This window comes from Conger conger, chromosome 5 (genome assembly GCF_963514075.1).
Source record: "Conger conger chromosome 5, fConCon1.1, whole genome shotgun sequence".
NCBI lineage: Eukaryota > Metazoa > Chordata > Actinopteri > Anguilliformes > Congridae > Conger > Conger conger.
In genome coordinates, this window is record NC_083764.1 from 13,006,870 (window position 1) to 13,151,048 (window position 144,179).

Sequence of the window (144,179 nt, forward strand, 5' to 3'; positions counted from 1 at the left end):
CTCGAATTCTACCACAATAGTAATATGTGCATTCTGCATCATACAGGAATATACTTTTTTAAATTCCATACATATTCTGCAGTATTAATGCATACCATACATTATATATTGTACATTTTATTGCAGAAAATGAAACTAGAGGCATTGTATAAAATGTTCTTCCCACAGAAATGGTGTGCTTAGATCTTTCCAAGAAGCAGTGTTCATGTTCTTTTTTTTAATTCATTGTGGATATGTCTATCCTTAAACTGAATATTGTGTAAGGAAATATGCAGAATAATTTAAGCTGTTTAAGCTGAATTTAATGATGCTAACAGAATGGACTCATTCTCCTTGTAAAACAGTGATGGATTATTACTCTCATGGACTCTTCTGTTTGTAAAACAATTACGATGTACTGGTGTGTCTTTCTGCTGCGTGCCTCATATATATCACAGGTTCTTGCTTGGATTCCAGCCTATAAACGGTATAACAGGGTGCTAGGTCAAATTCAAAGTCAGATTGTAACCTCCTTATCTCTCTTCTCCAGCAGAGTAATATATGGCAGGCAGGAGTCCTGTTTTTTTTCTTTAGAAGTACTGTATATAGCTGGGTGAATAACTTAGTCTTTTCAGAGATCTACAAAACGATTGTTTCCATGGTCATGCAATAAAGCTTGTGCAAGATTGAAGTCTGCGGAGGCCTGAATGATTCAGAACTGAATTATTCCACAACAAAATACAAAACATAGACAGTAAAATTGATTGGAAATGCACATGAGGCCAGGGACGGATGGAAAATTAGACATATATACTGTCTGTAGTGTATTGCACCACACAGATTTAAACAGACCTCCTGTTCAATGATTCAACTCCTCTGGTCTTACAATGAATTTGTAATTTCTGTTTTTTCCCCTCACAGAAAATAAGCATTTTCCTAATGCATTATTTACACCTGAGTGATTTGTATTTGGCTATTCGGTTTCATAGGTGCCGGTAATAAACACACACTCCATGCTGCCAGTTTGTGATCAGAAATGCCAAAGCAGTTTAGTCTCAATTCGGCGTTGCAGAGCCCACTCTTGCAAATAATAATTTCTTTGTTGAATAATTTCCGGTGATTTTCAGTGTTCACTAACTGACATAGAAGTACGCTTTTCAATGGTGTATTAGCTTCACATCAAAGTTATGAAAGGGACTTGATTGGTTCTCACTGTGTAACTAAATAACTAAATGATACAAAGCCGGTGGAGCTAGTTCAGGCAGACAACTCAAGAAGTGCTGCCCCCTCACATGATCCTTACGTCTAATGGAAGTGGCTATATAATACCACCAACCTCACCTGTTCAGGCCCTTGCTCATTTTGCGCTGCTCTGGAAATCATGCAAAAGCTGCCCTGCTGCCTGGCTCTTTCTGTATGCTAAAGCCATAGCGCTGCCTGGCTCTTTCTGTATGCTAAAGCCATAGCGCTGCCTGGCTCTTTCTGTATGCTAAAGCCATAGCGCTGCCTGGCTCTTTCTGTATGCTAAAGCCATAGCGCTGCCTGGCTCTTTCTGTATGCTAAAGCCATACCGCTGCCTGGCTCTTTCTGTATGTTAAAGCCATAGTGCTGCCTGGCTCTTTCTGCATGCTAAAGCAATAGCGCTGTCTGGCTCTTTCTGTATGCTAAATCCATAGCGCTGCCTGGCTCATTCTGCATGCTAAAGCATAGCGCTGCCTGGCTCATTCTACATGCTAACGCCATAGCACTGCCTGGCTCATTCTGCATGCTAATGCCATAGCACTGCCTGGCTCATTCTGCATGCTAAAGCCATAGCGCTGCCTGGCTCATTCTGCATGGTAAAGCCATAGCGCTGCCTGGCTCATTCTGCATGGTAAAGCCATAGCGCTGCCTGGCTCTTTCTGCTGCATTGCTTGTCTTATGCTGCCGTTGCTCATAATTATAGCATGCTATTGCTGCATTTGCTGTGATTATCCTGCTTTTTCCTAAATTAAGGCCTTTTTTGCACTCCCAGCAACACCCCAGCATCCACCTGTGAGCTCTGCCTTTCAAGACCTCCATGAGGGGGGGGGGGGGGGGGGGGGTTTGTAGTCGCTCCCTGTTTCAGCTGGCTTCCAAAAGGGAGTGATGAGAGGCAGGGCCTTGACGCCAAAGTTCGCATTTATATTAAACCTCAATAAATATTGCTTAATTCATCGTGAGTTGTTTGACTGAACTGACATTGGGTTTCAGATTTCAGGTATGGATTTCATACCCGCTGGCTGAAGTTATTCAGTTGTGAAAAGCCTAATAAGAAAAAGGTGAGCACTTTCTGCAGTCCGATGTTTTCCTGCCTGAGACTGCAATCCAATTCTGATTTGGTCTTAGCATTCTCAAATGTATTTTGCTGAAATTCAGTTTTAAATAAACTTTGCTGTCTAGGCTGACAAACTTAGAAAGGGCACATCAGGACACGTAACCAACCAGACAGATCTACCTGCACACAATTACAGGCAGTAGAAGGTTGAAAGACGAATAGAAACAGGTATGCTATGTCAGGTCCAAAATGACATTGTGAATACATGAACATAGGTGTAATACATCACTTTTAAAATGCTAAAAAGAAAAAGAATTCAGAGTTTAATGTGGAATAATGTATACCGCTCACTGTGTAGCTTATGAAGCTCTCTTTAATATTGTCCTTGTTCATATAAGACTGGTTCAGATTTAGCCTATAAAATACAAACTATTATTATTATTATCATTATTATTATTATTATTATTATTATTATTATTATTATTAAAAATAACAATTGCTAATCTACATATTGGTTGTTATTGCCTCAAAGTACATTTGACTAGATTAAAGACCTTAGACACCATATGTAGTTAAGGCATACACTGCACACAGATCTGAAAATGCTTATTGTGTGGCTTTGCCAACTTCGCCGAAGTCCCGGGAGAATGCAGCAAAAGCAAGAAAACGCTCAAACAGCAAAAAGGAAAACCGCTTTCCTGTCACATCACACACTGTATTATGCTTTAATGTATTTTATTGTACAACAAATATTAATGTTAAAGGTAATGGTGTAACAATATGCGGAATTAATAACTTGCTTTACCGTGAATAAATCACACTGTTGAGTGTTGATCGACTGATTCTCCGGCGGGAGAACTTTCCTGCAGAGTCAGTGATGTGTGCTCGGTTTTAGGTAAGCTCTGCGCTCAGTCACTCGTGTGCTCGTGGATTTGTGGACTTGTGCTCGGCGTCCTGTGAAGCCTTCAGGGACTTCTGCTTACTCTCCGCAAACAGAGGGCCGACTGCTCCCAATCTATCAGCTCTCTATACGTCTGCTGTAACGTGAGTCACCACCATAGTATCGGTCTGATTATCCCGTAAATTACTCATTGCGTTTCTTTTTAAAGAAAAAAAAGCTGAACTAGCAAGACTCACCGTTGAACCGAGTATATATAGAATATGTTTAATGAACCAATTCGATGGAATATGACTCTAGAGCCAAGCCTCGTTCTTTGTTTTCTGTTCTGAGGTTGAGATTCCTCCCTGCTGGGAAAGTCAAGACATTGATTCTTCATTGAAGTGTTATTTATTTTTTTATTTTAACTAAACAGAAAAACAACTCTTTCTGAAAACTTTGCTGAAGGATTTAAAATAGCCCCTAAGAGGATTTCTAAAATGGAACATCTTTTTAGGGCCTCAATGTGAATGTGTTTATTCTGAGAGAGGGCACGTGAATTGAGGAAGTTGTTGCAGAAACTACGGCTGCCTATAACAGACTTTCTTGGCGTGCAAACACACACACGCACACGCACATACGCATATGAACACACATGCATGCACACACACATGCACACATACAGACATGCACGCATACACACAAACACAAACACCAACTCACACTCACATACACACATGCACACACACAAGCGCATGCAATACACACAAACACATATGCATGCACACACATACGCATGCACAAACACACGCACACACACATGCATGCACACAGACACACACACACGCACACATAGAGGCTATCTACTATTTGAGAATGCCTGTCTCAGGAAGCCTTAGATAACAACCTCATGCCACTGATACCTCTTTCCATCTTCATTGGAAACATGTGTCACCTGAGCTGAAATATGAAAAATATTGCTTTAATTTACAAGGTTCTTTGTGCTTGGGGCCAGAACCGTACAGCTGATCCCAGTTGTGCCATTAGAAAACAGAGCCAACCTTTCTCGTTATTGCCAGAAAGGTATGGTGTGGGTGTCTGTGAATATAAATGAGACAATTAGACCACTTTCAATGTATATTTAAAGTTTGATGATCTTCCACTGTTTTTGAAAATGTGGTTTAAGAATACATGCAGTACTCCCACCAGTGTAAAATAACACTGGAAAGCTGTATAATAAGTGTGTGTGTGATCTACCAAGTAATCTGGGAACTATGTCAATCATGACACAGCCCTAACCCTAACCCTAACCCATCCCTTGTGAAGTTAAAATATGTGCGCTCTCTGAAATAAAGGTATGCAAAGTGTCTTTCATGCTTGTCCCTGGGCAGTATCCTATAGGTGCATAAAACTGTACCCATAGTCAAAAATATACAATATACATGAGCCAAAGCATTATGACCACTCACAGATGAAGTGAATAACATTGATTATCGCATAACAACGGTGCCAAATCGTTATGGCCAGATGACTGGGTCAGAGCATCTCTGAAACAACAAGGCTCGTAGAGTGGTTACTATACATACTCACAGTCTGATACCCGATACCACAGTAAGTGTGTCTGAAAGCCTAGTTCTCAATGGTGTAAGTGCACCAAGCCTGCTCTGATGTCTGAGTCGCTGCCACGACTCTTTGTGATTACACTTCCGTAGTTTGATGGCAACGGACAGCAGCACTTTGTGTGTGTATAAGGGAAGTTGAATGCAGCATCTGCAAGCTACTTTTTCCTAAATGTACATTAAGACATGTACATATATTTACATTTTAAATCGCAATGTTTAAATTTGTTTCAAGCTATAAACCGCTGGCAGAATCCTGAAGACATCCACACTGTGAACTAGGAGGAGCATCTGTTTTATGAAAAAAGCTTCAATGAAAATATATTTACTTGAAGCTGATGAATGATGAATTTCAGGCAAGTGTGTGTGTGCGTGTGAGTAAGAGAGTGTGTCTGTGTGTCTGTAAAAATATCCCCCAATATTGTACATTTAGTGCATTTAGCCTCTGACTTCCCTTGCCTGAGATACGCTTCAAGCAACCGGCTGACTCAAAAGTACATGTTCTCGGGCGAGAATGGTTCAATTTCCTCCATCTTGAAATATAGCAGCCAGTTAACTATGCCATTTAAATTCAAAAGTGTGATCAGATTGCATTTAATTGGAAAATATCTCGTAGTTAACTGCCAATCCGGCAGCAATAACAGATTACAGGACAGATAACAGAGCTTATGTTTGCCCAATAATAAAGCCTTTTGTGCCCCTTTGAGCTCCTCTGTAGTTAAACTGCACTCTCACTGAGAAATAGAAAATGTCACACAAAGAGGCCTCTTGATCACATACTGTGAGGGCAAGTGTGCTGTTTGGAAAAGTGTGTGTGTATGTGCGTGTGTGTGTGTCCGTGCGTGCGTTTATGACCGCGAGTGCCTGCCAGTGGATACTGTGTGTGAGTGCCTGGATAGATCTGCCACATAATTCGACATGTCCTCATTGCTAATTTACTCTTTCTCCTGGAGAAGGTAACTCACAGGCTTAAAATAACAACAGCATGCGGTCGGTGAATATTTCCGATGCCTTTGCTTGTTCTTTTTGGTTTTTGCATTCCGGGGAGCCGGGATTTCATCTCATAACCGAGGAACTGACACCTTTGTGAGCCTCTGCGTCAAGCGTGGGATTCTGACGGTTTGAGGGAGGCCGAGACAGAGACCGAGCGGTTCCCCCAAGAGAGCATCATTTTAGGGCTGCTCTACCATGAATCCCCCCCTCTGTGACACGTGAACCTGAATGAAACAGCAACAAAGCAGAACTGTGCAGTTCTCCACTCTGGCCTTCTGCTTGGATTCCCTGATTGGAGTCAATCACTCCTGGGCTTCTATGAAGTATGTGAACCTGCAGTACAGCTTTTTTACCTTCTCTGGGCCTGGAGAGATTGGGCTGGAGGAAATGTTTGATTTTGGGATTTTGGTCAGGTGAAGAGGGAAATAATACACTTTCCAGTTAAGCTTCCACTTATATTCATGGTGATACTGAGGGCCTGAAATATAGTGTTCTCCTGTGCAATTTCCTTATTATGTTCAGCAAGTCCCTTATTACATGCAACATGTGACCATCTTCAGTCAAAAAAATCTGCCACTATGCAGTTTCTAATGATTCATTGATTAATTGTATTTTTGTTTTTTAGCTTCTGTGCATTTGGCATTAGAATAAAGGTAAGCATACATTTTAAAACAGCAATTCTTCAGTCATTAAGGGTGGATTCGGGTTTGTTAATGGTAAATGTCTGCGATTGAAGGTCTAAGATGGTTTTTGAATCGTCTTGGCATTCAGAAACCATTATGATCACCATAAAAGAAGCTAGCAATTTTGCTGATTGCGGGTTAGCCTTCATACATAGTCATTTTTAAGTCATACATATGCAATTTAGCCATTGTCATATATTCCTGGAAATGTCTATTAAGTTTTATGCAAATGAATGGAGAGGATGTAGCAAATCAGATTTCAAAACTAGGGAAAGACGGCAGGGGGTTGTCATCGTGAGACTGTTTCAAGAGGTCCAAACAGCCAGTAAGATGGCTGCCATTTTTAGCAAAGGGAAGATATTATAAGTGACAGGGACAAAGAAAGAATTATATCTACCAGGAAAGTGTTTCCTCCTCCCCTTGCCCCATGCTGATTTAGACATCTTGCTAGTCTGTGGCACTGCTGTGTCGCACCTGACAGGGTTGCAAAAGTGGACAGTCTCATTGTCCTGGGCAAACCCTGCTGAAAAAATAGCTCAAGTTAGGTTTTCAAACTGCTCATAGCTGGTTGACCAGTTCAGACCAGCTCTCAGCTTGACATGGTTTAGCTGGTTGAACAGTCCAGTCCAGCTCTCAGCTTGACATGGTTTAGCTGGTTGAACAGTCCAGTCCAGCTCCCAGCTTGACTTGGTTTGAGCAGCTATGTTTTGAAACCGCTGGTAGGTGGTTCATCTGCTGGCCTAGCTGGGCATGAGATGGTCAACCAGCTTGTGCTGGTAGCTTGTCTGAGCTGGTGAGTGTTCAAGCTGCTCATAAGCAGGATTTTACAGCAGGGAAGACAATCCAGTATCATCATCACAGCCTGACTGAACTCACGCCCACCAATCTTTAATCCTCGCTGGTCACAGACCCATAACTGACAGTCAGACAGGAGCAGGGGCACCACGCCGTACTTCTCCCAGAGGAGGTCAAAGTGTGACCTCAGTGATGAGTGCTGGTAGCACCTCCTGTAGTGTTCTGTCACCTCTGTTCAAGCAGGGCCAACCTGTCAACGTCAGCCGACAGAGTGACAAGCTTCTCACAGTGGGAGAAACCACTGACTTCCCTAACTATAACCGTGAACTGCGACTTGACTTGGATTCGACCATCTGTGATTTAAGTAAAATATTTTGTGCAGCAGTTACCATATTATGAGCTATACCTGTACATGCTGCCTAAATAAAAAAGGCAAATCCAATGTCTCCAACTGTCTGTTGTCATCATTTTTTTAATAGCTGTACAAAGTGATAATTTCTGCTGTTATTTGCTTCAGGACATTAATATGAGTACTACAGAAAGAATTTGGAATGAGACTATGGGCTTGAGTTACTGTAAGGTGACATGGACTTGGACTTGACTACGGCACTGCTTATTAGAGAAGTTGGTGTATCATCAGTTGTGTGGTGAGTCAAGGAGAAGTCTGTATAATTTATTAAACTCAGTTACAGAGTTCCCATGCAAATGCCATTTGAGTGAATGTGAATGTGAATTTATAAACTCCGTTGGTACTGCCATTGGAACACAAGCTTGAACTTTGTCAGAGGATGAATTATTGATTGAAAACACAAAACGCATTTCTTTGAGTGTGAAATAGATTTCTTTGAGGATAAGCATGAATATAAAGCACTCTGCCAAGCTAGAGTAACTTTAATTACAAATGTGCGGGTGGGTACTTTTTTTCTGAGATCAATGCTTAGAAGGACATTTTTTTACAAAGCACTGGGGACAAACTCGGCCTTTTCAAAAGGTTCCGGGATACGTCCCAGGTGGAAATTATGCTGGTGATCTGCACCATTTTGTTCAAGCCTGGTCACAAACTGCTCACCTCATAGCATTGCTCACATACCCCTTCCGACCATAGCACTGTTGGCAAAGTTGACTCACCATTTGCCTTGGGCGTCCAACCAAATGAACTCGTGGCTGAGTTGTTCCATTTGACAGCTGGCACCCTTCTTCTTCCAGAAGATGAAAATACACTCAGTGAGCACTTTATTAGGTGGACATGCACACCAGCTTGCTAATGCAAATATCAGCCAATCATGTGGCAGCAACTAAATGCATAAAGGCATGCAGATGTGGTCAAGAGGCTTTGGTTTTTCAGACCAAATGTCAGAATGGGATGAAATGTGATCTAAGTGACTTTGACCATGGAATGATTGTTGGTGCCAGACAGGGTGGGTTGAGTGGTATGCACAAGAGCATCTTTGAACACATAATGTGTCAAACCTCTAATTTGACAGGCTACAGCATCGGAAGATAGAAAAGAAATCCTCACTGAGTGTATATCTATTTAGATATACATTCTGTGGCAATGTGCAAAACATGCACATTGCAATTTGCTTGTGCAAAATCTTGAAAGCTCAAGAGGAGAAAAAAAAGCGTTCTCTATGCAGTTACTGGATGCCAATCCACTGCAATTATAAATTCAAAAACATACTGAAATCTATTAGGCACGTGTTACTCCATTTAAACACTGATTGAAACGGAGAGAAATGCAGCTAATATCCCACTTTCCTTAGGCACCGAGGAGCAGGTGCTATTTCTTACTGCTCCATTTCCGGCTTATGAATCACCTTGATGATATGCAAATGCAAAAGGGAGGGAACTTCTGATGAATGTGGTCACAGCAGTGCTAAAAAGCAGCAATAACCATGGTCCATAAATCAAAAAAATGCCATGAAAGGATGTCCTCCCCATTGCAGCAGAAACAGCGATGGCCACGTTTATGGATCACCTCTAATGACGCTTGTATTCTCTTCAATTCTGACAACTTTGCATACTATTATTAAAAACAAAACTTGAAAAGAGAATCTAGCTTTTGTATCACTGTGTGAGGATTTTTTTTCTTGGAAACCTTTTTGTCTTCAACAGAAAATGTTTTTGCAGCATAATTGACTAGATACTATATTATGATTGATGGCCTCATTTGACATATGCCAATATTAAATGTTTGATAAGGTTGCAATCCGTATACATACAGGCCTTGACAAAGTAATGATGCACACATGCACTTTAAAGTTTTGTTCATGCTGCATAACTACATAAGGGATGAATCATGTAGTATGTAGGATGCACATCCATCTGAACAGAGAGCTATAGGCTGTCTGCAAGCATGAATTCTGGAATACAGCCACAGACAGATGGCAACCGTGAGTATAAGGCTTAAAAACACCTGCTTGTAATTGACTTTGGAATTTGCCATAATTTGTGCAAATGCAGTTGTTAATTTAAATCTGGTGCCTGTTTATTTATTACGAGATTGGATAACTTACGCCTCTTGGAATGACAAAGAGCTAAATGTCTTTTTCAATTTAGTATAAAACCACGGGAGTCCATCTTGCCACTCATTTGGAAGTGGCATGAGAAATACGGCCGTGGAAAAGAAAGTGCCCAGCAGTATTTTTTGCAGCTAATAGGCAGCATTAAATGAAGTGCACCGGTACCATAACCCCAGACGACATATGCCTCCTTGTTAAGAATTCTTGGGTAAAAGCCCAAATGCTAACATGTCATTATGTCATAATAAAAGTGTCTGCTGCCAGCTAGCTACAGTAACTAGCTACATAAATCAACTTTATTGATACCGTCATTGGTAGCCTGTTAGCAATGCTGAAGGTGATAAATTGCTGGTGGTATAAACCTGGAAGGTTTATTTACCCAAATTGCATGTCAAAGATCTCACTAAAAGAGCTGACTTGTAGCCTATCAGTGAAGGTCTAAATCAAGTGGTTGCTGCAATTCACAAAAAGGTTTGACGTTCATGGTTTGGCATCTTTACAGTTTATGTTCTTCCATTCAGCCCTTCAATGTGAAGACCTAGGATAGGTTGTTCTTCCTCTGGTGTTCATTTTTGTGATCTTTCGATGTCTGTATTTCTCCATTTGGACTTTTTTGCCTGTTACTCAAGCCTAGCCAAGCGCTAAACTGCTAATACTTGAGGATCCATTGATCTGCACTGTTTACGTTTTATCTAACTATACGTACATATTCCCCTGCTGTGACTGCATGATACATGATGACGTTGACTGTACACGTTAATCCTATACCCGCACTTGCATGTTGTTTACATTTGAAGACGCACTTGTACATCCTGCGCGTAATGTTTGATTATGCACCAGCAGGGCATCGCTAGGTGAAATCAGTTAGCACGGGATTTCATTATGTTGGCTGCGGACAATAAAATAAAATGGATGCCGGTGATTGCTATGCATTGCATTGGTCGAATGCTGCAATCCAAGTGCAAGATCGGCCATCTGAATAGTGCGTTGGGACAAACACCCATGATTACAAAAGCCCGCTCAAACAAATCACAGTTGTCCCTGAAATAAGGGCGGGTGAGAGGGGAAAATTTGGCCCTAGGGCCCTTCGGAGGAAGCTTGTTTCAGTCCAGCCTCGTTGGGGCCTGCTTGTCACTTGGTTCTGCTCTGGGGCAGCTTTATTGGTGCATTACTGTCAAGCAGATAAATGGCAGTAATGGAGATCTCCTGCACTGCCACAATAACCAGGGTACAAGGGCCACCCTGTCCCCATAACTGTCACAAGGAATATATTACAGCCGCAAAGCTCTGATAATCAAAAAGTTTTCTCCCAGGTATGCACCACATAAATATACAGACACACACACAGGCACACAGGCATGCACATACATGTACACAGGCATGCACACATATGTACACAGGCATGCACACATGCACACATATGTACACACACACACATACATATGCATGCACACATGCACACACATGCACAGGCAACAGCATATAGTATGCTGTACTATACTATTGTCTTCTCAGAAGCAAGGACTGCATTTTCATTGAGATACTCTAAATGGCCAGTCTTTGTGCTGTCTCCACCGCAATAAAATGATAAAAAGAAACGTACACGTGTATGTGCAGCTAGCGTGTTCCACTGCTGTAGAGGACCGTGGCTAAATCCAGCTCTCGGTGCGGCGTAAACATAGGGAACGTGCCCTTCACGGACCTCTCGCTTAATTACACGGACAGGCATGGGCACACTCTCCCTCCACTCGCAGAGCTTGACCCCCCTGTCACACAATGTGATGAAGTCATTTCCACCGATGTGAAAACAAAGCACTGCAAGATTAGTTTCGAGGCGATGACATCCACCTCGGCCTTGACACCGCCTCTGTTTGGCTTCCTGAGTTTAATTTGCGTGCGGAAAAGGTTTCCTTAGAATTTTCTTTTCTTCCTCCGTGAACTGACACAAAATTGTTACCGCTGGTACAACAACAGTTTTATTTCATTATCGATAATCTGTGAAGACTGTTTGTTATCTGTATATAACCTTCAAGTTTATTTGTTTCCTGCTGCCTCTTGACCAGGTCTCTCTTTTACAAGAGATTATTCACCTCAAGGAGGTTAAATAACCTGGTTAAATAAAGTTTAATGATAATAAAATTATAGCATCTGGATGCATTATAGTGCCTTCCGTTACACAGTAAACAATCAGTATCCTTATTAACGACCCCCAGATGAACCCATACTGGAGGTTGACATGGTGACCTACCATAGTGTCCATTACATTACGGTTATACTGCTTTTATCCAAAGTGAACCTCAGTTGATTAGACGAAGCAGGGGACAATCCCCCCTGGAGCAATGTGGAGTTAAGGGCCTTGCTCAAGGGCCCAACGGCTGTGTGGATCTTATCATGGCTACACCGAGGTTTGAACCACCAACCTTCCTGATCTCTGTCACGTAGCTTAGCCACTAGGCTACAGGCCGCCTCCAGCCTCTGTCCACTCTTCAGACTGTGTACATTTTCTCAATATTTCGTCAACATTGTCCAAAGAACTATTGAACATATCTGCCTTTCAGGAACAAAGCTGACGTATATACTGTATATTCAGACATCGATCAAAATTTGGCCATGCTTTGTGTATGGACACACTGAAGGAATGGACTGCTATGTTTATGAGTTTCTGCAAACACTGTCCTTTTTCATAAGATTTTTCACAATAATTTGCCTCCTAAGTATTATTTGCCCCCTTTCTATTTAAAAGAATTGCACAATATGAAATAATGTGCTTAAATGGGGCTATGGTAGAAAGGATTCCTCCCTTCAATGAGTGCCTGTGTGTCAGTCAAGTAGGGAAAGGCTGAAATTATAATCTGCTTGCCTTGGTTTCTCTGTAATTACTGACATTGTGCGGATGCAAATTTGTGCATTGGATGTGTAATTTAAATCAGATGAATGCTTCTTGGTAAGCAAGGGAGTTCTTGGTAGGTTGCCCACTATAATGTGGAATATTTTGAAGTATTTTTTTAATTATTTTTTAATACCCTTTCTCCGCCAGGTATTTCATAAAATGTTAACAGCTGTAAACTATGAGCAACTGATCAGACAGGAGCCCCTGGTTAACCATTTCCCTCGATCATGACCTGCTCATTTTACACTATTTGTTCATTCATTTCAAAGGGCAAATTGTTATTTAGCCGAACAGAGCTATGTAGCATTAGCTCATTTGGATTTACCCTCTCCGCTAACGCTGGATAATTCAGCATCGCTCCCCTTCCTTTGTCATGCAGTTCAGCTTGGGGAATTAAAAATGGCGGAGTGTGTTGATTACATATGCAGAGAGGATGCTGTCCATCCAGGGGCCACTTTAACTCTCTTTCAGGATCAGTGGCAGAGGACAAAATGGCTGCAAAAGTAACCCTGTGATCCCATAGAATAACCAAGTTAAAAATACACGTAGTTCAAGGGTTCTTTGGCAGGCAACATAATTCTTTGTCTGCGAGCTTTCAGACTTCACACCTATGATAGAACTGAAGACCTATAAAGAAGTGAAAAGGGCTCCTCTATGGAGACCAGCCGAAGAATGCTTTTTTCTGAGAATGTAGAAGGGCGGCGATTATTATGGCAATGCATGGTATGAACCAGGCGGACCTTGCCAAAGCACTGTCTGGAAATGAGCACAGGGAACTTCCTCTGGCTGTGAGCCACGGACACATTCCCGCTACTATTAAAGTGAACGCACTCCGCCCTGCTCCCTCTCCCCTGGGACACAGGCCTCCAATGGTAAATCATCTGCATTTATATAGCGCCTTTATCAAAGCGCTGTACAATTGACGCAATTCAAACACACACTCACACAACAACACCGATTGGCTGTCATGCAAGGCACCAACCAGCTCATCAGGAGCAATTGGGGGTTAGGTGTCTTGCTCAGGCACACTTCAATCCCGGGCGGGATCGAACCGGCAACCCTCCAACTGCTCTTATCTCCTGAGCCAATGCCACCCAATGGAATCCACAGTTCTGGTATGAATATGTGCTGAGAATCATGACTATCAGGTCACAATTGACCATTGGAATTCCTTTGTATTCATTGAATTCAGACTGCATGTTTGAAATAGAAAGACACGTTTGCATGCAGCTACAAAAGCCCATTTCATGAATACAGCTGACCAAAATTCCTTGAATTAAACTGCCTATTGACATTTATTATGAAATCGAGACTTTATCTATCTATCACACCTTAGGCCTTGGCACTAAATGAACCTTAACAGAAATTCTGTTGGATGTCAGTCAACCAATCAACATAGGAAAGAGTGCATTTCATCTGAAAAATTCAGAGAGGATAGAACGCATTAAGCTAAGAAATAGACAAATAATGGCTGCAACTGCAACCCGGTGGACCAGTCTGCAGTGTGCGGCAGTCCCTGCACTATGGAGATATGTGAGCTCATTGTAAAGCAGATCACTCTTGGGGAGAAGCTGGGGGCACATCATTAATTACGAGCGGAATAATCACAGCCCCATGCTGAACTTTGCTGGGACTCCAAGGCTTCTGCAGCTGCGGCCAAATTAATGTCACTATCTTAAGACTAATGTCGCCTTTCTATTTTTACATGAATTGGTTGCGGTCATTAGTTCTGCTGTGTGTTTTGCGGGCGAAGTGGATGGACTTCGACATGTCTGTCGAATTTACACAGAAATAGGATTTTTGGTCGCAAAGCAGGAATTATGGAATGTTAAAAGATTGCAGTTGGATACTGTAAGAATAGTTGTCTTTTTGCTGTTTACCGAGTGCTATTTTATGGTCAACGCATTTTATTACCTTCATATTATATGCCCTTATGTGGTAATTAATATGATTTACATTATTGATAACTATAACATGTCTATATACTATGTTAATGGCTCTAAAATCTAAAGTGATTTGTATCAAAGCTTGACATTGGCCAGGTCCATAATGAGTGGACTCCTTCCTTTGCCTTGTTAATGCTGGACGTATTCATTAGATCAATACCAGAAGGGGAAGTGAACTTTCCAGGGTCTAGTTAATTAAACTGGAGAAATTGTTTGGAATGGAAATCAGATGAAATGGTTATTATGCAACTCAGCAGCTGCACCTCAAGCGACAAACGCCCCCTCCCCCCCCCCCCCCCTTCCCCTATCCTCCCCCCTCCCCTATCCTCCCCCCGTCTGCTCTGTTCCTGTCTGCCCCAGGGCAATTGTACACACAGCAGATTCTAATTGAATAATTGAGATTGCTATGATGTTAACAAGTGTGGGAAAAAATATATACATTTGAATATAGTAGTCATATCAATCATTGTCTTGCCGTCTTACTGCTTGGGTAGATGTGTACAATGTTTTTAGCTTGAGGAAACTCCTCAGTAATTTCAGTGTCCTGAATATGAAGAATCATTCATAGTACTGCCATTTAAAGAGGAAAGATCTTCAGTTACACCCCTATGTCATTCCTGAGAACTCACCAGAAAATGTCTGCAGCTAGAGAATGACAAGTAAACTACAAGTTGCTATGAGAAACCAGTTGAATCCTTGTCCACAGTTTGTAGCAAGTTGGCAAACCAATTAAACATGAATTCATTTGCATCTTAATTCAGTTTTTTCCAGATCTGAAATGAAGCAAACTTAAATGTCAACATGCACACACCCACACTCACGCACGAACAGGGCATATATAGGCCTGTATCCATGCAACCACTCAGTCATTTCTCATTAATTAAAACATTTGGAACAAAAAGCCTTTATAAAGACTTTACTCTGAGGACCTGTGTTGGAAAACCTGCCCTTGAGAGCTACTTAGATGTACAACATAAGTCATTTTTTTCCTCTTTGAACCAACACATCTTTAATCAAGGCAAGTCCCCGTGTGCCCCTAGAGATATAAAGAGTTTTTGCTTTCGGCAAAAGCACAGTTTTACTCCATTTCACAACTTCCATACACAGACACAGTAGGGCAAAATTGCAACAGAATGTTTTTAATAAAAGCTATGATTGCTTGTCTCAAAAGGTCTGTAATGGATATTCTACTTATTTGTAACTCCACCAACATTTCGATTTCATATGATCTTGTTTCTCAGCACATTCCCTTAATTAATAACTTATCCCTACTGAAAAAAACAGCTCAAGGTTCGAAACATGGTAAAATGGAGTCTGTACACTGGTTTACCACTCAGTGACCTTTAACCTCTCATTGCCTTGAAAGTCATATTTAAACATCACCAGAGCAACAATGTCCTCTGGACAAATATGCTGCATCCACTGGCCTTAACCCATAATGCATTCCATCTGTTATCTGCAGTTGAGTCTTTGCTATCAGCAGATGAGATATCCATCACCTGCAGTTGGAGAAAAGGTCTTGTTAGCAGACCTCATGTTTATTGCAAGTGGGTCCGTGTCAGAGGCTTTCCGTTCCGGCTGATGCGAAGATTCATCACATAAAACTGACCTTTCGGTTTTCCTGGGGGGAAAAATGCCATACTGCCGAATTCATATTCATTTACCTCCGTCCACAGCACTTTCACTCCGAACTCCGCTGATAAATAGAAATGGAAAAGTACAAATGGAAACAAACAAACGGACGAGAAACAAACCGCACCAGAGAGAAAAAAAACGATCCGGTCCGGTTATTATAATTGCGTTAATCTTCGATGGTAGATTCCCTCGTTCATCCCGTCTCCCTTACGGGGATGGGGAGGCCGCTTGGCCTGGGGCTTCTAATTTTAGAGCCCTCTTTGAGCATGTGGCTAAGCCCTGTCATTATTAATCTAATCTCCCCGCTCGATTCGTACGGGGCGCTTCCGCGACGCGGCTCCGAGATTGCCTCGCGACGCATGAGCGGCGCAACGTTATGATTAATTTTTCACCGATGGCCTCCCTGTGAAACTGTGTCCCGTCGCCGAAGGGTCCGGCGTGATGAATGGCTAAGGGAGCGCTAAGTTCTGTAGCCCCAGGGGGCAGGGGGGGGTCTCACTGATATACGGGGCATTCCGGGATTAACCTGTTTGATTGGTTGCCTCAAGGCTGTGGAAGGGTCAGGTAACATGCCGAACGCGCTCCGCCATTAATCTTTTACCGCGATTTGTTAGTCACGCCGCTGATAAACACGTCTGAGTCCGGATTCCCAAATGGATTAGTGGAACTCATGGGAAAGATCACAGGGTTTGCTGTAATAGTGTCACATCATGAGTTTTCTGGAACAATTTAGTGCAGCTTCAGCAGTCGTTCAAATTGCTGAAAAGACGTCGAAAAATTGTTGTTTTTATTCTGAATCCCTAAATCAAGGATATTCAGTCTTTCCCAGAAAGCCAGACACACCTGACTCTACTCGTCAAGGTCCTGCTTGGTTGGAACAAAGGCCTGCACCCACACCGGCCCTTTCTGGGAAAGATTGAGTATCTCTGCCCTAAATCAGTGTGTACATTCTGATTGCCTATGACACACTGTTGCAGTGAAACATGGCCTGCACGTATAGGCTCCCCACTTACACCATATGTGTGAGTTAGATAGCGAGTATGGTGTGAAGAACGAGGGTCCACAGGGAAGAAAATAGCGTCTGAAGGACAGGACCTTCGGCTAGAGCTGTGAAAGAACTTGTTTTTCACAGCCTTGAGTCAACCGATCAAGGTCATTCCATAAGCGCACAAATATAAATTCATACCGAGGCAGGCAAAACTAAGCAATAATTCAAACCCTCAAGCAAATAATTAGATTATACACTTGAATAAATATTGCTTAAATTATCATTCTCTACGGTACTTATGAACCCCATTAACTGATGTGGTTGACTGGTTATTGATATGTTGTACAGTTCATACATGAAGGCCTCCCCCAAAAATATCATACTTGGCCTTGAGGTCTGATGAATTAACAGCTTAGTCTCAGACACACTGTGTGCAGCTGAACTCTGTGCTGTTCAGTTCAAAAGCTCAAAAACCAGCTTTGTGTTTACCACAAGGGAAAACAGCCTCTAAATAAATTGAATCATGAGAGATTCAGTCCATAACTTTTGTTCTTTTTAGTGACCACTGGACTGGACAATGTCAAAAAAAAGAAAAGAAAAAGAAAACTTGGCAAAACTTGTCAACACTCCCATGTCTAGATGGACCCTACAGTTAGACTCTACCACTGTCTTGTAACCCGAAGAGGGAGGCATTCGGTTAATGGGGAGACTGCGTTTCACCGCACAACTGCAGCTCTCTTGTCGGGAGTCTGAAATGTGTTTGCGGCAGCTGCAGATTTAGTGCACCACTCCTGCACAACGACTGTGCCAGATGGATGCTGGAACGCAAAGCAGCGGCTGACAACGGCCTGTGTTTAAGAGGAGAGCTTGCGCTCCTGCCATTTTATGAGAAACAATAAAAAAAGTTGTTCAAACCTCTTTTTAATGTATTTGCTAAAGTGTACTGGGTGCACTGAATATTTAACAAACTAATGTTCATTTGACAAGCTTTACCATACCATGACCCACAACACTTTCATATATTCTATTCTGCAGAGTAATATTTAAAACTCTTGATTTATCTTTAAAAGACAGGAAATATAACAGTGGATTAATAAAACAAGGAGAAAGCTATGCAGTTAAATATTGCTGAAACATAGATTGTAATGCTATATTCTGCAAAAACAAAGCAGATGAGTATAAATACAGTCACCATTGCTTAAACAAAACTGTTTGTCATATTGGCTGTGGCAAGGCAACCTGGGGGAAAACAGGAGCCTTTCTAAATTTCAAAAACATTGATCAAACAATAAATAATTCAGCGTGTGCTTTTTGGACGATTCGAGAATTTTCAGCGTATCCGTCACCCTCTCAAAATTCAAGTCGAGGTCTGTTTTAATAAAGAATGAAAGCGTAATGACATTCCTCCGCGACCTTTAAAGGACGAACATGCGAAACGCGTCGTTACCCGTCTCCTTCAATGTATCCCATCCGTCAGCAGGCGGGCTCGTGTTGCGCCAAACAGCCTCCCCAGTGTGGTGGCATTCAGACACCCAGAGCTACGCTAACCTTCCGGCACCTTCCTGACATTTCCTCCCATGAATACAAGCTGTTAGGTCTGCGATTTGAGACACAGAGCCCACTGAAAACGGCATTTTCTCCGGGCAATCCAAACAACACTCGGTCAAGTTCGACGCGAGTCAAAGTTGAATTAGCGCTGTTATTGACCCTATGTTTATATGACCATTACTGTACAATGATTTTCTTTTGTACAAAAATTGTCTTGTTAAGCACAATCTATAAATCCATATAACACGCTGGTTAGAAATCTATGCACTTGCTCTAGATGATGGATCACCATTCATTCTGAAATCAGTTCACTGCCAAGTCAGATTACAGGGTAAGAAACCTGAATGAGTAGCCTGACTGTATTTGATTATGCAATTGAAAAAAAACATACTGTACAGCCAAATATAAATAAACCCTTCAAAGACCCTGCAATTCCATATTGAAGAACCATATAATCAATATAAACCATATATTCATAAGATGCTGAAACCTACTCTACAAGGGGCATTCACAAACCATAAAAATAAATTATATTTCTGAAAATATGTTGTTTTGTTACCCAAGACACTTGTATTATGTAAAAAAGAAAAAAAGAAAAGAAAAAAGAATTCTGCTTACCCTCAGAATGATGCATTATTACACAGTGGAATTCTGAAATACTGTTGAATGAAAATGTCTTCAGCTACTTTGGTGTGTAGCAATAAACACTGAATATCATCTGGCATCATATGTTGACTTATAAAGATATTCTCCCAGGTGGGTAATACAAATTATTCTGTTCATTTTGTGACTCAGTCAGACAAAACTGTGCCTGAGAAAGAACCTTTTTACCTTTTTTCTCTCTGAGAAACTCAGTCCATGAGACTGCACAAATTTTCTCTAATTTTCTGATGCAATTTGTTCAAGGCCTCCTCTGGAGTGAAAGATGCAATAAATGCTGCACGATGAATCATACACATTCACCTTGCAGCATTCACTCATATATTCATACATATTTGAGGGCATTTTGCTCTGGTTTTGGAATGTTTTCTTCCTTTGGGTGTGTGGATGTGTGTGTGTGTGTGTGTGTGTGTGTGTGTGTGCGTGTCTGTGTTCCATTGTTAGGACATTGTTGGAACCCAGGAGAATTTATATAGTTTTAATAACACAAATTAGCTATGAACCTATTGTTTTGACAAGAAAAACAGGATCTTTTAGACTCAAGAGGACAGATTCTAATCATAGATAAAACAATAATCAATCACTGGTTCCCCAAAGTAGAACTAATCCTAAATAATGCAATTCAGTGAATCAATAGACATTCAAAGGACGCGCATTCGCTGAAATAGACTATTATGGAGTCTGAATGGAGCTGATTTTTATCAGTCTTCAGCACGCCACCCATTTTATGCAAAAGCAGTTTGTTTGTGTATTAATGGTAGCGCGCTGTAACACAGGCAGAGACAATTCATAGTCCTACAGCCTGAATGCCCAAGCCTTTTCTCGTTGTTAAATTTAAAGATGTCATTCTCTCACTCGTTCCTGTGGTTTCTGCTAGTATTCCCCCTCAGCTTCAGGGATGGAAATGTGTTTAGGCGAGCCAGACACAGAACAGTGAAACTGACCTTCACCGCAGAGTCAACAATGCCCTTCCTATCACCTGCCTTGTCGACAGGCGTCTGGGATATCCTAAGTGCTAGCTAGCACAGTGCTACGCTGTCACGGTGATGTACACGCGTGTAGACGTCTCTGACGTTCCGTCCTTCACCGTCATGTATCCATGTCGAAATCCGGTCCTGCAGTCAAACAGCCCATCTCCTAACAGAACACGGGAAAGAGGCCGTTTCCACCAGAAGTTAACGTCCGTTCAATGGCAGCTCTTCTCCTGAGAAAAGTGGTTTCTTCTTGACTATCTCAGACACTAGAACACTTTGATTCATGTGAATTGGACCAATATTTATAGTGAAAAGTACAAGTAACTGCACAATGTCTCTGTTCGGAAGACCGTGTTAGCTCATTAGCCGTATAAGCCTTACCGGTTCGTAGTCTCTCGTTAGCAACAGCTTCCCCACCACCATGTCACAGTGGAGCACTATTACCATGTCACTGCATGCTGAAATTAATTGCGTATGGGACTCGTACAAAGTTTTTATTGGAAGGAATTATACTTTAAACATCAAACACAAAAAACAAAGTTATTCGTCATGAAAGCTGCACTGTTTGGTGAGCTAACTTGGCGTTCGAAACATGGTGAGTTTACATTACTGGAGCCACGCTGGCCCTGACCTGTGTCTCAGGGTCAGATTGAAATTTCCCCGATTAACACGATATTTAGATCTGACCACCACTGGCCCTTTCATCGATTTCTTCGTATACGAGTTAGCCGGTTCTGCTTTTCACTTAAAACCGACTTCAGATTGCCATTGATTCTCGTTGGCCGAGTGCGCGCGTCACTTTATAACCGACAGATGGTACATCAAGCGATTTAACAAACCCCATCCATCTCGCGACTTTGATCCCAAATTCAAACAAGAATCATACGATATAACAACAGTCGCATTACTCAAGGGGTAAATGTCTCTAGCGAAGAAATGACAGATCTGAGTTACAGCAAATCCTTTTGGAGGACTGAAAACTTTCCCTGAAAGGGATCAAAACAGATGTCTAATACCGCGTTAGAGCATTGGGTTCCAGCACTAAATTAATGACTGCTGCTCATTTTGAAACTATGATTTTGTCCCAGCTAGGAGAACAGAATTGAATGTACGTTTCATTAATGGTGGTGTTGTGCCATTTGTTTTTACTGCCAAATCTGTATTAATTGCCAGCTCTCATCTACAGATGCCATGCTGTGCTTCACATTCGTGCCTTTTCTGGAGCTACAATTTCCCAGAGTGCTGCCTAATTACTGGATTTTTTCATTCCCCAAATGAACCCACTGCGGATACTGCCAAGCCTGGCTTTGGGTAGACCTGCCTAGGGACAGCAGAGAGACGCTGCGTGTGTGAGACTGTACGTGTGTGGGGTAGAGACGGCATCCCATGTGTGAGACTATACGTGTGTGGGGTAGGGCGATGGCATTCTGTGTGTGTGTGTGTGTGGGGTAGGGTGACGGCATCCTGTGTGTTTGTGTGTGTGTGTGTGCGTGTGTGTGTGGGAGGAATGACAGCATCCTGTGTGTGTGTGTGTGTGTGTGTGTGTCTGTTTGTGTGTGTGTGTGTGTCTGTGTGTGTGTGTGAACGGAATACAATGACAATTCATCCTGGATCTGCATTTGTCTGCAAAGCTTTCATTACCAACTTGGTTTGTGACCTGGGACGACGGTTTTGGGACGACGATGGCATTCTGTGTGTGTGTGTGAGTGTGGGGAGGAATGACAGCATCCTGTGTGTGTGTGTGTGTGTGGGAGGAATGACAGCATCCTATGTGTGTGTGTGTGTGTGTGCGCGTGTGTGTGGAAGGGTGATAGCATCCTGTGGGTGTGTGTGTGTAGCAGAAAGGGTGATAGCATCCTGTGTGTGGTGTGTGTGTGTGGAAGGGTGATAGCATCCTGTGGGTGAGTGTGTGAAAGGGTGATAGCATCCTGTGTGTGGTGTGTGTGTGGGGAAGGGTGATAGCATCCTGTGTGTGAGTGTGTGGAAGGCTGATAGCATCCTGTGTGTGTGTGTGTGTGTGGGCATATGTGAGGGTGGGGGGTGAATGGCAGCCTGTGTGTGTATGTGTGTGTGGAAAAGGGTGTATGGGCGTGTGTATGTGTGTGTGGGAAAGGGTGTGTGGGTGTGTGTGTATGTGCGTGTGGGAAAGGGTGTGTGGGCGTGTGTGTATGCGTAAAGGGTGTGTATGCGAGTGCCCGTGCGTGTGTGTCTAAGGGCACCAGCAGCCACAGAGGAGCAGCAGTGTACAGAGGAGAGCATACGGTGTATGGTGTCAGGCAGCCCGGGCCCTGAAGCCCTTAGATGTGAACTCATTTGTAAAAAGCCGTCTGTGCAGGGTGGCTGCGACCACATTTCAGCTCCTGGATGATTAATGTGCTATCGATCGCCTCCCCCCCCTCTCTGGCAATGGACCGGGAGTCTCCAGGCAATCTACAGGTCAATTTACAGTTCTCTCTCAGACGCCCCCCCGAGGGGGTCAAAGGTCGGCAGCCCGTGCAATGCGGAATAACACCCCCGAAAAGGCCGATCCCCGCCACGCCCGATCCATTCCCGCCTGCCCTTACCCGACCTCAACGTAACTGCTGAGCACTGCATAGGACGGTATCTGGGATAGGACAACGTCTGTTTCCGATTCTCCAGGTACAGGTGGAGCGTGGATGATTTATCAACCCCTGTAGTCAGGCTCATTCTCCCACCGCTCCTGAGATTATCATTCATTTTTAATGAAAACTAAGCTGCCGTTTAGCGCCGTAAAAATATTGACAATGGGGAGGATTAGCCGTGATTAACCTGAAGTCTGCGAGAACCGTGTCAGGTGCGCTTGATTTTAAATTTATCGTCGTCGTTACGAAAAGGTTGGGTGACTCTCCGTAAGCTTACACATCATTCATCTCTAACCGTGTGGTCTGTGAACGATACATAAAGGCTGTTATGGGATTTATGCAGAACAAAGCAACTGGGGTGGTGTAAAAGGAAATATGTTACTATGCTAATCCACGCCGTTACATTAGCAAGAGCAGGGAAAATGGCCTCCACACAATTAAGGGCATACTGGAGCGGAAACTTCGCCTTCCTCCTAATTATTCCACCTAGATTAACGGCCCGGCGTGAAACCGCGCGCATCTGTGTGGTCCGACACACATCGGCAGACACGAGTCAGAACCTGCCGGAACGGTCCGTGAGCGGCTCCGTAGCCGTGAAGGTCCGGTTCTGCTACGATGCGGTGCAGGAGCAACCGGCCGACCGTGACAACGCCCGCTCCGACCGCGTGCCCCGCGGTCCTAACGAACGGTCCACCCGGTCAGGCTCGGTGAGTGCTCCTCTCCGACGGTCACGGTCCAAGTTGCTTTTGTTGCTTTTTTAAACAAACAAAGCGCACATCTCGTCTCCGTGCTTCAAGCTCCCGCGGTCTGTCTGACGTTGCTCCGCTAGCTGCCCGCCCGCGCTCTCCACCCCTCCCTTCCCAGGAGGCCGTGAATGTATTCTCTCCGAGACCGACTGTCAAATGGCTGTCGACGCGGGCTGGGCGTCGGGCCGGACTCCTCGCACTCGCATTTTAATCCCGATTCTTCCCCCTCTAGAATGAAAACAGGCGCGGTTACCGGCTGGCAAGACAGAAGTTCAACCGTTTGACGCAGTTTTTGATCGATAAACAATTACCGCAGTCAGCAAGAGTAGGTTGGTATGATAGGGTCTGGTGAAAGTGCTACATGATGTGTTTATGACCAGAAATATGGTGTTCCCCATGGCCTTTTATGGCCAAATAGGTAATGGAGCTAAGGATTTGCAAGTGAGGTGTTAGCCTGATGTGATTAGTCTACACGAGTGGTCCTTGCTGGTCCTGGAGAGCCGCAGGGTGTGCTGGCTTTAGTTGTTACTCAGCACTTAATTGATCAATTAAAGCAGTTACTTACACACTTAACTCACCTCACTTGGTTTCTTGGGTCTGAATTGGTTGCTGATATTAAGGCGAAAACAAAAACCAGCACACCCTGCGGCTCTCCAGGACCAGGGGTGAGGACCACTGGTCTATACAATTCACAAGCCTCTATGAGGTTAAACAGGGTAAAGTTTTGGGACAAAACTAGACATCTTAACTATTTCAAATTAGTTTGAAATAAAATTCACATAGAGTGACACATTTTCCTCAGAGTATTTCAGGCATTATGTCTGAATTAAGCCGTTACCATTCGCCTGTGATAGTCGAGGAGAAACTCTGAAAGGGCAGTGTGCGGTGAAAAGCAGCTGTAACAGCCTGTGAGAATATTAAGTGCTATTTAAGACATTTTAATAAAATCACTCAACCTTTGAGTGTCTTCACAATATTTTACCCCTTGCCCGTTTCATCCAGTTCACATCTTAATACATTTTACTTTTACCAAATTCCCCGCTTTCACATTAAGACATATAACTAACTAAATCGAGTCTAAGATATGTCTAATTTGACATGCATGATTGTATGTATACATGTATACATTTGTTATGATTTTGCAACAATGCTATAAAAAACCTTAAACACCGCAGCGGAAAACCAACACATTAAACCCCATCTGGCAGAGAACAGAAAAATATGCTTAGCAACATGTATTACACTCATATGGCTTGTCAAGGGGAGCTGTGTGGTGTGTTTTAATTATCGCTTAAACAGTTTCATTTTCATTAATTAGTTCAAATTACTTCCTGTCACTAATGGTCTATGAATGAGGATATAAATGAGTTATTAATATAATGAGCACTAGAAAAGCTGCCATTGTCATCGTTAAAACTATAATCTAGCCATAATCTACAGCTGATTTACAGGCCAATGCAATGACGTCCTAAACGTGACTGACATAACCACCTCAGCACACTGAAACAAACGCGTCATCCGATTTAGGAAACTACACATTACGGAAAGTGAGAAGTAGTGCGATGAAAAAAAGAATTAAAAAAATTATGTTCTCCGGCAGAAGCCATCACGTCCTTTTTTTCAAACTATTCGCACATTTACTAAATAAACCTTCTCTGGCACCAGTTTAGAGAGTTCCACACCCCCCCTATGCAGCGCACAGTATGTAATATTTAGCGGTTGTTTTGCGAGGGAAAGCGAAAGCTTTAATGATCTCATTCATTATTCATGTGTGTGGGTTTCAGATGGTTAGTGTCAGGGAGAGCCGTACTGGGCTGTAATGAAGGGTTGTCATAACAATGGCGGTGCGTGGAGCTTTGATGGCGAGATCACGCGCTCGCTCGTAACCCTCGAGGGGGCCAAACGCCTCTACGATGGAATCACAAGGTAAGACTTTCAATTAAGGCTCCATCCATACATATTGTATAAAGGGTAGTAGGAAATTCATTGAAACACATCGCGGGCATGATAACTAAGTTACAGAATTTTTCATGGTTTCTTCTATGATTTATTAGACTATTGATTGCTATTGATTAAAACAGAATGAGAATGGCTATTTTGAGTCACTGGGAAAACTGGATTGAATCATTACTTTAAGGAAAAGAAAACTGACTGATAGATTGAAATGGCTGAAAATGTAAATATCATGATTTTAGAAGTTACATATTGGCTTTTATGCCACATTAACCCAAACGAAAAGGCACAGACACAACATTTTGGGGTGGGACGGCATGATTCAGATTCATATGGGAGCACACATCCAGTGCAGTTATTACCCATAGGCTGTGGGCTATTTGCTACTGCTCTGACTGCAGGGGAACGGTTCAGCTTTGAAAATGTGATCTCATGCACATTTCAAAGGAAAATGAAAGTGATTCTCATGCTGTTGTTGTCGGCGCTTGCTTACAAGGACAGCCAAACACATTTTGCATTGGGATTTAAACAGCTAAAGGCAGTACCAGCCAAATACAAGAATTACACTATAAAAGTTCTTGAGTAAGACTCAGATACAAAGCTATTGAATACAATACGCTGTCACTGTTCATAGTTCTGAATAGAACAGCTTACTTCAGCATGCCTGGTGAAATAAAGTATATTATGCCATTTTTATTAGTTTCTGTCAGTGGGGAAGAAAAAAGAAGCTTTGGCAAGTACGATGTTGTGTTGATTTTAGCAGATGGAAATACGCAGAGTACCCGTGTTTGAAATTATTTCTGCAATCCTCTGTAGGAAATAAGAGCCGTTTTCTTCCCACTATTCCAGCAACCTTTCTACTCTCGCTTTCCATCGAGTTGAGTTCTTCAGACTCTACTAAGACTCTGTTCCATTGAGTTGAGTACTTCAGACTCTACTGAGACTCTGTTCCATTGAGTTGAGTACTTCAGACTCTACTGACACTCTGTTCCATTGAGTTGAGTACTTCAGACTCTACTAAGACTCTGTTCCATTGAGTTGAGTACTTCAGACTCTACTGAGACTCTGTTCCATTGAGTTGAGTACTTCAGACTCTACTGAGACTCTGTTCCATTGAATTGAGTACTTCAGACTCTACTGAGACTGTGTTCCATTGAGTTGAGTACTTCAGACTCTACTGAGACTCTGCTTCCATTGAGTTGCATACTTCAGACCCTACTGAGACTCTGTTCCATTGAGTTGAGTACTTCAGACTCTACTGAGACTCTGTTCCATTGAGTTGAGTACTTCAGACTCTACCGAGACTCTGCTTCCATTGAGTTGCATACTTCAGACTCTACTGAGACTCTGTTCCATTGAGTTGTGTACTTCAGACCCTACTGAGACTCTGCTCCATTGAGTTGTGCACTTCAGACTCTACTGAGACTCTGTTCCAGTGAGTTGAGTACTTCAGACTCTACCGAGACTCTGCTTCCATTGAGTTGCATACTTCAGACCCTACTGAGACTCTGCTCCATTGAGTTGTGTACTTCAGACTCTACTGAGACTCTGTTCCATTGAGTTGAGTACTTCAGACTCTGATTCCATTGAGTTGCGTACTTCAGACTCTCACTTCGACCTTCACAACTTTTCTCTACGTGTACAAAAATGCAACGCTGAAAGCCTTCACCTTGCAGGCACTTTCCGGAAACCTTTCCCCTCCCCGGCAACACTTCACTTTCCATCCTTTTTCTTTTCTTGGCTTTTGTCTTTCTTGCTCTTTGATGTGATCGTAAACCTTGGACTCTTAGCTCAAGTTCAAACGGCATATGTCAAATGTAATCCACTCTTGACAGATTTCTTTTGTATGGAAATGATCTCTGTAATGTAAGTTACTGTTAAAGTAGCTCTGAGTATGTACATTCTGCCTCGGTGTGGGTGTCTGCCCGTAAGCAAGGTTCTTGCATAATACTTCCATAAGCCAAAAGTAATTTAACTTGGTCTGGGTTTCAGATTTATGAAGTGTAAAAATGTATGCTGCTTTTGCACACTCGGTATAGGTAACATAACACATTCTATTAATTAATCTGACACAGCTAGCAGGGCTTAGCGAATCTGAGCACAAAAATATTTATTCTCCAATGTGGAAATGAGCTTTGGTCCATGGTTTAAATATCATTATTTACAAGTGCCATAGAACAAAGTGACCTGATCCTTTATAAAATACTCTACATCAATAATGAAGGACAATGACATTGGTACATTGCTCTGACAACACTCTAATTCCATGTTATTAAACAAATCCCTCTTGTAAAATATGACTTATAGGCCCATGCATACATACATACATATAGATGCATATTAATTCCACGTGTGTGTGTGCGCATGGTGTATGTGTATTTCTGTACAGTATGTCAGTGTGTTTGTGTGCGTGCATGCATGTATGTGTGTTTAAGTGTGTGTGTATGTGTGAGCGTGTTTATGTGTTTATGTTTGTGTGCTTGTTTTTGTATGTGTGTGTATGTGTGTGTGTGTGTGTGTATGCCTGTACCTGCATGTGTGAGCGTGTTTATGTGCTTATGTGTTTGTGTGTCTGTGTGTATGTGTTTGTGTGTGTGTGTGTGTGTGTGCGCGAGTGTGTTTATGTGCTTATGTGTTTGTGTGTCTGTGTGCTTGTGTTTGTGTGTGTGTGTGTGAGCGTGTTTATGTGTTTGTGTGTCTGTACGTATGTGCGTGTTGTGTGGGTGTAGATAATGCGCTGCATCTACACAATGTCTACAGAGGCAGGCCATGTTATTACCATACGCCGCCTGTCTCGCAGAAGGACGAGATAAGAGGCGTGGAGTGAGAGCTACGTGATCTCCAGTGTGATGTTCTTCATGTCTGCGAGCACCAGCGCTCTGTATCGCTGCTCCAATCCCTCCATGTATTCCAGGTAATTACTCACTCTGAAGCCCTGCACAGGCTCCTCCTGTGTGGAGACGAGGGAACACAAGAGCATGAGGTTTGTCATTGAGCTGTGCAAGGCCCTGTCTAATAGAGACGCTCTCACGCCTGCGGGGACCCGTATACACGCACGTACAGTATACACATACATGACAGCACGCACACACACACACACACAGGCACACACACAGGCACACACTAGCACACACACACACACACAGGCACACACACACACACACACATACATGACAGCACGCACACACACACATACACACACACACACACAGGCACACACACACACACACACACAGGTACACACACACACACACACATACATGACAGCACGCACACACACACACACACACACACAGGCACACACTAGCACACACACACACACACACACACACACACAGGCATACACTAGCACATACACACACAGGCACATGCAACCACACTCACACACACAGGCTCATACCAGCACACTCACACACCCATACACACCTACAAGCGCTCACACACACACAGACACACACAGACACATCTACAAGCACATGCACACACACGGCATTTCCGTCACACCTTTCCCCACTATTCCACTGTATTCCATTCTTTGCTGCCTAAATTAAATGAGGAAATGAAGTAGTGGGAAATGTGTTCTGAAGCCTTCCTGTTGTCCTTTAAGACGAGCACATCATGAAGTTATACGAGGCGATGGCTAGCCTGCTGAAGGACGGGGGGGTCTCTCTAAGGCGCTCCTACTGCCATGAGAAACAAGGCAGCAGATGAACTATCTGAACCGACGGACTGCAGTTTCACACTCCAGAGCACAGAACTGCCCGGCGTAATGCGAGCCGCCATTTTAACGACCGCAATTGGGCCAAGTCCAACTCGTGGGAGACAAACAGAGATCAATCTATAGACTGATTTGTTCAGTCAGCAGCTTAATTTACAGCTGTATAATTGGTCTGGGTGTTATAGTATGCCGGTTTACTGGGGATTTTCAGGTTCACGCCAAGCATAACAGAACAGATTTAAACAAGGTGTAAAGAGCATTATGGAAGCTTATACAATCTCAGAAATAAAGTACATTTCTGTTTTTCAAGGATCAGATTTCCCAAATGTACCCTGAAAGTAGAGTAATGTTCTTTTTGCGTACTAATGAGTACACTTTCCAAGCAGAAAAAGTACAAATTAGTTATATATTGCTGGCTAGAGGTACAATACCGCCCAGCAACAAGCATTTGCTTTCTTTTTTAGGCACTTTTTTGTACCTTAATTCCAAACTAGAATATCCAATTTGAAAAACACAGATAATGGCTTGTAAACAGCAATTTTCCTGAAGTTGACCAATGACATTTCATAACATATTTGAATGAAGAAATTAGCAGAGAAAGTGAGCATGAACATAGAAGACAACGCCCCATAGGCAAAGCACAAGTTTTAATGCATTTCACAACACGTTGACATTAGCATTTATTAAATAACTGTCTTAGAGGAAGCTCATTAAGGCTGATCCAGAAAGTGTCTCCGCATGGTAATAATCGTCCTTTTTTATTGTTTGTTTATGACTGGTTGTGGACTGATAAACGCATCACTTAAGAATACAGAGAAAAAAAACCTCTCTCTTCCAGAAGTCGTGCCACGGGGAGGTATCAACTCCACAACCTCGTTCCCGCATTTCCTATTAAAACCCCATTTAGTGAGTCGTAAACTGACATCCTGGTGAAACCTTTCACATCTACACAAACTCAAGCAGTAAATCAGCGTGTTAACATCTGGGAAACAGAAAACGTACATTATTAATGAGACCCACACAGATTACTCTCTCAAATGCAGAACAGAATTCCATTCAGCTGAAAGCTGAGATCTGAATAGGGCTACATTCAAAGTCAGTCTGCACATTTTAAACGTAATGCCATTTCTGCGCTTGAACTTCCAGATAATTAAAGTGTGCACTTGTCAAAGTGGCAATTAAGATACGGAGCTATCGCGAAGAATTAAATTAATAACTCATTTGTATATGCAGGGGTATAAGTGTGCCGTTTCTATATGCACTGATTTTTAGATGAACATTTGTGAAATAGAAATCTGGCACTGCATATATTGAGAGTATGCAGGCCTGTCTGGTGCGTTATACGGAAAAAAATCCATCCTTTTACATTAGATTGGTTTTCAAAAGTCAGAACACCTCCTGTTAAATTGTCCTGTAATATCCTGAATATCCTGATTACTCTCGAAAAGACTTGCACGCACAATTAATTCATAACTAAATAAATTCAAATGCAAGTGAAGAAATGCGGGGTTGTTGTCAGTCATAGACACGAAAAAGCCTCTTTAGTGAAGGCTTTTGAACAGCTCTTTGAATACACCAAGCCAATTTGCGCAAAATCCCACAGAAGTATTGTGTAGTCGCAGGCAATTTCTTTTGTATTTTGAAGGAAAGAAAATGAACGCTTTACTTGGGTTTGTTTTGCGAGGCATCTGAGTCATCCGGGATGCGCTCACTTTGTCTCCCACTGTTTCCGCACTGGGAACTACGCCGAACGCAATTTAACGAGACATTTCCATTTCCATTTTTAATTTAGATGAAGTGCACGTATGAGGGATCTGTGCACTTTTACCAGGAACTCTGCCAAAACCTGACTCTCTATAGCACTGATCTAAATAGCAGTACCGGGGGGGGCCGTTTCATACTCTTATGAGCTGAGGACAATGAATTATTACATTAGTATATTTTCTCTTCTTCTCTACGGGCGGAATATTTCATAGCTCCATAACATAGCCTACTAAAATCCCTATCGTATACTGTACTGTCAAAATGTCTTCAAGCTGTGGGCACACAGTTCATGGTTCTCCTCTGAGGTTGGCCGTGCTGTGATTGGCTCACCTTGAGGAAGACCTGCAGGTCCTGGGTCTGCATGTGATGTGATTGGCTGAGCGTGATTGGCCGTGCTGTGATTGGCTCACCTTGAGGAAGACCTGCAGGTCCTGGGCCTGCGTGTGCTGTGATTGGCTGAGAATGATAGGCCGTGCTGTGATTGGCTCACCTTGAGGAAGACCTGCAGGTCCTGGGTCTGCGTGTGCTGTGATTGGCTGAGAATGATAGGCCGTGCTGTGATTGGCTCACCTTGAGGAAGACCTGCAGGTCCTGGGTCTGTGTGTGTTGCAGCACGTCCTGCTGCAGGTGCTTGAGCAGCGCGATGCACAGGTACACCTGGTAATCGGGTCCCATGACCACGCAGAGGGTCACGTAGTGGCAGATCTCAGGCCAGTCCAGGTAGTTCCAGAAGCACTGTCCCAGCCACTGGAGACAGATCTGGGGACGAGAGGAGCCGGTGGGTTACGTCTGCTCCGAGGGGATTCCTGTACCGAGTCAGAATGGAAGGCGGAGGAAGGTGAATTAAACACCGCCACTTGGGATGCGCAAATGCTCCATCTTAAGGTGCCGATTCACAACTGCATCGATTCGGTATGTTAGAACTGATTAAACTGATTAGCAATTTCAATAAGAAATTTAGATATCAAACTTCTTCGAAATGAATCAGCTGAAAATTAAAGCTTAGTGTATTGTTTTAATTGTCTATATTCCACTAATACTGAGTACATTAATTTCTGTAGTGAAATTAGTACATTCAGTGTATTTTTCAAAATACTTCTGCAATAAGATGGATTGAATTGTATCAAAATATTCAAACTGAATTGAGGTGAAATGAGAGATTTCATGATGCATTGAATCCTTTACTAAGGAATCGTAATGAAACTGAAACGTTGTGAGGTCAGAGATTTACACGCTTATTGCTTACTTCTGCTCACGTTGCGTTAGCGGGACAGCGAGCAAACTTCCATACCGCTAAAACACCGAGCCGCTCCACAGACCCGGGGAGAACTAGTCTGAGGAGCTAATAAAGATAAAAGATTAAATATCACTCCGCAATGCCATTTAATCAGTGTGCATTTTTCAGAGCAAACTGAGATAAAAAAAAAGACACTGGGATACTGGGGCGCCATTTTGTGTCATGCAGAGCAGCCTTCCTGCAGTGTGCTTTCATTTACCCACCGGGGTACGGTCTTCATAAACCGGCTCGGTGCTAATCCCGTAATTACCCGCCAGGCTCCTCCACTGAAGGGACTTAAGCACACCGTCATTGCGTTTCTGATTTATAGCAGATTAAAACTTCTCTCATCTCCTACAAATGAACACCATCGCCAATCATGTTCCGGCTTGTAACGGAGCCGGCCCGATACGCTATCTTTCTTCTGCCATCAGCACACCGGGCGACCTTACAGCGTTTTCTTATAATAGCATCTCAGACGACGGGAGAGTAATATAAATTCCGTTCCTTTTTTTGAGTGGGGGGTGGGGAGGGGCGGTAGGGGGGGGGCTTTTCAATTACTTTGCAGACGCAGAAGAGCCTGTCAGCTGATCCGATTCACTCAAGCGGGGAGGACTCGGAGTCAGTCAATGCCGCTTTCATCACACCTCTCCCTCTCCGCCCGGTGCCAGACAATTTACCCAGAACATTTCTTGCGTTGCCGTCGGTGGATCTGCCAGGACAGGAATTTCCACAGGGCGCTCAGGTGCAGAGAAAGATCTGCCTGTTCTGATGGAGGTGAAGCTCCATCTCCACACATCTTCTCTTCACGCCCCAGTTTTTTGGTTTGTAAGTTTGTTCGCTTCATGTTCTGGTTGTCTAAGAACTTTAAATTGAATTACGGTGACATATGGCCCACATACCATATCGATCACCACATCACAACATGCGTTTTCACACCATATATGGATGATATATTAGAACAAATCAAAAACAAAATAGTTCATACAAGAAATGGTGGTAAACGCAAGATACCATTTATAGAACTGGAATTATTTATTGAAAAAGTAAGAAAAAAATGGGCCAATGGATATGAGGTAAGTTTGCTCCTGTGAAATGTGATGCCAAATGCTTAGCTAACTTTGACACCCAGATTCAGCCATGTAAGATTCAAGGTTCAAATTTTTCTCTTACTCTTATGTGAACATTCATGCTGTTTTGTATAAATGTAAGCATCCTTTCCCATCAAAAGGAAAGTGCACCTCAACAATAATCTCTCCAGGGATATGAACAGCAATGGAAATAAAACTGGGCCAAGTACTCAACCTTATGGAACACCGTCTGATGTTTAAACAGTTATGAACAGTTATAGAACTCCAGAAGAAAACAATGTACTTATATAGATATACTGACTGGAGAAAATTATTCTCTGAAAGACTGCACAGTAGGAGTTTGGTCTTTTTATTTCGACAGGATGTTTATTTTAAATGTACGGCCCAAGCAGTTTCCTGACCGTAGCTCCTTCAGGAATTAAAAGCACATTTACAAGTGCTGAGGTTACAGGAATTACCTAGAAACTCAGACAATCAAAGTGAAACGCCTTCCCCATAAATATTGCCACAAGGTAGTCTAGAAAATCAGGGGTATAAATATTTAAAAGATAATATTTAACATAAGAGCTTTATTCAAGGGAGGCAATGCAAATATACTTGCATATCAACTTTTTATTATTTTTTGTCTCACATATACTGTACATGTTCTCCATAATCCTCACTAGGTTTCATAGACACCCACCGATCTGATATCATCTGCAGTATCAGCACCAAAGGAAAAGAAGATCATAAAAGCAGGAAGCACCTGGAAAATGATTCTGTACGTGTGAGACAAATCTGACAGGTTCAGTGGTGAATTAAAATCTAGGGAGGAAGAAATGACATTACGTTGCATACTGAGCAGGATTTGGGATGTGTCATAAGCCAGAGTCTCCCACTTGTCTACTCTGGTGTGACTGACTTTGTTCATCCAGGCTAAAAAAAGCTCCACAAGTCTCCAAAAGACCATTTTCATGAAGGCAGTTGGTGCAAAGGAGTTTCGTCTCAAAGCAGCGGTTAATAGTGCTTTTTTACGTTGATGTTCAGGTAGATATTTTTCATAATCATCATTAAGTAGTGTGATCAAAGGATCTAATGAAATACCCTCATCAATCAGTGCAAATGTGATCTCAATGGCTTTTGTCCAGAAAGTAAAAACACCTGGACATTCCTCCTGACATTCCCAGAAGGCAGAGTATACAATTTGAGCAGGGGTAAGCTAATATTCACAAAATGTGTCTGAGGTGACGCATGCACAACAATGCATTGCCTCAAAGTGCAGAGCCAATTGCTCCTCAGCATGAGAACGATGATGAAGGCTTGGTATGGCCGAAACTTTGTATGGTTGAAACATCAACCCTATGCTGACGTATGACGTATTTGCAAGTGTGGAAGTCTTTTTCTTTCATAAGTCACGGTTCTACACTGGGGTCACCGGGGGAAGGTCTGGTACCTGGGAGGGGGTGAAGCCGGACATCCGGAAGGCGGAGGAGACGAGCGGCACCTCAGCCTTCAGCAGCATCTCCACATAATGGGCCGTGCAGGAGTACATGGGGTGGATCCCGGACCGGGCCATCTCCCTGGGGAGGTGGGCCTGAGGAGCAAGGAGGAGGACGGTTGTCATTCATAAAGCGCCTTTATCCAAAGCCCTGTACAATTGATGCTTCTCATTCACCCATTCACAAACACTCACACACCAACAGCGGCTGGCTGCCGTGCAAGGCACCAGCCAGCTCGTCAGGAGCATTTGGGGGTTAGGTGTCTTGCTCAGGGACACCTCGACACACCCAGGGTGAGATCGAACCGGCAACCCTCCGACTGCCAGACGACTGCTCTTTCCTCCTGAGCCAATGTCGCCCACAGGAGGACCTGTTGCTAACGTCACTGGGATCAAAACGTTAGCAACACAACCGCGTCGAACGGTTTTGTCACACGCCACCACACACAGGTAATCATTAGGAAGAACAGAGCGACTCGTGGATGTAAAATGCCAACTGCTTTGACGGGACAGACCAACGCAGCCCGCGTGACAGTTGCGCGCGGCGAATGAACGCGCTTCCCCCCTCGTAATTATTCACGCTTCTTCTCCCGGCTGCTGACAGCCAGTGCCGCATCGAATTTGCTGAGGATTTGTGCCGGCGTGTGAAATTCTCCTGCCTGGTGCCGCGGAGGTGCGCCGTGGGCACACGCTCCCCGATTTGCATGCGCCGCTGCCAAGGAACGCTGAGAAAGACGGAATTGTAATCAGCCGCACAAACTCTTCCGAGGTCCCCTTCTCCCGGCCTCAGCCGAAAGTCTGGAACTCCGTTAACTGCAGGGTACCCGCGATCGTCGGGAGGGATAGCGGCCGGAGTCTCCCACGTTTTATGAGGACGCCGATAACGACTATACCCACTGTAATCTCATAACATTCAACAATTCCATTAAGGAAACGAGATTTTAAGAACGTCTCTCGCTACACGGGTCCGGCAAAATGGAGAAATGGTAAATGGTAATGCAATTTCAACTTTTCAATGATGGCGTTTGTTAAATGGGGGTACTTGGGAGAAAATCAGTGTTAGGATAAGGGGAAAAAGAAGCACACTGTTTGTTCTGGGCTGGAATAACGCCATTAGCATGTTCTAAATAAATCTCAGGGAACTTACCGGAACAGTGCACAAAAATATCTCGAGCAAAAGCCTTGCTTGTTTCTTGGCCCTCATTTCAGATTACTCCCTGATTGTAAAGTGCAAAAATAAGAGAGGAAGGCCGAAAGAGAGGGTGAAAAACGAAGCAAAAAGTATTTGTGGAAGAGCGCACGTGCTTGTGTATTCACTGGTGTCCTCTGAGTGGGCCAAACTCACTGAGCGAGCCTAACTCACTGAGGGGGCCTAACTCACTGCGGGGGCCTAACTCACTGAGGGGGCCTAACTCACCGATGGGACCCAACTCATTGAGCTGGCCTAACTCACTGAGGGGGCCTAACTCACCGAGGGGACCCAACTCACTGAGGGAGCCTAACTCACCGAGGGGACCCAACTCATTGAACAGGCCTAACTCACTGAGGGGGCCTAACTCACTGATGGGCTCAACTCACTGTGAGGGCCTAAGTCACTGAGGGGGCCTACCTCACCAAGGGGACCCAACTCACAGAGCGAGCCAAACTCACCGAGCGGTGCAGGCGGGGTGGCCACAGGAAGGCAGAGGCCAGGAGTCGGGAGAAGCGCAGCAGGAATGCCAGCGCCCTCTCCCCATCTCCTGACATCAGCAGGAACACGGTGGAGGCGAACCAGTCGTGGCCCGGGAAGACCCCCTGCAGGATGTCTGGAGGAGGGGAGTCAAGGAGCTCTTACAGAGCGTGTCTGCGTGAGACTGGGGAGTGTCTGGATCTTTACCGGCCGGTGACTACACAGGTCAGCCTGTCTCATTGACCTGTGTCTATGAGGAGGCGGGGTCAGGAGCTGGGGGCTAGCAAAGCAACAGCACAACACTCCGTGATTGACAGGTACAGACGTTAGAGGGGATGGGTAATGCTTATCAGGGTATGAATTTTAAGTTAATTATAAAAGCTTGAGCATGATTTAAGGTCCTCCTCACCAAAGTAATGCTGTTATTTTAAGATGTCGACCACTAGACTTTATCCATGATTCCTTCCTAACATTCTCTGCAATAAAAATCATCCTTTCAAAATTGTTATATTGTACATAAAAAAGGACTGCTACAATATACTATGACATTAAGGCTGCTTTATTCAGTTGACATTTAAAGATTTTTTTAAATAACAGCAGCAACAATATTATGCCTGCAGGATGATTCATATTAGTTCTTTGGAGGCTCTGGGCAGCCAATTGTAGCCAATCACATGTGAATGTGAATACCATGTGACATGCAGCGACCTCTCAGGTTCGGAAATGACTTACAGTACATGACATCAAAATGCCATTTCAGAATTTTCCTGTTTATAAATGGGAAAGAAGTAAGTATACAAGTTTATCCGGTGTCTTAATGAACACTTTAAATGCAAGGAAATACGAGAAACACTGTGCATTTTCTGTATGCCGGCAGACTTATCCTCACTTATCCGGGAGTAACATTCTCTGACAGTGCAATACTTAAGCCCCTTTGTAATGGTAATGGTTGTCAAACTGTTATAGTGGTGGTGGTAAGGATACAGAGCTGTGATGTGATTTTGGCTTGCTGCTGGGAGAGGAACTGTTTGCAGTGTTTCATTAGGAGGCAGAGATCCTGCTCCGAATCCTCTTTCAGAAGCCGCAAGACTTTCCCGTACCTGCAGAAAGACGGAGACGGGAATCAAATCCTGGCATATCCCGACAAAATCCCACTGATCCAGTACTGAGGCTTATTTCAAAGATGTACAGTATGGTGGAGAAAGAAAACGCGCAATAGGTCACAAACCAGCGATGCTCAGGCGTTAATCAGAGCGACTTAACGAGAAGCTATTATTAGCCTAATACCTAATACTTTACAAGCGTGCATTTTAAGATAACTGCTTTTCCATACCGCCTGCAGACAATACTTTAATTGAGTTCATGGTAAAGTTTAGTTCCTCTGAAAAGATGTGAGATTGTGTATCTCTCTGTGAGAGTGGCCTTAATTTTAATTAATTTGCTTGTAATTTTCATTATCGGCTAATTACAAAGTCTCGCAGAAAGCGTCGAGCTGGGATCGGCGCTCTGCTGGCAGAGGCGGAAGCCGAATACGATACCTGACGGCCATCTGCACCCCCAGCTGCTCCACAGGTGACAGGCTGTGTGTCCGGTTGCCGCTATCCGCTGCTATAAAACGGCAATAAAGCAGGAAGGAATTACTGGGGGGGGGGTTTCCGGTGTGTCGGCCGGTCATCGATAATCACCATCAATTTCAATCCCGCGGGTACAGTGAAGTACGGGGCCGTTTCATGTTCAGTGCGCGGTAACAACCGCTGCTTTCCAACCTGACGTACAGCGACAATAACGCAAAAAATGAAGCGCTGGTTTAAGTGCGCTGTAAACGTGGGCTTTAAACACATAAACGCCCCTGCAGAGTGTGTGAAATAAGTGCTGGATGACTGCTGCTGTCCTGTTAGTGGTGAAGATATCATATTTCCATGTGAAAAGCCAGCGTGATGGCAATTACTGTTTAATGGAGGTGAATGAACATCTCTAATCGGCCGTTTAGGCAAGTCTGACAGATGATCCCAAGAGGAGTGTTGCGGGGGGGGGGGGAGGTTTGTTGGCTGCGAGACGCGGGGAAGGGGTTACACCCCCACGAACGGCTCCGTGCCACAGAATGGCAGGTCTGGTCTGGAGCTCTTTGTGGATGTCAATCAGGAGCGATGACACGAGAGAGCGAAACGAGCTTCTCCCCTGACGCTTCATTTAGAGACAGAGCAGAGAAGAGTTAGAGTGAGAGAGAGGGAGACAGGATGATGAGACAGATAGAAAGCACGTAACACAGAGAGAGAGAGAAAGAGAGAGAGAGAGAGACAGGATGATGAGACAGATAGAAAGCAGGTAATGCAGAGAGAGAGCAAAGGAGAGAGAGGGAGAGAGAAAGAGAAAGAGGGAGAGACACAAAGATGAGACAGATAGAAAGCAGGTAATGCAGAGAGAGAGAGAGAGAGAAAGACAGGATGATGAGACAGATAGAAAGCAGGTAACGCAGAGAGAGAGAGAGAGAGAGAGAGAGAGAGGGAGAGACACAAAGATGAGACAGATAGAAAGCAGGTAATGCAGAGAGAGAGGGAGACAAAGATGAGAGATAGAAAGCAGGTAATGCAGAGAGAGAGAGAGAGAGAGAGCAAGAGAGGGGGAGAGACACAAAGATGAGACGGATAGAAAGCAGGTAATGCAGAGAGAGAGAGAGCGAGAGAGGGAGAGAGGGGGAGGGAGAAAGAGGGAGTCTTCCTTTGCTGTTTACCCACATAATTTCGTCTCCATTTGAGCTTCCCTGTTGGACAGTACAGCAGTGATTTTGCCGACATCCCACCCTTGCAGAAATGATTTCCGGGAGACTGACCAAAGGGGGCTGTCCCCCCCTGCAAATGGTGTGACCTGGGGGGGATTCTCTCGCACTTTGTGGTTCCTCGACTGCTCGCAGAAAAAACTATGGGATAATGCAAATTTCCGAAACACCACTATTGCCCGTGATGCAGATTTCTCCATTTCTGACCACTCCCAGGTATCAGGGAGCAGGTGACGAACTTCGCTTTCTGCATTGGAAACCTCACCTGGCAGTTATTTGGTCTGGGAATCACAGAATTGAAGAGAGCAAATACAGTACATTCCTGTTATTGATTTTGGTGTCAGGGCCAGTGTCTGAAAGCTACAGGGGAAGGAAGGGCCAGGCGAATCGCCTAATAAAGTCATTCAAACACAACCCCGGCACAAATGTGCTTACTGGACACTGGATGTCTACACAAGGGGAAGGCTGGAAGTTCCAGTGAAGTTACACTGACTATTATTACTTCCGACCTTCAGATTACATTTTCCGAATGTGTGCGGTGAGTTGTTATACAACGATGTCACACTTTCTGACTTCTCTAATGTTCGCTTTATTGCAAAGGAACAAAAAAATACAAATGCTGTGCGTTTGACTAAATAATACACGAGAAGACCTTAGAATGGGATATCTTTTATGTTTAAAAAGCCCATTCACATGAATTAATGACTGACTCAATTTGGCTCCCCATAATCTCTGCGGAGCTTTCAAGCTTAAATATATGTTGATGCCATCGTGGGGCCTGCGATGATGAAAAAAGAGCAATGTTCTTTCATCACTGAGCTTTGAGCATCAAGGGGAGTAGAACAACTTGAAAGATGAGATAGAACTAAGTACTTTAGAGTACCAATTTTTTTTCTCTTAAAAGGCTTGCTTTGCCATACAAGTAAACAACTGAACTTGTTTTGGATAGTTTTCCAAAAAAAGTAGTCTTGCCGTGACTGCGCATAAACGATAGGGCCACTCACAGACTAACTGAGTGACTGGCTAAATTAATAGAGTATCGGAGTAGCTACACTAAAATCACAGTGCTTTCAAAAAGTGGAAAAAGGGCACTAATGTAGAGCTTTAAATGGCTGTGACTGAACAGTACATCATCATGGGACTTCTGGATGCCATCTTCCTTAAAAACACAGGACTCTCAGCAGCTAGTGTAGCCGGTGTAGGCTGGATTTAGCCAGTTTGACAGCTAAATTATTACTGTTATTGTGTGTTTTTGGGGAGATGGGGGAGTTTCATTTTATTTCTTTACCACAAGAATGAAAATACCTGAATGTTGTCATGTCAGGAATTAAATTTGTCTTTGAGAGAATTTCAGTTCAATTTCACAAGTGAAATCTAGTTACTGACAATGAAGCCAAAGCAATAAAAATGATTGAGTACATTTTCTGGCTAGCATAGCTAGCTAGTAAATAGGCCAATGAGATAGGCCGAGTGTTCACAAGTATGTGAGACACGTATAATACTGGACACAGGTCACACAAGCTGCTGTAGCAGCTGGCATAAATGCAACTGCAGGCTTGACAAGACACAAGAAACAGGGAAATAAGGTTGTTCGGCAGGCCAAAGTATCCCCCACCACAGGTCTGCCATTAAGGGGATCAATCAAAGCAGTGACAACTCTATGCCTGTGCCTGTTGCTGCCCCTGAATTTAAAATGGAAGATGACGAAATGGAACATATTCATCAAAAGCCTTGCTGTGTAACAAGCTATTACCAGGATTTGAAATGGAGGGGAAAAAAGCTTTGAAATACATTGAAATGATTGGTCAGGAGAACTGCCATCAACTGCCACAGGGGTAGCAGTAGGTCTCAACCAAAGAGAATCTGACAGGTTTTCTTATGTTTTTGAATACATTAATTTGATAGAAACGTGTCACACCAAGGGGATATTTTCAAGCAGAAAATTTAAAATGCATGGTCAATGAAATGTTTTCTTTTTCCCTTCTCCGGAACCGAAAGACCTATCTTCAATAAATTAAAACCCTATGGAGTCTGTGCTAACTGTATATTTTTATAAATAATTCTGTTTGTGCAGTACGAGATCTGCTGATTCTGGATTTTCAAGGTGAATACGCCTGAAAGTTTTTTTCTTCTATATCACAAACCCATATAGCTCGCACAGCATAACATTTTGTCCAAGGACTAGATTTCATAATCAGGTTTTTTTAGGCTCAAAGACACACATCCCTATTGGGCTGACATTCCCATTTCAAGCCTATCACTATGTCACACACCAGCAACCCATAGTGACATGGAATATACTGAAAACATATTGAAATGAAATATATTTCCAAGATATTGCAATCACATCATAATCTATCACTATGGGCAAATGCTTACTGCACTTACTGCAGAGTTGCAAACTTTCAGGGCTGTCTTGGCATGAGATTAAAGGCTCCTCTCTGAAATAAATCGCATTGCTCTCTATGTAAAGAACCACAACGTGATGGCGTGAGACACAGCCTGAAAGCCTAAATCGGCAACTCTGCTTACTGCTGCTTTTGTATTGCAATATATTTCCTCAAAATGCGCTGATGTGAAATATATGCATCATTACGTGTTGAAGAAAGACCAGACATTTTCACTATATTGCAGCGATGAAGCTTTGCATCTGCTGACTGACCTTTGTATTCCGCGGCTGGGAAGAAGCAGTCGGTTGTAGTGGCGGCCAGATGCGAGACGGTCTTCTCCAGTAAGTCAGCCAGCACTGCGGAGAGACAAGAGCAGGGCTGCCATTTACGAACACCGGTGTCTATGCAAATATAGTGTCTGTGGCAAAAAAATAAATCAGATGAATAAATATTCCAGTGATACACCTGGCTGTCATAACACAACTGCACCCATGCTCTAGAGGTGGGGGGGGAATGAGAATGTAATCAGCTGATTCTTTTCGCCTATTCATTCGCAAAAAAAAGAAACCATCACCGCTACGCACCGTGCGTTTCTCCTATCATAACATGCCACCGGGCTGCCTTCATTTTCAGCGCGCTCCTATTGATGACTGAAGAAATGTGGCCACACTGAAAAACCCAATTCAGGCATTCTGCGCACGCTAGTCACTCAGGTTTTCATTAATTCGCCATTCACGAATGGGCGCGTTTCGCTGCAAGTTGTGTTGCTGAGACGTTCGGTAACTAGGGACTGTTAACTCGTGGTATGTTCATACGATTTTCGTGAAATGGAGTCAGTCTGCGCTCAACACAAACTTCCTGCTGCACGTTCCTCTGGTTATGCGCTTCAGGTGTGTGCTAGAACATTCTGTCAATACATTGAAGACTTCAGTTTGTCCTGCTGAAAAATCCAGATTAAACTAGCCTAAATCGGTCAAGGTGGTTTAAGCATCTTTTTCAAGATGGTTTCAGACACTGGCTGGTCTTAGCTGGTCGACCAGCTGACCAACTAATTGGCTGGCTGCCAGTTTACCCTACCAACCTGACCAGCTTTAACCAGCTCTGACCAGCCACAGACCAGCGAATATGACCAGTTGAGACCATCTAATAATCCCAGCTGGTTTTAGCTGGACTTTTCAGTGGGGTGTAATACCAGCCAAGAGAAACTGGGTAAACAAATCTCATAAAAAACCAATCTTCGTCACATACTGAAGTAAGGAACCTCTCTCCAAACTCATCTTACAGCACTTATCTTTAGCTAGCAGATATGCAGGCACTTCATGTAGCATCGACACACATTCACATGAATACAAAAGTCCCTGGTACTTGAGAAAGAGGCTTATCATTGCCATTATTTCAACTGCTCAAAAAAACTGATTGTCCATTCATGAGCTGTGCGGACACAGAAAGTACATTAGCCATGAATCTGTCTAACATTTAATCGACTTTGAAATGTCAACACCCCTCCGCTACCGCGGCGTGAATAAGAAACCCACGGTTAATTACACTGACACCGTCGCTACACCACCCGATATGTGAAACCAGCAGCGGATAGCTGGAGCGTTTCGAGCCCTGACCCCGGAGTCTGGCTCCGAGAACTCCAGATGGGCTACGGCTGCTGAGAAGTACCCACACACTCAACCTCTCCATTAAAACTCTGGCTGCCCGAACGCGTTATAGAATGCCTGATATGCATGAGAGCTCAAACCTACAGGCGAACGGAACAGCGAACCGGGCACTAAAACCCCTCATCCAGTTCAAACACTCTTAATTCAACTGCAATTTGGCATCGGCGAAGGCTGTACAAAGTGGCCTTCTGTCGACAATTGCATTCGCCGTCGCGTCGCATACATACTAAGATTTCACAAACAGGCTGTAATAACCCAGGCGCAATGTCGAACGCCACTATTACAAAAAGATGAGGAAGTGTTATTATTGTTATTATCGTTATGATAATGGTGATGGTGATGGTGATGGTGATGACGATACTTAGACAGACCACTGCCTGAGAGGACGTTGGCCTTGCTGGTCATGGCTCTGCGGTACTGCCTCCTGCAGCTGTTCATCCAGTCCCCCTCCTTCTCGGCGTCCCTCGGGGGGCCAGCCAAAAAGGCGCTCATCTCCGAATCTGGGCGAGGGGGAGAGACGCACTCATTCGTATTCATCACTGCAGAAGATCTTTTCCGCGGGGCCTCAAACGCTCCTCGAGCAAGACACAAGGTGTTTCGAACAGCGTTTCAAAGGTCAGGGATTACGTTGGAGACGTGGAGGAACACATCGGCATGATAGCTCATTAGGCTCGGCTGTGACCCCGCGTGCGCCTTACAAACAGCACGTTGCTGTTTGCTGTTCAGAAACAGGCAGCACGTGTCGCATTTCCAGGCTTTCTGGCAATTTCCACGTGGCTTCAAAGCATAAGGTGCATTAGAGTTAACTGCAGCATATTAATGACTGTCTTCTATGTTTGGCTCAAGGGATGAGAAGTATTTTCTCACTGTTTGGAGGAGCGGGGGAAACGTGTGAATAAATCAGCGAGCGCATTATCGCTGGGAGAAACGGCGGGAGCTGACTCAGAGTGACATCACAGAACGGCGCTTCCACCGTCGCCCGCGCGTCCAAAACGGGCCGCTCGTTCTTTCTGCTCAAACAGGTTAGGCTTCAGGACCTCTCCTCAGCCTGCCTGTTAATTAGTTTCATTCCCAAACCTCTGCCAGCACTCCACAACTTCTCACTTCAACCGCCCCAAATACAGCGCTCAATTGAGAGCCGGTCGTAAAACAGTCACGACACGAATTTATGAGTCGGGTTTCAGATTAAGGATGCTATTAAAACCGAATGCCTGGCAGTGTTGTCCTTAACTTGGACTGAGACGAAAAATATAAGTTTTAGTCTTGGCAACTGTGCTATTTACCTTTATGGTACTCAAATAGCATTACCACTTCAAAACAAATATTGTGGAAGTGAAGAACAAAGTAATACTGCTTAAACTTGTTGTAAATTTCTATAACGTACCCATTATGAACTGTTATATGATGATAAAGAAGGCAGGCAGGCTGCTCTCGAGTTGCACTCTATAACTGTCTCTACAACCTTGAACGAAGACCATGAAACACAGATAGCAGGGCTAAAATAATGGGGGCACAACCTTGTCATGATGTCACAGCGGATGATTAGCTAAAGTGGGGAGCAGATTTGTTCTTACCCTGTTTACCACGAGATGACCTGGGGGCATCGACGACGTAATGCCTGGGCAGCGGGTATGACGAAAACATCGGCCAAGGATACGGGTCAGCGCCCTGAAAGGGAGAATAATGGTGTGTCCAATGTGAACGGGTCATAGTACGGGTCAGTACCCCATACTGAACTACACAGGGCATACAGTACAACAGATATGAGTCAGAACCCAAAAAGGGGAAATTATATGATATGATGGAACTGACGACCGACACAGCTTAGTACCAATTATTTCTGTAATAATAATAATAATAATAATAATAATAATAAAAACTTTTTATTTATTATTATAGTAATAATGCGTTAGTCTTTCTACAATTATGCTGAGACTTTGGCATTATGTGCCGTGTATGGGGGAACCAGCACTCTGCTATGGTTTCCATGAGACACTGTGCTGCCTACTCCAAGCGTTAATGGGCTTTTCTACACCACTGTTTATCTTTTTGACTTCTTGACTGTCACTTCACAAGTGCCGTATCCCCCGGCGATAGCGAGAAATGTGTTTTCCGGGAGGTGACCCGCGCTCAGTAGTCTTCACGCGAGAGCGTGCCCTTTAAAATGGCGGGTGTCTCCCGCCACCCAGGGTCCGTGGGGTGCAGCTGTCATAGCTGTTTCCGCCGCAGCCGGCCCTATCTGCGGAACCACGCGCGCTCGCAAAATGCCAAGTGGAGGAGTTCAGGCAATTTGCTTAACAATCTGCAGGCCGAACAGCCCACTTTTTTACCATTGAGGAGATCGATCCTGACAATGGAAACTCAGCGAGAAGACGTGTCATGCTGTTAAATTGAAATGTCCACACAATTTCATAGCTTTACAGCAGCAAACCTGCAGTAAATAGAGTTCCTTGGTTATGAATGCACAATTCATCCACTGGCTTTTCAAAGATTTATTCATTCAGGCATCTGTTTGGCTGAATAGGAGAATAGAGAAACAGTCTTTCTCCTATACTGTAATATAATGAGGGTATGTTAAACTAGCTATCGATAGTTAAACTAAATTGAATTCAGCAACCATGGCAATACTACTGACAGGTAAATAATTCTCTGAATCTTTTTTAGCTTTTATTTTACATAATTACGACTGAGCAAGTGTGCAAATTTTGAATAAACTGCGGTGCTAACCATAGCCATGCAAGGACCCTAGTAGCTGAAGCACTCTGGCACACTCACCTACGACCCATTGACTGTGTTTAGCACTACACTGCGGGAGGGCATTTGAAAATAACCATATGTCAGTGCTCATAACTATGGTTGTTTTCAGAAAGAGCTCAGGCACAGGCCAATTGAGGAACCTCGGCCAACCTTAACCTACCCTACCACTTATAATGCACTCATGACTGCTGTGTCCCACTGCTGCAGAGGCAGGCAATGCTCGAACAAAAGATAAGTCAGTCATAACAAGTAATTTAGTCTTATATTTAGACTATAAAAACCTATTTCCATTACTTTTTAATAAATGAGAAAAAACTATTGCCAATGAGGTGAGACGGTTTTGCTCATTTCAAGATTTGCCAGTGGGGTTAGAAAATTTCACTCTTCAAGCGAAAACAAGGCAAGATTTCAAGACTTACTGGAAGGCTTAACCGCTTGTTAAGTCAGACCTTTTTGCAGTGCAGTTGAACCTGCATTACTGTGCCTGGCCCCTGCCGGTGGTGAATCCCTTAAACACAGCTGAGTGCTTCTGAAAGCCTTTTAAGCAGAGCTCTAAGAAGCCTGCGTAATCGAGCCTGGAGGCGGGGAGACGGCGTGCGAGGGCGCAGGACGGCTGACCTTCTGCAGACCTCGCGGGGGCAGCCTCCGCTCCGACGGCCCCCCCACGGTACTGACGCGCACCAGGACGTGGTTCCTCTCCACCGACAGCCCGTCGATGATGAAGTCACTGCAAAGGAACGTTTACGGTTATTTAGCTAATGCTTTTAACCAAAGAGACTTATAATTGATGAGACTAAGCAGGGGGCAATCACCCCTGGAGCAATATGAAGTTAAGGGCCTTGCTCAGGGGCCCAACAGCTGCACTGAGCTTATGGTTAGACCGGGGCTTGGACCACCAACCTTTCAGGTCTCTGTCAAGCACCTTAGGCTATAGGCTGCCCCCATAATCCAACAGACCAACAGGAAACACAGCAATAGTAACTACAATGAACAATGACCCTTCTGGATTATTAATTAGCACCCTAGCTAGTCGAAGCATTCTCGGCTAAGAAAATAGATGCTAAGTAGTACTTTTGGTAACACTTAATTTGAAGAGCTATATAACTCCTTCATAAGCACTACATAGCACATTTGTAAGCACTACTTAAGCATCCATAAGTGCTTAAGTACTATGTCAATAAGTACTTATGAATAATGCTTATGAATGCACTATGTAGTGCTGTATGTATGGGGCCTTCAAATAGTCACTTTAAAAAGTTTTACCGTACTTTGCAGAGAAAACTGTAGCTGGCATGTAAAAAAAAATAATAATAACACATAAAAAATGAAATTATTTCAGTACCCCTCCTTCCCCCAGCAACAGTTATCTCGTACAGACAAGCCCCCGAAAGTGCCATTCATTTCCTGTACTTCTGTCAGAAGGACAATTCAGCACAATTCACTTTCATACACAGAGGAGGGAGTAGAAAAATCCTTTACTGAAATGTTCCGAAAATCAGGCAGTTTCAGGGCTACTGCGGCCATAGCGGTCCCATTCCAACTAATATTATTCTGCAGTCATGATGCTATGGTGTCAGTATCCCGCTGCTATTCATTTCCAAATAAAATAGTTGGAGGCAAACTTTGGAAAAGTGCCCAAGCAAAACGTGCTCTCAGAGTGTGTCTATGAACAGAAAATAACTTGGAAAAAGTGCCTCGCAAAAATGCTTCACAAATAAATAATGAGTTTTGCAATAGTGGAATTGTAATACTTGATAATAATTACAATCGGAGTCAATTATCAATGAATATCAATCAATTATCAAAGATTATGCATAGTTTTGTCCCGGTGATTAGCCAATTGTTTGACTACTGAACAAATAACTGATTTGAGCATTTGTATTAATTTAAAATACAAATTAGCAGAGATGGTCTGGCTTGGCTTCACAAACAGCCGTTTGATCCACAAAAACCTGTATTGACTAGACAGTAACTGAAAAGGGCTGAAAACGTTTTGCAGTCTGCCCATTCCTGGCATTGACTGAAAGAATCCAAGTATTTTTTCTATTAAAATCTGCAATAATATGTAATGAAACTGAAATATATTTGCCAAAAACGGCTACAGTCGTGTCTTTAATATTTCAATTATTCTCTTCAGAACCGTTTCAGTTTTGGCTGCTGGAATTTATCTGTACCTTCTTTTAACTTTAATATTGACTACCACAGAGAGGAACAGAGGGAACAACTGCACCCTGTAGTGTTGAATCAAATGAGTGAGCCAGTGTCCATTGGCCGGCAGCCTTGTGAAGTGGCACTTCATTGGCTGCGACGCCGCACAGAGGGGGAGGGGTTTTCTGCCGCCAGGATACTGTCCACCTCGCTAGGCAAGAGTGACTCCTCTGGTCGCCGAGGCAACTACACTCTGCCGGTTAATTACACAGTACTTACTGGGTAAATACCAGGTACGTATTAGGTAACTATTTTGCTTCCAAAGGTAAGTACTATGAAACGGACTGTAAAAGGTACTTACATAATACTTACATATGGTACTTACCACTGAAATCAAAGTACTTACCTAGTTACAGAAGTAGCGATGTACTTACCCAGAAAGTACTGTACTATGTACAACGGGCTGTAAAATAAAATGTTTCCGTTCGGGAAACGCGCTATACGAACAGATTTTGATTGATGGATTAAACAGAGAAAGCTTTACCTACCCCGGGCCTGTTGAAGGGTCAGTGATATTCTCCCTCTGGCTTTGCAGCAGTATTTCAGAGATCTTATACTGCGACTCCAGCAGCAGGAGAGAATCCAAGTTACAGCAGGTCACGCTCAACAGCCTGCAAGGGGGACACAGAGCGTACATCACCGGGTAATAAGCTAATGCTGTTAAAAACCGACACTGACAGATAGGCCAGCACACACTCTACAGCACCTATGAGACCGCAGAAAATCCTACTGGTAATCCTGTACATTCTCGACTGTACCAATGCGCTTCAGTCCTGATCCTCCTAACCCGAAATTACGAGGCCTTAATACTGGCCGACTTGAAATGCCGTTATTCACTTTCAGCCTATTTCAGGGAAAAAACTAACAAAAAAACTAACAAAATGGGGAAAAAAAAGCACTCTGCAGGAAGCCATTTTATAAAAACCAAATAAAGGCAAGTCGCGGCGGGTTCTCGGCGAAGGTAAATTGTTTGTCTTGACTCCGGAGCACTTAAAAAGTTATAGCTCCAACCTGTCCTTTCGAACATTTCATTTTTAATACCTCGCTTAAGCCCACTTTGTTCTCATCTAGAACCTTCTCCCCAGATAAGTAATGGAAAGTGTGTCTGTCTGCGGGAGCCGTGATGTGCTTCCGTCGCTCCTGGCTTATCGCCGGGCGCGCCGCGGAGGAGTAAATCAAATTGCTTTGCATAAATAGAGAGAACGAGGCCCTAACTGACTCGCCGAACTGGGTTTGTGCATTAACTCCGCCGCGGAGAGAGAGTCATAAATCACGGAAGCCCGAGTGCGCGTAGCGCTGCCGGGACCTGTTCGAAAAAAAAAAAAAAAATGAAACAGAAAAATACATAAAATGTGACATAAAAAGGGACAAGCGACAGTAAAAGGTTTGATACTCCTTGAAGCTGTTAAGTGACGCGGGCTTTCCTTTCCTGCGCTAATGGCGGCGACAGGCTTTGGGATTTACAGCCGAGGTGTCGGGCGATTGGCTGGGTCTCTCGGTACAGTACCGAACAGGCTGGCCTCTTTGTGATCGGGATAGGCAACACAAGCAGGGAATGTTCCGGATAGTCGACCCGAAACACACTTTGTTCCCAATAACAGTCAGTCAAATTTGATTTGACAAAACAAAATAATAGGCACAGAGCCGTACGCAGATCATATTTCATGCGAACGATTCAAGGAAATATCGAGGGAATGATGGATTTGACTTTGAGCATTTGACTGGGGCCTTATACAAGTGGTGATTCTCGTTCATTGGAACCTACAGCCGACTGAGTCACTGAAACCGGCAGCCCCTGTTTAGCACTGCACTTTAGAGCGATGCAGTGGTATCTCAAGTGTGTGTCAAATGCAGTATCTAAATTACTGTTAAATACATGTAATCGTTTCTTCAGAGTAAAAGTACATTTCCCAGCGTGTCTTCTTTATCTACTGAAGAGTCCTGTTTGTAAAATGTTTGTGCAAAGGACAAGAAACGGTGAGGTGCCTAGCTTTAAGATAATGGAGAACACAGCATTATAGAACAAATTAACATGGAGGCTTTTATGTTTACCATTAAAATGAGAGAGAGAAGGAGAGAGAGTGGGAATGAGGGAGAGGGCATGAGAGAGAGGGAGGGAGAGAGAGAGAGAAGGAGACAGATGGGACAGGGAGAGAGAAATAGAGGGAGAGGGACACAGTGAGAGAGAAATAGAGAGGGAGGGAGAGAGAGAGGGAGTGAGAGAGCAAAAATGAATCGAAAAGCTTTGACAGTACAAATGTAGAAACTCAGAGAGAGAGCTCCGAAGCAGAAGATTAGCAGGTCAAAGCGTCAGGTCAAGACAAGAATGATGTGTCCATTGGCCAGCAGAGGGCACTCTTTCACTCTTTCCACAAAGCCCTGAGAAACCCTCATCACAGCACAGCGATGCGCACTAAAGGAGGTGGCCCCTTACGAAAGAGAGCCCATATCCCTCAGAATTCCGCTGAACTCTCCCAATCAAGGCACTTGACCGTCTTTGCACAGCAACGCGGGAGCTAAGGCGAAACGAACCCCGCACGACGCCGTTCGCGCTCTCGAGCTGCGTCTGGAAACGACGTGGGGGGAAAAAAGTGCTGCGGGACTCGCGAAATCAAATCTGAATAGCGCCTCATGTAAATTACCCTCCTCCGATTTGTAAACAGGAACCATTTCACTCCAAAACAAGAGCTTTTAATTGATCCATTTTGCATATTTCACGGAGTTCGGCTCTCCGGAGGGATCCCGCTCCTTCTCTTTCATCCGAGGCCTGCCTTCCAACTGGGGCGAAAGCACGCACGCCTCATTTTCATTTCAGATTCAAACTGTCCCTATGGAAGAACGCAGGCCGAGAGAGAGCACTTCAATCCATCTCCTCTCGTGTCAAGTAATAAAGAAGTACTTTTTAATAGGTAGCAACTGTGCCCGTGTACAGACAAACACAAATTTTGCCAGAATATGCGCTTGTTTTGTTAGCTGCGTTTTATTAACAGTGGATGGGGTTGGACTTTTGACCAAATTAAAGGATTATTTTCCCTAACATTTTCCCAAAAGCTGCACTCCTCAGTGAGCCTCAAATCATACTGAAAGCAGCATTGCCCATGAGCACTAAGAGCTCTCTCATTACCAAATACGATGTTTCGAAAATGCCTTTTCTAAGGTCCTGCTGGTTTGTCTAGAGTTTCATTTTAGATCTGAAAAAGAGCACGTATTCATTTTTACCCCAATTCAGTTTTTCTCCCCGAAGACAGGCACCGGGGGCACAACAGATAACAGCAACAAGTCTGAAAGGAACGCCATGTACTCCTTTTTCCAAACCTGTTCTTTGCCACGTCCTTGAATGTGCACCGACGACCACTGCACAAGCTACCCTTCTGACTTCTGACTCCACCATGAGGAAGCACCAAAACCTCCACAAACACTACAGACTGCCACCCACTCAACACCTCAGATACACTCCACTACAGACACTCAACCTCTCAGATACATTCCACAACAGACACTGAACTCCTCAGATAGACTCCACTACAGACACTCAACACCTCAGATAGACTCCACTACAGACACTCAACACCTCAGATAGACTCCACTACAGACACTCAACACCTCAGATAGACTCCACTACAGACACTCAACACCTCAGATACACTCCACTACAGACACTCAACACCTCAGATAGACTCCACTACAGACACTCAACACCTCAGATAGACTCCACTACAGACACTCAACACCTCAGATAAACTCCACTACAGATACTCAACCTCTCAGATACATTCCACTACAGATACTCAACACCTCAGATAGACTCCACTACAGACACTCAACACCTCAGATAGACTCCACTACAGACACTCAATTCCACTACAGACACTCAACCCCTCAGATAGACTCCACAACAGATACTCAACCCCTCAGATACACTCCATGACAGACACTCAACCCCTCAGATACACTCCATTACAGACACTCAACCCCTAAGATACACTCCACTACAGAGTGACACTCAACCCCTTCTGGAACATTCCACTAAAGACACTCAACCCCTCAGATACACTCTACTACAGAGACATTCAACCCCTGATACACTCCACTATAGACACTAAATCCTTCAGATACACCCCACTACAGTGACACTAAACCCCTCAGATACACTACTACAGACACTCAAACACTCAGATACACTCCACCACAGACTGACACTTAACCCCTCCACTAGAGTCAAACTATAAGCCTGTTTTTTTCACCTGGCGAACCCCCAAGTGAGAAAGCGAAGAGGTGCAGAGCCAGGCGATACCAGCCTCTTCACAAGGCCCACTCCAGTGCCAGAGAGATTACAGTGTACCGCGGCTGTGCGGAGAGCAGTGTTTCAGAGAGCGCTGTGCATTATTTATACCCCAGCTCTGAAAAACAAAACATCCCGCTTAAGAGCGGCGTTTTACACCGCTGTAAACACAGCAGCTGCCGCGCGGATGTAGCGTCGTAACCGCACGCGTAATAGTTTTTTTGTGTTTCTTCTCCCTGTCCTCCTCTGTCATGTTTACCTTCTCGGTAGGCCCCGGGCTTTTAGCCGTGAGGCGTACGCGGGGGATAGAGGCGGCGGCTTCGCGGCGAAGCCGTCCGCGTTGTCACACGCACAGTCGCGGCCGCGTTCGCGGCGGGGTGGAGCTCCTCGCCGACGGTCAGGAGCCCCGATAACGAGTCGTTCCGCGAGCGTCTGGGGCGGCCGCGAGGCACCCGCTGTTCCACTCATCCGCCCGGCGACTCCGACATCGCCGGTACGTGCCGGCGTGCGATACCGCGATGATATTACCGACAGGGGGAGGCCGAGAACACACGCTTCCCGCCTGCGTTCGTCGCCGCGGGAACTAAAGGCACACAGCGAGAGGCTTTTGCGTCGCAGACGGGCGAACACAAGTCGTTTATCACTGTTTTAAGCGGAAACAATGACAAAGTTGTTTTGCGCTGCAGAGTTTCTGGGGGGGGGTGTTCCCCCGATGTTTCTTGTCAGACTGGCCTTGTTTATCTCGCCCTGAATTAAACATCATGCTGCTTGGTTATGTTGCTTGGTTGCGAAAACGCACTTGCCAGACGATATTGCACTCACTTAAAACGAAAACCAGATACACGTTTGCTTTTCTGGCTTGTTGCCTGGCAATTTTAGAGGGTAGAGATTTACTTATTCATGTAATTATGCTATATCATTTTTTTCCACCATTGGCAGGGGGGGACGGGACTAGGCTATATGCATGATTACGGACATATTTTAGTTGGTTCTACTTGAACTAATATATACCTGCAGAAAGAAATAGGTGTACTTCACACAAAGACAAGACTTATTATACCAGACAGGCACTTCAGTAGAATCATACCGGCACAATGAATTCCATAACGATCCGGGATAGAGCTAAGAATGTGAGCAACCCGCAGAATACTAATCGGACCTGAAACGCATTTGGATATTCTCCATTCAGGCACCCCCGCTATCTCATATTAACAGGAGAGGGAAGATGGAGGAATGATCTCACCTCAAGCCGAAGGTGTGGGACTGCTCATAGTTGAACAGCGAGTGGATCTTCGCATCCGAATTGACGACAACCAGCCTGTCCATCAAATCCTATGGGGAAATAAAAGAGAAAGGGAAAATCCAATCAGTCCGTGTGCTACATTTAGCGCACAGATTGAAATCATGGATTGGCTATATTGAAAATTGATGACAGGCACAGTCTGGGGAAAAATATACGGTATATGTACACTTTTAAATATGTAAAATTTAAATAAGACACATTTACTGAAATGTACTAAATAGTAAAATATTGACCTGCGTATTGTTGCCAGCTGACACCATTTGTGTAAAAAATGAACTCTGTGTAAAAATTGTACACGTACTCTATAATGTACAGTCATCCATAACCAAGGCAGTCCGGACCCATTATACAGAAACTGAATTGAAATACTTTACTAGGCCTTCGAGACACTGCTGAGATCAGCTGGTGAAAGCATGCCCTCTTTTGGTGCAAACTAATTCTGCAGCTGAGAGAACAAAACCACATCATGTCTCACATGCATCATATACGTACCCGAGGTTTCTGCATAAGTCAGAATGTAACTCGCGTAACCGTTAGCATAGCCGCTATTGAACAGCAGACATTAGCCGCAGGCCCTGGGGAGCCACAGTGCTTTAACATGCGGTGGGAGCAGGGCTGGAACTCACAGTGATGGAGGTGGGCATCTCCCTCAGGGGGTACTGGGCTTTGTTGGGCAGAGTCTGCTGCCCCAGGAGCTCCCATACGGCGTGGGAGGAGGAAAGCAGATTGACCAGGGCCAGGAAGGACTGCAGAGGGCAGAGTCACACTCAGTCAGGAGCAAAATACAGTGAGGTCCGTAAGTATTTGGACAACGACATAATTTTACACTGCAAAAACAAAATAAACATATATTTTTTAGTCAGGCTTAGCAAGTGTCTTAGTCTTATATTTAGACTTAAAAATTACTCTTTTGCTAAATGTGACAAAAAACTGCCAATGAGGTAAGAAAGTTTGACTCATTTCAAGATTTGCCAATGGGGTGAAAATTGTATCACTGTCAAAATACTTACAGACCTCATGGTATGTACACACTGCAAAAACACTCCAATCTTATTTTTCCCTCAAGTTGAAAACATTAGCTTGTTAAGTTACTTATTAAAGTTACAAAATAAGACTAAAATACTTGTTGAGATGGACTTGTTTTCAGTGCTGGTCCTCTGAGTCAGTGAATCATTGAGTGTAAGTAACTGCAGCTTCAATGTTGAATAGATATCTTTATAGTAATACCTTAAACCAGTGTTGGGTAGAGACCCAAAATGGGTCGCGGGGTCCCAAAATGAAAATGTATTTCTAATTTGGGTCCCAATATTAAAAATGTTAAGAACCAAGAGGTCTAAAAGATATAATTTATGGATGTCTCCTTATAAAGCTTTAAGCAGTTATTTTGTGATTAAACGGATTTGATTTATCAAAGGTTTGCTGTCACATAAAACACTAATGGAAGCTGAAAGCAGAAGACACATCAACCAGAATATTTATGAAGACTTGACTAAATATTCTTTCATTTAAGTACATTTTTTTTTTACGAGGTTCAATGAAAAAGACACAACATTAACACTCAGCGAACAATGAAATATTAATCACGAAACATTACCCTTTATCCAGATGAAAACAAATCGAAATAAAAATGCGTCAAAATATTTGCTTACTTTTGTCATGAAATGGCAGGGAGGATAAGAGAAAAGAGGAAACCTTTGCTCAGAAAACTTTCAGTGTGTTTGCTTTCATCTCCAACTCTTTCCAACTCTTATTAACATGCTTGCCTTCAGCCTCAGAGGAGAACCACTTCTGGGATTTGGCTCAAACAAACGGGGTTTGTCAGAATGACATCCTCACTGTCGGAACATTTGTCAGATCATACTGGCCTGAGGTGCTCGGATTAGCAGAGTTGCTGCAGTTTTGCACTGTGCATTCAAATCCCAAGACATTCGCTTTCACCCATGATGCCCTGGGGTATCCGTGATATCATAAGCCGAAAGGCATTTGATTACACTTTGGGCTGTACCTTCTGACAGCTCCTGTCGATGGGGTCCATGGGGGTGGATTTAGGATGGACCACTCTCACGTCCTCTCTGCCACACTCCAGAGCCGACCACAACTCAACCACTATGGCCTGGACGAAACCTGAAATGGACCAATAAGGCTTAAAAGTGTGAGCTGGTCATTTCAGCAGGCAATATGAAATGACACACCCTTGACTGGCTCTTGCAAGGTTATAAAAATATTCTCCGCAAGATATTTAGTTCATTAACAATACAACTGTCTGAAATCCTGAGAATCACTTAAAAAGGTGCAGTTGATGAGTGTAAGAATGAGAGAGGAGGGGCCGTCAGAGCAGTAAAGAACAGCCATGCCAAGCTGTACACATGTAAACACCAAGGTCTGAAAAACAGCTTGGCCACGTCTGCATGCTTTTATGCATTTTGTTGCTGGCGGATGATTGGCTGATTCAATATTTGCATTAACAAGCTGGTGTACAGATTTACCTAAGAAAGGGATAATAACAGATGTAACTCGTAGTAGAAAAACTGTAGTGTGTTCAGTAGTGTATGTTAACCACAGACCATATATTTGGCAGAAATCAAAATCTAATGGAAAAAGCTTGGGGAATCTACCGAGGGAACCCATTGCTCAAGAATGCTCTCTTCCAGGTTTTAAGACTCTAGGTGCCCTGTTATTTTATTAATTTTTACCTGAGCTATGCAGAGCCACGCTCCCGGGTGCGGTCGCGGCCACCTGGGTGACCATCACCCCGTATCCAAACTTCTCACACCTGCTGACCTGGACAAATGCAATATGGGAAGCGAAACAACAACACTTCAACACACAGAGGAGCCAGTGATTCATACCAGCCAGCAGCTATTTGCTTACATAATCTGAAACCAAAGCATGATTAATCAAGAACATGCACATTCAAGGCAACAGAAACAGACTGTACGAGTATGGAGGCATTCTCCAATTAATATGCAGCCCCATCCCCTGGGATATACGATAGTAGAGTGAAAAAACTGGCCAGGACTCAAGATTGTCCGTAAAACTTTTTTTAAACAGACGGGACTTTTAAGCGCATGAATGCAATAAGGAAAACGCATGAATAAGGAATGAGAAATTACTTAACATCAATATCACAGAGAATTAGAGAATTATCTAGGTGATTTTTACATCTAGCTTTTTTCACTTTCATGCAGCATGAACAGTGTAACAGTAATGAGCCTTAATGGCTGCTTGTTAAGTACTGTGAACAACAGGGATTTTAAGACTTATGCAAGCGCACAATCGTAACATTTAAAGAACTAGCCTATGTGGAATACATTAAACATTTCGGCTAACTGAAGCGCGGAATCATGTAAAAACGGATGAGCACAACTACCACTTTATGGCGGAAAGCGGGCAAAACCAACACAATGATTAAGAATTAATCACTGTAGCCATAAAAACGGATCTTATCATTTCCTGCTTGTAAATGGTGGTTCAAATAAGGACAACAGTGAAGGCTGCATCACGCCCTGTAACCTAAAAGTGCTGATCCTGGCCAGATTGTGCTCAGGTAGCATATGCTAAGTCAAATATTCAGATTCTTGGCAACTGCGCAGGTGACACACGGAGGTTGACATCACGTCTGACATTTTCTTGCAAACAAGCTGTGCGAACCCTGCCAGGAACATCCACTTCTGAAGGGAGAAGGAACCAGATGTCGAAGCTTCTAGCGCCGTTACTCAAATCACGGGCCTCAAGGGCCATTTTCTGCTGGTTTCCACCCTCCCTTTACCTGGGAGCCAGGTGTGAAGATAGTCTGGGCAAACAAGTAGCACTAATTGTTCAGTTAATTAGCTGGGAGAAAAGAAAACCGGGGCTGGATTTGGACTTCAGCACCATATTATATCCATATCCATGGGTCCTCGTGGTTACCTGAGGAACCATGGATACTCAAGTCTGCCATTTACTCCCTCAGAAATGCGTTAGCCTCCAACAAGTGCCCACAGGCTACTGAGATGTACTCAGTGAGAGATACAGCTGTCCTCCAGCCAAATCTCTTTATGTAATACCTGGGGGCCTGTCAAGTTGCTGGCTATCATAGGTGGTATCAGAGCGCACACACTTTAGCTGTAGGGCTCAGGAGTGCAGTGCTCACTCAAGGAACCTTCTTGGGATTTGAAAGAAAAAAAAAGTAACCTTCTTCCAAAAACAAAAAAAGTAAATATCTGTTGATGTCCCAACTATATAACAGTGGGCTGCATGTAGCCTAGAGGCTAAGGTGCGTGACTGGGACCTGGAAGCCCAGGTGTAGCCAAAATAAGATCCGTGTAGCTGTTGAGCCCTTGAGTAAGACCCTTTACCCGACATTGAACCGGGAGGAACCATCCCGTTTAATCTAATCAACTGTAAGTCACTTTGAATGAAAACGCGTCGGCTAAAAATAACTGTCATGTAATGTAATGTAATATAAGACAATGTTTCAGCAGGGATGTGAACATGGAGTCCTCCACTTCATAGAGTGCCCACCCACTGTCGCTAATGGCACAGTTTAGCGATAAACACATTGCCGTACCTGCAGTTTCTTGGTGAACCTGGTGAACATGTAGGTGACGCACTCGCTGATGGCTCCCGTCTGCTGCAGGAGGAGCAGGCCTTTCGGAGTGGCGGCGAAGTTCAGCAGGTTGTCCAGGAGCGCCTCCTCCCAGACCAGGCTTGGTCGCCAGGGACACACGGTCGCAACAGGTTCAACCGCATTCAGATACAGTAAAACATTCAAAAATACTACTTTCTCTATCCTGCGCTACAGGCGTCATAATGCGTGAAATACAGCATAAACATTCATCAAAACCTGTGCTTTCTTAACCGTTTTCCAGAACCGTCACGGGTTGCGCGACGTCGCCATTCCCGCTCCGAGGGACACATCGGTGACACGCCGCAGAGAGCGAAGCCGCTTGCTTTCTTTAACGGTGTGCCAGACAAGCAATTATAACACTCCAAATACTAGCCTGCTCTAAATACAGTCTCTCCATTATTTGCTGGCCTGGGGGGGGAAGACTCCTGATAGTGTCACTCACACATTCTGCCGCTCTTGAGACAGCAAGCCTGGGGCGGCTCCGGGGACCGGGGTAGGAACTCTTTCTGACAGGGAACTCGTCTGCAAAAAAGAAAACTCCAGAATTATTTATTATTATATATTTTTTTCCTGTGTGTTTTTTGTTGCGTCTAACTATTTCAATAACGAGGAGTTCATCCGTCTGGGGGCCGGGGCTCCACTCTTTGTACCCGCTGCCTCTCTCGCGCTCGATGTGTCAAAGCGCCGAGTCCTCCAAAGCTTCCTTCATGTGCTCTGCGGAGGGAGTTCTCCGCTTCCTGTAGCTGTCATTTCGCCCTTCACATAGCTATGAAATTGGACGCTGAGGTTTTTGTTTTCTCTTTTCATGTTGTTTAGTCTGCGTTGCCAGGCTGGGAAATCACGATTCTCAGGGCTCTGCTGTTTCAAGTTTTTTAAGCTGAAAGGCTGCCGAAGATTTAATTAAGAACTTAGGTAGTGATGATGGGTTTATTTGCATGGGCAACAGGACACAAGGGCATTTGCCGTTCCGCAATTAGACGTGTCTCTTTTTCGGCATCTGTGGCCTTAAGGATTTTTAATGCTCGCTGGAAGCTGACGTGCTTCATTAACATTATTTCCAGAAAATTCTCCTTTTACCAAAAACAACTTTGACTTTGACAAGTCAATGCAAAAAGTGCTACACTTTTCCTTCCCAAACTTAGATTTAGTGACTGTTGAACTCCTCACACTGTTTCTAAAGTGTGTTTTTGTTTTTACGTTTTTAAGGAGAGATGAATGGCAGCACATGTCTTTACAATATGCCTATGCCATTGTACAGTTGGCATCTCAAAGTAGTTGACTGTGTATGGATTGAAAATCGGTCGGTCTGCTGTATCCACCAGTAAGCCCATCGACACTTTTATCTGTCACTGATGTAGAGTGACAAGTTCCATGGCCCTGGCGTGATTTCACTGAAGAAAACACAGTGTTTAAGCCCTTTGAAAGTACCCAGTGGACACAGGAATTTACATTTAAAAGAGAATTGTGTTATCTCTTCACACAGGACCGCTAAAATGTCAAACAGACATAATGCCTTTTAAAAGTGCGGGAAGCGTACAAGACAACTTGAACTGTGCCTTCTAACGCAGCAGCGTGCAGGAACAAGCCACGGGGTCTGACAGTGAACGGACAGCAGGACGCTCGAGATCTACTCAAGGTCATCGTTTCCGAGGGCGACCGACGCCCTTTATCTTTAATCGCACAGTACAAAAAAGCCCTTCTCTTCTGTTTGGCTTTTATTGACTGTCTCTTTTTTTTTTTTTATCCTGAAGGAGCTGAAGCGTTTCTTATCAAACATTAGGTCATTTTATCCAGAAAATGGAAAACGTGTGTACGAGAGCAGTCAATCTTTTACAGAACTTGGCCGGGATATATTGCTATTCAGAAATGGCTGGTTTGGGCGTAGTTGAGCAGATAAAAGACTTGACACAATGGTCTTGGATCCCTGAGAGAGAGGGAGTAAGAAAAATGAGTTTCAGCCAATTACTCACTTATGTTGTCCATGAGTAAGTCATGAGTTAACAAGAAAGGAATAATAAAAGTAATCTGTCTGCTGATTAACCTCACCCACTGTCTACCACTCCCTGAATGCTCATGGTCCAGGTCATGAACTTCAGAATGTACTAGAAAGTTTGTGATTCATTTATTGATCAAAGAAGCCTGAGTGAAATGTAATCAATGCAGTAGAATGCTGGTCCTTAAAGGGCCAATCGAGGCATCTCTGCCAGAAAATAAAACAAAGAACTTCTTGTTCCTCTGTACATGGGCATGTGTTCTCACTCTCTATGCACACGTGCAGGCCGTAAGGTCGTGGCTCTTGCAGCCCCTCACACACACACACACACACAGACACCCTCACACACCCTCACACACATCCACACACATCCACACACACACACACACACGCACACACACCCTCACACACACACACACCCTCACACACAAACACACACACACACACACACACACACACACACACACACACCTGTCTCCAGGCCCCTGCTATGCACTCGTGCAGGCTGTAAGGTCTCAGCTCCTGGAGCCCCTCGCAGGTGTTGTACATCTGTCTGCAGACGAAGATGAAGGCTCCGCTCACACTGGGGCACGTGTCCGACTCGCTCAGGACCACCAGCTCTTTGGCCAGGAGCTTCTGGGTAAACTGGACTATCACGTGAGCAGCTGAGATACTGGGGCATAAGAGAGAGCACTTCAGCAATCAAGGACATTATTCACTATATGAAACTGGGCTAGGCCACAGACAACATTACCAATCATATGAAAATCATAATGACCTGATATTATCTCTATAGAACAACCTGACATGATCTCCACACCATAAATGTACCAATATACTGTTTAAAAGAATTTTATTTGTTTGGCAACGATACAAAAAAGGTAGCCAAGAATGTCAGACTAGCAATAATTATTTGTGAAGATAAATTATATTGCTGTAGTAATAAAACAGTAAACAAAAAGCCCTATAATTGAATTCAAATGTGTTTCTTACCTTTGCCCCTCAACGGAAACTAGGTTCCTGTCATACAGAAAAAGGGACAGTCCCCGTTCGGTGGTGGCGATTCTTGCCAGGATGTCTGCTATGTGGGTCAGCGTGGTTTCTGGGGAGCTTAATTTAGCCTGTAGCGTAGGAGGTATAATGAAGTGGCACAGAAAGGCTAAACAGCTAGCACCAAATCACACTGGACTGATTATTATAACTGCACTGAGAGACCTAAGATGGAGACCAGAGAGAAGGGCAAGACTTACTGTACCAACATGCTACAAAGAGCTTCCAATTGTCAACGTAGGCACTTTTGCAGTGCCAGATAGTGGTAGAGGTTCAACTAGGACATTTAAAGAAGAATCTGTGACAAAATCTAACCTCTGGATAAGGTGAATTGCCTCAGTTCATAAAATAAGTAATACATAAGTGCAAATTATACTGATAAAATGCAGAGGAATGTGAGGGGTGACAACTAAGCTAAGAACTATTGTATTTTTAATAGAATTACAGTTTCCTCAGTGGGGTCACTAAGACAGCTGCGGTCGAACCCGGCTGACCTGCTTTCCCTTCAGCAAGGCCACAATGGGACACAAGAGGGTCTCGATCACGGAGGTTTGGTACAAGCACTCGACCGCGCACTCCGTGCGGTCGCAAAGCGTTCTCAGCACCTCCATCACGAGGCTGGTGGGCGACAGCGGATCTGTAAAACACCACGCATCGTCTCTGTTCGGCTCGCATGAACTCCTATTGAGCAAAACTCATTCCTCCACATTACACAAGATTACGTCTGGATGTGGCTTATTCATCACATTCCTGTTTGTCCAAGACTGGTTAATGAAATACCTTTCTCTTGACGTACAGAATTAATCTGTATGAGGAAGAAAGAGTAAGGCCTGCTTCAGTCTATCTGGCCTTTTATGGCTATGAGATTCCTGATGCCTAGCCCAGTAATATGGCCAGGCCTTGTGATACCATGTGGCCTCCTTCACGATTATTGTGTTGCAATACGTAAAGGGAAAAGGGAAAAATCACTGATACAGCTATGGGTGATTACAACCTGTACCGTGTAACCATTAACCGTGCTAAATAAAGTGCGTCTTTATGACGTGAGTTCTTCCTAATCCCTTTTTCTACAGAACCAGAGAGGTGTGCCGTGTCGTCACGGTAGACTCCACCTGTGTGCGAGACATCCCCGTGGGCCGGTTTCGGGTGTTGGTAGAGTGTCCGGATCAGGATCCCGATCAAATCTGTGAGAGTCACTGGATCTGCAGGTGCAAGGTCATACAGTATGAATGTGTTATGATACAAAATAACACAGTGCTGTACACACTAGCTTAGCAATAGCCTTAGCTCAGGGCAGCCGCCATTTGGAGAAATTTAGTAGCAGGCCCAAGTATTCAACACCTGGGCAAGAGCCCGGCCCCAAATTAACCTGCGTCAGCAACGCACAGTGTTGTGCCAAAATGGACAACCTCAGCTGGTGGACTGCAAACACTGCAAAAAGTGTCTCGTGATGAGACTTGAAATCTTATTTTTGTTGTCTCAATTTGAAAATATTAGCTTGTTTTAAGATACTATTTGCTTGACAAGTGAAATTTCCTAACACCATTGGCAAGTCAAACTCTTTCTTTCGCAATATTTTTGTCTTATTTAGCAAAACCATGAAAATATGATTTTAAGTCAAAATATAAGACAAAACTCTTATTCATACTGACTTATTTTTTGTTTTTTTTGCAGTGTATTAAAACTATAGGGGTTGCCCGCAGTGGTAGGGAAAAGGGAATTATGGGAAGGCTCACCTTTCCTTTTCTTCACTCTGATGGGGAAAAGCTTCCTTCCATTGGTGTACATGAGAAGCCTTCCCAGCATGCAGAGGGAGTGGACGAAATACATGTACTCCAGCTCCTTAGCAGTGTACACCGTCCTCTGAGCACCACCTGGAAACACTGAACGCTTAAGGCCTGAATGCCTGCAGTGGGTCCTCCACACATAAGGGGGCGCTGTCTATATCGCCATTGAGCCAGTATATCAGCACACGACACAAGTGACATTTCTGGTTCATTTCAAGCTCGTTATTGACTTGATTAGTTGACATCATTATCAAGGGGGACTTATGTGGTATTGTTATCAATATAAGCAGCGGGAAATTGAGTGAAGGAGTTTAGGCTCCGAATTCAAGGTTATTACAGCAGCCACCCAGCTGCAACGTTAAGCTGTTTACACCTAAAACCTTCTCGTTACAAACCCAGCTCTGTACTTAACGCCTGACTGGTGCTCAGTAAAACATAATCTCTGATGCGCAGTAGCGTGGTAAATAACCAGGAGCGTGTGTATGGAGAAAGCCTTATCTGAGGTTATTCTGACTGAACTAAGAACTCTCTCTCACCTTCCTGTCTAGAGAGCAGCGCAAGACTGTTCCCCTGCTGATAATGGTGTCGCTCAGCACTGCCGCTTTGAGCCGTGAAGCCACCTAACCCCCTCTAACACAGCGCTGATACGGGAGCAGTACATCTCTCTCCATCCATGCTCTCTCTCTCTCTCTCTCTCTCTCTCTCTCTCTCTCTCTCTCTCTCTCTCTCTCCCTGCTGGCCTGGTGCCTGCAATACAAGGCTGGCCCACTGCTGCTCTCTGGATAACACACACCTGCATGTACATGCGCACGCACACACACACACACACACACACACACACACACACACACACACATTGTTCTCAGCCAAGACACCCTGGTCCTAATGACGGCAAAGCCACCTAGGAGGAAATGAAACATCACTCTCAAAACAGATGTGTTAAAAACAACACATAACGTGTCAACACTTCGCAGTTACTTTCAGCACAGTGTGTTAAAAAGTCTCTCTTCGTAACATAAATGACTTTGACACAGAAGGTGTCGGAAGCAACACAAAAGTAGTAACACAAAAAGCGAACTGGATATTGACACATCCTTTTTGAGTGTGAAGGCTAGTAATGCCCAATGCTACTCCTTGGGTAATCTATACCTGCCTGAACGTGTACACACACACACACACACACACACACACACACACATTGTCAAGTGAAACCCCTGTTCTAATGAGGGCAAAGCCACCAGGAAACATCAAACTTCATTGAGGGCCGAACTTCGGATACGGGGCGCTTTAGCAAGACATCCCTCAATTCTACTATTACTTCCATTACTTTCAGCTTCACTGTACAGGCCGGGTTTATGAAGGGCCGCTGAAGGCAGGGGGAACAGTGACGGCTCAGTACGCCATCAGGGCCAGAACTGAGAATCGCCACTCAGGGCCACTCAAAGTCCCCGGGGACGGCAAGAGGCCCAAGAAAAGCCATTAGCCGCTCCGCATCGGGACGTGCGCCAGGGGGGAACAATAAGCCATTTTCTTTTTATAACAGAAGTACACCTCCAGCAGCTCCAGAATGTTCTCATTGATTTGTGCGAAGGAGTGCTGATTCTTTTCTTTTTTTTTCTTTTTTAAACCGTGCTGCAAATGAATTTCTCATCGTCGCGGACCACTCGGCCCGAACTGCTTACTGAGCAAACGCGTAAAATAAAACAAACCTTGCGCATAACAACAAAGAGGGACACTCAAGATGAAAAAAAAAAAGAATAAAAAAAAATGCAGGTCGTTGGCACATTTCGAAATGTGAAAACCCTCCTCCTCATCCCGGGGTAAAACGCGATAGGTGATACACCTGCGTCTCGGAAGCAGCAGGGTGTTAACCAGCCCTCTGTCCTTCACCGGTACACCGCTGACTCAGGATCCGCACAGACCTCCCCGTCCCCAAACAGGGACCCATAACGCCCCTGTCTGCCCACAGCTGGGGCTGAGACAGCGCCCGCTGCTATCTCGCAGGCGAGATACCGCTGACCCTGACGATAGCGTGGCCCTTGGGCCCTGAGGAGGAGGGAGGCGATGAGCTCTGTAGCGCTACAGAGAGAAAAGAATACCCAGCCCAGAAGGACAGCTGTAAGATAACTTGCGATACCGCCACGGTGAGATGTCCCTCTGTTTAGCCAGAACGCCAGGCTCACAGTGGACTGTCAACAGTAACTGAGAACGGGGCGGCAGGGTTCTCCTGGAGGTCAACGCGGAAGAGAGCTGGGCAGCTGCTCTCAAACCTGGACTCAACGCAGGGCAGGGAACTCTGGGAAAGCTTGCAGCCATTCCAAACTAGACCAGGAGGGAGGGCCAGGGGGGAATTGCAACCAATTTTCTTTTTAAACACTCGAATGCGCATCGTGTGTTTCCAGTGATTGCAAGGGAACAGAGAGATTTCGCTTATTGTGAGAAGATGCGCTCGACGCGCCTCGTTATTGTTATCGAAATCCCCTTATAAAACATTCAAAGCAGAAATGAAAATCATCACCATTCATTTTGGCCTGCACAAATTGCTGCTTTCAGGCAATGCAAGTTTCAATAATCTCAATATACTGTAGAGAGAGAGAGGTGATGGTACAAACCTGAACAGCTTTGTAATGTATTCATATAAATGAATGCAGCTTTGGAGACATATTATTTGCTTTTAGCAAGATAACACAAAGATAGTCTTATCTGGGTGTTTGTGACTTCTGCGTTTACTCAAGAAAATGTATGGTCTACGCTGAGACATTCTGTTTTTTTTATATTAATGTTGGAATGCTTGCAAAGTACTTTTTTAAAAGGAAGGCTTCCCTTATAAACACCTGCTGATGATAGAGTTTGTTAATAATTTTTCACTGAAGCAAATCGATTAGGCGTGCACTTTCAGTTCTATTTTTTAAGGAGGTTTGTTTAACCATGGAGATACTGGTGAAAATGGATTTTGTTCATTCTGTGGACAAAAACCTTTTTGTAGTGGTCAGAGGAGAATGGCCAGACTGGTCAAAGCTGACAGGAAGGTGACAGTAACGCAAATAACCACACGTTACAACAGTGGTATTGAACACGTCAAACCTCTAAGAGGACAGGCTACAACAGCAGAAGACCAAAAAGTCTAAAGAATAAGTCTACTAAATACCTAATTGCTCACTGAATGTATAATGGAATTTTTTTTTAATTCATGAAAAAAATATTGGTTGGTTCAAAAACGTGAGTAAATTAATCCCCTCACCAAATGATTCAATCTATTGATTTACCCAGTTGACACAACCGATTGAAAAGAATGAAGAGAATTAGACATGTTATTTAACACAGAAAAAAGTCGACACAAACCGATCTGCTGGTGTTCCACCGCGTGCGTGACGTCCGACACCTCATCTTGAGCTCGGTCTCGGGACTCAAAGTAGAAAGCGCACTGTTGAACCGCGGCAGCAATCTGTAAAACAAGAATGCTAATTCAAACCTTCAATGCTGTGCTTCATACTACCTCAAAACCAGAAATAATACACCTTCAGAGAATAGACAGTGATTAAAGAAATTATCTGAGAAATGAGTTTCCAGTCAATGTGTGCAATGGCAAATAAAGACTGCCTCGGAAATTGTTTACGGTGAAAGGTTTTTTGGATTTGTGCTGAGCTGCACTAGACTATACTCGGCGTTGAAAATCCTAAAACAAATTTGTGAATCCAATTTTCACCTCATCGGAACCAAGAGAGCGCTACGCATGACAAACAGTGGATAACCAAAGGTAAACCCAGGGAACAGATAGATTGGACTGTCAAGACTTCCTCTAGGTATTTACATCAGCAGTCTACCCCCTCTCTGACAGGGGAACAACGTCTGACTCCATTTTCACTAACGGTGCCTTTAAGACTGACCAACTCACCAGAGACTTGTACTTCATTTCCAGAAGCCTCAGAACTACAGTTCTGCTGTAGTAGCCATGCTGAAAGACAGGAAAATGGGAAATAGAAATGTTTCATTTGTGTGCTATACTGTATGATTGCAACTGGATAACAAGCTGACACTGTTGTTCCATCCAGTGGAGACATCAATTTCTGGATGGTCAGCTAAGACAGAACATTGTGACAATGCTGCTGCAATGGAGTGGCAATGTTTTAACATTGACAAAACATTCAGTTAACATTGTGAAACATTTAGTGTGAGCTGGGTGGTGTGTATACTTGCTTTTCCCCCCACCAATTACCAAGGCTAAATTCAGTAATTAGGTGTATACGCCAGTGCTCCTTGTCTCAAAATGTATTAGACCATAGTAATGAGTTTTATACAGGGACACAAGAACAGTCTTGAGCTGACATTTTAGCATATCAAGAAATGAGGCTGAAATATCAGAGCATGTAAATGACTGGCCTAATTAAATCTTTAACCCATTGTGGTCTCAGGCGCCCTATAGGAAAACCATAGAAAGGCCTAGGAATCACAATGCATTTCAACGGTCATGCGTCTTGTCTGTTAAGGGAGATGTAACATGCAGGTCGCATCCGTCTGTTCAGGGAGATGTAACATGCAGATCGCATCCGTCTGTTCAGATAGATGTAGCGTGCAGGTCACATCCGTCTGTTCAGAGAGATGTAACATGCAGGTTGCATCTGCCCATAAGGGGTTTTGGCTTGAAATCCAAGCAGAAATACTGCACTCCCCACAACCACTGTTTCATGCTCTCATCTGAAGGCCACGTGCTCACCATCCACTTTTTGAACCACGTGGCTTTGACATCCAGCATTACGATCAGGTGGACAGGCTCCAGGGGCTTCTGGGATGCTGGGGTCCCCAGACTGGGCTCAGAGTGCACAGAGAGGAGAGACAGAGTGCTCTCTATGATCTCCTCCATGTACCTGGAGCGGCAGAGGTTAACATGCACGGTCAATCCAGGCCTGCCCAACCCTGCTCCTGGAGATCTACAGTACAGTACTGTAGGTTTTCATCTCAACAGTAATATGGCACACCAGATTCTACAATGTGATCTCCAGCTGTTTGAATGAGGAGTGCTTTGTGAAGGCCCATCCACACCAAGAACTATAACTATAACCATAACTATAAGGATAGAAATGTGAGCATCCACACTGATAAACGGTAATGTTCTGTAAACAGCCCCTTGGCAATGTCATCTGCCATTTTTAACGCGACGCCCAGTAAATTCGGATGGATTTTTATTGGCTGTCCGTGCTTTATTGTTCATACAGCTGGTAAAAATCGCTCTGAAAGTGATCCCAATGATATCGTTCGTCACTGTAGTTATAGTTCTGGTGTGAACTCCACCATCTACTTGAGTTACAACTATTTTTAAAATGACATATTTATAGTTATCGTTATAGTTATCATTGTTGGTGGCCCACCCTTTAGGTTTGGAGTAAAACAAACACTCAAAAGCGGTGTATTTGACACCTTGAACATCATGTTATTTAAAGGAGCAGGTGACTCACTTTTCTGGGTGGCGAATCCAGAATGATGTCACTTCCTTTTGGAAATCATTCAGTAATCGCATCTACATGGGGGAAAAAAGCTATTTCTATTAATTAATTAATAACTTTTAATTGAATTAGCATTTATTTACTTTGCTGAAAATGAGCATTACTGAATTGGAGGAGAAGAAGAAGAAGAAGAAGAAGAAGAAGAAGAAGAAGAAGAAGAAGAAACAAACCTGTTTTAAAAGGCGGGTCATTTCCTCTGTCATTACATCAACCCCAGCAGAGCCCACAGGAAAGGTCCATTTCTGGAGAAGGAAGTCAGACTCCAAACTTTTGGCTGCGTGTAAAAATGCAGGGAGAATGGAGAATCATTTAATAATATTAGCAAAATAGATTGAGATAATAAAAGTATTACTGCTCACATAGACGGGCAACAAAATACGATAATAATTTAACAAGGAATTATGGCCTTTTTTGTTATAAACATTTTATCACAGAATCTGATGCAGTTAAATTTGTTCTAACACAATAACTGTATAATAAAACAATGTCAATGAAGATGTATATTACCTAGGCTGGTGTAAATTTCTCTCGTTACGTTCAGCGGAGACGAGGAAAAGGTTTTTGCAAAAAACCTCAGGACCTTGTCCTGCAAGAAGATACATTTCAGATACATACAGGTACCAGTACTATTTAGGCTAAATGATTCAATGTTTTTAAATACTAATTTTCATGCAGCAAACCCTCCCTCAAATATCAACGGTCATTTTGATAGTTTTTCATTATTTTGCCAAAAAGACCAGACTACATAGGAGGAGGAGCTTGTTTTGAGGAACACAGGCTAATTCACACCCACCCTACCCTAGTTGGGAAAGGTCTAATGGTCAGAGTCTAGTAAATGACACAACTCAGACTTTTATCCCTGTAATGTCTAGGCCAGGACTGCCCAACCCTGTTCCTGGAGATCTACCAGGCTGTAGCTTTTCACTCCAACCCTATCAAAGCACACCTAATTCAACAGATAGAGACCTCATTGACCTGGTAATTATTAGAATCAGGTGTGCAAATGGTGGTTCAAATGAAAATCAACAGGACAGTAGGTCTCCAGGAACAGGGTTGGGGGGGCTCTGATCTAGGCTAAGACCCAACCTCTGCATGTGGCATCTGCCCTTGCTAACTGAGCTCCTTTAGCACAGTCCTATACACCGTACACTAGAGCCTGGTCTATGAGGTGTACAGTGAGACCCATTCCGGCATTAGGAACTGCAGCCGCTGGGTTTTGGAGGGGGGCTTACGCTCAGGTTGGGGTCCGGGTCTGCCAGGGCTGCGGACAGGTTTCTGCGGAGACTACTCCAGCTCTCGCAGCTAAGGACGTCAGAGGGCGGGGCGCAGCACAGCGACTGCAGGGCCTCCCATCGCACCTGGGGTCAAAGGTCACTTTCAGACACGGACATGATGCTCTCTACCCCAAGGCTGCCAGAGGACATCAATTACTTCCTGTTTATAACTCTGGCCCTGTCACTGGTTGTCTGGGAGTAGACTTCCTGCTTCAGGACAAATCAATGTCACGGTCAGGGAGAAATAGATCTAAGAGTGCATAAAGCACTTGTTTACCTATGTTAGCCCACACACCGTCACTGCAGGAAGAAAAAACCCCAAAATGCTGGTTCCTTTTAACTGGGGTGTGTACTAGGACAGGCTATTTAAACAATGACTTTCAAAAAAAGATGTCGGTAAACGAAAAGCAGTCACATTACCTCTTTCGGGCGGCTAGGGTCAAGTTTTTCAGCGATAACCTGTAGCTGCTCGTGTTTGATGAATGCGTAGCTCTGTTAAGGAAGACAGAAACAGCATTTGTTCTTTTATCTTGAAAAGCAGAACATTTAAAAAAATAACAGCAGCATATTCATCTTTTCATGTGGATTCTGTTTGAACAAATAGGCTGGTGAGCAGAACAGAAGAGGAAGGCCACTTCATTTTATAGCTCGACTTAAGTGTCCTAACAAGCGTTTTAGACTTGTAATATGACTTAAGATCCTGTTTTAAGTCAAGGTTTGCTCGACAAGGGAAATGCTACAACAGGATGTTTTTCCAGACTGATGGAAAACAAATATTGTACAGTGTACTGCAGTAAAACAACTGCAGTGGTCCTCTAAATAGCAGGTTAGACATGTACAATCCTCCGTGTCCTATATTTCTCTTCATATAAATCAATACCAATCAAATACCATCGTCTTCTTTAACCAGCAGCTTTGAATGGTCTAACTGACACAATATTAAAATAGACCTTCCCATCACATACAGTATATCAGTACAGATGTACCTTTAATAATCATTATACAAAACAGGGACGGACACACATAACAATATACTGTATGCTGAACAGCACACTCAAAGCAATGTAATGAGTGTAAGTGCATGATGTTCAGGGCTGAATTATCATGGTTTTCCGGCCATGGTTTTCCGCTGAATTCAGGAGTGCCTCTGCAAACATCAGAGAAAAATCACTAAAACCACTAAAAAGACTCAGATCTCCATAATCTTATGTTGGACCATTCAATAAATGGTAATAAAATAAAATAAATAAAAAAACATGGGTGCTATTTAACAAAACTGACATTGTGTTTTCACCGAGTTTTCACCAAGTCAGGTGTAGGCGGAATGCCATTTCACACTGTCGTTGCTTATCTTCTGAGACACTTCCACCTCCACTATTTCCCTGGGGCAAACCCTCAGCATTAGTCAAGATGCAATGAATAAAGGCTTTGGCTGCCAGTTCAGGTGAATATAGTTTTTTCTCCGTTTTTTCAGATTCAGATTCAGCAGAATCTTTAGGATCGATTCTGCCAAAAACTCTTGTGTACACTACACAACTTTCAATATCCAAACAAAATCCTAGCAAAAAAAACATCCAGTAGTGTATACTAGGCATAAAGAGTCTAACATCTATTTTTGATATACTACTTTATTGAATCCATTGTATCTATCAGCTGGTCAACCAGCAACCGGCTGTTTCAAAAAATAGCTTGATGTGGTCAAGTTTTGTGAAAACCTTTTCCTCGTCTCCTCTGAATGTAACGAGAGAAATTTACACCAGCCTAGGTAATATATGCCTCCATTGACATTGTTTTATTACAGTTATTTTGTTAGAACAAATTTAACGGCATCTTTAATCAGATTCTGTGATAAAATGTTTACGACCAAAAGGCCATAATTCCTTGTTGAATTATCGTATTTTGTTGTAGCAGTAACACTTTTATTATCCCAATCTATTTTGAGATAATATTATTGCTAATATTATTAAATGATTCTCTATCCTCTTTGGTCAAGCTGGGAGCTGGTCTGAACTGGTCAACCGGCTAAACCATGTAGAGCCCTGTAAACCATGGGAGGTTGAACTTAAGCCTAGCCTGAGCTGTTTATTTCAGCAGGGTAATGTAGAAATGTCCACCTGTCCCTGGAATACCTGGTTGAAGGAGGAGTCGCTGTCGGAGCAGTTGTCGGTGTAGTGGCTGCTCGACTGCTCATGCTGGCTCCTCCTCTGCAGCTCCTCCTTCTTCAGCTGATCCTCCTCAAATTTATTGATCAGCGATTCCACCACCACCATCATGGTATTCTTCAGTGTTTGCATCATTGCTCTGTACCTATTGACAAAAAATAATAAATGAAATAAATAAATACAAATAAGAATATTAAGCTAAAGAAATCTTATTTGGTGGATTAATTATGCTCTTTTTCAGGATAACTTACTATTCACATTGGCTGGGATGTTATTTTGTGTTCGGGGGTATAATGCGTGAATGAAATAATGATTAATAATGATTTAAAATGATTAAAGATTAAAGATGAAAGTTTAGCTAATTTAATGGATTTATTTAGAATCAGTTCCCCAAATCATATACAGGTAAAAAGCCTTTAAATCCCAGGCTAAATCTCAAACATAAAAGCCAGAACCAAGGAACCAAGTCGGAACCATGACATGATTCTGAGCATGCTCCATATTATGAGGGTGATGGTGCTTTTTATTTTTCTTTACTGTTGAGATTAAAGCGTGGCCTAGAGTACTTACTGGCCAGATTCCCGTGTCCTTCTCGTGACAGCGTGGACCAAGGTATCTTGACCGGAGCCGATGGCATGGCCGTCACCCCGAGCACAGCTCTCTGTCTCCTCATCAATGACCGCCCCAAGGGAACTCTCCACATACTGCCGCAGGTACTTGACGAACTCATAGCTGTCACGAAGACATCAACCACGTGCATAAGAGAGACACTTTATTTAACCCTGTGGTGTAATATGTCCTCTAAATGAGGCCAGTGCCTTGGTCGAACCCCGGCCAGAACTTCCTGCAGGCGAGGCAACAGTGCTAACCACTGTGCCATCGGGCTACCTGTTGATTTGATTTGAATTTATTATGGGTATAAAATTAGTGAAACATGTTCAACTTAGCATGTTACCTTGAACCCAGAGGATGACACATGAAAGTGTTACACAAATGTTTTTTTTATTTTGAAAGTGGTCCTCAATGGAACACATTATGTACTAACTGTACAGTAAATTAAAAACACATTAAAAGCCAGGAAAGCAGTATGGCCAGCACTCAATACAATATTAAGTAGATAAACAAACACATTGAGTAGCCATGCACTATAGAATAGGCAGCAAGCAATATGACAAACCAACAAGTGGCAAAGCAGGATGCAAGCAGGCATAAACATGAAATACAAAAAGAGCAGACCACTTTAAACCCAAAATAACAAGGCCAGCACGTGACAGCCTACTTACTTGTGAAAGTTCTTGTCAGTCTCCTCCAGGTGTAAGAGGATTTCTTCAGCGCACTCAACCGAAGGGGCCCCAGAGATTCTGTCCTGGACGCACCTGAGTAACCTCCTCAGCAGGGCCTGAAGTTCTGCCTCATCCTCAGAGGAAAACTGGGACATTCTGCTCATCCAAATCTGCTGGCTGCTCCCTCCTAACACTGCAAAAAAAATAAAAAATGATCTAATTAAATACAAATTTACAAACATTATCACAGCGCCTTTATACAAAGCGCTGTACAATTGATGCTTCTCATTCACCCATTCATACACACTCACACACTCACACACCGACAGCGATTGGCTGCCATGCAAGGCGCCGACCAGCTCGTCAGGAGCATTTTGCGGTTAGGTGTCATGCTCAGGGACACTTCAACACAGCCCGGGCGGGGGATCGAACCGGCAACCCTCCGACTGCCAGACGACTGCTCTTACTGCCTGAGCCGCTGGTTTGGAGCCATTCACAGATTTAGCTTTCACTTTAATATGTAATACAGCAAAAGAAATATGAAATTAAGGTGAATCGGATATTTAGAACAAAGCAGCTTTAGAGCTCATAGGTTCGGTCACATGTGATTTACCCCACCTTGTCCCTAGTAAGACAAAATGTTAAATCAAGCAAGAAATCTTATTAGGCAACAACTGCTAGTTAGATATTGACACAGTTCTATAGCTACGTGTCAATGTTAAGCAACAAACGAAGCAGATATTAACCGCGAAAAGCATCCAAGCATCAACCTCACAAAAACAGATTTGTTATGGAGACCAAACTTATATGAACTGTTAGCAAGATAGCTAACGTTAGCTGTCATTTATCTAACAAGCCTATAGCCACTCAGTTAGCAATCTTAATAGTTTTGGCAATGTTCAAAATGAATTGGATAGTGTACAAAGTATTAAATGGTAACTTAGCTAGCTCAGTAAACGTTACCTCCAGAATTTGTTGGCCAACCAGCGATAAACTAGCCGGCGAGATTCCAGGCCAATCTTGACTCTAGTCTTGGAATAAAACTCAGCGCGGCCAGTTAGCTGTTATCATTAACGTCTGACAGATCCTACCGTAGCTAACTGTTAGCTTGCTATCCAGAGCTGTACAAGTCGTTTAAAGGCATTGCGAATTCAACAACAATTGCCTTGCAAAAGTGCAATACTAGAAACATATCTAACCATTTATAAATGTACTGGTTAGCGAGCTACTCTGTTTTTGGAGAATATGATGCTGACCAAGCAAGATGCCTGCAACAGTTCCAGTCTCTATGGAAACAAGGAAACTTCTGCTCATGCGCGGAATTATGGGCACTTCATCGTGAGAGTGAAGTTGCTGAAAATTTCGCGAAAAAGTTCTGTAAAGTCACCAGGGCTGTATGTCAATTAACAAAGGTATACCATTAATCATGGATTTCGGTGTGGCGAACGAAAAAACGTGATTATAGTTTGCAATATTTTCTATTTTGCAAAATATTGCACTATGCCTTTAAATGTCATTCGCGTGTCTGTCACATGACCACTGACTGTCGGAATTTCTTCCGGATTCGGCGGTCAGGAGATTTGAAGGGACTAGTTGAATTGGCTTCTAGTTAGTTTGCGTTTTTCCTAATCAGTTCAGTGTACTGATAGTTGTCGGTTAAGATAGTGCCGTAGCTAACTAACTAAAATAATAAATAGAACCTCAGAAAATAAAGAGGTCATCCCTTGCAAAAGAACCAAATAATCTAAACTCGTGAACGACATGGCTGCTGTTGACAGTTTTCAGCTATTGTATCGAGAAATTGCTCGGTCGTGTAATTGTTATGTAGAAACATTGGCCTTAGTGGGCGCATTTTATACGGCTAGTAAAGCTGTAGTCTTTGCTCGGGACTGTTACAGCTTGATCAGGCTGCACTTTATACCGCGACTGATGTACAACAGGAATCTTGTTCGCCGGTTTGGTGAATGGGCTGTCATCTATGGTAAGATGGTTTCAGACAAGTTGTAGTTCATACATGGACACACACACATATCCTATAATGGTAAATATTCGATTCTGATTGGCCGCTGACCGTGCTTACTGAATATGCACTTGCAACCTAAGTAAATAAGGACAGAAACGTTTTAATATATTACTGTAGGCTTGCCAACCTATGAACATTAAAGAAAAGTTCATTCTTGTGTCTGGTCTCATACCAGTTCATATGTTTTAATTTAATAAGACTATGAAAGGCATTTTCTTTTTCATGCAGGTGCTTCAGAGGCCGTTGCAGAAGCTTACGCAGAAGAGCTGGCGAGCCACGGCGTCAGCATCATCCTGATCAGTCAGGACCGCAGTAGCGTGGAGGGCACTGCAAAGTCCATTACTGATTCCCACGGAGTTGAAACTGTTCTTCTCGAGGCAGATTTCAGCCAAGGCCATGCAGCCTGCAGACCAATCCAAGACGCCCTGATAAACAAAGATATAGGCTTTCTTGTGAACAGTGTTGACTTGTCTTTGGACTACTCGCAGAGGTTTACCGACCTCTCTGAAGACAGGCTCTGGGAAGCCATCAACCGAAACGTCATGGCGGCAACCCTAATGACTCGTGTGGTTCTGCCAGGCATGGTGGAGAGGGGAAGGGGGGCTGTGGTCAACATCTCGTCAGGAAGGTGTTGTAAACCCACACTGAACAAGGCAGCCTTCTCTGCGTCCACGGTCAGTCAACAGCATTTTAGGAAGTACTTTCATGACCCTGGTTAGAATTGCAGCACCAGCATCTGGTCACTGGTTTCTTTGTGGGAAAGCTGGTGTGAAGGTGGTTAAGATGGTGAATAAGCTATTCAACTTTTGGTCTGTTAGTTTCTGATAGAAAAATGTATCTCAATCTTGTCATTGGCTAGACCATCTTGACATGGTTTGTGCTGAATCGCCAGCAGGTGAGCGATGCTTGTAAAGCCTAACAATTGGCATCAGGTGTCCATGGAGTGGATTCCTACTCCTACGGTGGCCTGGCAGACCTTAAGTGCCATCTAACTTTGTGCCATCTAAACAATTGGGTACATAATGGGAACAAGTATCAGGCCCAAGCAGTGCTGTACACTGCCATTTTAGTTTTATGCCTCCTGCTATGAGAGCCGTAGTGTATGTAAGCCTATGCAAGACTGTGAAACTCCAGGATTAGCACTGACTACCATTCTAACACAGTGTGGCTTTCCCTCTCTCTCAGGCCTACCTTGACCACATCAGCCGTGCCCTGCACTATGAGTACAGCCACAGGGGCATCTTCGTGCAGAGCTTGGTCCCCTTCAGCGTGGCCTCTCCGGAAACCGAGGACAGCCGGGTCAGGACGAGGTGTGGAGGGTGGCTGGTTCCCCATCCACGAGTGTATGCCCGCCATGCCATCTCCACCCTGGGCATCTCCCACAGAACCACGGGGTACTGGCCCCACTCTCTGCAGGTACGGTAGATCATGCCCTTCAGAAGTACCGTAAATGAGCTATATGCTATATGCTAAGGCCATGTGGAGCACTATAGGTTTAACTTCCAGAGGAGGATATTTCTCCCATACACTTGAGGAAAGCTCCTTACACTGACTTAATTTGCTTTGTTACGCTGTTTCAGCACAAATGGCTCTCATGGTTCTTGGAAGCATTATAGTCAAAAACAAATTGAATGCAGTTTAATGCAATCCTTTTGTGCAAGCTTCACATCCAAAGTTATTTCATTTTTGTAAGTGGTGGATTCTTGGCTATGGCTCTCTATGGGATTGTACCACAGGTTAAGGGCTGTTATATTACTTGTTGTTTTTCATGTAAGAGGATTGCATTTTCTAATCTATTTGTTTGTGTTTCAGTGCCTATGTGAGTGACCTCGCTCAAAGTATATTGAAGTATCGTTGTATACTTGATTGAGGTTGGGGGCTGTGTACATTATTGTTTTTTTTTGTATTTTTCAGTTTTGGCTGCTGCAGTACATGCCTGAGTGGATGTGGGTCTGGGGTACGCACATGCTCACTGGGACAGGCTGAAAGAGCTCCTTCACTCCCCGCTTTACTGACAGCTGCCCAACAGCTGTATGTCTTACATTGGTGTGCTTGGTGGTTACATTTTTTTGTGGTGACATTTTTATCACATCACAATTTTCGTAAATAAGCAAAAAGATACTTGCTACAACTTGAATGTGAAAAGGTTGCACTGGGAGACAAGCTTTCTTTTGGTCAAGAATTATAATAATTTATTTTTACTAAATTATTTTATTGCAATTTACAATAACTTCTAGCATTCAAACCTTAATCCATATTTGATGCTGTGGTGTAAAAACCCAATTTCTCAATGGGATGATAACAGGAGAAGTATAGAAATCTACAGCTATGCCTGATTTCAGTCTAATATTGCACTTTGACATTTTTTAAACAAGTGGTGTGTTGATAATAGTAATTTCATTAACCATGAAAATGCTTTGAGCTTTTGAAATGCAACACCTGCATATACACTGTTAACAAAATTAAGGGCAAAATTAAGTTGGACTGAATTTGAGCCTACATTCAAGAGTCTTGCAAAGAGTTTGCAAAATGTATATGAAGTGGCTTTCCCCCACTGTATTAAGAATGGTTTCATTTTTGGAACAAAGTTTTTCTCATTCTATATATTATGATTTCCTTATATGAATATAGGAAGAACAGTGTGTTGTATAAAAATGAACATTCAAAGAGCTTTATTTAGTGTGTTAGTGTGCAGAGGTTGTGTAGTGAAGTGTAACAACCCCGTATTACTGCTGCTCTGTCAGTGTAGTAATAACATATCATAATGAACACTCCCTGTTTATTACATGCCTTTGATTTGATCATAACGCAGGTGAGCTTTGAATATACAATACATATCGACAATAAAATTATTGATGACACATGCTATTGTTAATGACTCATTGATGTTGTCTGTACTGTTATGTAAAAGGAATGTGTCTTGTGACTGTTTTATTGCCATAAAACAAAGCGATTATTTCAAAACTAGTGGTTCTTATGTAATACAGGATGAAAAACCGCTATTTAACTGTCAGTGCTTTAAACAAAATGCCAATACTGTACATAACTACAGTTTAATTGAACTATATGTTAAATGATTTGTGACACTGTCTTTTACTGTGTATAAGTTTAGCTTTTATCTCCTTCACAGCACAACATAAAACCCTTTAAAAATAAATATTATATAAAAATAAAAACGTATTCTAATTCATTTGCTTTGAAAATCAATATTAGGTAGCATGTGTACAAGTTTAGGCCAGTGAAACGGGTAAATTATTAACAAACATAAGATTGACACAGCCGTGTTGACAACCTAAGTTTATCTGTGGTTTGGGAAGAAATATCAAGTGTTTTCCTAAGCCTTTCAAGGACACTAGACGCGTGGCCTAAAACGAGGAGAGACAACCACAAAAATTAAGTGCTCTGGATCAAAGGCCTTAAGGCCACTCACTAGCTACATGCATGTATATGTTTATGTGCATCCTGTGTGTATACAGTGAAATAGAGGGGGCATGAATACTTCCATTATTCTACCAGTTAGAATTTCATGTAAGCTTATGACAAATATTGAATACGACTTTATTACATTTTCAAGTTTTGAAATGGCTCCTAAAAGAGAAATTAGTGAACATAGACTACAAATGTATGAATACATACGCATGTATTTTGGAAATCATGTCATTGGAATTAAATTGTTGCATCGCACTGCCATTTTAATTTGTGAAGCTAAAGATGTGGGACATTATCTTGTTGTGACGGTACACTACCTTCTCATCTATTGGGGGAAAGGTTTCTAACTCCTGTCTGTACTTCTGAGACATCTTCATTGTGGGATTCTGAGGGCTGAGGAGCCTTTGAGGAACAGCGCCTGCCTTTACAGTCACTTCTTTGGTGAGTTTGGGATGATTCCTTTGATAAACGTGGAGGGTTTGAACAGTTGGACACGGACACGTCCTCTTTTGAAATGAGAGCAAATGTAGTGTGTAAAAATAGGTCTTGAATAAAAACTATGTCGTAGGCCATGCCATGTTTTGTTGAGATTCTTCTTTTCATTTGAATTAAACAAATTGTTTAATATGCAGAGGTGTTGGTGAAAGCAATAAAAGCTTGTCCTTTTTAAGATCTCAATCAAATTTAGTTTTTACATTTTCAGCTAAATTTTCTGTGTCCAAATTAGTTTTTTTGTTGACAGATTGTACAAGTAATATAATGTGTAAAATGCATGCAATTCTCAGAAAACACATTCTACAGTATGAGGAGAAAAAATATTTGGGCCATTTTTAAAAAACCTTTTAGTTCGAAAAGGTTCTTAATGGCAAAAGTTATTTATTTATTTTTCTTAGACAAGCAAAAGTTTCAGTTATTGATGGTTAGAGTAACTTATTTTCTTAATGAGATAGAATAACATGGTAATGGAATAGAGATTAATTAAAATGTTTTAATTAAAGCGACTGCGTATGTGCAATGAGATATTGTTTAGGAGTTGGATAAGGTCAGGTCCTTGGTTCCCACCACATGGCTAAAGCTGTGTTATTAATGCAAGGTCTGTAAGCTACTGATGGGTGCCAACTTATCAATGTTTGCAAAATGTGTTCAAACCTCTGCCCTTGAAAGAATAAAATATTACTGCGCTTTTTACTGGTTATTTGGGAGACAGAAAAGGCTGCTAAGGTAATGAAGATAATAGATTATAATAGAGGTGGGGGAATTACTTCATAGTGAACGCATTTGGCGAACAGGTGGAACACTGCTAGTTACTATGCCCTTGAGAAATCTGAATGGCTTCCATAATTTTCCAGCTATTGCCCTATGAAGTAAATGGATGACGTGTCAGCTCTGGAAGAAAGTTCATTAGGAAAGGATAAATTGGCCATTATGCACCTGATATTAATGCGCTTTCAACTTTCACATCAAGGCCTTTACCATAAGAGTAGGCCTAAGGGGAATGGCTTACTTAGCTAATACACTTATGGTCAACAGATGTTGATGAACACTGTTATTTACTTCATGTAATGAGAACTGCAACTCTGGACCTGGAGAACCATGGACTTTCCTGGTTTGTACTGTCACTCAGTACTTAGTTGATCAATTAAAGCAATTCATTGCTCAGCTAACACACCTCATCTGGTTTCTGGGGTCTGAATTGGTTGCTGACTTTAAGGGGAAAATAAAAACTACCAAAACCCCTATGGCCTCTGGGTTATATTCTCATTCTCATTTTGTCCTCAGGAGCCTGACAGACTGGAAGGAAGAATGGGAGAGTGGGACTTTCTAGGCCGACTGCTGGACAAAGTCCAGACCCACTCCACGGTCATCGGGAAGGTCTGGTTGACCGTCCTCTTTGTCTTCAGGATCCTGGTCCTGGGGGCAGCGGCGGAGAGGGTGTGGGGCGACGAGCAGTCTGACTTTGTCTGCAACACGGAGCAGCCCGGTTGCGAGAACATGTGCTACGACCACGCCTTCCCCATCTCGCACGTTCGCATCTGGGTTCTGCAGATCATCTTCGTCTCCACGCCTACCCTGGTGTACCTGGGACACGTCCTGCACGTGGTCCACATGGAGAAGAAGTACAGGCAGAGGATTTGTAGTCAGGCAGAGGAGGAGCTCAGCAGTCTGATCCTGAGGAATGGGTACAAGGTCCCCAAATACTCAGACAGCAAGGGAAAGGTCAGCCTCCACGGTCAACTCCTTCAGAGCTACCTAGTGAACCTGTTCTTCAAGATCTTACTGGAGGTGGGCTTCATCCTGGGCCAGTACTACTATTACGGCTTTACCTTGCAGGCTCGCTACGTCTGCAGCCGGTTCCCCTGCCCCCACCAGGTGGACTGTTTCCTGTCCAGGCCCACGGAAAAGACCATCTTCATCTGGTTCATGCTGGTGGTCGCCTGTGCTTCCCTGGTCTTGAACATGGTCGAGATCCTCTACCTGTGTGCCCGAGCCATCAACAAGTGCATTGATAAGAAGCAGCTTTACAAGGTCACCCCCGTCACTCCAGTCCTGGAGGGGAACGAGTTCAAAAACAAGGACCTGGCCATCCAGAACTGGGTCAGCCTGGAACTGGAGCTTCAGGGAAGGAAGCTAGGCAGTGGGGTCACTAAAAGCCTTGAGTCAGAGGACGTTAGCACCAACATGGAGGAGGTTCACATCTGAACTGCTACGTTAAGGCACAGAGTTAACTGGGAAGCATTTTGCCCTTAAAACTGTGTTGCTAAATTAGGTGTGTTTTTAATGCCTTACACTAAAAGATTTCAGTGACTGGTAAATGTTATGCAAGCCATTAAAAAAAGTAATACTTGAGTGTATATTTTTGATTCAGATTTAAACTCACACTGCTGTTTTCATCCATAAGTAGTTATGAAATTACATGTGTTATGAACATGTCAGTATATGAACTTTAATACATTTATGCAATTTATTTTAATCTTTTTCTTAAGATCTTTACCATATGATAATAAGACATGTAGTCTTATTATCTCCAGATACAAATTCCATAAAAATACATTTACACTCGGTTATCTACTGTTATTTCAGTTACTTTTCAGTCTTTGATATTGTCATTTAAAGTCACTTCTATTTTGTGTCAATAAATCAAGCTTGTATACTTTTCTTCATCAATAAAATACACAATGCGAATTCATAATGGTCAACTTTTGGTCATCATTTCTTTATTTGAGGAAATGGAGAATGACAGATTATTGTAGCTAATGTGTGTGATGTAGAGAATGGTATATACTATACACAGTGTGCTCCAGAATCATCATAATACACATTATATATAAAATCAAAACATTTCCATTGATAAAAACTTTTACTTAATTTACCCTAAATGAACTATATTGTGTCATTACTTCACTTCCTGTTTCACTAGTGTACAAAAATGACAACATTCATGCAAAATCGCTTTGTCATCCATCAGCATAGGAAAAGCTGCAGAACAGTCAATTCATAATCAAGAAACAAAACCAAGCATCTGGAGTTTGCCAAACATCATTGGAATTATGAATGGAAGACAGTGCTATGGTCATAAACACCATGGCCAAAACATTTGGTGGAAAGAGGAATGCAAGGAGAAGAACCTCCTTCAATAATATATGGTAGTAGGTGTCGTTTTAGGGATTTTTGTTCTGCCGGTGGTGGATACTAGTTAAGATTTGTGGCATATTTAATTCCACAAAGTACTGGGACGTTTTGGAAGAAAACCTGGTTGCCTCTGCTCATAGGCTGGGACGTGGTTGTAGGTGAACTTTCTAGCAGGACAATGACCCCAACCATACATCAAAATCCGAACAGAACTGGTTAAGTAAAAACAACAGCCACGCTCATCTCAGTCTACTAAAACTTAAACTTAAATTGTATAATGCATACAGTGAACATTGTTTTGTTTTTACTGGAAGCTGCCAGTAGCAAACCATGATGCACAATGGTTTACCATGAAGGTATAACTCATAATGTTACAGATACAGTACGCAGTAACAGTGCAGAATACAGTACATCAGAACAGCCAAGTTGTGCATGGTAAGATGGCGGTTAATAATAACTTAGTAAGCATGACATCACAGACACTAATCACAAAATAAGCAATTGTTATCCTTTGTTTTTTGTGTTGTTATTTCTTTTTCTGTCTATTTCTATTTCAATTTTTATCCTGGAGGATCAGCTGAGAAGCCAAGTACTTTGTCATGTTAACCTGTTTAAATAAAGGTGGGTAGGGTATTTTTCCACATTGTGTCAATCTTTATCTTGACATAATAACTGGAAAGTTATTCAGGTTCGGATTTGAAGTCTCTAGTCTTGTTCTGATTGCTTCTGCCTGCTACGTGTAATGGTGGTGACCCGTCAATCATTAATGGGTCTGTGCTCGTTCGGCTCTCGCTGGAGTTTAAAATCCATGCAATTTTATTTGCTGATTGTATGAAGAGGTGACAGCCCACCAGTGTTGCACAATCTCTCCAACCCAAAACTCAAGGTCCAGTTCATTCTAACTCTCAGAGTTTCAGACGTGGTGTCTGGCGTGAAGGAGAGGTGGTCATTCCTGAAGGTAAGAGCTGATTTTCAACAAATCCTTTTGTATTGACCATTCCTGAAGTATAGTATATAGTATATAGTATAGTATATAATACTGTTTAGAATTTAATTATCAGTAGCATGTATAGGATATTACATCCATTGGCATATTTTCAAAGGGTGTACAACAGTAGTCAATTAGGAGAAATGTATGCACCTATATGTTTTGTAATAATCTATAATTTATGATTTCTTCCAATTTGACCGGTTTGCACTGTACAGTCCGATTATGTATTTCTGCCAGGAAGCAGATTAATTTTTAAGGTAAACCACTTGGTAAACATTAATATCTTTACTCATTGAAAGAACACATCCTGTGACCCTGAGACCTGGTGAACCCCATGGTCAACTGGTTCAAATAGAAACCAATCATTGTAAAACAGGGAGTTCAGTTGTTTTGTTGTGGAACAATACTGCAATAATTGTATATAGTGCCTTTGATGAGTCCGAAACACTTTAATTGACATCCCGACTGAGTGGCATAACTGCCTATTAAAGGTCAGCTCAGTTGTTTGGTTGAGATACAGTTTAAATAATGACCTGGGGATAAAAGTTCATCTCAACCACCGCCAATGTGCACTGAATGCCCTCAGCTGAAAATGAATGCTTCTTTAGCCAAATACACTGACAAATCGTTTAATGGCAGTATTGAGAGGATTAGATTTGATGTTTTAAGATTGTTCCTTGTAATAAGTGTCTGTTCTGTTTTGTCCTCTTCCAGAAAAGTCTTAAGAACCCAAAGACAAAATGGGAGACTGGTCATTTCTTTCAAAACTGCTGGACAAAGTGCAATCGCACTCCACAGTTATAGGGAAGATATGGATGAGCGTGTTGTTCATCTTCAGGATCCTGGTTCTGGGGGCAGGAGCAGAGAGCGTGTGGGGGGACGAACAGTCGGGGTTCCTTTGTAACACCCAACAGCCCGGTTGCGAGAACGTATGCTATGACCACACCTTCCCCATCTCCCACATCAGATTCTGGGTATTGCAGATCATCTTCGTGTCCACACCGACCCTGATGTACCTGGGGCACGCCATGCACATCATCCACAAAGAGAACAAACTGAGGCAACGCTTGACCCAAAATGGCAAGTGCCCAAAGTACACGGACGACAGGGGCAAGATCAAGATCAAGGGGAACCTGCTGGGCAGCTACCTGACGCAGCTCTTCTTCAAGATTGTGTTCGAGCTGGCCTTCATCGTGGGCCAGTACTACCTGTATGGCTTCATCATGGTTCCCATGTTCCCCTGCTCTAGGAAGCCGTGCCCGTTCACCGTGGAGTGCTACATGTCCCGCCCGACCGAAAAGACCATCTTCATCATCTTCATGCTAGTGGTGGCCTGCGTGTCCCTGTTCCTCAACGTGTTGGAGGTGTTCTACCTCATCTGCACCCGGGTTAAATGCCGGACCAACAGGACGCGCACACTTCACCGCACCTCGCCCGAAAATCCTGCCAGCCTCGGGTGGCAGAGCCGCACTGAGGCTCAGCGGCAGAACGCACTGAACCTTCAGTATGAAAACGGCCAGAGTCCAAGTGTTGGGGGCAGTCTGGAAGGTGCTAAAGAGGAGAAACGCTTGCTGGGCGAACAATAACTGTAGCTGTCTGCTGGATCTCTCTGTATTTATTTCATGTCAGAATTTGTTGTTTACGCATGTTGTATGGAATGTATGACTGAAGTGTTCTTTTTTGAGAAGTCTCTGGACATGCATTGTCTTTGAAGTACTTAATTACTGCTTTTGAATGTTGTTAGTACTCATGGCTTTCTTCCAAGGATCTTGTGAAGCATTATATATTTATTTCAATTGCGAATTTTAATTAATCTTGTAGGGAAGATATAAAATAGCCAATTCTGTATGCTACAACGAAAAAGCACTGATGTTGAATATGATGAGGAGCCAAACTGTAAATAACTAGAAATAAATAGGAAAGGAAAGGATGACTCATCATGCAAGTCTCTGTGGGTGATGAATGGTGAATGTCTTGAATAATGTTGTAATGTGTAGTTCAGTATAATATTCATTGTACTGCATTGAAATGCATTGATTGTTAAGTTATATTGAATATTTATCATCACCAATATTGTGGGCCGTCAAAGACAGTGACCTTAAGCCCAACAAAATATTTCATTGTAAATTTTCCCTTTGTAATATTGTTTGGTTTTGCTTTTTTTATTTTAATAAAAGCTATTGATAAATTGAGTTCCATTCTCTGTTATGATTACAATAAATACATTTCCATGGTTATGTTCCCAGAAGACCCTTCTCAGTGAAGCAATTTATCTTTTAGATGAACACGACATCTGACCCCCCTTGATTAACCATATTAATTATAATATCGCTCATATATCTGGTGAAATTTGGTTAGAAATTTGCTGTGGTAAAGAAAGAATGTCTTTCTTCCAAATGTAGTCCCTTTAAAATGACCACACTTTTGCAAATAATGTAGCTCTCACAGTTTTGCACTCCACCATACAATTAATTAATGCTACTTGTGTTGATTCGCATTCAAATTCCACAATTTATAATTCACCAAATTATCATGAATATATGGCCTAACTAGAGCAGAATTGTTTTTTCTTTTTTTAAACTGAGAGTCAAGGAATGGCCGTCCAATGTTAAACATTGCACTTTGGGCTGTTGTTGATACACTTAATTTAATATTGGCCAACTATAAGCCACCCTACCCAAGATGGATGAAACAAACTGTTCTGTGAGCTGGTGGTAAACATTGGCTGATCAAATAGTCTAATCTAATCCCTGCTGAAAAAAAAGCAGCTCAAGCAAGGTTTTGAAACAGCTTGTCGCTGGTTGACCAGTTCAGACCTGCTCCCAGCTTGACATGGATTGAAACAGACAAGCTAGCAGTACAAGCTGGTTGATCAGCTCATACCCATCTCAACCATCTCATGACCAGTTTGATCAAATCCATTTCCAAGCTGCTCAAGCTGGTTTAGCTGGATTTTACAACAGGGATGACGATGACAAGACAATAGGACACTTTTAGAAAGTGTAAAAGGTTCAAGAACCATTTTACCTAGAACAAGAAAACTAGATTCTTCTGATTCTTCTATGGAATCACAGTGTTCCTTTTTTCTGAGAGTATAATCTAGTGATGTCAAAGATAGAGGTCATCTATAACTCAGCCGGTTGTGAGTAAATATGTATTTTTTATAAAAACAAAAATCTGCTTGACACTTGCTTATGTATGAAGTGTTATGTCTGAGTTAAATGCAGTCCCCAAAGAAGAAAATGTCATTATGCTGACCATGATCCCTTTGCTTAATCTTATTATTACAAGAAGTGGTAAGCAAATAATTGGAAATACTAACGTTTAAAGAAAATACCACAATCTGAATGATAACTAAACCCTTGCTTCCGATTCTGGTTCAGTAGAGTTAGTGACCAATATTTTCTCTCTTAAATGTCAGATCAGTTTGAACTATAAAAACAAGAAATGTAGGACTGACTATTTGGGAGAAATCTTTATTTGTTAAAATATAGTTTTGAAGATTTAGTTGTCCAGTAGAGTGGCCTTGGCACTCTGTCAATTTCATCAATCATTACTTCATTTTTGCAGTCATTCTGGACCAAAGTTCCTCCCAGTCCTATAATTGAAAGGTATGATAGGCAACACGGCAGTCGGCAATTCTCAAGGGATAAAACTTAAGGTAAGGCATACATTTTATCTTTTAGTTCCTGTGGACTGGTGTGGTGTACTGAGGGTAAGGGGAAAAAAATAAATTACATAATATGTATTAAGAAAGTATGTATCACAATTGTGAGTTTTAATATACCTTATACAACTTTTTTTTAAATGATCGCTGAACTTGACTGGAAACATGTTTTATTTTTTAATTAAAATTAAGGAGACAGTATGTGGTGGATATATTGAATAACAGTGTTCATCGCGGGATCAGTTCACATATAAATCAATATTAAAAAGTGCATTTGTGTACATTTATGTAGCGTATGACAATATGCGGCACCCTTCTCAGCGAGCAGGTTTAATAAGTAATTAGAAAATGAGATAAAGGTGGCCTGCCTGACTTTTTGATAGCGCGCTGTCTGACCACAGACTGAACCAGTTAAAATGAAATGGAAAGCTAAACAATATAATAGAAAAAAATGTAACCCCATTTCTTTCTTTTTTTCTTTCTTTCTTTCTTTCTTTCATTCTTTCTGTCTTTCTTCAGTTTGAAAGGACTAGCATATTTTCAAAATGTTCTGTGCATGTGTCTGTGTGTACCCTTGTGGGAAATTTATCAGAAATTTCCATCAGGTTTATGGTCTACAGTAACATATGTTATACACCTCTGGAAATGCTGAACTACATTTACATTTACATTTACATTTACATTTACATTTTAGTAATTTGGCAGATGCTTTTAATCCAAAGCGATTTACAAGTGCATAGGTTCTTCCACAAGTCAAAGCATCACATCCATAACTAGTGAATACACATGAAGTGCTGTTCTAAACATATAGTCATCATAAGTGCAATTTTAATTTTTTAATTTTTTTGGGGTTAGACAAGAGGGATAGGGATATCAGAAAGGGGGAAAATCAGGAGGGAGGACTAAGGTAGAGTTTGAAAAGGTGTGTTTTTAGTCTGCGTCGAAATAGGGGGAGGGATTCTGCTGTCCTGACAGTGGTAGGCAAGTCATTCCACCACTGAGGAACCAGAACGGAAAACAGGCGTGAACGTGCAGCTCGACCGCCAGGTGCTCGTAGAGAGGGAACCATAAGGCGACCAGAGCTGGCAGACCGGAGTGGTCTAGCTGGGGAGTAGGGAGTGATCAAGGATTGTATGTACGGTGGGGCAGTCCCCTTAGCAGCCTGAAATGCCAACACTAGGGCCTTGAACTATATATAGTATTCATTTTTTATCCTTTCTCACCCCCTTCAGCTCCATCAGCTTGTTGAATTATGGGAGACTGGTCGTTTCTCGCAACACTGCTGGACAAAGTCCAGACCCACTCCACGGTCGTCGGAAAGGTCTGGCTGACCGTCCTCTTTGTCTTCAGGATCTTGGTCCTCTCGGCCGGAGCGGAGAAGGTGTGGGGGGACGAGCAGTCAGGGTTCATCTGCAACACCCAACAACCTGGTTGCAAGAACGTCTGCTACGACCACGCCTTCCCCATCTCCCACATCCGCTTCTGGGTCATGCAGATAATCTTCGTCTCCACGCCAACTCTCCTCTACCTGGGACACGTCATGCTCATTGTGCACAAGGAGAACAAACTTAGGCGCCGTTTGCAAAATCAGGTGTGCCACACTCTGAAGGTACCCAAATACAGCGATGAGAGTGGAAAAGTTCACATCAAGGGCAATCTGATGGGCAGTTATTTGGTGAATGTGTTTTCTAAGATCTTGCTTGAGTCAGCTTTCATTGTGGCACAGTATTATCTTTATGGCTTCATGCTGGAGCCCATGTTTGAGTGCTCCAGAAATCCCTGCCCGTTTACTGTAGAGTGCTACATGTCACGACCCACGGAGAAGACCATCTTCATCATTTTTATGCTGGTGATGGCCTGTGTGTCTCTGCTATTAAACGTGCTGGAGATATTTCATTTGATTTGCACCAGGAGCAAGTGTGGCTCTAACAGACACCAGAAAACTCTGTTGGCTATTCCAGTGAATACTGATCATCATAGAGATGCAGTTCTGCAAAATAAGGAGAATGCACTGCAAGATAAAGTCAACCTCAGTTTTGAACCTGGACCGAATGCTAACCAGAGCACCGCATAGGATGGCAAATAAGACTCAAAAGGGAGTTCCACAGTGTTCTGTAAAATCTAAAAATAACAACATGAGTTTGCTTTCATTGGACTGCCTTGTTGAAAAGCTGTTAAATGGCAGTTAAATACTGCCCTGACCTTGTTCTGTCCAACAAAATAGACCAATTTTCATATATATGGTATAGTACATTAACATTATTCAGAGGCATGTTGCCATTTTGTGCAAACACATTAAATCAGCATATTGTTAGTTACATTTGATTTTTAACTTATTTGCATGTGTCAGGATTTCTGTGAATTTTCTTTAATGCTACAGTCAAATATTGTATGTAAATGTATTTTGTTCCCATGTTAAAACTTTATAAATAAATCTGAATGATGTGATTGTGTCAGTATCTCATTAAATACATCATGCATACAATTGTTCAGCAAACAAAAGGCATACAATGTTTCAAGAGTGATCTGACAAGACACAGGTAGGTTTTTTCTCAATCGATTTTGAACAAATCGTTTCAAAAACACTTTCTCCCTTTAGTTGCCATCTCAACTGAGTGGTATAACTTCTAGTTAAAGGTCAGCGCAGTTGATTGGTTGGGATACAGATGAAATGGTCATAATGAAAGTTCATCTCAACCACCACCAATGTGCACTGAAGCAGCACAACAAGTGTATTGTGTGTCATTTTACATCAGAAAGGCTTCAGCTGAGGTAGAAAATGAGTCCTACTTTAACCAAATATACTGTTACATCCCCTGGTGGTCTAGGGGTATAGGGGTGTGACAAAATACCAATAAAAATAGATAAGTGGATGATGAACAAAGGTGCAGATTTATTTACAAGTGGATATTTACAGGAACATACAAAAGCACAGGGTGGAGAAAGAATGGGCAGTACCAAACAAAGGAAAATAACAAAATTAACTAAACTAACAAAGATAATTTAAAGTAGAAGAAAGCTGACTAATTGATAAACGAAAACCTTCCACTCCCAACTGACTAAACTAATCTTGAAAACATGCAAGGGTGGTATGCCCATACCTGCCTATACAGTAATATTATTTACAAAAACAGAAAAACCTTCCACTTCTTCCCTGTCTTCCAAATAGTACCAGCAAGAAAGCCAAATTGCAAAGCAGAATCAGAAAACCAGGACTCAAAATACAAAGTCGGTACACCGCAAAACAGAAATGCAAAGACTAGCCTATAGGCTACAGAATAGCAAAAAAATAATAGAGTTCAGAGTATCTTGAACATTGGAAACTGCCCTCGTTCCCTTTGATTTGCCACCGGGCCGGAGTTTGCAGAGCTGCCCCTGGCAGTAACTGGCATGACCCTGGCTGTGACTGGCGAGCGAGCCCTATGGCTCAATCTGTCTGGTCTGCCCGATAGGGAGAAGATGCACATCGCAGGTGCCCCAATCGAGCCAGGTCAGCCTCTTCTCGGCCTGCTCTTAAGGATCGGTGTGACAACAAGATAAGAGGATGAGGTCTGGGGAAGAGGCAAGCCCTAGGGTAAAGCCCCCACGCCAGCAGGATAACTGTTCTCCCAAGCCTTGGGTCAACATCTCTTTTGTCGCGGCTACGGCAGAGAAACCTTCCCCTACCCCTGCTCACTCAAAGTAGTCTGCCTCAGTCCACTCTAGGGGGCTAAGAGCATGTTCTGAGATGGCCTATGGGCAGGCTTTCATGGGTCCTCTCTCCCCACACAAAGAAGAAAAGACTCCTAGTTCAGGGGATGAAAGACATAGGATTACTGCAAGGCACAATGTAAAAGCACTAATGTTACATAAATTGAGGAGCCAAACTGAAAATAGGCTAAGAAAATAAAGGAAAAGATGACCCATCAATTATTATAGTCTCCTGCACTTTCACAGATGGCTGTGATGTAACTTAACATAAAGACCCCCACCTGTGTGAAATTATGCCCCTGCTTCTCAGTCAAGTGATTTATCTTTTAGATGAAAACAATGTCTGACAGTCCTTGATAACCATATTCATTAGTTTTTTTGCTGACATATCTGGTGAAATATATCTGGTGGATATAAATTTGCAGTGCTGAAGAAAGAATGCTTTTTCCCCACCTGCAATCCCTTTGCAATGACTACACTTTTGCAGATAATGCAGCTCTTACAGTTGTGTACTCCAGCATATCATTAATTAATCTTACTTGTTTTGAAATTAAAATGACACAAATTTAGCAACAGTAGTCTAGTCAGGTCTAAGAAAGAGGTCTTCATCAACTCAGCCAGTTGTGAGTCAATATTTATTTATCATAGAACAAACATTCAGCTTGTTTTTTGAATCCTGAAATTTGCTCTATAAAGTGTTATACTATATCCAATAAATGTAGTTCAGAAAGAATAATATACCATTTTGTTGACCCTGATTTCTTTGGTTATTGTTTTTCAATATTGGTAAACAAATAAAAAGAAATGCTGAAAAGAAAAGTCCATAATTGGAATAAAAACTAAACAACCTTGCTACAGATTGTTTTCAGTAGAGTTACTAACTGAAATGAGTCTCTTAAATGTATATGCGTTTAAACTACAAAAATTGGCAGACTATTTAGGATAAATCTTTACTTTACTAGTTTTTGCAGCCAATCTTGACAAAAGTTGCTCTCAGTCCTATAATTTAAATGTGTCATAGACAATGTCGCAGTTCGCTGTATAAAGGAATTACAGAATTCTCAAGGGAGAAAATGTAAGTTAACATGTCATGCTCATTGTATACAAGGAGAAGAAACTGATGCACCATTTGCAAAATCAAGAGTGCCACACTCTGAAGGCACCGATGAGAGTGGAAAAGTTCACATCAAGGGCAATCTAATGGGCAGTTATTTGGTGAATGTGTTTTCTAAGATCTTGCTTGAGTCAGCTTTCATTTCAGTATTATCTTTATGGCTTCATGCTGGAGACCATGTTTGAGTGCTCCAGAAATCCCTGCCCGTTTACCGCAGAGTGCTACATGTCACGACCCACAGAGAAGACCATTTTTATGCTGGTGATGGCCTGTGTGTCTCTGCTATTAAACATGCTGGAGATATTTCACTTGATTTGCACCAGGATCAGGTGTGGCTCATATACACAGCAGACATGTCAGGATATTCCAAAATATCTTGTACAATGACAGTATTCAGATGCATCTTGCCATTTTATGCAATCACTTTATATCAGCATATTCTTGGTTACATTTGATTTTTAACACATTTTAATGTGTCAGGTTTTCTGTACATTTTCTTTAATATTGAAAATGTATGTAAATGTATCATATATAATTGTAAATTGTCAATGCCAAAACATTATAAATAAATCTGAATGATGTGATGTGTCTAGTCATTAAAAATAGTATGTGCATAATTGTTTAGCAAGCTACACAATGTTTCAACAGTAATATGATTAGAAACAGGTACACATACTAGAAGTAGTACTACAAAGTTTAGCCATCTTTGGTCCTCTTTCTAGATGTGAATGAATATTATGTTTTTTTAACAGTGAATGCAAAATCTAAAATGAAACAAAAAATTTCTGACATATTTTGGTAATGTACATGCAACAATAATTTGCAACCCACCTTCAAGCGTGTATATTGAACTTCTTGTCTAGGATGATAGTCTCACTCCCAAATAATTACTTGTATTATTCTTCTCATTTGCAGTACGAGGAAGTATCTATATGCTAAATATGTACAATGGAAGAGGATGCTAACCAGTCTAGGCTGAAGTAACAGCCTCTTAAGTATGAATGTGCTACTGTGGGACTTTCACAGCCAAACTGTGTCCAAACTAAATGGATTTTGAAGGAAAGAGGAAGTCAAGTCAGACCCGAAGGGGATGGAAACACAATCTCTATTGCCAGAAACAGAGGCATTTAAACATCAGACTCAACCCCTTAACAAGGTTTCCCTCAACCGTAGCCACACTCATATCCCAGTGACCACTGCCTGCCTGCACCTGCGCTCTGTGTAGCAGCAGACATACATGATACAGTACCCGCTAAAATACATGCCATTTATTAGAAAATCGTGGTGCTCAAAGGCCCATGTGTGCTTTTCAAGATCTGCTCAAGTATTGATATTTGAACAAGCCTACTCTCCTTAGTGGTCTGGATGTATCATTTGCAGAAGCCATTAAATAATTGTGTCTCCATGTGCAAAGACGTTTATGCCATAATCTAAGACGTGTTAGGTGGGGCTATAGGACTGGCCAAATAAATATAATGTATGTATAGCTGACTTCAAAGTTCTGTCACATGGGGAGGTATTTTTACATAAGAGCAAGAGAGAATCAGATAACCTTGCAGTTAACCTCAAATGGCATCTTGGGTGCTTAGCTATCAGGCTCATACATCAGGTAATCATTATATTGCGATTACTTGTATGCTCTTGTTACTTTCTGGTGGTAATGAGTCATAAGGAGCACTATCTGATGGGTGTCTCCCTGATTGGGGTAAATTAATGCTCATAAATTCTCTAAGACAAATTGCATTGTATCTGCATTCAACTTTTCCTCTTTTAGAAAAGCTCATGAATCAGTGAGTGACTGGAGACTCGTCATTTCTTGCGAAATCCAGACCCACCCAATTACATTGGGAAGGTCTGGCTGACTGTCCTCTTAGTCTTCAGGATCCTGGTCCTCTCCGTCAGAGTGAAAAAGTGTGGGGGGATGAGCAGTTGGGATTCATCTGCAACACCAAACACCACACACCAAAACCTGGGAGCAAAAACCTGTTTACGTTTCATTAGTTGTTTACTAGTACTGAACCTATTTACCAGTTTTTTGGTTTGCCTTCCATTGCGTTATTTTTGCATAAAGATGCACCAGAAACTGTTAATCTGTAACTTTACCTGGAACTTTAATAAAAAGTGAATTAACACAATGATTTAGACATATGGATATGTGCCATAGTGTGCCTTCAATAAGCAAGCAAGACAGCAAACCAAATAGCACGCCATTGCTTCTTAAGTGCATAAACAGATTATATTGCAGCAGCTCAACAATTCTAGTAAATTTCTGAGGGAATGTAAGCAATGCAGTCAGAGGCAGAGACAGAGCCAGCTAATCCCTGTGCAAAATCCTGTTCACTGATCACTTGTCTCATTTACAATTACCTGTCTGAAAGTGATGAGTGCAGTGCCCTCTAATGGACACCAGAATAAAATACCATAAGGTAAAGTACTGTAAATCAGGTAATATTACATTTGGGTGAGTTCTCTGTTTACATGTACACCCAAAATAGAAACGGTTTTTCTAAAGAAATAAAAGAATGTGTGCACACATTCCTGCACATGCGCACAATAGGACGTCTTTCTGCTGTCATATCTTTTCTGGCAGGGGTGTTAGGCTGAATATTGGAACTGACAACCAAGGGCTCAGAGGTCTGGGGAGTAATACAATAGGTTTGTACAGGGCCCAGTTTGAAATATGACCTGTTTTTTGTGCTATTCCCTGTTTGCTAGTTTTCTGGTTTTCCAGTGATGGAGATGATGAATTATCATATCTGAGAAAGAAAGAAAATACAGGTGAAGAATTAAAATGATTAACTTCTTATTAACTTCTGACACCACGTAGTAGGCCTATTATACAAAAGTGGACTGTTTGTGTAGCAAATTAGGATTATCAGTGAAGCCTTGTCTTCTGCAAAGAGCAAAAAATGCTAAATATTTCAGCTGAAACACTATCTAAATCTAATGGAAATCATACACAAAATCTAATTTTTCGTATATTCTACCATCATCAACAACAAATGAAAATGCAGTGTTAAAAGTATGTGTTTAGTATGTAAGTAGATTTTCTGTGTAAAACAAAAAGGACATGCAAATAACATTAGGAGCACTTGGCATTGACTCCTTACGCAGCAGTAGTAGTCGTTGAAATCTGTGAAATATTTTGTTACAGTATTGATTTGTGCTTTACCCAGTCGGAGATGTATCAAATGCAAGAACTCACAACGAGCCTACAGCAGATGGCGCAAGAAGCATGCAGAATATAACAAATTGGCTCCAACCAATACTGTTTCCCTTCCTATTTCAGATGAGAAAAATGACGATCAATGTCGGACACACAACACGACACGTATGCAGTCATTAAGTAATCATTTTTAAAAAGGCAAAAATTATAAGATATCATGAGTGCACGAAATGGTAGCTAAACATATTTAAATTAAACAATTAACCATCTTCCACCATATGTACAGTAAATGTAAGGCCTAATAATAGTTTGGTTACATACATACAAATATAAATTGATAGCATAAACGTGAGATGCTTTCATCGTGGAAAACATTGTGATCAGTGGATTAATTTGGTTTGTGAGTTAATAATTTAATAACACACAGCACGTCCATAGATGTTGATTGAAGACACTAATTTAAAAATAAAGTATAGTATTAATAATACATTACATAAATCAATATTAACAGTCCTGCCAACACTGTTGGATATTAAAATATAAATAATTATCTTCGCATGCATCACTTCTCAAGAAGTTCTGAAGGGGAAAAAGAGAATGTTACGAGGTCCTTCTGACGTAGGAATCAGGTGACAAACTGTTCTCTTCTCTTCATTTTCCCCAGCCCCTATGAAGACTCTTATAAGCAAGAAAGTTTGACAAGTCTGCCTCAGTTTCACCGTGGTCCCAAACTTGGATTTCCAGAAAACAGTGACTGATATCGAGACTTTAACGGAGAAAGTACCTCCGGACTCTCTTCCTTCATCTCAGAAACTTTCCAGGTGAGCATTCAACCTAAAACGAATTATTATTTTCATAATAATAACTTGACTTCAAACTTTTATCTTATGCAGCGCTGTAGCCTACTTTTGGTTATAGCCTGCCGACGTCTTGGAGCAGTTGAGAAATTAAGATTGAGGATTGTAGCCTACCATATGTGATCTTATTTTCTTTGCTTGCTTTAGCATAACCTGTTTTTATAAAATAGTAAGTATTCGTGCAAACGAAAATCGTACCAAAAAATGCTATCAAACTGTTTCATTCGGTGGGGAAAAATCCGGATTTTCTTTGTTAGCCCGTTATAATTGGCTGAAAACTTTTTACACAGTTATGTGAACTATGCGGTAGTTCTGTGTAATTAACATTGGAGGTACCGTAAAAGCAAACTGGAAAAAAGCACCATCCGAAGCTTTTGCCAGGGTAAAATAATAGGTTAATTCTGTAAATCGTCTTTTTTGCTTTTCAAACTGCAATAACTTTACTCGGCAATTCTTCAGTTCCAGGAAAGCCCAGCAAGACTAGACACGGACTCTAATTTATAGTGCATGGTTCGCATCTGGAAGGCACACTTCAAGTAGCCTATTTAGCTGCTCTGTTACCAATAACTTTGAAGGAATCTAAAAGATGAAAGTAAAGAGCAACCACTGTAATAGTAATTTCGATGTCCACGCAAATCCTATTTCGCGATTATATGAAACTGACTGTCGAATTAATCCATTGAGCAGCAAATTGTTAACGACGTGTGCATGTTTACTGCTATAAATGTTGTTACGAGTAATTTATGGAATGTGAATGAATTATGTAGCATGAACGTCACCATGAATGTTTTTCAGAGAACACATAAAACAATCTGTATCGTGGTCCAGTTACATCCTGTCTGTTGTATTTGTCAGGTCAATCACACCTTCCATAACACAGCAAGGGTCTGGTCATCTCCTTTAATGCAATATATGGAGTTAAATATCCTTGATAACCAGGAGACAACATTTACCTAACAAACCCACAGAACATTACTACAGTCTGTTGATCATGACACTCTAGTCCATCTATGAAAATTATTTTACTGCAGGTTCCTCCACTGTAAACTGAAAATGTAAACATGAAGTCACATTAGTGATGGGTGCTAGGCCAAAGCTCCCAGACATCTTCAGTACCTATAAGGCATTTGTGAGCCTGCATGCAGGGAGAGCACCAGATTTCTCTTTCAAAATCAAATAAATATTTTGGTATCTAACAGTCCTCATCATGCTATAGAAATGGGCAGTTAATTTTTTGTTGTAAATTGTTCTGTATCCTAATGAGGTGTTTTCATGTGCATAGAGCTTTGCTGTATGCCTTTCATGTCGTTGGTATTTCAGTTGGGCTGCTGTGTGCTGAAGGCCTCCCGCAGTGCCTATCACTGTGTACTAATTTTCCAGGATCTGAATAGTTTTGTCTCGTTTTATTAAGTACGGCAGGACCAGGCAAGCGCACATATGCGTGGGCTTAATGCATTCGACTGAATGTATTGATTTGATTTGTAGCTCAGTAGCCAAGCCGACCTGTTACCTCGGTGAGAAAGTAACGCTTTCTCTGGGAGTTGCAAAGAGCGTCATGAGAGCGTCTCTCTCTCCCTCTCTCTCCTGTGGCACTATTATGCCAAGCTTCAGCAAGCTATTGCATTGCGTGAGTGAGTGCCACAGTCCTACGGCTCCGTGCTGGAACTCGGCCCACTCTTAGCACCTACATCAGCTTAACGGCAGTCAGGCCCAGTGTGCGGGGTCTGTCCTTGCCACTATGAGAACTGGGGGGATGGGCGGGTCTCTCACTGCAGGTCTTCATGCCTTGCTCCAGCAGTCTCTCACAAGTCAGGTCCAAGTCCATGTGTGAAATTTCAGTTTGCCTTTTGAGTGCATCTGTATTACATTTAAAGGAGCAACACAATTCGCCAGGAGCATTTTGGGGGTGCAACAAACAATTTGCCCGATATAGGGACACAAATTAATATTAACACCATAGGGTTTTTCATGGCATAAAGAGAACATATATTTCATATTTTTTGAAATGCAAAACAAACTCAATGAACTCGTTACATTTAAGGATTTTTTATAGCAAATCTTTTTATACTGGCAATTAAAGGGAATGGTGTAGCTGCCAGGTTGCCATCTCAGTATATTTCTAGCTAATTCTTTGATGATTCAGGAAATTTTAATTGCTGTACATTTCCATATACTGTAGTAGGCTGTACATTAGGCCTGCAGTTTTTATTTCACTCTAATAGACATTCACATGACGTGCTCAAGTCACATTTTTAAAGGGTTATGGATTAAATCACTTACACTAAGGCCTAGGAAAGAGTCTGCATTTATTTATTTGTCATACCTCTCCTCTCATTAACTTTTAGCCAGGATGTGTTCTATCAATAGGAATGAGAGTGTAATTAGTCTGTAGAGGTCTTAATGATATATTATATGAGTTTTTGTGATTTTTATTTTAATGCATTATGTGTAATCATACATTTTCATGTCCTGATTGCAGCTAGGTCTCCCTGATCATGGGTGACTGGAGCGCTTTAGGAAGGCTTCTGGACAAGGTCCAGGCCTACTCCACCGCTGGAGGAAAGGTCTGGCTCTCCGTCCTCTTCATCTTCCGAATCCTGGTCCTGGGCACGGCCGTGGAGTCAGCCTGGGGCGACGAGCAGTCGGCCTTCAAGTGCAACACCCAGCAGCCCGGTTGCGAGAACGTCTGCTACGACAAGTCGTTCCCCATCTCCCACGTCCGCTTCTGGGTCCTGCAGATCATCTTCGTCTCCACACCAACGCTCCTCTACCTCGCCCACGTCTTCTACCTGATGAGGAAGGAGCAGAAGCTGAACAGGAAGGAGGAGGAGCTGAAGGCAGTGCAGAACGACGGCGGAGATGTGGATGCGCCGCTGAAGAAGATCGAGCTGAAGAAAGTCAAGTACGGGCTGGAGGAGCACGGGAAGGTCAAGATGAAGGGCGCCCTCTTGAGAACCTACATCGTCAGCATTTTGTTCAAGTCCATCTTCGAGGTGGGCTTCCTGATGATCCAGTGGTACATATACGGCTTCTCACTGTCCGCTGTCTACACCTGCGAGAGAGACCCCTGCCCGCACCGGGTAGATTGCTTCCTCTCCCGACCCACGGAGAAAACGGTCTTTATCATCTTCATGCTGGTGGTGTCTCTGGTGTCCCTGATGCTGAATGTTATCGAGTTGTTCTATGTCTTGTTCAAAAGGATCAAAGATCGCGTGAAAGGGAAAGATAACCACTACCCTACCAGCGGCACCCTGAGTCCTGCTCCCAAGGACATGTCCCCGACTAAGTATGCCTACTACAACGGCTGCTCTTCCCCCACCGCCCCCTTGTCCCCAATGTCACCCCCTGGGTACAAGCTGGCCACCGGGGAGCGGACCAACTCCTGTCGCAATTACAACAAACAAGCCAACGAGCAGAACTGGGCCAACTACAGCACCGAGCAGAACCGACTGGGCCAGAACGGCAGCACAATCTCCAACTCCCACGCGCAGGCCTTCGACTACCCCGACGATGGCCACGAGCACAAGAAAATGGCCGCCGGCCACGAGCTGCAGCCGCTGGCCCTGATGGACCCCCGGCCCTCCAGTCGGGCCAGCAGTCGGATGAGCAGTCGGCCGAGGCCGGACGACCTCGACGTCTAGCCCCGCCCCTCGCTAGGTGATTGACATGCCAGAGAGCAGGAAGCACGGAGATGTTCTCGTGTGCCAAGGGGTGGTACTTCCCCCATTCGCTGTCCTCACTACAGACTCTAGTAAACACAGAGACGAAAAAGATACTTACACTGCTGGAGGTACTATCAATTAACAAAGACTACGAAACTAGCGGAGCTAACAAGCTTTAACAATCAAACAACTAGAGGGCGACGAGCACGAGAACGTGTTCTGACAGTGCCAACAGTCCCAGGTCTCCCTCTAGAGGAGTATGCCTTGGTAATAATGTTTGGTTTTGTCTTTCCTGTATAGGTTTTTTTGGTATTCCCACACAAATAACATTCCATTTAGAAATATTGCACTTCAAAATCTACCAATGTGTCTTTTTTCCATGTCTGGAAAGTGGTTTGAAGAAACAGTTGGCTCTTTTTTTTTCTCCCAGTTCCATGACCACCATCTTTCTGTTGTCAGTTACATCTTGCAAAACAGGGTTATGAATAGGTTACTTGTGCTCAATATCATGAGTTAATATTTATTTATTAGTATAAGTATGCAGGACATCCACCACTAGACGAAGATTGACTACTACCCAAGGTCATATCCATATTAGTAATATATGAAGTCACAAGACCCAACACCATATTTATTGATAATAATCCAAATTTCAGCAATACCTTTTCACTGCAGTTAAGAGTTGCTTTTATTAACGATAGTGGACTGTCATTTCCTGATAAACTTTGAATTTATGTGGTGTCAGTTGTATTATTTGATATATGTTGTCTTGGGATTTTGTGGGAAAGTAGAAGTGTGGATAGAAGCTGCTGTAAGACAAATATGCAGCTTGACAGTTTTTATTTTACTTTTTTTTGCTAAATGTGAGTCTCTGAAAGAAAGGCTTTATTTTATCTCTATTTGTTAATTGTATGTTATTGTGTTTTCTTTCCTTTTTGGAATGGGAGAGGGGGGCAGTAGAAAAAGGTTCTCGGTTTTACACTTGGCGTGAATGAATTTTTTTTTTAAACAATGTAATCATTGCTGCTTGAGAGATAGTTTTTAGTACTGTAAATCAAGCTAACTGTGTCACAAATGTGAGTTTTTTAGAAGACTGCTTTATAGAGCTGGACTAATATTTAGTCAAATATATTAAGAGGTATATGCCATTGTAGCTCCACAACTACCAAACACTCGTAGATGGAATTTCAATTGGACTCTTTTGTTTTGTTTTGACATTGCACCATAGTATTTTGGTACTCGAACACAGAGGTTCATGGATTTTTCAGCTACAATGATGTTTGCACTGATACTTTGGCTAGGGTGTAATATGATGCAAAAAGTGGCAAATGTTTCCTAGTATGCATGTTACTAATTTATTTACAATACACCAGGCAGTAAATCACTACATTCAAACAGTGCTTCCTCTTGACACCTGAGCCCACTCTTGACGTTGCAAGCCCAACCAAACGCAAGGTCTTCCATTCACAAAACAAACTGGGATATCTATTTGCTGGATGAAGTGCAGTGTGGTCATGTTTTTCCATGGAAATCCACTGTTGTACAGTGTGTAAGTGCATGATAGCAACAAAATGTCATTCATTAATCATATCTGTGAAAAGGCTATTTTAACCAATAAAGATTTTTTTTCTTTCTTATATTTGCTTTTTATTTGTTTCAGGGAATGCACTGACATGTCTTCAGCTTTTCCCACATTCTCAAGTAAAGTGTAAAGTAAGCTCTGTTTGGATTAGTTTGGATTTTAATTGGATAGCATAATTACAATTTATTCTATAATGGGCAAAGATCATGTATTCTTAGAATTAGGCAGGTTTCTACTATGAAATGGTTCTGGACAAAATTAGCGTCTCAATACGTATACTTTTACCTGAAGCTGTGGTCAAAGGTCAAAGGCCCTTGCCTCCTCTATGATTTCCACCAAGGGCATTGATCCAAAATGGAGGGCCTTGAGTCATGGGTGTGTTATTGTTCAAACAATGTGTCTGAATGATACCAGCACACGGGTGGAAAGACCTTGAAAGAGTTTACAGAGAAAAACAATGAAAGGTCAGAGATCAAGTATGCAGCAGAAATAATATGGCAGACATCTAATATAGTTAAGTGTGCTTCATTGCAATGGTGGTCACTAATTCTCAGACAGCTAGACAATGTATCAGGAAAACCCTGATGTAGTGAGAAGGGCAATATCACGTCGTAGTTCTCATAAAGGCCAGGCCATTAATTATACATTCAGTTTCAAAGGCTATGATTTGCTGTGAAACATGAAGTTGAAAAGGAAGAAACTGATAAGGGTGGCTAAATGCAAGTCTCAGAAGGCCTCATAATGAAATGTTCTCCTCGTATGAAAAGATGTAGTCCTTTTTCAGTTATCCACGTTTCCTCTTTTACCTCTCCTCAAAACTAAGTAAAAACACATGTTTGGGCTGGGTTCTGGGGCCATATGTGTCTTGACTGGAGTGAAAAAAGGCTTTACTTTGATCTAGTGCTAATTAATCCGGATTTTTAATTTAGCCATCACTTTAAAAATCGGAATAATTTTAGGATGTATCACTTAAGGAAAGCACCTCTAAAGCATTTCAGCCACATAATGTTTTTTTTAACAAGGTCTTATTATGTAATCCATTTACATAACATAAGAATATAATTCATTTAAAAAGATAAATTAAAAACAGCTTGTAGTGTGAAACTCATGAGAATGCTCATTCTCTCTGTCACAGAGTAATACAAACATATTTGGTTTTTCAGTAGTCTAACTGGCTTGAATAATTAATTATGTTTTGTGTAAGTAATGTATAACGTAATGTGCAATTTAATTAGAGCACTAAAATGCTAATTAAGTAGTCAGAAACATTCTTATTGCAGTGCGCAATCAAATGCTGGTAACTGCTATAGCATTGGCTGGCTAAGCCTGTTGACTTTTTATCACATTGCCTTTAAAGGTAATTTGTTTTGTAGATGATTATGGACCTAAATAAATATTATAAGATGCCTGTAGCTTGCATATTCCAAAAATGCACGTCACTTGACAGCAGTAAAAGCTTGGTGCATTCAGATCAACAAATTCTGCAGGCTTTATTTCCAAACATGTTTGGAGGACACTTTCTAATTAAAATAACCACAACATAAGCACTTGAATTAGTGAAATTATCTGATAACGTGTAGCTGATTTAGTTGTAAATCAGTAGTACACTTAGACCTGGTCCCATTTAAAACTAGAGAATGACTGTCTAGGTTTTGCTGCAGTCGGGATGCATGCGCACATTTCTGTGTTTATTTTTGGAGCTGAAGGATGCAGACGAGGACAGCTTTTCTCTGTGTTAAGTTTTTATTTTCTCCGCAGACTACTGAAAACTTCACTCCCTGAATTACATTTCCCCTCCCTCCAGACCACTCAGACCACATCTCCAGGGTGGTGCCGCACGTTAAAGCGTGTCGACCACGGTAAAGCTGCTAACTTTAACTAAAAAAAGGCGAATCAGCCACAACTTCTCATTTTAATGTTGGCCCGAGGCTAATAAAAACAGCCTCTTGTAAATCATTCTTGTAACATCTCACATAAGACAACAGCTCTTGTGTTACAGGCTTTTTTAAATCTTTCAGTGCTATTAATCATTTAGGGCCAGTTTTGCAGACTTAGAGTGAACCTAGTCCTTGATGAAATGTAGATTCTTTGTACAATACTCTATTTATTCCTGGACTAAGCCGTGTTTGTGAAACCGGCCTTTTGTGGATCATTTGTAAAACTATTTCGAAACTGTATTATGGCATTAAAGTCACCATGTAAAGAGATGTTTTTACTGTTCGAATATTAGCCTTTACTCCATCTTCCAAGAAAAAATGTAAACAAGAGGTGATGGAATGTGCACAATTCTAAAGAGAAAGTAATAATAATATCAGTCTCAATATTTAAACATGGATTTCGCAATAATTTTTATTCTGTTGCTATACTTCGATAAAAACATCCTCCTGGACAAAGTGATGTATGCTTTGCACATCAGATTAATTAATTACATCTGGCTCCAATAGGGCTGGTTTCACAGACAAAGCTTAAGCTTAGTCCTGGACTGAATTTAGTTTTGCGTGAATAATCTCCATTAAAAATTGAATTCAGTCTAGGACTCGACTTATTTCGTGTCTGTGAAACACGCCCATAGTGTAATACTTGTTTTTTTTCCCCAGTTAAGCAGTTATTGCTGAATTTTATTGGAAGTAGCCTAATTGAATTGCATGTTATATTCATATGAGATTTCAGTTTGCTTACAAGAATTTCCACACCATAATTGTTGTAGATTTATGAATTTGACATTTGTCAGAATATATCAACAATATCACATATCAACAATTACTTATCTGCTCATTTTAAAAACCTGAATATTTCAAATAAAAAAAAAATAAAATAAAAAAAAAGTGGTTACTTTGTTTGCTGCTGCAGCATAGACATTTTTTTAAGATTTCCCCCCCTGTCTTCTCCCATTTATAATTGTAATCTTTTGCTGCACCCAAACAGCTCTGATGCACTCACCCATAAGTATAAAGTACATTGCTTCACAAACCTTATTTTGTGTTCATTGGAGTTGGTCCGCTCTCCTGGCAAAGAAAATAGCAGATAAAGAGAATGCAACAAGATTGATTATTTTCCCATTCCTTTGGTGAATGTGTGAAGTTTCTCATTTAAAACAGCATTCACAAACTTAAACTGCTGAAGACCATGGTGATTGAAGATGCATCAAGGCTTCCAAAATCCTCCCAACTACTTACACAGGCATAAGTAAAGAAAAACAATTCAATGCTTCCAGTTTGTTCAAATAACGTCTCAGCTTTCTTTTTGAGGCTTGGAATTGGATTGATTTTGGGTGCATTTTTCACTATTGGACTAAATCATTCCAACAGAGCAGAGAAGCTGTGGGTTTATTAAACACAAAAACGCATGTTCAAAACAGGGTTAAGTGAGCAAAAATATATGCTGGGTCATGTTTTGTTAGTTTTGCCAGTCACAGGAAGACGGGTGGAGACAGTCTATTGCTACAAGTCATATGGCCATCGCCCTTTAGGCACGGAAGGGGATGGCCAGTAACGACAGTATGTCTGCTTCCAACTGCTCAAATATGAGAGTAGAATACATAACATATACATTTACATGCTTCCCTTTCTAGGTATAAGCAACTGTCTTAGGTGAAATGATGTTGAATATTGCTGTTTATTAGGATTATCAGCACAATGAGGGCCCAAAAATATTAATTTTACATTGAAACCGTACAAATGTTACAGATTTCTTTTTTTAAACCCTGGGGTTGGGCAGCCATTTTAATTAACACGCACAAACACACACACATACACACATGTGCTCACATGCCCAAAGAATTACACAAAAATGTGATTGGTATTATGATGCAAAGCGCTGCTTTATTTCAAGGCACATAAACCACTGATTACAAAAAGCTGTCTCCCTAGCACTTCCTTTGAAGTTCCAGGGCAGGACCCAAACTGAATATAGCTCCACAGCTTGCTCCAACGCCGTTCCCTTCCTGCCTCCAGCGAGGGGAGACACGTGGGACCTCTCCGGGACCAACGCTCGGAGTCTGACACAACATTTCCTCCCCCACGTGACCGCCCGTGCAAAGACCGTAAACACCGGCCCGTGCGTGCAGTCGCTCTTGGAGCAGAACGTCTGACATGTGGAACGTTTTAACTTGCGGTTCGTCTCGAACAACCATTGTCCTCTCCACAATCAAAGTCCTTCCCCGAGCTGGTTTTTTTTTTTGTTCACAGCTATCAGGCTGTTGAATTGCCAGTGTTCCTCACGTTTCGCTTTTCATAAGCCAAGAACAATGTCTGTAATTAAATCTCTGTAAACTCTGTGGAAAATAAAGGAAGTCTGGCAGATTGATGTTGAATAGATCACCTAGCTAACAGCTTTCCTATGGTAAAGCTCCACAGCTATCTGGTCAATGGTATTTTTTTCTCTGCAGTCCTCAGGATGAAGAATTCTTGGAGAATAGTCTTGATATAATTTAACTTTAACAAGCATATTCAGGGTTACCTGTATGTACTCAATGTCTTTTTAGGCGTGAAAAATTGTTAATAATGGAAAAACATTTTCTTCCCTTCCATTTAAAACTAAGATTTTCCATCTGTGAGGAAATGAAGATCTGTAATGTGACAGGAGAGAACTGAATACTTATCTGGTTAAAGTTCTTGTAAATGTTGTACTTGGAGAAGAAACTAAAAAAAAAACAACACTCATCTAGCAGGCTACAACTCTAAAATGAGGGTGCTCTGCAGATTAGTGACTATAAATCTTCAGTCGCAGTCTCAGTATGTTTTCGATTGAGACTTATGTCTGGGCTTTTCAAGCCAGCCAGGTCAATACACAGACCGCATGACAGCATTTGTCACCAACCTTCCGGAGAATTCAGAATAAAATGTATACAGAGTACGGCCAAAGTCAACAGTGGGTTGAACTGGCACACGTCAGGCATTTCCACATTTCCTCCTAAAATACTCCTTGTGTTTTCTCGACACTTGCGCATCAGCGCCGAAGAGCTACGTTGACCTGTACGTAGACTGGGGCTGCCACTCTAATTTTAGCCAGCCTAGTTTCAGTTTTCCACTGCGAGATCCAAATCAGGGAGAACGGGCCAAGAACATTCTGAGAGAGAAGAATACGTTATATTTCACTCGCCTAATTTGAAGTATTTCTGAGATTGGTTCGCTTGGAAAGCATTTGTCTGGCGATTCCTTTTGGCCATAACATTTGTTTTAAAGAGTGTCTGTTTACCAGTCATTTTCCCTATGCTTGAGGCTTAGAGGGCTTTGATGAAATGACCTACAGTATCAAAAAACTGAGCCAAACTGCTTTGAAAGTCACATGGTCAAACTTAAAGAAAAAAAGAGAGAGATAAAACTTTAGTGATGGAAGAAATAGGGGGTAGGGGTGGTACTGTCACAGATATCTCCAGATCAGGCTCTGTCTGTTTGGCTTTTCCATGTTCTCATACACATGTAAGAATTTCTGCTTAGTCCATTTTTCAACACAGCTCTTCATTTGTTTCCAACACAGTTACCCTTGGGTAGCTGGCATCTGTGACGCACCCGTCAGAGATGGGACTGGCATCCTGTTTGGTGCACCAGCGCACAAAGTAACCCTGCCGGAAATGTTTTTGTCTTTTGTTCCATCTGTACCACAGTTAGCTGTTTCACTGGGAGGTTGTTTTACAGGACAGGTTGTTTTACAGTTGTTTACAATGGTACTATTCTCAATCTACCCATCTGCGCAGCCTGGTTATCTGCCACTGAGATAATTCATCAGCCAGTATGGGGAATTAATTTCAGCGGACTCCAATTCACAAACATGATTCCTGGCTCCCAGTACTTGCTCTTATTGACTCAAGTGCATTTCACTTGAGGCTCCAATGTTAAACCACTCATTTTGAGTGTTGTTCCAATCTGTCTACAGCAAGTGAAGGGAGCTTCATCACCCTCTCAACCCCTTGCTTTTTGTCCCACTAATGAACCGAATACCAGGCTATAAATCACAAGAAAGGTTCAGTGTTTCCTCTGAAATTCATGACAAAATCACCCATGAACTCATGCAAACCTGGCTGAAAAATGAAAACTGTTTCTTACATGCCAATTATGGCTGTATTCCATGTTGAATTTTGCTGCATCATTTGCCATAACCTTTGAAACACAAAGGCTGCTACAGTAAGAGGCGCATTGACCTTCAGCTGAAGAAATACTGCATTTTTTTTGTCTTGCCAAAGTAGCAGAGTGGTAGTGGTTAGGAGATACATTAGAAGGTGAAAAGTACAAAGCAGCACATTTCAAAACCCATTACAGATTCTCAAAGAAAGGCCAATGCTCTGAATATGCACTCAGTGAGCACTTTATTAGGTATTTATTAAACTTATTTTTAGACTTATTAAGTCTTCTACTGCTGTAGCCTATCCACTTAGAGGTTTGCCGTTATGTATTCAGAGATGCTCTTCTGCATACCACTGTTGTGATGCATGGTTATTTGCGTTACTGTCACCTTCCTGTCAGCTTCGACCAGTCTGGCCCTTCTCATCTGACGTCCCTCATTAACAAGGCCTTTCTGTCTGCAGAACTGCTGCTCACAGGATGTTTTTTATTTTTCACAACATTCTCTGCAAACTCTAGAGACTGTTGTGTGTGGAAAACCCCAGGAGATCAGCAGTTAAAAAAAATACTCAAACCAGCCCGTCTGGCACCAACAATCATGCCAAGGCCAAAATCACTGAGATCACATTTTGATGGTTGATGTGAAGATTAACTGAAGCTCCTGACCCGTATCTGCGTGATTTTTTGCATTGCACTGCTGCCACATGATTGGTTTATTAGATAATTGCATGAATACGTAGGTGTCCAGGTATTCATAATAAAGTGCTCAGTGAATGTAATGTAGTACCTATGTAACAGCTAAGGACAAATTCAACAAACAAGTTCAAAGCACACATTCAAAGATTTCACGTTGAGTTTGTTCTCATTTTAAGACAGAACACAAAATCTTTGTATGACCGCGATGTCAACTTCCCTCAGATTATGAAACCGGACAGTGATGACTGTGGCTTGGAATATTTACCAAACTCTGCCTGTCCAGCGAGGGATATAAAAGCGGTTGATTGATGACTGTTTAAAAGAACAGGATGCTTAAAACTGACAGACAGTTTCCACATTGAACATTTTGTACCTGAGATGAATAAGAATAAGGACTGGTGATACTTCTCAAGTCTTATTTTTCGTACCTGTCTTCTGATTTTTAATAATAATATAGTGTATGTTTCCTTATTACAATTATGGATTCAAAATGGCCTTTGTTAGAACAAGGTGTCAACAATTTGGGGATAGCATTGTATTGTTCAAAAGAGTTTCTTTGTTCCTGACAGAACTGTACATCGCCTACAGACAGTGTCCCTGAACCAAGTGAACCATAATGAACAGCTTGTTTCTTTCCTGCTGTTTTTCCCATAAGGGTACTAACCTGCTTAATAGGTTTGACAGCAGAAATGAGAGCGAAAGAGAGTAAGAGAGAGAGAGAGAGAGAGGTAGAGACACAGAGAGGAAGACATAGAGAGAGATAGGGAGGGAGAGGGAGGGAGAGAGACACAGAGAAAGAAAGACATAGAGGGGAGATGAAGAGAGAGAGGGAGGGAGAGAGAGACAGAGAGAAAGAGAGAGAAAGAGAGTGAGACAGAGGGAGAGAGAGCAAGAGAAGAGAGAGGGAGAGAGGAGAGAGAGGGAGAAAGAGAGAGAATAGACAGGCCAGCGAGGAAACAGGAAGTCTAGGGTGCCGCCTGTGCCTCCACCCACAGCAGAGCCAGTACAGGTTTCCCAGAGCCACATGAAAGAGGAGTAAAGACGTGGATTCTGATGGTTCTGGCTGTTATCCAGAAATACTTGTGTTAGGCCTCTGAAACCGTTTTACTGATGGCTGGTTTCCAGGACTTGTGTACAGAGAAATCCATCGTTAAAACCCAGCCTGCTTTGTTCGATTTAAGAAATGAACCTGACGGTGTTATCCAGCACAATACTGTACACAATAACTAAAGTGAAACATTTAAGAAATTGCTCAAATGCTAGCACAAGGAAAAGGATGACATTCTATGAAATATCTACCACGGTCCTGTTTGTCAAACTCTGGGTTTGACAAACATTACTCAATGTTCCCGGTCTTCTCAGGTTTCATCGTCCAAGCACTTTCCAGCCTTGCCTTCCTGGACAGATGGTTCTCTGCGTTGAGGTTTCCAATCTTCTGAGCCCAGGTCTTCTGGCGCTTAATGTTAACCCTTTATTTTCCAATACTGTACAAAAATGCTTTCCTTTGGCATTTCAAATCATATTTCAGAATTGTCAGTATTGCAGTGTTTTATTTGAATTTGATAGAAAAGGTATGATATAATTGTGATGTCCATCCATCCATCCATTATCTTAACCCGCTTATCCTGAACAGGGTCGCAGGGGGGCTGGAGCCTATCCCAGCATACATTGGGCGAAAGGCAGGAATACACCCTGGACAGGTTGCCAGTCCATCGCAGGGCACACATACCATTCACTCACACACTCATACCTACGGGCAATTTAGACTCTCCAATCAGCCTAACCTGCATGTCTTTGGACTGTGGGAGGAAACCGGAGTACCGGGAGGAAACCCACGCAGACAAGGGGAGAACGTGCAAACTCCACACAGAGAGGCCCCGGCCGACCGGGATTCGAACCCAGGACCTCCTTGCTGTGAGGCGGCGTGCTACCCACTGCACCATCCGTGCCGCCCCAATTGTGATGTATTGTTTCAAATTCATACCATGAACCACCTCAACCCCAGCCACCATGGAGACCCACCCCAAAGTTTAGGAACCCTTGTTTTATTCAGTCCTCACCTTTTTTCAGAAAATATCCTTTATGGTTCAAATTTGATTACATCTCTTAAATCCATCACCCTATCACTGAACACATGCCATCATGAATAAATGTTCATCCAGTTTTAACCAAAGCAGTATTGTACATGCAAATATGTTTATAGCCCTTGTGATCTATGGTGTATCACCTCAGTTGGTAGGTGTTTATTAGAAAGGTATACTATTTCGCATTTATCCCATGTTTATGTACGAGAAGTCACATTTACTGGTAATGAGCTATTATTACGAGTGCATCAGATAATTGACTTTAATCGCAGGCCATTTGGAAAACAATGACCAGTTATTGTATTTAAAAGCTTTAATTGTCAGTGTCCCTGTGGTAATTGCAGGTAATGACCCATTGTTCCTCAGTTTGCATGTTTTCTGAAATTGCCTGCTTGTCTTTTCACAACACATCCATCTCTAAAGCTTGGTTACTCAAAATATGTTCAGAACACACACAAATACAACCAAGCACATACAGCAAATTAAAGTATTTCAGAATGCAATTAAATAAAGAATTCTAATTTTGACAGACACACATTGGTTATGCATGTGCAGTATTTTAATATCTAATGATGGGGACACAGATATTAGGGGACACAGAAATTAGATCGGTATTAATACATTTTGTATGCTATTTAGTACATCATTCAGATGAAACTGATATAAAATGCCAACCATGTAATGGGCATACTGAAGACTAAACATTTTGGTAGGGTGGTTTGGTAGGGAAGTGTTCATTTTAACCACAAAAATAATCCAATCTCTGGTTCTCCATCATTCAGTCTCAGTGCATAGTCATAGATATTTAGAGAGTTGTTTGCAGAAAGCTGTGGCCACCCTTCCTGATTTTCAGGACAAAAATACAGTACAACCTTTACTCTGCCTTGTTTAGATTGTTTACACCAGTTTGGTTCCCCCACAACAGTCTCCCAGGGGCGGAATGGAAGAGGCCCGTGACAGCAAAGGCAGGAAATGTTCTAAAAACCAGAGGGAAGTGAGAACTTCCAGGAACCGAGCCATGCATGAGGAACAAACAAACAAATAAGCAGGACCCAACAATGTGCTAATTAGTATTCTGCTCACAGGGAAACATAATTGCTTTCCCAGAAGCTTGGAAGCAGCGCATTCATTAGCATTAGCTTTAGCATGGGCTTAATTCGCAGTGTGGACTTTGACACCCACAGCAGCCTTGTCCAAAGTAACTTTCAATGGCGCAGTATTCTCCCCCCTTATCCATGGAATGCCACACAGGGAACAATGCAGAATGGGAAGGCGATTTGAGTTCCTCAACAGCACATAGCGACAAAGATAATCTCTTAATTTCACGCGTTTAAAGTAAGAGCAACAAGAACATCCAGTGTCCGTGCCTGCACAAAATGGATTCGGACATGATGCAATAGCTAATACATACTATAGGAGGATTAGAATTATGGTGATGGGTATGAGTCGAAGTACAGCAGCTAATAACCTATTATATAACCTTAATAACCTCTGATAATGCAGAAACAGTCTACAGTATGCTTCACATTCAAGCTTTGTTTACCGACTTCGGACCACTTTTTGTAGGATATCCAAGGCCCAGCTCCCATTTAAGTACTTAACTTCAGGTTGATGAAACAGAATAGATATGTCCACTTTTCATTCCCTCACATTAAATGTGTCTTGTTTCTTCAAATTTTCACTGCATGAGACCAGGTCAGGATTTCAGTTCTTATCCAACCGCAACTCTGTTTTGTACATCTCAGAGCACCTGGCTTTGGTCTGAGTGACATTGAATAACAGAGCAATTGATTATTCAGATATTAGAGTATACAGGCCCAAATCAAACATCTATTTTTTTACATGCCCTGCAATAAAACCTTGCCTTATTTAGTGTAATCAGAGGAACACATAGCTGTGTAAAGTTCAGAAGATGCCATTTATGATGAGTTTAAATTAGAATTGGAATAGGTATAAAGGAACTTGGGGTGAAGAGTCAAGCAATATTTGTGACTATGACTTGACCCAGTGACATTTGGCCTTAGAGTTTAGTGCTTGCAATCTTAAGGTAGGCAAAAGCAGGGACTACTCAATGCTCATTACTGTTTTGCTCCCTCAGGATTGGATCCAAAGAATCAATTGCAAGCTCCCCAGAGAACACTGAAGTCTTTCATCAATTTCTTGTGTGTGAAGTACTACAGGAAGACATTAATACAATTTGCAACATGCATCATTAACCTTTACGTGACTCTCGGAACCCCACCATGAAACAAACATAAATTACGCAACTAGGACTGTGTTCACTTATGTAAGCAATATCACACCTAAACTACGTTTTCCAGGGCAAGAGACTTTCAGATCTCACAAAGGCTTTTTAAAGGTAATTCTTAAAATAATTTATTTTATTTTATTTATTCAGTTTTGCTTGGTTTGGTTTTTTGGCCTCACTGTGCTTGTGCCTGGACTAAATGAATACGTAGTTCAGAGGTAATTCAAAAGTGTGAAGAACGGTAACCATAGCAAATCTTGGGAGCAGCAGACCTGTGTTTGATTTGGCTTGTACTTTTCTCCCCCTCTGTTATGTTCATCTTACCGTCCTGCTCAATGTGACCGATTCTCTCCACAGCCCTGCTTCTGATCTGCTTCATATCCTGAGATATGTCACTGTCACCAAAAACAAAGAACTGTCCGGGAATACTGGTCATATGAGAGTATCGTAGAGTATTGTGATTCTGCTGCAAGAGGTTCAGTTGAAATAAAGGAAAAACATACAAAAACACAAAAGCTGGCTTTCATAAGATTCTAAATATTTCTGAATTATTTCGGGGTAATGTTTTTCATACTTCACGTGTAATTATCCAAAAATCTAATCTTGGATAAAAACCCTTGAACTTTGTAGATTCTTATTTTGGAATTGTCCTGCAGCATAGCAATACAAGCAACACTAATTTTAATAATAATTCTGTGCTTTCAAAGCATTTTCAATTTGTGACAACTCCTAATTGCATTTTATCGGAGCAACATCAAGGCCTGCATAAACTAAAATACATGCTAACTTTTCTTTATTAGCTATGGTCAGCCATCAGCAAAATGTACTTGCCAAACTGGTTGTGAATCGAATACCTGCATTCAATTTCATGGACAAATCTTGAAAGAATCCAGGCCATGGTTTTGAGTTCCTGAGTCATATTATTCGACAGGAGATATTTTTATTATTTTTTTACAGATTTTTTTGCTGATCATATACCCAGAACCAGTTCATTTAGTCATGTGACGTTTTGTCTTTTTTGCTAGGCTCAGCTATAAGTAATGCAATTACAGCTGCTGAGCATTTATAAGCTGTAATTACTGAACTGTTTGGACTGGGCTTTTCAGACCCAGACAGGGTCTAATAACCCTCTCCTTCAGTTTTACAGGCCACAAAACAGCTTAATAAACAGTGGCTGCCCAGATCACCTGCTGAGAGGCTTCTGCTCGCAGAAAGAAGGCTACCGAGGGCGGTAGCTACACCATCAGGCTAACTCGGAGTGATCCTCCCTGATGTCGCTCTAAAAACGCCCATGTTGTCTTCCTGCACTTTACTGGACAAATACGACTGGATAATTAAGCATGGTTTACAGTGCAGCCGCACTGACTTAAAGAATGAGCGCCTCATAAACAATCAAAGAACTTATTTATAGCCCAATGACAATGGGCAAAAAAAAAAAAACAGCCTGGCAGTCTTTTTTTTTTGTCCATTGTCATTGGGCTTTTTTTCTCAAACTGGTGCTTAACCACACGTAATGTCTACCTCCACTGTCTGTGTCCTCCAAGGATTGCCCAAACATATTCTCGTAATACCTTGGCAGACTGCGCACATAACTATCACTCATGCACAATGTCTGTGCCATGACAGGCTGCCCTAGACTATGAAAAGCCTATTGTTAACGTCTGAAGACATCCAGAGGAGATGTAACAGGCAGGCGGGAGAAGGACACCGCGTGCTTATTTCTGCGATGGAGTGAGCACAGAGAGCATAACCAGGCCGGACAGTGCAGTGAAAGGATAATAACCACATGCTGTGTTAAGCTTAATAATTTGTCTTTCACGTCCCTTGAGTGAGCCTCGTATGAGTGATTGTCTTGCATGTGCGCAGTCTGTCTCATTTAACAGTGTATGTCTAACTTCTAAAACAAGTGCTGTCAGATATGCTTACGGTTGTATCGTCTGCCCACTCTCCAAAAAGAACATGGCACTGCACCTCTGAACTGACGATAGACATATTTAGGCCAAGTTTACATGTATATAGGGCATGAACAAGTGTCATTTCTCTGAATAAATTAACTGTAACTGGAATTCTTTAACCACCTTCATCCAATTTCCTTGTTAATAGAACATTTCCTCATTAATAGACATGTCATATGGACAGGATGACATTAGCATTGTGTTTTCATTACAGTGTATTGACTTCAAAGCAAATTGAATGGCATGCCCTCATGAAAATGTTCCATGGTGCCAACCAATCCCTTGCAGGATGTGACTAATTTCCATGAGAATCATACAGCAGCAAATTAAACGATCCCAAAAGGGCATCTGAGTAAAAATAACACTTCTAGGAAATGCAGAACACTAGTCCCTCTACAAAGCATCAAAATGAATGCTCTCAGATGATGAGATTGGCACTATGGTCTGGATGAAATTCCAAGGGTAGAAGAGAACACCACACATATAAGTTTAGCAATTTTATTACAGATGCTTTGACTTGAAGTCTTCATCAGAGCATTAGGATTCAGATTTCCATAAAAAAAGAATATCCTAACCACCGAACTCAAATGTGGCTTGACTCAGTCAGGCTGACTGATTCATGATTGGTCATAGATCCACCCAGGAGGGAGGGTTTCTCTGAGTAGAACAGGGATCATCAAGTCTGGCCCTCAAATCCAAGTCCAATTGGCCAACTGTTCACATCTGACCAGGTAAAGGGTGGAAACCAGTTGCTCTCAAACTTTAATGACCATGAGCTGCTGATCCTTGAAGGAGGGTATAGCTCATGTAATGACACAACAGCGCCCCCTCTGGTTGACCTGTAATGAACTTGCGCCAGGAAAGCTATCAACCACACTAATGGTCCAGCTGAGCTTGTAGATTGCAGAGTGATAGGAATTAGTGGCTGGCTCGACACATTTCTATGGGCATGCGTGACAGCATTCATTCTCCAAAATTGCAAGAGGTAGTGAAGAGAAAGAAATAAAATCCATATTAAAAAGTTTGTTAAAAATGAATGCAGATTACATCTGTTCACAATGCTTTTTTTTTTTTTTTCTTGGTTTCATCAAAATTTATCTGTCAGTAAGTCGGATAGATAACATTTTCCACATATTTAGCAACACAGTTTTCACTCAGGCAGATAATTAGCCTGTTCATTCTATTTGGCAAGATTTGCACAGATTCCTTTAAAATGCTGACTGTATCAAACATGATGAAGGGCAGTCTACTAAATCAGAAGAGAAAGAAAATGCTAACATGCTTCTGAACAGCAAGGTTCATTAGATTATTCTGCCATTACACAAGTCAAAATTTCAGACATGTTTTTACAGAAAAGGCAGAACAAGATTCTTGTCAGGAGAATTTGGTTAGAGTTCCTTTTAACCAGAGAAAAAATCCCCGAAACTTTCATCAGTTAAGCGTTTATTATACTCCTATCAGGGAAAGGCAAGGATTCACAGAGAGTAGATGGGGTTTTGGTCTGCACTTCAAACACAGCAGTCACATCGCTCTTGAAAGGCCAAAGCAATCAAGCTGTGATTGCCTGATCCATCCAAGCAGCTATTATGTGCAATCTTTGGTAATGTTGCAGACAACCAAAATATCTGATGTTCTCATTTTGTCCTGGTCCTGGTTCCTGGTATTAAAGCAATCTGAGAGAAACAGAGGTTTCTGCTTGCTAACAGTATATAATCTTTATACACACTTTCTTTGTCCACAGAAAATCTAACACATAATCCAAAACATATATGGGTGAAGCAGTAGCCTAAATGAAAATCTAAACCCTTCCTCTCCAACAAATCTCAAATTTAACTACCAATCATAGGTTTCCATTCATATGAATGAAGAAATGTGCTACCCATTGAATACTCATTTTTAAAAAGCTTAAACTAACTTTACATTTAACAGTAATTTGACTCATTTGACATTATTCGTCAGATTGATTTGTTTTCATGAAAACAGGAAGCCATCTTGTGATCATCTGGAGCACTTCTTGATCAGCTTCCATACTTTCAAGATTCTATTCAGAATACTCAGTTGTGCTTGCAAGCATTTGACAAATGATATCTTAACTATATATAACTTTTAATTTGAGGGTTGATATTTTATTGTATGGTTGTTCAGTGAAACACAGTCTTCTTATTTTGGATCAGCAAATACTTTGTTGAACAGCCATCTTTGAGAAGTCATCAATGACACAGCCTTTAGAACACCAGAGCAGTGGAGGTAATTTATTGTAGATTTGAGTTTCTTGAGAAATTGGCGATATGTTAAATATAGTTAATACTTTGCCTGTACAGACTTTTGGCAGCCAAGGACTAGTTGAAGTAAAGCAAGTATCCTTTTAAAGATAAGTATACATTGCTGTCCATAAAACATCAGTCAATATTATTTGTTTTCAAGGGGTTCATGCTGAAAACAGACATACAACATTATGTGACAAAAAATCTGTGACAAAAGAGTTGCGTGCATTTGCACATGGAGTATATCCTATAATTACTGTTGTAAAACCAGAATGCTATTGCCGCACTGAAGAGAAAGTATGAAAAGAACCTCTGGTATAAGAATATATGGTAAAATGTAAACCTTAACCTTGAAACTCTGGTAGTACATATATTGGCACTGTAACGTAATGTCATAGACCTACAGTGCATTAACTTCCTCTAATTACTGTTTATGATATGCACCACCACCTTTGATGAATAAATACATAATTACATACATACTGCACAATAACAGGGTGACATACATTTCAGGTTAACAACTCATCAGTCTATGGCTCCCTGACACCTAGGTGTGTACAGGGTCTGGCAAGATTACTGTCACACATAGGAGTGATGGAATGAGTGTGAACTGCATTGTCATTCCTGAGGACGGCTGACACTTTCCATAGCCCATCATGTCTGGTTATCATGATCATATGATGCTACAGCTGTTGTATTGAAACTTCACTAATGGCACTGATTGGTTGGTAACTTTACCCAAAAGGGTTTTAATGCTGCTGTTAGGCGTTATTATGGAATAAATAAAACAACATGAAGGAATTCACACCCGTTCTTTAAATGTCTCATGGCTATAGTATAATATTTTATTGGTTTGTCTGCTTATTAAAAATGATATATAAACAGTTTTATAGCTCACCAATGAATAGTAACATGTCATTACATAGTCTTTGGTTGTGTATAATTCAGCGTATCTCTACATCAGTCTCCCTTATAAAACGCCTACTAAACTTTCTTATTTTTCTCACTTCTTAACCTCTGTCTTTGCCACACTGCGTCACAGTCTATCCCACACAACCAGCATTATAAATAGCATGATCCTGGCAGAAATTGCACGTCATAAGATGCAACTAACATAAGCTAAAGCTGACATAATGGGTGTTCCCAAGCTAATTATGATTATTTATTCAAAATATTGCAGCAGCTGGTGTTATGTTATGCCGCCTGTTCGGTCTCCTGTAATCTGGGTCTTAACGGGCAGTTAGCATGGTGTAATTGTTGGTGTAAAATAAGATTTGTATAGAATAAAGCATGCTTAAAAGCTTATATGTGGAAAACCAGCACATGGTGAGTGGTCTCTGCCTATGTAAAGAATATTTGTGTAAATGCTTACTTTAGCAGAAATTGATTAATAATTGAACCAATAACATGGCTGGTTTTGTGCTTTTCTTTTATACATAAACCCATGTTCGGGAATACTTGTAGGGACTGTCCAAACTGACAATTTAATTGTAAAATTTTGCTGCCCACTGTATAGTTCTATTGTTGCTGTATTCCTTCAGTCAGATAGTTTCAACTGTCTGAACACTCATCACAACAGTGCATGCATTTACTGTTAACTATTAACCATGTTTATAATCATCTGCAATGTTGGTATTACTCATTTATTTAAAATGTATAACTATGATATAGAATCAGAAGCTGTCAAACTAGTGATCTTCTTGATGAAATTTCACAGTTGAAAAGAAGCTACCAAAAGAAGTACAAAAAGTACAACTCAGCTGCTAATGACCTACAGTAAAGTACAAACCAGTGCAAGTTGATATTTTAAGTTATGAAAATTTAACCGCAGACTTTGGCCGCTACACTCCATAATTTGGTGGTGGATAAACACATTATAGTCTGTGAACCTAGACCACTTTGAGCAAATAACAGCTTGAACTGATGTGCAATTTTGATGTGCAATGTCTGAGCTGTTTTAGTCATACCTCAAAAAAATCAGCCCCTCAAAAGTTGGGATTGTTCTGTGTAAGTAGTGGCAAATAATCATTGAAAATGGAAATTAACTAATTGTTAAAATTCTATTTTCATTGTAAATAACATTGTTAGACGCTGAACAGAATACAGATGCTTTTCAGTTGTGTCCAAGTTTTTTTAGTCTCTCACGAAGCATTGCTCAATTATTATGTCCAATGACCAGCAATACTTTCCGCAGTCATGTGTCCAAACCAAACAAAAGCAAGAAATATGAGCAAGTGATTTCTATGTATTTTGATAAATGAATTGAGTGCACAGACATCTGTACCTTGGGAAAAAAACCACCCAGTAGCACAATAAAGCAGCATTCCATTCAATTACAGAAATACAATTTTGGAGTCGATGCAGTCTGCAGGCCAGGCATCTCCTGTGGGTGACCCTGAGCAGGCAAGGGTTCGAGCGTCTGCCCCTTCTCTATTTTGAATTTCTAATCTTTCTCGTTCTGACTCATCATTTAATTAATCTAATTTGACTCTGGCTGTGATTCCAAATATTATGTTCTTCAAATATGGTAATCCTTTCTTCATAGACAAGGGTGCTTTTTAATTATCATTACTGACATTTACAAACTTCCTGTAACTTATACAGAGTTACTGAATAAATATTTAATTGAAGTGAATTTATGGACTTGCTTTTCCATGGGTAGCTCATTTTCTGTGCATATACTGTGCAGTGTGGCTAATTAGCTTCAACGTTTCCCTACTTGTAGAGGCTATATTTGTTTTGCATGTTTTTGTGTGCTACATAGAACACTGGGTAATAATATTTATTTCTCTTATTACCAATGTTTGTGCCCAAAATGTTATCGGATCCAATTCCCAAAAACAAAACGAAAGTATAATTATTTTTCACTTCAGCCATGACCATTAAGTTTGTTCCAAATGTTTAGGTATACAGTCACAAGAAGGACTTCTTCAGTAATCATTGCCATCTCCTGTGAAGTCACATGTCTTCACCCAGAGCGAGAAATTAGTCTTGATTGGATTATTTTTCTTTGTGCGGTCAGAAAAACAGGAATGTGGTAGATTTCTGGGCCAGTTACAAAAGTTGAATAGGCTATGTTCCTTCCCCAAAGCAATTTGTATGTTGTGACTGCCTCTTGTGTACATGTGTTTGTTTAAAAGATGTTTTATTATTATTCTCATTTATGTTTGTACACCTGGACCTAAGCATCCACAAAATCTTCCCAACAGAGAATATAAATGATCTTAATGCCTTTGTTGGTCAACAGAGAGTGGGATTCCCTTTCTAGCAACACACCTATACATGTCAGCCATTGAACTAATATGGGTTCAATATTGGTGGAGTTACTGAGGGACAGCACAGTATAGTGACACTTTGCATAAGCTTTCGCATTGATTTGCTTGTGATGTCTATCAAACTGCCAACTTCCAGTGAACCAATATGAAACTATTCTAACGAGCCAAACTGCGCTTTGCACAGGGACAGTGTCTAATGGCATATGAACCAGCCAAGACAAAAACCGTGGAAGCAATTTTCCGAGTAGCAGGAGTAACTGTGTTCCTGTGTGGCCTGGAGACATCCCTGCCCACTTAAGTTGTTTAGTGTTAAATCAACTCGTAACAGCATTAGTTAAATCTGTAACTGTAACTGAGTTCCTGTGAGTCAAAAAGAGCTAAGATTTACTCTGCCAGTGTTGATCCAACACAGGGCCATTTTCTGTGCAGAACGGCCAAACATATTATTGCTCCTATGAGCCATAAACAAAGTTGTCTGAGCGCTGTATTAACGTATCTTGAATTATAACTACTGCTGCAGGAGAGGTGTTCTGGTGTTCTTTTAGTCCATACAGAGAACATAGATATTGTACAAGTGCATAACGCAGATCTCATATCCGTCTTCGGTCCATAATTATAGGACACCAACTCTTACTTTCCATAACTGACCACCTGACCGCATGCTCTTGCTATTTTTGTGAAGATAATATCATGTCTGCTCTCAGGGTTAAGTTGACAGAGGGAGCATGATGCATTTTTTGTTTTGCTTAAAATGAAGAATGGGAAAGTGAATATGTTTCTTTTCTTCATGATGGGCTTTTATCAATTTTAATTTCCAATAGCCTTTTTTATTGGAAATATATCAATGGCTATTTTGGATAAAAATGCTTTTTGGAAAATAATTGTAATTGCCAGCAAAATTTGTTTTGTTTCTTTAAGTGGTTGTTTAGGTTTTGTATTTGGATATTGCTAGGGCAAAATAAAGATAAATACACATGTATTATGAAAAATAGCTATTGTTGCTGCTTTAAAAACATTAAAACAACAGAGGAAAGGAGCACCATAAACCACATCACACACAACAAACTGTGCCTGCAACTTGCAATTATGTTTGAAATGTGGTATCCAGAAATAATGATTTCCAATTATTTGCAAAGATTCACAAAGTCTTTGGAGATATAAGTCTGCTTCACATGGTTCCACTTTACAGACTTTAAGAGAAACAAATTGCCTCTCGTTTGTTTCCCCCGTTCCTCATTTTTTTCAGTGTTTTGGGTTTACTTAACCAATTAATAACAGGGCTGAAAAGGCAAGAGAGAAACTTAATTTGTGCACTGTACATTTATCTGCATGAAAAAGTTCTCAGCAAAGAACAGCAGAGACGACGACCTTCAATGTGATTGGTCGGTTGGGTCCTATGTAAACTTTCATGGGGAGATCGGTGTGGTGAAGGAAACTATCAGTAAAAAAGAACCAGAAACTATATTCTACTCTTCTATATTAAGTTAGGTGTGCCTATTTGATTAAAGTGAGCTATTCTATTTGTATGTGACATGTGGGTATTGACTTAACTGTGAAAATACACATGTACATTTGCATATGTGGATCTGTATGCATAAGATATGAGAGAAGAGCACAATAAATGCACTTTGTGTGTGTATGTGTGTGTGTGTGTGTGTGTGTGTGTGTGTGTGTGTGCGCGCAGCTGTGCGTGTATGTCTTGGTGGTTTGTTACACGATTACATTGTTATATATCCTGGAATATCTTTAAAGGTTCCGAGAATCACAATGAGCTCATTGAGGTGTTAGTCCATAAGATCTGATACGTAGGATTTTTTTCATGAGCGAGCCGCGTTCTGCCTTAATCCTCCGCGTCTTTGTAGACGGACCCTACAATGGGGCAGCTCTCATAATGGGGGTATACTGTAGCGTTTGTTCGGGCTGCCTTTACACGCGGAGCCAAACTGGCAAGTCGCAAACGGGAGCCCATAAAAGGCTCCTCGCTTAGCCCCGGACGGCATGGCGTTCGCGCCGCTCTGTAATTGGTCCCTTTAACCGAAGGGCTACGTTTCAAAGAGAAAGAGCCGGAGACGGTTTCTGAGAACCGCTGGCCGGAGCGGAGAGAGCGCGGAGGGGCAGTTTGCGCTACAGGACTGACTTCACACCAAACAGAGCAGGCATGAGGTCATGCTGCCAGCCCTGATTTACTTGATGTTTTCGAAAGGCTTTCTTAAAAAACCGATACACGCATTCTCTGAGATCCTGGGACTAAACGGAGACTCCCCACAGACTGACGACGAGGAAATATTGCGTATGGCAAAAGCCCAGTTAGCATATTCTTAAATGACCTGCCGACAGCTGTTTGCCTATGTATTTGTGTGTGTGTGTGTGTGTGTGTGTGTGTGTGTGTGTGGAGATAGTAGATAAATGTTATTACATTTCACAATTCATCATAACTACATGTCCTCTTTTCTCTTATTAAAACATCTTGTATGGGGAAGATATCCTTTCGTTTAATAAAAAAGTTCTTCATAAGGGGACAATTCTACATCCTAATGCACCACCAATGTTTCATGAAAACTGCCCAAAAATGACAGATTGGTCCAAACTTGAGAAAAAACCCACCTAGAGTCAACAGATTAAGCACAATACATAATACGGTGACTAAACTGCTGAACAGAGGATATAACTCAGGTGAGATTATACATTGTTATTCTACTCCCATAAAACTTTATTAGTTTTACACAATAAATGGACCAGTCATGCTGAAGTTTTTTCGCCAAAACAAAAGGACCCTCAGCCGTTCTCTTAAAAGAAACAGTCAGTTAGACACTGAGCAATTCTGAAAAGAGGGGGAGGCAGTGGGTGGTGAGGCTGGGAGAGCTTTATTCCGCTTTAAAACAAACTGGCAATAACTCACCAATGCTATAATGGACACTTCACTAGCCCCCTTGGTGTATTAATGTCTCTTTTACAGCTCCATTGAAATGAGGAGAAATCACACCAAAAAGTATTGCTTAGAGCTTATTAAAAAAGAAAGAAAGAAAGAAAAAAAAAACACCACGCCAGACAGCCTATTCCAACCAGGAGTTGAATGCCTGCCTCAATGTTTTGAACTAATCCACACTAATTAACACGTGATTCTCCTGGGTAAGTCAGACAGGGTGTGTCTGAATGGGGAAAAACTATGCGAACAAACAGGGGACAAAGCTGAACATTTTCCTACTGTATGTATTTTTGTATTATGTTGCCTTAATCTGCAATTGAATCTGTGTTTATGCAATTGTATTGATTAAAAAAAAAAGGCATTTCGCCGGTTTTATTTCATGCTTTGCATGCTTTTCCTAGAATTAGCAATGAGAGCATGATGGCTAGTAGACTATGAGTCAGCTTCTCTCAGCATTAAATATACATTCAAGAGGATATTTCCTAATTGATCACATTAAAACACTTTAATTATTCTATTCATATACATGTACTCTTGTGGAGCTCTAGCTGTCTCTATCTGTTCTTTACATTATGTTCCTACACATGTACTTCTTATAGCATTGCTGGGAAAATGCTCAGGGATAGATAGTCTGATGGTCTCTTCCCTGCAGACTCGGGTCTGTGCTAGGCTTGGTTCAGGAAGTAAGGACAGAGAACAGCGGGGTGTGCGGCTGTGTTTCGCCAGAGATCACAGGGGTTTGGTCCCTCTCTCGTGACTTCTCCTCTCATTGGCCCACAGCCGTAAATAATCAGACCCCCCCCCCCACCCCGCGCTCCCCCTGGGTGCACTGTTCCCATGCTAACGCTAGCGTGGCCAGCTTGAAGGGAATGTACACTATGGTCACACTACACTGTAGAAGAAATGTTGCACATAGATCAACCTGGACACTTCAGTATAGCTGGCTGTAAGCGGGGGTGGGGGCATGTGGGGGATGGGGGTTTGTAGTGCAGCTAAACCACTGTCAATTTAATAGGCTTATAATTAATGTCATTTATTTTATGTTTAAGCACATTTTTTATATTTGCAGCAATAGATCAGAGTGCAAGCATTTCCTGTTATTGACCTGATGACATTTGAAAAGGTGTATACTTGAGCACTATCGGTGGGTTAGCATGACCACTAATAGAGAACCCTTCACATCCATTTTCACATTCAATTTTTCACCAAAGCTATTTCTCCTCCACTCATTGTAATTACTATGTAAACCTTCTATATTTTGTTTTTGTTTGTTTAAATGATACTCCTAGCCAGGAATACAACTGTACAAAGGTACAACAGTATACGAGCATGAATACAATCCTGCTACACATTACATTACATTACATGATATTTAGCTGACACTTTTATCCAAAGCGACTTCCAGTTGATTTGACTAAGCAGGGGACAATCCCCCTGGAGCAATGAGGGTTCACCAATCTAGTTCCCTACATGCTCTAACAAACCATGTTATAACCTTAAAAAATGAAAATGCTGAATCATCCATGTGAGTTGTTCACACAGGCAGAGTAACCTTGCGGTCTAGCATTATTTCCAATGAAATCTGTTTCTAAGTTCCACAGTAAACACTAAGTAGCTTAATACAAGTGGTGGCAAAGCAGTGTGGTTGAACTTAATTCTGACTGAGTAGACTAATAAGTGGGTTTGGAAAAGTAAATCATAGTAGTTACAGTGTGGAATAAGTGCAAGCTCATAGCTTTCTCAACAATTCCAAGGCTGTATTTTTTGTAGACATTTGAGGTAAGAAAATGTGAGATATTAATGTTGCACAATAATGTAACTATTTTGTGTCAAAACAAGAGTCTGTGTCACTGCTGTCCTTGAACACACTTGTGTGCGTTCATCTGTAATACTGATGGTCACGTTGGTTGATGACATTGTGAAAAAGGAAATTCCTTTCTCTCACTCTGCATCTAGAAGTGTGTTATTGTCTTGTTCTGCATGCAGACTGTGAGGGAAATTGCACATGTATGGAGAGGAAGTAATTATGGACTCAATGTAAGTGTATCCATATTTACAGGAAGTCGTGCTAATAGCAATGTCTCTGCTCTCTGGCTCCACGTAAGCCGGTTCATGCTTTAGGCAACCGTGCACATTTGCAGTCTCAGACAAAAAGTAGAGTAACGCCATTTGCAAGTTAGGGAAAAACACAGCTAACACCATAAACAATGCCAGGGCTGGCTTGCTTATCTTGGCAAGTCTAGAAGAAACAGTTAATTGCATATGAGAAACTCTAATGTCTGCCGAACCATAGCTGTTCAGGCTTGAATGCTGTTATTTAACATGTTAGGATTGTTGTGTGAAGTGAAAATAAATATCAGTCAAATCCTTTTTATCCTCACTTTTTCATTCTCCCCTGGGAATTCCTTACTGTAACTGGAGGCCCATCCCTTGGGTGAAAGGTCATTTGACAATTTTGGAAGTAAACACACTAATAAGTACATCTTGTGAAACGCCAGAGGCGTTTCTTTCTACTTTGCAATGCCCCAGTTACATGGCATAAGAGGATGGACAAATTACTTACTTTGGAACAACATGCAACGCAAGTTTGTAATTATGCATCACCCTCTGACACTCCCACCCACAGTCAGCACTGACATTTTCATTAACATTTCAACTTTGTCTGAACATCCCACATACTGTATATGAAATACGAAAATTGTATATTTTGTCTTTGCAATAAAAGTACGCCATGAATTCCTTGATCGTAACTTTCAAAGACCTTATCTTACAGTGAAACTGTAACGTCCCCGATGGGGAGCATAGGCAGTCGATTGCGCAAAGGCATTGATTACACTTTACGTGAAAGAATACTCCCTGAAATGATTCAGCTCTTCAAAGCTGGTGCAGATTTCCACATAAGTGTGTACCTGACTACCGTGTCTGAGGTGTGAGGCTCTTGAAGAGAGTTCCCATGTCTTTTTGTACGTGTCAGTTATTGTTCCCTGTTTCCACACAGGATGTTATGAAGGGGCCACATGTATTTGCGTCAACGTGGGAATCAGCGGGTAGTGGGATCACATGTACAACGCTCCGAACATCAACAGGAAGAGGACAGGGTCACGGCGCAAATGTCTTGCGAGGTCGTTGTGGCAACGCATGGGCTGTCTCTGCGACTGGGGGACACTCTTGCCGTCATAACTATTTCACATTAACTGTACGAAATAGAGATAGAGAGTGAGAGAAAGAAAGACAGAGAGTGAGAGAGTGAGAGAGATAGATAGAGAGAGAGAGACTACAGTAATCAAGTCACGTCGCGGTGTGTTTTGCTTTCTCTTACGACAATGGCGGCTGGCTGTTAATAAATGGGCCGTCGCAGAGTGTGACTGGAATCCTAATAAAGCCGCGGTCTCCCAGAATGTCACTGGAATGGAGTGACCTCATTGTGATCTTGGTTTGCAGCTTGTCAACACATGCGTAGCTCTCATTTCACATTCAATATAAAAGCCAAGCTCCAGAGCGAGGTGACTACACGCATCTCCATAATATAGTATTAACACAGGGCTGTCAGTAAGGCCACCCTCTGCCAGGTCTTTATTCTCCTAACTGTGCAAGATTCCCAATGATTCCTAAGACCAGGGATGCCCAACCCTCTTCCTGAATATCTATCTGGCCTGTAGGTTATCATTTCTACCCTAATTTGGCACACCTGATTCTACTAATTAGCAGTTTAATGTTATCTACAGCTGCTCTACTGAACTCTACGTCCTGCCGGCCGCAGTGTCTGCTGGTATTTGCTCCTACCGTGCGCTACACCACATGATTTCGCGAATTAGCTAATTATCTGTACCAAGCAGGTAAAATAATTTGTGAAATCAGGTGGTGTAGCGCATTGAAGCAAATACCTGCAGACATTGCGGCCCGCAGGATGTGGAGTTGAGTAACGCTGGTCAACAGGATGGTAGATCTTCAGGAACAGGCTTGAGCAGCCCAGCCTAAGATGAACAGAGAGCCTACAGAACAATGAAGGGCACTATCCTATGTACTATTTGTGAAGGAATCCAGAGTACGCTGCACAGATCCCTTTATGTATGTTTTCCGCCACTTTTTAATGGAGTTGGAGGAAACAGAAGAGGATTTGCGATGCGTTTCTGTGTGCCTTCCTGTTCCTGCTCAGTCCCCGTTTCCATTTCCTTAAACTCCACAAAGCCAGTCATGAATGCTTTTGTGCTGAACTGGCTGTTCACATGCTAAATTCAGCTTCTTTTCTGCCTTCGCTGGGTGGCTCCAAGCTCCATTCAGCAGCTTCATTATTTCAGCATTCCCTGTGTCTCCCAAGTCTCAGAAGGGCTGCTCTCTAGGTATGCTGTGAGGACGTGCTGGCGGCCTTCTGACATAAGTGTTAAATCCTCGCTTGCCTTAAATAACCTCGAACGGTTACACTGGCCTGGGTTCAATCAACATCGGTCATCAACTTTGAATTACAAACGAACGCTAACATTTCGCAAAACGAACTTGGCCAACTGTGCTTGTGAGCAATAAAAGGAACAGCACTTGTAAACTTTTCGAATGAAGTTGATTGAATAACGGCCACTGTCTCTGCCGTTGAGCTACTGAACAGCATACTATAAAAAGTATCCATATATTCTGGTTATAATAAATACATTAGTGTAGTCAATGTGATTATGATTTATTTAGAAAGATGCATAATACAATTTCTTTTTCATTTATCTTTTCTAAAATTTCTTAAATTCCAATATATACTGACACACTGACTTTAAAGTTTTCACACACGTTAAAGACTTTCATTGGCTTTCATTTGTGTCATTGTGAAAGGCTTCAATAAATATTTTAAATATGTTTATGAAGTCTTCCCTACAATGAACCATAAAAGAATGGGAAAAAAATATTTTTATAGAAAGAATGAGTTCCTAATTCCCTTTTCGTGACCTTGGTGCAGGATGTACATTGTAAACAACTTTTCCCTTAGCTGAACGTCCAGCCTTGACCCCTGTCCTGCACTGCCTTACTCCAAAATGACACTGCTCTCCTCCCTTGGCTCTAAGAGAGCACTGCCTCCCAGTGGGATTTTGCAGATGGAGGCAAAGACAGTGATGCATCCAGAACAAAGATACAAAAAACATTATTCGATACCTCCTGAAATGTTTTTCTTTGTTTTTAAAGTTCAGGCAAGGATGTCAGAGCACACCTAAATCAGACAGCGTTACAGCGCTGAATGCGCGCTTTATCTCGCGCCCACATCTGGAACAGCTGTGGGAGAGTGCGTCCTCTGCTGCTGGCTGACACCACGCTCTCTCTCCCCAGAGCCTTTGAAGATACACGTCACGCACGTCAGCACTTATTCTTCAGAAAGGAAGGGAGGCAGGAAGTGTTCCCTGCCGTGCCACGTCAAGCACGTTTCTGGAACTTCCAGAGAGATCCCGACGCGTAAAAATCTCTGAAGGATACCTCCAAGAAATTCTGTATGCAGCCGCTATGCAAGGATGCAAGGGGTCATGAAAGCAACGTTCTTCAGGAAAGCACAAGCCATTGAAATTCTGGTACACGACTGGGTCTTTTAATACATGAGTCACATACTGTAACAGTGCTGTAGCTGGATGCCCTATTTAAAAATGACTTCTCTGTACTCTCTAATTAAGCTCCTCTGGGCTGAACAGCAAAGGAGAAACTAATACCCAGTCAGCTCTGACATTGGTGTTTATCAGAGAGAGATAGGCTTCAATGGAGGTTTCCATGACAAATGTTATAATAGTGCCTGTATTTCGTAGGTGCTTGTATTGTATTCAATTGCTTAAGAAATACGTGCTCAGATATGGAGTTTGTTGTGTGGTTTTTACTTTTTCTGGTGTCAGTGGTGGCGACATTACACTAAACACAAATGTAATTACTAGGAAGATGTTCGCGAAATTCTAAATAGGCACTAATGCCATAATAAACATTGATGTCAGCTGTACGCTGTATTGTTATTACAACTACAAAATTACATTTAAACAAGATACATTGTACCAACGGACATCACATTTTGCCAGAAGTGGTTTTATGGGCAGGGTAAACACATCTGAAATGATTTTATCTGATTATGTTGTCTTCTTCATTATGTAGGATAGTTTATTGAAGCTGATCTGCAGTCCAAATAAACCATTAGGCAATCTAATCTCAGTTCAGAATAGTTTGTTAAGGTCTGATAGAGATTTGAAAGCAGCTGTGGCAAAAGTCAATGTGAAACACCCCTAAATCATAACTACATTATCACAGACTGTTTATGAAAGGGGTTGCCCGTGCATTCGGATACCTGAGAGCCCAGCTGCATATGGCTGGTGTGGATCTTATCTGAGCTCGGACAATGGGGATCCCGATTAGGACACGTTTATACTGTTGATTCAGTGTTATCATTGTTTTTACAAAAAAAATCCCGGCTAAAGGCTTTTGACCTAATAACAGGAATGGGTGAGGGCACAGTGTGAATGAGAACGGCAGTGTTTTATAAAAATAAACAGCTTAGGTTTCAACAGAACGTTTTGTTATGTGAATGGAGAGCTGTTTCAAAATACATCTCAAATGAGCGTTTGATACTTTTCTGCTTTGGGCCATTGATTAGTGGATTTGGAATGAGGGACAGCACGTGATTACTTTTCTTCTGGGTTGCTGTTGCTTATTTAGAGGTTTTCCGGTCATTTGATTTTGGCAGTGATGTCCAGTTCATCGTCAGATACAGCACCTCCTTCTGTAAATGAGAAAATATCTCTCATGCTGCTGCAGCCACTTCATAATCCTTCCTGATGTGTAATATGTGGATATTATATATAAAACTCCACTATTGCATCACATATATTTTAGGCAGCTTTCCTACACTACAAAATTTTGGATGGTCTATGTGCTTTGCATTTGATATTTATTTTGGAAAAGTGCCTGGAGATAACAGTGATAGCCTGTTTGGAATTGTTATGAGCATAGGGGCATTCTTCTCAATTTATCAAAGGGTGACTTTGCACAACTACTTAGTGTTTACTGTGGACACCAAAAATTCAGCTTTTATTCGGTTGTTTTCTAGCATACAGATTAGGGGTTATGCACATTGAAAAACAAGTACGTGTTGTCAACACAGTTTCACAATTTTCCCATACGCTGTCAGTGTTTGACATTTTGCATAAATGGCCACTCAAGTCAAGGCTCCTGGGTAGGTCATGGTTAATGCGCCATTCTTGTACAAGTGTACGGTGCCCCTGAGATGAAATCTCAGTAAAACATCCATGAATCTATGGAAAACATCTGTCAGTCCATGGAAAACATTTTTCCATAGACCAAGGGACAAGTTCAGCAACTGAAGGCCATCTGCTATGGACTGATGGATGTTTTTTGATAGACTGAGAAAGGGACATGTTCTATAGACTAAGGGATGTTTACCATGAACTGAAGGACGTCTCACCCCTATGATAGACGGTTCCATATCAAACCCTCTATCTCCATGTCTTCTATGGAGAGTGTATAAGGTCTTTTTCTGAGAGCATATAAGGTCAACTGAGACCCTCAGGAAGCCCAGGGTTCACCACTGGCCTGTAGCCTATTCATGGAGGAAATGTGTTTCCTTAGTTTTCATGTCACTCATATGATTCTGTTACATTAGCGAGCACAACTCGCAGCACTGGATACAGGTGGCTCAGAGGAAAAGAATCAGATGGCCCAACTTCTTGATGTTTCACTGCATCAGCCATTTTGTTGACCAAACAGGTCATGGGAAGGGTTTATCTTTCTGCTTGACAGAAAAAAACTATAATAATAGGCACCCCAGTGATAACTGCATGTTATATGAAATCTGATAATGAATTTGAACAAGAGGACACAGTGATTTATTTATACACAGCTTCCATGATAACAGTTATTGCCATTGTGTAATTTTGTCATTATAGGTGGATCATTTCAAAATTGCTGCCCTGAAAGCTTCTCTCATGACCACCCGCACCCGACATTAGACGTTACCGTGTCATTACTGATGACAACCAGACACAAACAAGGGCTCAGGCTGATTGTTATTGCTTTCTGGGCTGGCGGGAGATTGGCCACCCACTCAATGGCCTGAATTCAATCAGAGTTTGTACTTCGCTTCGACTTAAACAAACACGCAAGTGTTACTCTTTTCTTCCCGAAAGACAGCCCAGGATGCAATTTTGTTTACTTATGAATTCACCAATTTAGGGGTTTTTTTTTAAGAAAAAGAAACATTTGTATTTGATTGTGGGCAAATTTAAGGACAAATGTCGATTAAATCCAGGCCATCTCTTTTTAGCCAGTCTTTGAAAGTCGACCGCAATACAGTCAGAATTTTTCAGTAATGACGAGGTTCAAAGGTTCATTCGGGCATTTTGGCCTGCTGCCGACGTCAGTGAACTAAGTTCCAGCCTTCGGCGTGTAACACCACTCGACTAATGAAGGCAGCATTCAGAAACACTGAAATCATATGCCTCTTCATAACTGAAAAATGTAGAATGTGGATCTTTAATGAATGAAGTTTCAGTGGAAAAAATGAAAAAAGATACTTGAATGGAAAATATTAAGCAACGTTGTGGTAAGCAAGATATTCCAAAACAAACTGAAGGACAGAGGGAAAAGCATTTTTTCCATGTTTATCCTTAAATAATGTTTGTAGGGAATCTCGAACAGTTAAGGGTTTAGTGGTAAGCCTTTTCTAGGTTGTATTATTGTGCATCATGGGCCTGGAGGTGTGTGTGTGCATGTGTGTGTATATCTGTGTGTGTGTGTGTGTGTGTGTGTGTGTGGGGCTGGGGTAGGATGGGGTGCAGAGAGATTGTTTTGATTCATCTGTTGCATGATGTACTCCTCCATGATTCGCCTTGATGACTGTAAACTCGGACACGGGTTACTTCCTGTCGTAATTGTCTTCCCGACTCCCTGCGTCAAGCATGTTTAATTTCTGCTTATTAATAGCTAGGGCTGTTGAAAGGCATCATTTACAGAGAACAAAAGGAGAGAGGACGAACATTTATCCTGTGCTGACAAAGTGGAGACTTGGAGGATTTTCCTGGGGGGGCGAACAATGCATTTTGGGCTGGTGACACCCGATGCTACACAATGCATACTATTACACTGGCGTGAGACGTTCGCCAATATTCTCTTTCCATCCTGTTCTCTTTCTATTTAAAGTGCGTCTATATTTTCAGACTTCTCATACACTTTCGTTTTGAAGAATGTTGTTTCTGAAATTGCGTAACACCCTCCGTTAAATCATCTCACCTCGGTCAGTGAAAAAGCGAGCATTGAACCGGAAGGAGGATTTACTTACTGTCAGAGTCCTATTGGCCCTGCTTTGCCGGGCACTGCGGTGATGAATCCGTAGGAATAACATTTCTGGTAAGGAATAGCTTGGGCCTAACGTAGCTTGATTAATCTGCGGCTGGCTCCAGACTGGGGACCTCACATCTTCCATTCCGCTGGTTGGGCTGACGCCTCGTTGGAGGGCTCTGTTGTTTCAGCCGGGCGGTAGTACTTGTGCCCTGTGTATACAGCGAGGTGACCCACGCTTTCCACTGGGGAAAGGACTTCAACAACCACTTAGCTCACAGGGTGCACTCAGAGCTAATCCCATTGTGTCCTTTAGCGTGACACATTGGAAAACTCCTGGAACTTTTAGGTGGAAACGATGCTAGAGCAATACTTCCAGGGTTATATGTGCTATGTATTATTGTATACTGTATGCATTGGCATGGAGTAGATTCTATACAGTTATAGATTATTATACTGTACTGTATATTATACTATTATACTAGATTATTATTATAAGTGTCCCCAGAAAAAAAACACCCCTCTTTTCTCCCCTTCTCTGCTCTCTTCTCCTCTCCAGTCTTCTCCCTTCCTTCACCCTCCTAAAGCCCCTTTCTTTCCTTTTCGACCACTGAATACTTTACAGCTGCACGTAAGTGTAAGTCACTCTGGTTAAAGTGTCTGCTAAATGCTCCAAGTCTGAACAGAACTGTTTGTGCTGCATATGCAGTCGCACTCAATCAATCAACACCTAAAAATATAAGAGAAATTACTGTACTATGGATTACTCTACAGCATATTACTGTTGAACTCAAAAAATGTGCCATTAGAAATAACAATGGGGCTGTCTTTAAATGTTGTGTCTACGAGTATCTGTTTTTGTCAAACGTTTATTTTTTAAATAATTCTATTAAAAGTTGGGGTAATTTATTTTAGGAAAACTTGGCTCACGCATTTCCTGCGCTTTTATCTATTTCGGCACTGGGGGAAAAAATCACACAGAACATCGCCGCTGATGAGAGTCATTCCTCTTCCTCGCTTTCTCCGATTTTCACACAGGCTGTGACACAGTGTGTGTGTCTTTGACCTTTTTGTGATTTTCCCGAAGGACATCCTGGGAAGGAACAGCGGCGGAGAACAAAGCCGCGCTGCGGTTCCCGAGTTTTCCGCGCCATTGTCCGTCTCACAATGGCCCCGCGCGTTTCTCAGAGCCGCGGCACCTGCACTTCACAGCGAATCCCATCCCACGGAGCGGAGTGTGAACCCCAGCCTGAACGCCGCCCACTCCGGCCCGCTCAGCTGAATGGACAAAGTGTGCAGAAACACGGCTTTATGTGAACATACTGTCACACACTGTAAGCTTTTAGGATTTATTACACTTCAATAAAAAATGTGCTTCTATGCCTCTAGCACATACTCGTACACGCATGCGTGCACGCACTCACACGCACACACACACACACACACACACACACACACATACATGTAATATGTATATACTTATTACCTGATGAACCACTGTTTCTTAAACTATGGGTGGGGAACCAAAATGGGTTGTGGCAGTGTATCAGATGTGTATGTAGTCCACTTGGGCTAGGCTATGCTTGTATGTGTATTTAACAAGTCTAAAATGCGGGTCCAGATATTAAAAGTATCGGGCTCCTATATTAAACATTTTAAGAACCTTTAGTCTCAACCAATTGCACAGGCAATTTACTGGTGCCTCTCATTTAGCAGGGACAAGTCCTAATTGTGCTCTTTCTGGTATACAGATGCCATCCATTTCGAGAGGCATACGTTTATTTCATGGGCAAATTGGTTGACAAAAATCCAATCTGTTTACAATAAAATGCAGCAAACCACACATAATTGTGTCCAGAGCCGCATCTATTTGTCAGCAGATGTTTATGAGTAAACAATCGGGACACCTCTCGCGGAAGTTAAGTACACACAGGCCCGGGAGGCAAAGAAAGTGAGGGTGGCTCGACCGCACGGCCGCGCCCAAGCGCTCTGGGAACCCTTCGCTAACTGACACGGAACTTTTACGCTTTTTAAATCTTTCCCGCATGGAGTGACTTAATGTAGTGCATAAACAGAGGTTTGAACTTTGAGAACTTTGAGTACACATTGAAAAATCATCTTTGGCACAAATGCAGCGACACATACATATTGTTTTTAACCATTCTGTCATATAATTAAATATAAATACACCATTTTAAAATGGAAGAATACCATTCTAACAAGAAGTCTACTTTATGTCAGGAGTTGCATAACTGAAAATGAGATGAAAATGATGAAAGATGAAAATGAATTCAATTCATAGAAATGTTCAAATAAATACAGAAATTGACACGTGATACATCCTCTTTATTACATGTTAATAACATGTTGATATCAGACTCCAGGAAAATGAGATGACATCTTGGTGTCAGGTTATAAAAATAAACAATAACCAATTTATTATTGGGCCAAAACTTTACAAAGAAATGTTCTGCATGTGCAAAATCTACCAGGCCTCACAGAACAACTTTGACTACATTTAATATGACTGCAAGTAAATTAAATAATGAAGAATTTATTTTTATTATTTGAAAAATAGCTATTTCTGAAAATTCCTTTCATGATGGAAATGTATTCATAAAGATTCACATGTGTATTGAAAAAGAGTGTATAACTAGCACATCAGCATGCACTCACACACACAAAGACACACACACACACACACACACACACACACACACACTGTGGACAGCTGTTCTTGGCGCATGGCCGCAGGTGCCTCTAAAATTAAGTTATTATGATCTGGTAAGAACTGGTATGATCCTGATTCAAAGAGTTGAAAAACGAAAAACAATCAGGTCAGGGTCTTCAGCTGGACTACAGCCACACCTTGGTTTGACACGTAATGAGAACCCTCCATCCTGTGGTGGAGCACACAGAGCGATGTACAGTATCGATATCCACACAGCGGGTCACACCCGTACAAGAGTGAGAGACCTCCCGTCAACCACTGAGGGCTCCCGCGGACAAAGAGAAGAAACAAAATGTCCTCTCACGCGATATTTGTTGATAATACCACCTGAGTAAATGTGAACTGTTGCGACTTTTCTGAATGGCCAAGGATTTTATTTTGCCAAGAAATGTTTCTCACCTCTTTGAGGCAGATGCACCATATGTGTTGAATATAAGCAACACGATATGATAGATGTGAAGGTATGTTTGTGTTATTCCTACTTCCATAAAGTATATTTATTAAACATTATCCTTTGTTTTTGTCACAATATTGAAAATCTTGAAAATGACAAAACACTATAGAATATTTTGAGGTAGATATTTTGTTTCAGGGAGCATCATATTTAAGTCCCTGTCGATATGCGCTGGAAAGCATCATACTTTGATGAACTTGTTCGCTTCCCAGAACTAAAACAGTAAATGAATCTCACACCTATGAAAACACATTTCCAGGAAGGGACAGGAGAGTTAATTTGCTTCCTCTGTAGCTCTCCTCGGGTGGGGAAGCGGGGTTCGGAGGCGATGGACAGGGACATTCCCAGCAGGCTTCCCATTATTGTTCTCCGATCAGGACGCGACTTCAACAGTTCCTGCTCAGCTGCTCCTTCCTTGACGAGCCACCCACCCACCCCCCACCCGGTTACCGGCTGTGAGACGCACTTATTTTCTTTTTAATTCCGAAAATGAAGACCTTCCTACTGGAATGTGGACTCTTTCTGACTCAGCTGTACTCCGGCGTTTGTTTCGTTCACATATTTGTGCGCATTTCAGGACATTTTTTAATCACATTCACCTCACGCTGCCTCTCTCTCAGAAACAGGCCACAATGGTGTTGACTAGCAGTGCTGGCTGGCAGAAAAGCCAGCATTAATTCCAAAAGCACACAAGCCCATGGAGCTTGGAGCTGAAATAGAACAGTTTTTGTCTTTGAAATTTGCATTTTTCTTTCCCCTTCAGTTTAAAGTACCGGGCGAAGATATTCACAGTTGTCAGATCAAACTTGCCCCCTTTTTTTTCCTCCATTTCATTCTGATGTGGAATACAATCCAAACCGCGGGGTAGAGAGCCGGGAACTTGATTATGTTAAATCCAGTCTGGGAGCGCCATTGTGAGGGGCGGGCAGTCATTGAGATGGTGGGCTTCTATAGGCCGCGGCGCTGGCTGACCACATCACCTGTCCAGCAGGAGACGATCCCACCTATTGTCCGGCTCTTAGGTTTCCACGGCAATACCTCAGGAATGCAGCCACACTTTTCGCTCAGTCTCCTTGAGAAGAGGTTCACGGACAGACTGGCACAGGCTCACAGACAGATGAGAATGAATTTTTTGCGGTTCAAAAAAAGGCAGAGACAAAGTATATGTTCTTATTATAATGTAACATTAACTTAACCACCCTGCTCTGCTGATACTCTTGTTTCTCTCATCTTATTTAATGGGAACCCTCTAATTATTTGCGAATCATTCAAACACAGAAATGGTTCATGTCTTTAACACTACAGAGAAACTAAAATGCCAAAATGCATGTTTATATATATTTTTTCAAACCAACGTATCACCAGCTGGTTACGTTTAATCACTGTAGGCTTAACCAGCACATTCAGCCTGAGGTTGGCTTTGTGCACATTCCCCTAGGAAATGAAAGATTAGGAATGGACCAGTAAACTCGTTCATGGGAAAATGAATGGACCAGAGAGTGTACAAAACAGCCACTTTGCCCCATGAGCGGCACTGGTGCACCAAAATCTTTTTGTGGGGTAAAACTTAAGACATAGTTTCATCTCATAAATGCAGTAAGCTCCTTAACTACTCAGCCTATGGAGGTGACCTCATCAAATAAAAGTCCACACAGGACCATATCATATTGTTTATTGGTTATTGAAAATGTCTTGCATCAACTCTGATGTTGAAATATTCAGTTGAACTGCTTCATAGATTTCCATATTTCACAATGACTTTTAGATCAACTTCAGGAGATTAATGCATAATGATAAAGCATATTTTATCTTGGTTTTTTTCACTGTTCAAAGGGATATCGCCTGCTAGTTTCCATATACTATACATCCCAGCTAGTTCAGAAAGCTCTATCCAGTTATGCCACAAAAACATAGTTTTGTTTCACCAGCATTTATTAGTAAATTGAGTCTTGCTTGAGGGATTATTATCCCTTAGGACAGGACACATCTATCAGATATCTGTGGACTATTCCAAACCAAGTTCCTCGGATGCAAATATTTTGGCATCTCTTCAATCTGACCACAGTGTAATTAATTAAAAAAATAATTAACGTTCTTTTTTTCTTGCATAAATGGGATGGACAAGGTCTACTAGGACAAAGCATGTATAGCCAAACTCTAGTCTAATGTCATTGATTGATATGAGGTAATACAGGTAACCATTTTACTTTTCATATGCATCCATTTCCATCTGGTTACTGGAGTGAGTGATGAGTTAATACTACGTTATTCTTGGGTTATTACATTTAACCATGCTTACCTTCATGTTTAAAATATAGAAACTGGCACTAGGGAATGGCTCAAATTCTAGCTGCACCCACAAATAGGATACTAGCATTTTTGTACCAGCACCAAAGTCCAGCCTGTAATTTAGTGAAACATTCTTAAAATAAAGATAAAGTGTACCCACTTGCATTTCATTTGGACAAATTGCGATTGAGGATAGCCTCTGTGTTGTGGATAAAAAACTGCAAACTCAGCACACCATCCCATAATGACACACACATGCACGCACACACCTCTATTTGGATAACAGTTGGGTACAGTAAATGTTTGTACCAAATTTTCCAACCATGCAGACCTCATGCCATGGCAAAGCCTGTCTTCGATAAGAGGAATTTAAATAATACAAGATTATAAAGCCCTGTGATCATTTGCGTTTGTGAAAGTAGATAAGATTGTCTTATTGTACAAGCACATTTCTTTCAGGCAAGTGGCGTCAGTTTAGAGATTTCACGTTATGCCAGTTGCACACCAACAAATTTCCTTCTGTTGCAACTGCAAGCCACTCAGACATCATAATGTATCATAACAAATCTTTTGAAAAATGTGCTTTGTTAAGCATTTCTGGTAAGCGGGGTAGAGTTTCTACTATCACCAAAGTCCCCATCAGGAAATGGATTAGTTGGATTTGATTTTATTTAGCTTTTGAGCACCAGTTGAGGAAAATATCTAGATTGTTCCATCACTGCATATCTCTTAGGATTGGCCAGTTTACCAAAGCAAAGTTCCCAGGGTAATGAAGCTTGTAGCAAAGTAAGGTCGAAGCTACAGCTTTCATGGACATTCAGTGCATATACAATGTTACATTGTAAAATATATAAAACATATAATATGTGTTACATTTTGTATGAATGTTCATCTCTTGTATTCTGATCAGATAAAGTACAGTAAGTATTATGCATTTCTACTGCTTCAGCTCATGAGGGATTCTTTTTCTCCTGCAATTCATGTTAAGTGATTCACTTCTGATCACTTGATGTAATTTCACCAATTCATTTTAATCGGACTCATGATGGGCATTCGGGCATGCTGGGATGTCCTCTCTGATTGAATTACGGTCATTAGATGTGATTAAATTCAGGAACCTCAGTCTGTCCGAGATGGGGATAATGCAAGAGTAGCGGATCCTAAAATGGAAGGCCAAAATGAGAGAGACTGAGATTAGGATCATGTGTTTCTAAGATGCTGCCAGACAGTTTAGACAATGCGGTTGTAAGACTAACTGTGGTTGTGATTAATAGGGTTTTGGCAGAAGATGTATTCCACACACACGCCATTTGAAGTGAACCATGTAGATGGAAACAAAAGCATTCTATGTCCAGTTTGTACCTTCTAAATATTAACAACTCGCACCGATGTTGACATGTTTTGAGATTTATTACTTGAAGCACATAGTACAAGGGGTGAAGTGCTTTTATAGAACATGTAGCCGACAACAAGTAAGTGTTATATCAGAGTCCACATCCATACACGATCTGAGTGCCCAAAGAAAACAAAATGGTGGGTGGAGGGGGTGGGTGGGGTGCCTGGGTGGGTGTTTGTTTTATTGCATGCCTCATATCCCGGAGGGCGTGGTTTTGCTTTTATGACGGAGGAATTTGCTGATGAATCTCAATCTGAAATAACACTCACATTCCTCTCATCTAGTGAGGAAGAGAGAATGCAATTAACACGTATTAGAGACTGGAGCCTGCCAGCATAGGAGAGTTCGCCCGTGGGCCTGCTCACAAGCGTTTGCAGCACACATCAACAAGGTTTATCAGTGGGTCAGGGCTGTTTAAAAGTGTCTATCCAACGTTTCTAATGTTACACCACTAACATTATACTGTTCAATAACAATTGTACAAATATGTTCTGTGTCAAGAAAATCCTATTTTACACCTGCTTTCCTTTTTTCTGAATTCCTGGTTGGTGTGTGAATCTAGGATGAGAGACATAAATGGACTTGATTAACCCCAATATCAAGACCTGGATACAGCCTGGCTACATCATAGAAAACCTTCACTTTTCACCCAAATATATCCGGGTTTTCACCGGAACTTTTCACCACAAAAATGTTCACTGGGATTGGATGTCCAGCCGCTGTGTCTGAACTCCACCAGTTGGGCTTTCACAGACAGTCAGAGTCAGTCAGAGGACAACACTTGTGTATATTGTGCAGGCATCCAGTTGTCCAGAAGGGGTTGCACTATGGACTACAAATCCCTTAAAATGACATTAATTGTACATTATGATTATTATTCATTCTACATGAATTTACCCCAGAAACCATACCAACCCTTAATGTCAATTAAGTACCCCTTAAAAGGAAACCAAGATCTCTTAATGGTCCACATATTTGTGCACACACAAAAAAAAAGATCCATTAAAAGCACATTAATGCCTTCACTATTAATGGGAAGATAAATGGTATTTTAAGGTAAAGAATTAAGGGATCTGTTTCCCTAGTGTGGTCTGAGACATCCCACCTACACGTACATCCCACCAACTAAAGCCCCTCTCTATGGACAATGCAACAGCAACTCATGCACCACGTTGCAGGAATGTACTGTACCATTCAAAAGACAAAATAAAGAATAACAGATGGGTCATTAAAAAAACCTTTAGATTTTTATCAAATAGGAACTAAAAAGGATGGACCTCTAAAAGCAAGAATGTCTTGTTTTAAAGGGCTTTACAGGCAGAACGTTTTCCAAAGCCTCAGAGCTTTTACTGAGAAAGTACAATCTCCTTTAGTTTATAGTTTGGACTCAGGAGCAGTTAGAAGGACTTTATCTAGTGATCTAAGTTGGGCTTCAGTTATGTATGGAGTTAAAGGGTCAGTAATATAATCAGGAGCTAATCTGTGTTTTGCTTTAAGAGCATTTAATAAAACCTTAAAACCAATTTTAAAAGCTACTGGAAGCTGGAACAGAGAGGCCAGGATAGGGGCTGTGTAAGTTCTCTTGTTTGTCCTGTCCAGACGCCTAGCTGCAAAAGTTTGAAGTAGGCGAGGACGGGAGAGCACTTGACGGTCAAAGTATGAATAGTCTGAATGGCAGCAGTCTAGCCATGCAGACATTAATGATTTCCCATGTCAGTAAATGACAGGTCTGATGTTATTCTGGATATAGCTTAGCTGAACGTTGCAAGACATTATTAGTCTACTTGACATGTTGTGCTGAAATGTGTTTAATTCACGTATTGCTTATTACTTCTTTTTACTATCCGGTTTTCTCAGGGATGAGTGTTGAACATCATTGTAAGCTGTGCAGACTATGCATCGGATGATTGTTTGCTCAATTGTGTTTGTATCTGTCCCTACTCAAATAAACCATTATCTTAATAATGTGTTATTCAAAATTCAGATTTGGGCCAAAGATAACACCAAGGTGTCATGTATGGGTATAATCAGCATAGAAGAGAGAGCATTCATCAGTGCTTTTCTCCTTATGAATGGTGAAAAAATATTGAAAGAAAAATCAGGTAAAAAATGATTTCCCAATATTTCACAGAATTAACTTTGTGTTTCATACAGAAATTGATCTGCCGCATGGTTATGTGCTGACAGTTCATTTCTAAACAAGGGCAGCTATGGTAGTAACACACAGTAAGTCACCTTAGTCACCATGAGTCACCTTAACAGCCGCCAATGTGCACCATCTGCCTAGTATATAAAGGAGGAATTAAAAAAGAACTGATCCTAGTTTTGGGCAATGATAAATCCGCTGTGACTAGCAAAATCTAGGGTTTTAGTAATCGTCTCATGATGGTTTATTCAACAAAGCACGAGTCATTCTTACAAGACTCCATTATGCTTCCTTGTTGCAAAGGGTTTTGAGGGCAGTGGTTCAGTGTTTATTTTAGAAGATGTCCTCTGCTTACACAGCTGATTTCATAAAGAGCACCATCATGTTCTTTTTTTCTGTTAACGGGCTCAAACTGTGCCAGTTCAATCCTCCACAGCATGACTTTCACCTTTTTCTACTCCTGCTGGCTGGGCCAAGTTTCATACACCCTCTGTCTTTTCCAACATTGCTGTAAGTCCTGCACTTTCAAAAATGCTCTTCAGTATCTTCAGTTCTTCAAGAGCCACTGCAATTGTGTACACATATAAACCACAATTCATTACATATGTCACCACATTGCTTCGCATTTCCAGTATAAAATGTATTTACCACCCATTCCAATATGACTACAGAATTATACAAAGAAGCATGTGGCTGAAATTGGTTTGTCATTGCAGCATTGTGTTCTTTTTAACGTTGCTATGAACACAATGACCTAGTTCCCAGGTCCAAGTTAGCACTGAAATCAGTGTCTTTTTTTATTGCATAAAACCAAAGTCACAATGTCATGTGTTCCCACTTTGCTTGTAACAAAGTCTTTCTGTCACTCCGGTCAAAAAAGAGGTGTTTACGTCCAAATCCACTGAAAGCAGAAAGCATTTATTTACTCACAGTACCCCAGGCATCCGCTACAAGAAAAATCATCAACTCAGCACCTTGTGGAGAGTGTGATGCAGTCCGTCTCCAAAACATCTGCATCAAAGCAACTCGTTGCATGCTGTATTTAAACTCAGTAAACACTCATATTTACAAAATGTCGCTGCATTTCAGATTATTAACAGATTATTCACCACCGGTCGCAGTGACAGGATGCCCATGTGGTGCTGTGTTTCTGCGGATTGTAAACACAGCTGGGAACACAGCAAGGCCGGATGAATGTGTCAGCCTTCTCTACCCCTCCAGAAAACAAGTCCCTGCTACACAGACCTCATTGCCCTGAATTATAACACAGGCTCTCTGCGCTTTGTGAATAATAGCGCTGAACACCAAGTACATGCTCAATACATTTCCATTACATTTTTATTTAGCAGGCGTTTTCATCCAAGGCGATGTGCAAGGAAGTGCATATGAAGGTCATTTGAACATACAGTGCAGGTCGGATAAGCTATAATTCACAAAGAAACAGTTGTAGAGCCATGAACATTATTTCCAGTGCACATGGCAAATAGGCCAAGTCAGTTAGAACTAACTACAGTCCCAAGACAGACAAATGCAAATACAATAAAAATACAACTACAACTACAGTTAAACAAACACAAACACATTTCCAAATACATTTAATTCAATGTAATATTACATCTGTCAATCTATGAACTATTGGTGACTGTAGGTTGAATATACTGTATATCCAACACACAGAATACAAATCAAATGACAAATGTCTGGAAAATGCTAGGCTAAGAGCAGAGGGACATAGTGCTACAGTATGTTCTGTTTGGTTAACTTAAGGGCCTACTTGGTGTGTTTCTAAAGACATGCTATTTACCTTCTGGACACAATCCAGACTCTTTTGTAATGTTTCACTTTAAAGTACTCTCTGCTATAACATTTTAGGAAGGTTGGGTGTCTCCTGGAGGACATTTGTACCCATCAGCATAGATGTCCATCTGTAATGCGGACACACTCACGTATGCACACACACACACACACACACACACACACATACACACACTCTCTCTCTCTCTCTCTCTCTCTCTCTCTCTCTCACACACAGTCTTTTAACTTTTGCATAAGCAGAAACAGGCAAAAGCATCACCTACATACAAATTACAGAGACAAAAAAACTTTAGAATAACTTTTCTGAAATACAAACTACAAAACATTCTAATGGTCTTTTGCCAGATCGTTTTGAGGGAGAATTTATCGAGCTTTGCCAAAGCTCCCCAAATCCCTCCTGAATCGGATTATTATATAATCACTGCAAACTCACCAGTGGGAAATACAAAAGGCCATATGTAAATCATGTTTGTCTCAGTAATCTGATCCAACCCAATCTGATCCATGAACCTGGATGAATTGGTTCATACTCTGTTTGGATCTCACATGAGATCATTAATGGTAGGATATCCCTGTTCGATTTATGCTGAAGTGGATTGATCGACTCACTGAGCTATAATGCAGGCATAGGTTGTGAAGAATAGCAGTTTGGGCAGTTAAGGATGGGACCTAAGTCTGCCACCCACTACCTCCAGTTTTTCCAGTGATATATTAGCAGTTTATCAGTTATACAGTATTCTGACCTGAGTAGCCTGGCAGAAGAGCCTCCATTCAAAGTTCTGAACACCAAGGGTTGTGAGATAGATAGATCATATCATGATGTGTGACAGACCATCTCCCCATTACTTTCTGAAATTGTTTCTTAAAAATGCAAAAGGGTTTTGAACTACATTTAATCTTGTCTGCCAAAAACATAAATATATATATTGTTGAACTGTATGTCTACAGCTGTTAAGCATGACTTCCAAGTGCTATATTTAGTCTATATC

General features: G+C 41.9%; 6 protein-coding genes across 10 annotated transcripts; 5 read left to right on the top strand and 1 right to left on the bottom strand.

The window, feature by feature from the left end:
• Positions 1-27,792: 27,792 nt before the first annotated feature.
• Positions 27,793-74,990, bottom strand: tbc1d32 (TBC1 domain family, member 32). The gene is made up of 34 exons (XM_061242900.1): positions 74,708-74,990; positions 73,745-73,937; positions 73,032-73,193; positions 72,429-72,606; positions 70,720-70,791; positions 70,258-70,383; positions 69,533-69,611; positions 69,196-69,299; positions 68,978-69,039; positions 68,239-68,389; positions 67,420-67,479; positions 66,867-66,969; positions 63,474-63,611; positions 62,850-62,939; positions 62,232-62,374; positions 61,681-61,808; positions 61,159-61,360; positions 59,137-59,216; positions 58,635-58,773; positions 56,779-56,866; positions 56,091-56,209; positions 54,712-54,831; positions 54,026-54,114; positions 48,989-49,111; positions 46,911-47,019; positions 45,110-45,203; positions 43,907-44,035; positions 42,141-42,224; positions 38,241-38,310; positions 37,687-37,802; positions 36,684-36,838; positions 34,989-35,129; positions 31,760-31,948; positions 27,793-28,657 (listed from the first exon to the last, which is right to left on the bottom strand). Exons 2-34 carry the CDS (start codon positions 73,906-73,908, stop codon positions 28,538-28,540), a joined length of 3,927 nt encoding a protein of 1,308 aa, XP_061098884.1. The 5' UTR covers positions 73,909-73,937; positions 74,708-74,990; the 3' UTR covers positions 27,793-28,537.
• Positions 74,991-75,298: 308 nt separating this feature from the next.
• On the top strand, positions 75,299-78,628 carry hsdl1 (hydroxysteroid dehydrogenase like 1). Its single transcript, XM_061243225.1, has 4 exons — positions 75,299-75,725; positions 75,996-76,441; positions 76,953-77,183; positions 77,682-78,628. The coding sequence occupies exons 1-4, from the start codon at positions 75,506-75,508 to the stop codon at positions 77,751-77,753; spliced, it is 969 nt and encodes a 322-aa protein (XP_061099209.1). The 5' UTR covers positions 75,299-75,505; the 3' UTR covers positions 77,754-78,628.
• A 486-nt stretch (positions 78,629-79,114) lies between these two features.
• Positions 79,115-81,998, top strand: LOC133128330 (gap junction Cx32.7 protein-like). Its single transcript, XM_061241732.1, has 3 exons — positions 79,115-79,295; positions 79,536-79,637; positions 80,976-81,998. The coding sequence occupies exon 3, from the start codon at positions 81,000-81,002 to the stop codon at positions 81,894-81,896; it is 897 nt and encodes a 298-aa protein (XP_061097716.1). The 5' UTR covers positions 79,115-79,295; positions 79,536-79,637; positions 80,976-80,999; the 3' UTR covers positions 81,897-81,998.
• Positions 81,999-83,689: 1,691 nt separating this feature from the next.
• LOC133129397 (gap junction Cx32.2 protein-like) lies at positions 83,690-85,920 on the top strand. Of its 3 annotated transcripts, XM_061243459.1 has the most exons (3): positions 83,743-83,784; positions 84,033-84,074; positions 84,532-85,920. In XM_061243459.1, the coding sequence occupies exon 3, from the start codon at positions 84,558-84,560 to the stop codon at positions 85,401-85,403; it is 846 nt and encodes a 281-aa protein (XP_061099443.1). In that variant the 5' UTR covers positions 83,743-83,784; positions 84,033-84,074; positions 84,532-84,557; the 3' UTR covers positions 85,404-85,920. The 3 variants fall into 3 exon arrangements, with proteins under 3 accessions (XP_061099442.1, XP_061099443.1, XP_061099444.1); XM_061243458.1 differs by lacking the exon at positions 84,033-84,074 and having other exon boundaries at positions 83,690-83,784; XM_061243460.1 differs by lacking the exon at positions 83,743-83,784 and having other exon boundaries at positions 83,797-84,074.
• A 728-nt stretch (positions 85,921-86,648) lies between these two features.
• On the top strand, positions 86,649-89,932 carry LOC133129455 (gap junction Cx32.2 protein-like). 3 transcript variants are annotated; one of them, XM_061243564.1, is made up of 3 exons: positions 86,649-86,959; positions 87,388-87,478; positions 88,717-89,932. In XM_061243564.1, the coding sequence occupies exon 3, from the start codon at positions 88,737-88,739 to the stop codon at positions 89,556-89,558; it is 822 nt and encodes a 273-aa protein (XP_061099548.1). In that variant the 5' UTR covers positions 86,649-86,959; positions 87,388-87,478; positions 88,717-88,736; the 3' UTR covers positions 89,559-89,932. The 3 variants fall into 3 exon arrangements, with proteins under 3 accessions (XP_061099548.1, XP_061099549.1, XP_061099552.1); XM_061243565.1 differs by having other exon boundaries at positions 86,649-87,478; XM_061243568.1 differs by lacking the exons at positions 86,649-86,959; positions 87,388-87,478 and adding an exon at positions 87,509-87,532.
• Positions 89,933-96,138: 6,206 nt separating this feature from the next.
• Positions 96,139-101,610, top strand: gja1b (gap junction protein alpha 1b). Its single transcript, XM_061241825.1, has 2 exons — positions 96,139-96,275; positions 98,791-101,610. Exon 2 carries the CDS (start codon positions 98,807-98,809, stop codon positions 99,950-99,952), a length of 1,146 nt encoding a protein of 381 aa, XP_061097809.1. The 5' UTR covers positions 96,139-96,275; positions 98,791-98,806; the 3' UTR covers positions 99,953-101,610.
• The last annotated feature ends 42,569 nt before the right edge of the window (positions 101,611-144,179 follow it).

Bases quoted from the DNA above. Each gene is read 5' to 3' on its own strand.
- tbc1d32 (XM_061242900.1), bottom strand. From the start codon at position 73,908: ATGAGCAGAATGTCCCAGTTTTCCTCTGAGGATGAGGCAGAACTTCAG. The intron at 66,970-67,419 runs GTGAGTTGGTCA...CTTGTTTTACAG, and splicing joins AAATGAAGTACAAGTCTCTG to ATTGCTGCCGCGGTTCAACA. The intron at 47,020-48,988 runs GTAGGTAAAGCT...GTTCCTTTGCAG, and splicing joins GACCCTTCAACAGGCCCGGG to TGACTTCATCATCGACGGGC.
- hsdl1 (XM_061243225.1), top strand. From the start codon at position 75,506: ATGGCTGCTGTTGACAGTTTTCAGCTATTGTATCGAGAAATTGCTCGG. The intron at 75,726-75,995 runs GTAAGATGGTTT...TTTTTCATGCAG, and splicing joins TGAATGGGCTGTCATCTATG to GTGCTTCAGAGGCCGTTGCA. The intron at 77,184-77,681 runs GTACGGTAGATC...TGTATTTTTCAG, and splicing joins ACTGGCCCCACTCTCTGCAG to TTTTGGCTGCTGCAGTACAT.
- LOC133128330 (XM_061241732.1), top strand. From the start codon at position 81,000: ATGGGAGAGTGGGACTTTCTAGGCCGACTGCTGGACAAAGTCCAGACC.
- LOC133129397 (XM_061243458.1), top strand. From the start codon at position 84,558: ATGGGAGACTGGTCATTTCTTTCAAAACTGCTGGACAAAGTGCAATCG.
- LOC133129455 (XM_061243565.1), top strand. From the start codon at position 88,737: ATGGGAGACTGGTCGTTTCTCGCAACACTGCTGGACAAAGTCCAGACC.
- gja1b (XM_061241825.1), top strand. From the start codon at position 98,807: ATGGGTGACTGGAGCGCTTTAGGAAGGCTTCTGGACAAGGTCCAGGCC.